This window comes from Microchirus variegatus, assembly GCF_963457635.1.
Source record: "Microchirus variegatus genome assembly, chromosome: 9".
NCBI lineage: Eukaryota > Metazoa > Chordata > Actinopteri > Pleuronectiformes > Soleidae > Microchirus > Microchirus variegatus.
In genome coordinates, this window is record NC_139810.1 from 24,027,414 (window position 1) to 24,171,592 (window position 144,179).

At 40.3% G+C, this 144,179-nt stretch overlaps 4 protein-coding genes across 4 annotated transcripts; 3 read left to right on the top strand and 1 right to left on the bottom strand.

The window, feature by feature from the left end:
- Positions 1-2,613: 2,613 nt before the first annotated feature.
- On the top strand, positions 2,614-75,959 carry xkr7b (XK, Kell blood group complex subunit-related family, member 7b; the record flags this gene model as incomplete). The annotated part of the gene is made up of 4 exons (XM_083894721.1): positions 2,614-3,224; positions 71,339-71,538; positions 74,372-74,591; positions 75,146-75,959. The coding sequence occupies 4 exons, from the start codon at positions 2,614-2,616 to the stop codon at positions 75,957-75,959; spliced, it is 1,845 nt and encodes a 614-aa protein (XP_083750847.1).
- LOC310931711 (tripartite motif-containing protein 16-like) lies at positions 11,194-12,873 on the bottom strand (the record flags this gene model as incomplete). Its single annotated transcript, XM_083894942.1, has 1 exon — positions 11,194-12,873. One exon carries the CDS (start codon positions 12,871-12,873, stop codon positions 11,194-11,196), a length of 1,680 nt encoding a protein of 559 aa, XP_083751068.1.
- Positions 75,960-88,175: 12,216 nt separating the features above from the next.
- On the top strand, positions 88,176-98,310 carry ccm2l (CCM2 like scaffold protein). The gene is made up of 11 exons (XM_083894592.1): positions 88,176-88,282; positions 90,180-90,347; positions 90,433-90,516; positions 91,314-91,497; positions 92,630-93,273; positions 93,803-93,932; positions 94,242-94,305; positions 94,552-94,708; positions 95,871-96,009; positions 97,423-97,570; positions 97,822-98,310. Exons 1-11 carry the CDS (start codon positions 88,253-88,255, stop codon positions 97,952-97,954), a joined length of 1,881 nt encoding a protein of 626 aa, XP_083750718.1. The 5' UTR covers positions 88,176-88,252; the 3' UTR covers positions 97,955-98,310.
- A 2,503-nt stretch (positions 98,311-100,813) lies between these two features.
- On the top strand, positions 100,814-122,428 carry cables2b (Cdk5 and Abl enzyme substrate 2b; the record flags this gene model as incomplete). Its single annotated transcript, XM_083895230.1, has 10 exons — positions 100,814-101,403; positions 112,939-113,034; positions 116,526-116,603; positions 117,309-117,414; positions 117,512-117,680; positions 119,586-119,683; positions 120,683-120,789; positions 120,878-120,997; positions 121,757-121,841; positions 122,282-122,428. Exons 1-10 carry the CDS (start codon positions 100,829-100,831, stop codon positions 122,426-122,428), a joined length of 1,581 nt encoding a protein of 526 aa, XP_083751356.1. The 5' UTR covers positions 100,814-100,828.
- Positions 122,429-144,179: the final 21,751 nt, after the last annotated feature.

A 144,179-nucleotide genomic window follows, 5' to 3' on the forward strand; every position in this document is an offset into this window, starting at 1 on the left:
TTTTCACTTCCAGAGACCTGTGACTAAATGTTTGTGGCTTTAAAAATCCAGTGTGACGTGTATACGGTCAATTTAAGCATAATATTGCACTTATTTTTCTGAAGAAATTTCATGTTTTGTAAAATGATTCTTCATTAAAGGTACAATATGTAGTATTTATGGGTTTATATAACCCAAAATCTACTTTTTTATACATATTTTGTGCTCCTGCATTGTCTAGTCGCTGTATAATAGTTTTTGTTTCATTTTCGTAGTGTTTCAAAAAGTCATGTAAAATAACATGGTCGCGGACCGCGGTTGCATAGCCACTGTTAGCAGCGAGACGCCATGTTTCTACCGGAGCCTGTAAGGACAAACGCGAGAGAACAAAACAAGCGTCTCTTTACTTGTAGCGGAAGTCCCGCCTCCTCTCTCTCCGCTTCGTCTGCTACGGCCGCGGTAGCTCGCCCTCTCCCTCACCTCACGAACCTCATCTGCTGACACGGAGAAAGACGACGACGACGACATTTGACCAGCTGAGGATACCGTAGCGCTCAGGGAAGGGAGGGGGTGAGCAGAGCAGCAGGTCTTTGTTGTAAATTTCAGCCTCTCCTCTAGATGGCACTATAAACTACTTATTTCCCCTTTAAGTGTAAAACAAAGGGGAAAAAAATCAGAGTTCTTGTTGTCCATAGGTTATTAGGGTCTGGCCCACTTAAGATCAAATGTGGCCTGATTTAGAGTGTCCAATTTACCTATTCCCCATATGCATGTTTGTGGACTGTGGGAGGAAACCGGAGAAGCCAGAGAAAAGCCACACACACACGGGGAGAACATGCTAACATCCATACAGAAAGGCCCTTGTTCCAACCGGGTCGCAAACCCTGGTTTTCCTGCTCCAAAGGCAACCGCGTGGCCCAGTAACAAAATTCACATTAATTAAATTGATGTAGTTTGAGCTTTATCTTCCACATGAGTGTTGCAGTGGGTGCTGGTGCCAATCCCAGCTGACACAATTGCCTCCTCTAAGAACAGCGCCCCCTTTCTGTTTGACTTTCAGCATTCATATTTGAGGAACAGCTCAATTTGGAGAGTCAGGGCTGAAACGGTTTAGGGACAGTGATTATATTGAACAAAAGATGGAGCTGCCTCTGCAGGAGGAAAAGAGGAAGACTATAGAGAATGTTGTGAAGGAGGGACATGAGGACACTTGGTGTAACAGAAGAGGACACGAGGGATAGGGCAAGATGGAGGCATATGATCTGCTTTGGCGTCCCCTGAAGGGAGAAGTGGAAAGAAGAAGAGAGTTCTAATAATAATAATAATATGAAGAGGTGAAATGTTGTGCAGATCTGCAGAATGATCCAGATTTCAGTGATGGTGGAGATACTTTGTTATGTTTTGATTCTATCTTTGTGTCCTCAGAACACCAAAGGTGTAAGACGCGTCGGTCTGTTTTCCAGTGAAAATGCAGCATCTGCTTTGCAGAATATTCCCACGACGACGTTTAATATTTGCACGAAGTAAAGGTTGGACTGCCAACAAAGACAAACAGTACATGGGCTTTTGATCTCACATTTCTCTGTTCAAATCCTCCACAGCACTGAACAGTGCAGAGAGAGAGTAATTTTTATTGTTGGAATTATAAATGGGTCACCAAAAAGCAGCGGGAATTCTATTTGCACGATGATGTGGCTTTTGGGAGGGAATAATCCCACTATCTCGACCTGTGGTCTTCATCAGAGCAAACGGCTTCTGCCTCTGATGAAAGAAAATGATATTTATGCTGAAAGTCAACGCAAACGGTGCTTTTCTGTACTATTCCAGCGTGTAACCTTGCGCCGATGTGTCCAGTGAGACAACAGATTGTTTTATTGAAGAGCTGCATATGAATGCATGCACCTGTCTGAATGTGAAGCAGGACAGAACTATGCAAACATTGTTTACTGATAAAAATAAAGGGAGAGGGGGGTGAGGGGGCCACAGTGAGCTCATCATTTAAAGGCGACTGGATGCAGAATCTCTTGTGACTTTGGGTTTAATGCACAGCACATTTGAACACGCCGCCTTATTGAGTTGCTGGAGGCAGCAGCGGCTTTCATTGTGCAGGAGCCGCACAGAAAACATTATCCTCATATCCTCTGATGACAGTGGCAGGTCAGGGACTGATAATCAGCTCCACCAGCGAATAACAAAGCACCTCAATGTAAGTTTAACACCAGTGTGTTCATTCATGTGCAGCGCGAGCTCAGCTGCTGCAGAGGAAGACAGGGCACATCACGTACACACAATAGATTTTAATGATGGATTTAACAATAAGATCATATAAAAGCCCCGCGGGTCACAGATGTGTCAGTCTGTCTGGCTGAATGTCTCGAGAAACGTCGCGCTGGTGTCAAGGTGTTAAAAGCGCCGTTAGTAATGACGCCTCACAATTAATTGCCTGATGATGAGGCTAGTTATGATGTAATCTTTCTCCTTTTCTCTCCTGCACAGAGGCAGCAGCCCCCTCCCATCTCTCTCTCTCTCTCTCTCTCTCTCTCTCTCTCTCTCTCTCTCTCTCTCTCTCTCTCCCTCTCTCTCTCTCCCGTTTCCCCACCTCTTTCTCTGTCTTTCTCTCCCATCCTAACCAACATGGCCGCTAAGTCGGATGGAGCAGCGGTGTCTGTGGAAGATGACAACACGCCCAGGAGCCTCTCGGAGCCGGGGATCCCCGCCGCCCGGTCCCGCTGCACCTCCGCCGGCGGCAAACCCTACACGGTGCTGGACTGCTGCTGGGTGCTGTGCGCCCTGCTCGTCTTCTTCTCCGACGGCGCGACCGACCTGTGGCTGGCCGCCGACTACTACCTGAGGGGCGACTACTGGTGGTTCGGCTTGACGCTCGTCTTCGTCGTGGTGCCCTCCGCTGTCGTGCAGGTGTTGAGTTTCAGGTGGTTCGTGTACGACTACTCGGAGCTGAGCGGCGGGGACGGAGCAGCGGCGGCGGGCGGCGAGAGCGCGGGAGCGGCAGGCGCGGCAGCCGCGGCAGCCGCGGCGGGCGACAACACTTTAAGCACCAAGGACAGCGACCAACCGCGCGGCGAGAACGCGGCGACGGGGAACGCCGCCAATGTGACGCCGGTTTACACCTCCTCTGTCCCCCCTGACACAGCGGGGAGAGTCGGCCACCCTCGGAAATGTTGCACCGTGTGCATGTGGGTCTTTCAAACGGTGCTTCACGCTCTGCAGCTGGGGCAAGTCTGGAGGTAGGACCGCTGAGGTGCATGGTGGAGTGGTGGTGGTGGTGGGGGGGAGGCTGCGTGTGTGTGTGTGTGTGTAAATGTGCAAATGTGCCCGATGAATGTGCAGGTGCTCCCTGCATGTGTGTGTGTGTTCATGTGCACATGTGTGTGCTGCCCTTGATTCATCCATTCATTGGTGACAGTGAAAAACCAGCAGAGGTGAGATATTATTGTGGGTCTTCACTCTCTCTCTCTCTCTCTCTCTCTCTCGCTGGTTTGTAGCAGTGATAGTAGAAATTATGAATTACTCACTCAGGAGCATTTGTGGTCATCTGCTGCTCTTACACCTGAGCTCTAACGCAGTCTCCTCCTCCCCTGATGTGTCTTCTGTCTGTCATGGCCCTGACAATGTTGACATGAATGATGTGTGTGTGTGAGAGTCGAGCTCTGCTGCTCGTCTCCTCTGTTGTATTTTCTTTCATGCTCAGTTTGGTTTTTGCTTCAGACCAGTTAGGCTGAAACCAGGCGGGTAAAGCTGTAATCCTCCTGCCCCGTGTTTTGTAGATGCTTTTATACACATGCGAGGTTTGCTTTGATTAAGATTCCTCCAGAGCCACATTCACGCCACGTGAGACGACGCCTTGGAAGTTTCACATCCGCCCAAGTCTCTGGAATTTAATTACGTCTCAGACACTCTGAAGCGTGATTAGCATCTATCGCCTCCTCAGGTTTGCACATCATCGTCTCTAGCGGTTTGTGTCCATGTGAACTCACACATCAATCAAATCCATAAGGGTAATTAGACAAGATGGCAGAAATGTGAACAAGGATAGAAACCACAGTCCAATAAAGGTCTGAGCAGTTTGACCAGGACATCCTCTTATGCTGGACTGCTCTCAAGGGAAAATATAGTCATATTTATTCCACAACATTTATGTGACAGTTGTATGTAGAAGTTACTATATATATATATATATATATATATTAGGGATTACTTGTCCTCCAGACACATTGTTCACCAATCAGACGTACAGTCCAAATTTGTCAGGCTTATTCAGCGAAACCAAAATGCTGTTTCTTTATCTCCTTTTCAACACAAATTAATAATCTCAATTATTTCTGGAAAGAGCAGAACCTTAATCTTAATTAAAACTCCGAGCTTCATATATGACGTCATCTTCCTCCTCCTTTGCTTCTGCTCCTTTTTTAGCTTTTCTGCTAAAAAGAAGCAGAATTTATTCAGGGTTTGGGTCTGGCACCAGGATTAAGCATGAGCACTGTCAAGCAGTGGCTGGATATCTTTGAAAGAAAACCCACACCGACCCAGAGCTTTAACCCTTTAACACCTAAGCCTCAAAATGACTTTCTTCCTTAATTAAGCCATTAAAGGGCCAGAAAACGACTTGTAACCAATTTTTCCAGTATAACTGTTATTATATGGCAGTTATTTACAATTTATGTTGAAATAGTGTATTTACAATCTAAAATTAATTCATACAAAAAGCTTCATTGAGATTTTGCATGTTAAATTTGAAATTTGAACAGTATAACATATGTTAAATAGCATATGCTTGAGTTTTTGTCTCCAAAAACAGGCCAAAAAATGGAAACTTATGTTAGCTTAATGCAAAGCGCACTTTTTTTAAACATGTCGTCTGCAATATGCTCTGTGTTCTAAGGGTTAACAGTGTAATCATTTGAATACACTTTCCAGATAATCCTTCCATAATTTACTCAAGTACGACTTTGAATGGAGGGCCCACCCTCTTCGTATTTCTTCCACCATTGGAGGGAATCTATGAAAAGATTATATTTAAAATTTCAGCAGGCAACCATATCTACGGATAAGGACGCACCATAGAATTGCAGCATCACCTGAACTTAAAGTTGCCATATGTAAGAATGTGGCCAAAAACGGTTGCATTCAAATTAAAAAAAACTGAGGTCTTTCAGATTTTCTGACATAACTGGCAACCCGTGGATGCGCGGCAGCTGAGACTGCAACGATTGGTAGACGGCGGTAGGTGGCGCCACATGCCAAAACGTGATTTCAAAACAAAAAAATTATTTGCAGTCTGCAAAATATATTTTTTAATGCAAATATTTTGGCTGTACTGTTGTTGTTGGTGAGTTCAGTTTGTTATATGAACATTATTCCTGAGTCTCTGTGACATATTAGGAGGATTTTATGGCCAGTTGTTTTCAGATTTATTACATTATGCACCTTTAAACACTTGACTGACAGCAGAACAGTCCAGAGCAGCCAGAGGTGCAAAAAAAAAAAAAAAACAGAAAAGAAAAAGGCAAACTGGATTTGGTCAAGACCAAAGACTATCAGCTGAAACAAGTCAGAGTCAAATTTCCCACGAGACCAAGACAAATCTGAGATTATAGAAATGTCAGAGACCAGACTTGTTATGTGTAAAGGAAACACAAACTACAGAGGATATTTTAAATACACACACACACACACAGTCGGGAAAGAGTTCTTGTTCCGTGCTGCACTGCCTGCTGGACAAATCTGTAAAATGTGATTGAAAATGTTGTCGAATGTTTTCCAGCTTCAGTCAAACTGCTACTTCAGCAGGAAGTCCATGTTTCTCTGAGGAAGTTATTTCAACTTTAAGGGGAAAACTCTTGCAAACTCTCTGCAAACTCTTTTTTTAATCCTCTGACAGAAATATACGCGGTGAGCTGCCGTCACCCGTGGAACTTGGCGGTTTGGTTCACGTTGAGGTCAAAGAATCACATCGGTGTTGTTGCCTTTGGATCAAGCCTGCTCAGGCGTCTTTGAGAGTAAAATAAAAATTCACGTTGCGTCATCTGATTCTGAAATGGAGCACGTGGGGATTCGCACATGAGAATAATTACATGCCGACTCAGTAATGAACCGCAATAATGAAAAACAATAAGATGCTGAGCGCGAGAGAATGAGAACGAGCTGCTTTTAATGTGATAGTTACAGACGGGAGACTTGGACAGGATGCGGTGTGACTCAGATTTGAACTCCATTTTTACATTTTATGAGCTGAGATTTATCAGACACATTCAGCGGAGGATTCCCTATTTAGATTTTTTTTATTTCCTCCTGTGCGGATTCAGCTCTGATCATTGTGAGTGAAAAGAAAAAGAAAGAAATGTATGAAGCCCTGTTTTTTTTATAAATTCACACCTCAACCACACTGTGAAGAATCCAGGTCAGAGAGCCCAGTTTGTGGTTTGTGTCAATCATCATGAACGGCCAAACATCATTACAGTTTGGCAGAGAAGACAATAAGACAGAGTGATGGAGCTGAGAGAGAAATAAAAGCTAATTCAATCACACAACCAAATAAATGCATTAGATTGGATAACTTTTTAAGTAACAAGCTGAAGTTCACATTTATGTGCAAACATTACACCGTGGACACGTCTTTCACCACAGTTTTTGTCAGTTGAAATGCTTAAAATCTTAATTTTTCCTCACCAGAACCTGGTAATAATGTACTTTTAAGAGCCAATGCTAATACTGATACTTTTACAACCTAATGAAAAGGTGATAGATGAAGCTCGGCATTAGTTTAAACAAACTTTTTCTTGAATGTGAATAAAAGGGAAACATAATTATAACTCAGTATGGCACTTAAATGGAAAATGGTCTGTATTTATATAGCGCTTTTCTAGTCTTGATGACCACCCAAGGCTGCTTTACACTACAGGTTTTTTTTTTGCCATTCGCTCACACTTTCATACAGTATATCCACAGTATGTGTAGCACATTTTCTGTCGCTCAATCTTTCATACCCATTCACACAGCTGTCAGGAGCAGCGTGGGGTTATGTGTCTTACCCAAGGACACATCAGCATGTTGACTAGTGGTTCCCTGGAATTGAACCCAAGACCTTTGAGTTGAAAGAATTATGTTCATCCATTAACAATATTTCTTGTACATTTTGTGTACAGTTAACACTGGGTGAAAGGCAGGGCTAATGCTGTCTATCACAGGGTCGTTCCGCTAATTACTTGGTGTGCCCTCTGCTGGTTTAAGCTGTAGTTACACCATACGCAAGTTCTAGAATGAATTGAGCAATGCATTATCATATTCAACACACATCATCTACCATGTGTTTTGAGTGTTTTCACCAATTTTGAGTTGGATACGATAATCTCTGTAAAATGTTATTCCCGAAATGGTTGAGAAACATTTTTTTGTTTACTTTCTGTCACCACCAGGAGGTGATGGTTTTTGGTTTTTGCATAGGCGTCTTCAGCAATAGCCCATCATCAATCAACGCAAGTTTGGTTCAGATCGGACCTTTCATTGCAAAGTTATAAGAGTGTCATTGAGTGTTGCAAAAAATCGGAATTTTCGCCAAATTTGGTGCTCCCCTGTCTCGTACGCCATGCGACATTTGAAAAAAAAACATTCGATAACTTTCCATCCTCAACTGGTTCACAGTGACCTCCCCAAGTTTGAAGGTGATCACAGGAAAGCTCTCGGGCAAGTTTGCTCAAATACCATTGGTGTGAAATGGTCGGCTCCGAGTTGACATGCAATCCAAAAATGGCGGCCTTTCCTGAAGGACTCACAGGAAAGTCGTCATCGACTTTTTTGACCGTCCCAACCTAACGAACGTGCGTACCAAGTTTCGTTCATGTGCGTTGAACCCGACATCAGATGACCTAAGAGAAGTTTTCTGCGTCAGTCTTTAGCCCCGCCCACTTTCATTTTTTACGCACATTCCCCGAACCACATTCGGACGTACGTTTTCACCAGTTCTGATGCGGTCGAAAAAAATCTGTGAGTTTTGTGGCATGTTCAGACCTTCAAAAAGGTGATTTATTTGTCCGGCGGAAGACAAATAACTCCTTCAGTTTCAATAGGGTTCCTGCACAGTCGTGCTCCTCGAACCCTAATTAATACATTCTAAATCGGTTAAATAACGAACGGCAATTAATCAACTCACGGTTAATCATTAACATCTCTTACTAACATACAGAGACAAACAACCATTCGCAGGTTTCTAATTAACCAAAATCCTCACAGAAACACACACACACACACACAAGGACAATCATGCAAACCCCACACTGGTTGGTACCACCAGACGACGATCCTTAAAAAGTAATTGTTCTGTCAAGTAAGTGCAGTAGCTAAATGTCAAGTGTTTGATGTTTTGAGGAGGTGGAATGTTTAAACTAAAGTGTCTTACTTTGTGAGACTTTAGAGACCAACATTTGCTTCCATCAGTCAACACTGATTTCTTATCTCCATCACAACCTTAAATAAGCCAAGTCTCCTCTATGAAGTCTGTAAACATAGAGTTTATAAAGTCTTCAGAGTAGACGAGCAACATCTCATGTCGATGTCTGTCTGCTGCTGCTGCTGCTGCTGCTTAATCACCTTTTAATGTGCAGCACTAAACATGGGCTCCTCTAAAAAAAGAAAGAAAAGAATTTGCCACATTAACTCATTACATCTCAATATTTTATGATTGAAAATGCAGCAGCAGCGTGAAAGCACCGATGCTGTTGTTTTTGTCATTCACCTAAAACGTCAGGTTTTGGTCAAATCTCAAACCACGTGGAGAGAAATCCATCTTCAGAGACACACTGAGTATTATTTGCAGCCACAGGAGTTCAACAGAGCCCAGAATGCAACGTAGTCTGAAGACGGGGTTACACGTTGAGTCAAGGTCAACTCACCTTTTCTCCACTGGAGACTCTTGCTCTGTTGTTTATATCATTTTCTCCATCTATATTTAAAAATTCACAGCTCTACAGCAGCAAGGTCGGGTATATTTAACTTGGGATTGTTGAAAGGCATTCTGGGAAATTGTAAGAAAGCAAATGAAAGAGAGGAAGCACTTGGATCAAGATAAGAGGTGTAGCGTTTTTTTATTATCACAAATCAAATGAGATAAAAAAAAACAAAAAAAAATGGCTCAATAATTAAGATTAGGACAATTTCGTTCCTCACTAAAAATCCAACAACATCATGGATCCATCTTGTAGATGTGAGATATTTAAGTTTGTGGTTGGATTTTTGTTTCTCTTTTCTTAAACATTGGTTTCAGACAGTCAGGTATAGAAACTGTCCTGCCTTATAGAGTTAAACGGTCAATCAGCATTGCAGTTTTTGGGGACAATCCAACTGGTTTCACTCTGTGCCAGATCTAAGCAATCAATCCCAGAGAGAAGTAACTGAACTGGTTCCAAATGTTCACTCGGCTCAGGTGGTCTGACTGTTAGCTGAGTGTAGCTCAATACGATCGGTCATTTAGATCTGTGTGTGTGTGTGTGTGTGTGTGTGTGTGTGTGTGTGTGTGTGTGTGTGTGTGTGTGTGTGTGTGTGTGTGTGTGTGTGTGTGTGTGTGTGTGTGTGTGTGTGTGTGTGTTCTTGTACTTGCGGCATACTGAGGACCAGTGATGGTTTTTAACCAACAAGTGAGGTCATTTTTACGGAGTGAGGACATTTTGGCCGGTCCTCACTTTGTTTTCATTGAAATCACTTCCTTAGGTTGCTATAACATGCTATACTCAATTTGTCAAGAAAAAATTTTTTTTTGGACGACATAGTATAGTAAGACTTTTTTGTCAAATTTTGGACCCAAATTTTTTTTTCAAATTTGTTTTCAAATTTTTGACGACATATTATATGTGACGTTTTTATCAAATTTTGGACCAAAAATTTTGGGTCACCTTTTAAAAAAAATTTTGGACCAATTTTTTTCCGCTATTTTGGACCAATTTTTTTTTTCAAATTTTGGACCAATTTTTTTTTTTCAAATTTTGGACCAAATTTTTTTTTTCAAATTTTGGACCAAATTTTTTTTTTCTAATTTGTTTTCAAATTTTGGTTGACATAGGATAGTATGACGTTTTTGTCAAATTTCGGACCAAAAATTTTGGGTAAATTTTTTTTTTTCAAATTCTGGATGACAGTATAGTATGACGTTTTTGTCAAATTTTTGGTCATATTTTTTTTGTCAAATTTTTTTTGTCAAATTTCTTTTAAAAATTTTGGACCAAAAATGAAAAAGAAAAAATGGTACTGCAACCAGTAGTTCTTTGTAGATGTCATTCATGAAGTAGATATTTGTAATTGTGTTGATTTGTAAAGTGGAAAATGCTGGTCCTCACTTTGTCAGCAACCCAGTCCTCAGTATGCAGCAAGTACAAGAATGTGTGTGTGTGTGTGTGTGTGTGTGTGTGTGTATGAAAATCTTATTTTCAGTTGAACTGTATTTTTCTTTGTGTGCCATAAAGTCTTAAAATGGCTCATAGAATTATTATTTTAAACCTCAACTGTAATTATTATTATTTTTTTTTTTTTTGCTGTAATTGTGAAAAGAAAACTTTGCTTTAAACTCTTGAAATGACACTCAAACACAGTCAAATCACTTTTACTTACATTTTATTTTGAAAATATCTTCAGAAGTTGATCCAGAATCGACAAAACATTTATAATATACTAAATACTAAATATATATATATATGTATATATATTGTGCCATAATATTAAATAACCATTGTTTTGAAGTCTTGAAATAGCTCGCAAACACTCTAAATCACTTTTACTTACATTTTATTTAAAAAATAAATTGCCAGAAGTTGATTTACAATAGACATATAATTATTACTGTAATCTAAACAGTACATTTTCCCCATAAGTGTTCCAAAAAAACTTAAGTTTTATTCCAAAAGATGTCGTTGTTGTTAGTGTGTGTGTGTGTGTGTGTGTGTGTGTGTGTGTGTGTGTGTGTGTGTGTGTGTGTGTGTGTGTTCATCACAGACTATTTACAATGAAAAACAAGAAAGACAATATTATAGAAGCTAAAGTTCACTTATGTTTCAGCACTTTAAGACCCAGGAACAAGAGATTTGAAGAATCTAAACATAAAACAGAGGAAAGAGTAGATTTTTTTTTGTTATTGTCGTCATTGCACTGAAAGCAGAGAAGTTAAAGACTTAAGCATAGGGTTTAACTCACTGCTCCTGAAAGAACTCCAGTCTATTCAAGTTCACACAACTCAGCTGTGGCTCCAGGTGAAGAATAAAGCCAGACTCCAGCATAGAGAGGCTGAGTGAACGTGGCATGGACTCTGTGGATCAGAGTCATGGTGTGAGAGACTCTGTAGAAGGACAGAAGACCTGCTCTGTGGTCCAGGTAAACTCCCACTCTGGAGACTTTGATATCTGAGACTTTAGTCTTGATGCGGTTGTGAACAAACTCACAGCAGTTTTTGCGACAAACTAAAGCCCAAGATTTGTCGTTGGATCCAAAAAAGCATTCGCGTGAACTCCCTGATCTTCTGATGTTCTTGTACGCCACTGCTACATAAACTCCTCCTGTCCACTCCAGCTCCCAGTAACAACGTCCAGTCAGACTCTCTTTGCTCAGGACCTGCCACAGATCGGTGAATCTGTCTGCGTGATCAGGATAAGACTGATCTTTATTCATCACTGTCACTTTTCTGTTTCCCTCAGATAATAACAGCTCTGTGTTTGCTGTGTTTGGATCCAGTTTGATTTCCTGTGAATATCTGAGGAACTCGGCTCTGGTCTTCGGCTCTGGTTCTGGCTCTGGTTCTGTCAGTAAAGCATCTACTTCAGTCACAGCCGGTGAGACGTCTGTCCACGTCTCGCTGAGGACGTCCTGCAGTTGTCCTCTGAGCTTTGCCACAGCCGCCGTCACGTCCTCAAAGTGTCTCAGAGGACGCACGTCGGCGGTGGACGCGTGTGTAGATGGACCGAGCGCTGACAGTGAGCGGTAGTTGAAGAGAAACTGGCTGTGGTCGTGTGTGAGCGAGAGCTGCTTCAGTTCAGCTTCTCTCTTCTTCAGCTCAGTCTTCTCCTGCTGCAGCTTCTCCTCAGCGTCTCTGACTCGAGTCACTTCGGTTTCCTGCTTGGATCTGATCTGCAGCTTCACGTCAGCGCTTCTCCTCTGCACGAGATTCATCATCTCAGCGAAGCTCTCACCTGTGTCGTCCACAGCTTTATCAGCATTGAGATTCAGAGCCTCCACCTGCTGTTGAAGCACCTTCACGTCTCTGTCTATGTCCCGGAGTCTCTGCTGGACTTCTTCTTGACTCAGATCCAGCTCTCTCTGCTTCTGCTTTCTCTCCGCTGCAGCGGAGACTGTGTCGTGGCCTTTATGTTCTCCCACAGAGCAGAGATAGCAGATGCACTGCTGATCGGTGCGGCAGAACATCTTCATCACCTCGCCGTGATGGGGGCAGATGTTCTCCTGGAGGTTCTCGGAGGGCTCCACCAGCTTGTGTTTCTTAAATGCAGGCGATTGATGATGAGGCTGGAGATGTTCCTCACAGTAAGACGCCAAACAAACTAAACAGGACTTGAGAGCCTTCAGTTTCCTGCCAGTGCAGGAATCACAGGCCACATCTTCAGCTCCAGCATAGCAGTGATCAGCGGGAGCAGCGTGGAGTCCAGTCTTCTTCAGCTCCTCCACTAAATCTGCTAACATGGTGTTTTTCTTCAGTTCAGGCCTCGGTGTGAAGGCCTCTCTACACTGAGGGCAGCTGTAGATCCTCTTCTCATCCTCTGAGTCCCAGTGGCCTTCAATACAGTTCATACAGAAGCTGTGTCCACAGGTGAGAGCCACCGGGTCCTTCAGAAGATCCAAACAGATGGAACAGGAGAAGCTTTCTCTGTGCAGCTGAACTCCTGCCATTTCACCGCCGTCTGAGTTTCTCTTCCTCGAAACGGGAACCGGTTTGAGCTCTCTCAACATGTGACGCAGCAGTGGGCGGAGCCTGTCAGCCCTGGCTCTTCCTCACCTGTTGGCCCCTCCTCCTCCCATTGTCAAACTGCAGGTGTGAGTTTGGGGGGGGGGGGGGGGGGGGGACCAGGAAGTACATGTGAGCTCAGTGTGGAGCCACTCCCACTCTGACATGGAGTCACACTCCCTGTGTGTGTGTGTGTGTGTGTGTGTGTGTGTGTGTGTGTGTGTGTGTGTGTGCCCTTGTTTTACTAATGCTGTGGAGACCTTCACAGTCACATTGTGGGGACAAAAAGCAAGTCTCCATAATGTAAATGACTATATTTTAAAGGTACAATATGTAGTATTTATGGGTTTATATAACCCAAAATCCACTTTTTTATACATATTATGTGCTCCTGCATTGTCTAGTCGCTGTATAATAGTTTTTGTTTCATTTTCGTAGTGTTTCAAAAAGTCATGTTAAATAAGATGGTCGCGGGCCGCGGTTGCATAGCCACTGTTAGCAGCGAGACGCCATGTTTCTACCGGAGCCTGTAAGGACAAACGCGAGAGAACAAATCAAGCGTCTCTTTACTTGTAGCGGAAGTCCCGCCTCCTCTCTCTCCGCTTCGTCTGCTACGGCCGCAGTAGCTCGCCCTCTCCCTCGCCTCACGAACCTCATCTGCTGACACGGAGAAAGACGACGAGGACGACATTTGACCGGCTGCAGATACTGTAGCGCTCAGGGAAGGGAGGGGGTGAGCAGAGCAGCAGGTCTTTGTTGTAAATTTCAGCCTCTCCTCTAGATGGCACTATAAACTACTTATTTCCCCTTTAAGGTGAAGAAATGTTTTATGGTTAGGTTGGGTGTAGGGTTAGGATAAGGTAGAGTAATTATGGTTAAGTTTAGAGTAAGTCTCCAGGAAATGAATCTAAGTCAATGTAATGTTCCCTGAAGTTATGAAAACTTCACGTGTGTGTGTGCGTGTGCGTGCGTGCGTGCGTGCGTGCGTGGTCAAGCAGGGGTCATTTCACTATTCATGTTCATATGAGGTCTCTCACTGCGATTACTGCTCTGACTTTTCATTATAACTAAGGAGCCCGTCTCTCAGAGACTCTTTAAATGGTGGTGTCACAGAGAGTGTCAATGACAGGTCGACTTGTCTTTATTTATCGATCTTTATACCTTTATAATCTGTGCTCCTCCGTGGACTTCATTAAACTTAATAACTCTTTCTCGGACATGGAACTTTGTTTCTCCCCTTTCTAAGGCTCAAACCAAACATATATTTATATTTTTTTATTCTTACAAAAAAAATAAAGAGAGCCTGTCCACACATTTAAGAGTATATCATGTTATTATGATTAACACCGACAGTTACTCTTATAATAATTCTAATTATAGATTGGATTCAAAACATTTTTGTTGGGTTGATGATTTTATGTCTTCCACAGAAAACTGAATGGTCTATTATTGTCATGCAGCTCAAGTCACACTCACAATAACCATTCCCAAATAAATCCCATAATAATATTTTATAACAGGGTAAGTCCATTAAAGCTCCGGTACATGAAAAACCTTACGTGCAAAATTGTGTCTTCTGTGAGACTTGAGCGTGGGAGTGGTCAGCGATTACATCACACACAGGGGGAGGAGCCTAATGGCTGATTAGTCACTGATATGACACACCTGGGTAGAGCTGAGAGAGTTCTCATTCAGGTTCTGCTCTGGACTTTTGTGGAACTTCTTTTTTCGTTTTGTTCACCTTGCACCACATGAGAAAATCACACTGGAACTCTCTCTCAGGTAAGAACTGTTGAGAATATGTGTAACTGTGCATTTCAACAACGAATGCTGCTTTTATCATTCAGTTGAGACTCTGGTATGGATATTTTTGTTTAAATCCACCCTTCTTTTCCACATCTATTCTCACATCTTTTGTGTTGTTGAAAACGAAGGAATATTTAAAGTTTCAAACAAACACTTTATCTTGACTGTTAAACTGATTTACATTTAGTTTTAAACTGGTATTTGAAAGAAGTGTTATGTGAGACGACGGCTGCTTTATTGTGTCGGTTTTGAAATTTTAGTTCAGGATGATAATGAGCATCACCTCAGACAATGAGGTGGTAAAAAAAAAAAGCAAATGGCAGCTGTTCTGTCTCTGCTGGGTGAGACGGTGTTGATGATGTGATGATGATGATGTGATGCCGATCACGTGACGCTGTCGCGTGATTTGCTGTGCCGTTGTTGAGCCAAATTTGGACACTTGGACTTATGTTTTGGTTTCCTGTGGCAAGAGCATTCAATTTGCTGTTGATATTGCAGCGTATTTGTTTGATTTATTATGACTTGGGTTAAAGTGGCACGTGACCACTGTTTGTTTTTGTCAATATCAGCACAGGTTTAATTTGATGAGTCTTTTTACATCATCAACTGCATCTTCCTTTGATAAAAAAACGGTTACCTTTCCACATAACGGTATAATGGTAGAGTATGATGTGAGGCAGATAGTAGGTAGTCAATTAAACTACAATACCATGGAGAGCATGTCTTGAAACTGAATGAATTGTGATGCTCGTTGTGCTTTATTTTTCTACTTTATGGTGCTGAACTCTGGCCTACACGGTGTCATAGTGGTTAGCGTTCTTGCCTTTTGGCATAAAGACCCGGGTTTGCGACATGGTCTTTCTTCTTCCTTTGGTAATTGTCAAGGGCATGTTCTCCCCCATGTGTGCTTGGGTTTTCTACAGGTTCTCCAGTTTCCTCCCACAGTCCAAAAACATGCAAAGGTTAATAAAGCTCTTTGTCAGGTCGTCCTCCTTCAAGGCTGGAGAGGTTTCTGTAACGTTCCCCTCCATGATCTTTGGCTGTTGAGATTGGATCCAACTCGGTCTTTGGCATGGAATATCTAAGAAGATAAGAGTACGTTTACTATTGTAGCTGAAAATCATTGGCGGAACAGAAAGGGTGACGACGTGAACCTTGGTGATGTGCAGCTTCAAGTTTGAACAGTAAAATAACTTGCACCAGCTGCTTCTTCACAAAAAAGTGCTTTAAGCCATAAATCCCTTTAACTAATCGAAAGGCTCTTACTGTTAAGCAGCAGCAGGATGTGATTTCAATACTGAAAAACACAGTATCTCTGTATCTGTGTCCCTTAACCAAAGTGAACTGTTTAAAACATGGCAGAAATGTTTCACTCTTGCAGACAAGAAAAGTCTGAAAGTTTTTGGAGTGCTGATTAGCACTTTAAGGTCTGGAGGTTTTACTCACAGCTGGAGAAAATAAGGGATTGCTCAAACCCACACTTTGGTTTTGGTCCCCACCCAAGTGCAATTGTTGTGCTCATTTCAGTTAAAATAAATTGCACCCAGGGTGAAATTGAGGCAGAGGCCCATTAAACATGGCAATTGATCAAAGAATACAGGTTTGGAAAAAACCTCAAAACAACAAAGTGGGAATGGTAGTGTGTCATCCCCACAAAGATACTTTAAAGTTCAGTTGGCACCTGAACGCAGTGTGTCGCTTTATTGCTTAGGGGTGGGCAAGTCTGAGGCTGGCGATCAGAGGTCAGAGTCATGGCTGACTATAGAAAGATTTGTTATTGATGAAGTGATGTTTGCTCTATCAGCCATTGTTTTACACTTTGTCTGACAAAAAAACCTGAGAGCTCTGTTTGGTTAGTGAATATTTGAGTTAAATGCATGAATGTGTTTTGATTGACTGACACTTGTGATGTCACACAACACGACCAAAGCACTGAAAGTGAATGAGAAACTGTCGCAATGCCAGTTTTCCGTTGAAAAATAGTTTTTTTTTTCAGTTCTGTAAACATACACATCTTTTTTGATTCGTTGAGTTTGAATTTGTTATTTAATGCGATAAATACTGTGTGGTGACATAGATTGAGAGCTGAGGTGTTTTTTGATGCTGAAGCTCTGCTCAACATTTTCTAATTCTCCGACTCCAACAAAACTATGGGTTGTATGCAGGGATTATGACCCATAGCTAAAAAAAAAAAAACTAAAATAGGCGTTCCCTAGTGATAGTATAAATAACTGCAATCTGGTACGTTGGGTGTAGAGCTGAAATGATTAATCGATGAATCGATTACTAAATTAATCGACAAGTATTTTGATAATCGATAATCGGTTTGAAGCTTTTTTCATTATTAAAACGAGATTTCTGATTGTTTTAGCTTCTTAAATGTGAATATTTTCTTGGTTTCTTTGCTCCACATAACAAAGAAATCATTCAAACTGAATCATTTTGCTTTGTGAACAAAACAAGACTTTCAAGAACATCATCATTTCCAGCTTTGACAAACACTGATCAACGTTTTTTAACATTTTCTGGACGAAACGATTCATTGATTAATCGAGAAAATAGTCGACAGATTAATCGATTACGAAAACAATCGTTAGTTGCAGCTCTAGTTGGGTGTGTTGTCATCAAGTAGCTTCATTGAGGTTTCCACCTGCAGTTTGCTTATTGTGTGTAACTTGCTGCCTAGCCCTGTCTCTTTTACCCCTAACACACAAAAATACCAGTGCACTTAAACCATACCTATAAAACGACCCATAGTTACGCTTAAGGACCAAATTAACTCATCAGAGCAAGATGGCAGCACCCAAAATACACTATTTTGGCTTCGACCGTGTACAGTGAGATGAAGTGGATGAACTTTTCATTGTCATCACCAAACTAATTCATTAAGCTCTCGGGCCATTATTCATTTTCAAAGGCGGTTTATCAACGGCTGTAGACCCGAATGCCTCTTGAGGCATTTCAGTCACGGACAGAGCAACAACTAATCAGAGAAACGAAACATGCAACGGCACATGAAGAACTGCAGGTTGTACCTTTTTCTTATGAAGTCCGATCGGTTTCTGTTGTGACGGCGGATTTGTCAGACCTTTTCCACATCAACAGCAGACAACATTTTGTCTGTTGATGAAAATGCATCGGCAGGGTTTTACGTGTCCAAAGAAAGGCTCCGTCTTAGATGAACTGTTTTGACTTGTCCGACCTATTTCAAAACAAATCAGATGGAACCCACTACATACTGTTTTTTTTTTTCCTTCTTCTTCTTCTTCTCTCTCCGTGTGTGTCAAACTCCCTCCCTCATTGCGGCCGGGCAGCAGGTGAAGGAACATTGTGAATTTCAAAACCTTTTCAAGAATTTAAAGTCCTGGCCTGGCGAATGCACATAGGTTTATGTAAAATTCAGTGGAGTTATTGATTATGAATAAAACTCGGCCTGGAGACGAGTTTTGATGATCCACGGCCTTGTACCTGCCTGCCTGTCTCTTTGTCCGCCTGTCTCACTCTTTCCCCCCTCAGTCCGTGCATCTCACTGATGCTCCGTCTCTCTGCACGCTCTCCTGTCTGTCGCTCCATCAGCCTCTGCTGAATAATTCACCGCAGCCCTTGAGGGAGCTGTCAATCACAATTCCTCTGCGTGCGTTTGTGCGAGATCTAGCTTTTCCTGCTAGCTGCCCCCGTCATCTGATCCGTCTCTGTCACTTGCTCTTTTTTTTTTTTCTTGTTGTTTACAGTCAACGCTGTTACACAAACATCAACAGTATGAATGTGTAGTGAAAGTGTGAGCGGTGTGTTTGCCCCGCAGGTGGTTACACACACACACACACATTGAAGAATGTGACCGTAGACAGATCATGAATTCACTGATGAAAAATAAAAACCAGTGCACTCTGTCCCAAAGCTCATTTATAATTTCAGTTTTTCAAGCAGCATAAATTCCTAAACCAAACCCATTAAATAAATAGACTGTGTCGCTCCGGCGCTAAATTACGAAGTGAACCTCAAACAGCAGTCTACGCCGCTAAACTAATTTATCGTGAAATAATTGGCTGCTAATTCTCGTTTCTGGATCTATCGTCAGGTACTGAAACTGTAACAGAGAAAATTATTCACAGGACAATGAAGCTGCAGTCGGCGCTGGTGAAACAGACCGTCCTTCTCCCACAGTCCAAAAACACGCAGGTTCGTTTAATTGGACACTGTATATGTAAAATGGCCGTAGGTGTCAGAGTGGCAGTGAATGGTTGTTTATGTCCATGTATCCAACCCCCCTTTCACTTTATGTCAGCATGGATTGGCTCCAGTTCTCCCCGCGACCCTCATGTGGAGGATAAAGGTGCAGAAAATGAATGAATGAATGAATGAATGAATGAATGAATGAATGAATGAATGAATGGAAACTGAGCTTTTGCAGAAAAGTTAAATGTCACATAATCAGCAAATTGTTCCTCAGAAAAGTGCTCAATCTGATTTGTTTCCAAAAGTCTGAATGGACAGATGCACACGGATCCGTGCTCAAGTTTTGAAGCCGCATGAATATTTACAGATGTCTTTCATGTCAAGGAAAGAATGAGTGACAGCTGCGATGAATAATTCACACTATGCTAACTCTCCATTAACCTCTTCATCAACATCAACGGCAGCAGATTCCAGAAAACCATCTATATCTGAGCCTCTTCACTGCTGTAATGACCCAGTTTCTCCACATGGATCAAAGTGTTTTTTGTTGTTGTTGTTTTACAGCCCTTTTCTCTAAATTGCAGACTCAGTCAGAGTATCTACTTTTAACTTTCGCATTATAATTTTAATTGAATGGACGATGAGGAAAAACAGACTCTATAGCAACACGTTTGCTTGTGAATAGAAGTTATTATGGTTTAAGTCAATTTAAGTCAGACTGATGGGCAGTGCTCGTCCTGTTCAAGGATCCTGTTCCTTTTTGTGCAGCTGCAAACCAGTGACTCTGCACATATATGAAATCACCTGTCGTATAGAACAATATATGCATTTTTTTTATTTTTTTTGCATTGGGTCACAGTCTCAGGTTAATCTGTTTCATATGAAACAAGAGCATATGTCCATCAATCAATCAATCAATCAATCAGGTTTTATTTGTATAGCACTTTACAATAGCCAGACGGTACCCAAAGTGCTTTACATAAAATCAATAAAATAATACATAAAAACATAAAAACCATATGTAAAAACAATACATAAAAACAGAAAGTGCTACTAGTGCTGCAGGGTGTTAGAGGCCTTCTAAAAGTGCATAAAGTAGAAAACGGGTAAAATAAGTACACCTGAGAGAAGGCAATCTAAAAAAGTGTGTCTTCAGCTTCGATTTAAAAAGGTTGAGGTCAGTAGTGGTGCGAATCTCAGAGGAGGCTCTTCGAATTAGAGGAGCTGTCACAAAAAAAACGTTCAATAATCTTTACTCAAAAGTGAACCTTCCTACTGCATCTCTTTATAGACATGACATACTGTAGGTGGGACTGCAGGGTGAAGTGACCATTGGCTGTCTGAACACAGAACATCTCTGAAGGCTTTTCCCACTTCTCCCAACAAGGTTCAGCAACTGTTGGCCCTTTCACACGGGTAGGCCTCCGTGACAGTTTTGGTTTCTCTAAGGCTCCGTCCCAATACCTCCCCAATACCAAAATGTAGGGTTAGGGAAAAAATTTAGGGTTAGGGGAAAAATGTATGGTTAGGGGAGGTATTGGGACAGGGCCTTAAACTGGTGTGAACGTGGGCTGGTTTTCACCAGAAAGCACCAAGGTTCTGAGGCCCAAGAACGGCACCAGAGCCAGAACTGTGTGTGTGTCCGAAATCTCTATGTGATGAACCGATGATTCATCCAATCACCTGCCAAACATTTCTTTTGAATGTGTCTGCCCTTGTCCAACAAGTTTTCAATCACTTTCCTCGATGACTCTGTTTAAAAAATCTCATTTGCTGAGTTTTATCATTTAAACATATGACATTTTAATGAGAGGGACTTGACCTTCTGGTTGGTTTTCCCCGGTTTACTTGTAATCCCACTACCCCTAAAATAAAGCGCTGAAGTACACTTACAACTCACAAGTTTGAGAAAGCAGCAGTGTGCGGTGTATGGAAAACCATCCTGTGGTATATTAAAGTGACTTAATCACTTCTATTGATCACATTGATCGATCAGTCTGAGCTCCATTAGTAGCATCGCTTAAATGGCAGCTAATTGAATGTTGTGACCTCGCTTTGACGTCCGCTTTCTCTTAATGGTTTCACTCCAGACGAATGAATGATAACTGCTGATGGATGGATGAGGGGGTGTAATGTGAGACGATGCATGGACTCAAGCCTGCACAGAATGTGGTAGTTTATGTGTTCACTTTAGTGTGTTCTCTACACACACACACACACACACACATTCTCAGTGAGTGTATGAACTTTATGTTTAAAGCCCAGGGGAAGAGTCGTATCGTTGTGGATTTTAGTTTTCTCTCTCTCTAAGCTCTCTGAACTCAAACTCTCTGATCTGTCTCTCTGGGTTTTCACGTGTGTGTGTGTGTGTGTGGGAGGAAAATCCTCCCAGTGTGAGGACCTCCTCGTCTTTCCAGTCCAAGACACAGAGACAATTTAAGGGCCTCCGTCATAAATGTGAGGCTCCATTTAGGAACCGTTCACGTGAAACTGTGGAAGATCTTTTTTCACTCTCTCTCTTCCTACTCGCCATCATTTGTTCACTTCGTTCTGTGTCCAGTTCTTAAATCTCTTACATTTGCTGCTACATTTACTGGAGCTGAGTCTTTCTTTGCAGGACTTCGCTGTATTTTGAACCTTGTTTTATTTATTTCATTTTACAGTCCCTTTTGACATGAAGTTCAAAAGACACAGCAATTAAATTAGTAAAAATAAGTCATTTTCACCACACCTGTCAAAATATATAAAAAATGTCCCTGTTATGTTGCAATTTTTTTGTATTAATTAATTTATCTTTTTATTCCAGATTAGGCTACGTCCATTCATGTGTTGATTTTAAAACCAAAATCATGTTCATCCAGATTAATGCAGAAACACCATATCAGAGTCTTTATTGATTCTAATAATCAAACCAACATCTAAGAAGTAATTGCCGCTGCTATTTGATGCTGGACACATGGTTTATCCAAGTTTCTCTGCTTATTTCTGGATGATTAATCACAAATCAAAAGCTAAAAGAGGCTAGAAAAGACAATGCTGACAATATAATTATGTAAAATTCACACCACAGTAATTTCATAAATTCTTATGTTGACAAAAACTGAGACTAGCAGATATTTAGCTGCGTCTCCACCGACTGGAACGTCCGGTACGGTACCCGTTATGTGATTCAATTAGCAATTGTACTAAAATAACCAGCCCCAAAACCCAAACCCCCAAAGTACGGGTGGAGCTAGACTTACGACAGTCAGCTGATTGGTCGACGGAACAGAGTCGCTCCCTTTCGACTGGTGTTTCTTTAACACCTGCAGTCTTTCCTCATGCAAAGCTTGACGTCTTGAGACAAAAAGCCACAAACTGAGCAGAAGAAAACGAGCTGCTCCGTTGTGTTGTCGTCTGTTGTGTCGTGTAGGCCTGATCGAGGGCTTTACCATTCCAATCTGTACCAAACACGGCTTCAGTGACGTTCAAAGGCAACCGGTTTAAGAGAAACATCACTGTAGATGGACTTATCTTACATTACAGTAGATGCCTTGTTGGGATTCGTACTCTCAATTCAGTTGCAACAATTCTGTAGCATTTTGTGTCCGACTGTACTTGTACATCACGGTTGTCCTGCTGTGTCTTCGTGTTCAACATGGATGTAGACGGATAAATAACAGATCTCCGCTGCTCGCTGAGCCAAACTGTGAATCATGTGCTCGCAGCACATGAGCTCATGTCTCCCCCCCCACAAATAAAACATGAGGTACCTGATGTAACACCATCATCTCGACTCTACAGTCCTTTCATGCATGCGGCTCACATTGTGAGTGTTGAAGCTCTCCGAGCGTATTCTTAATGCTTTCGATGTTCTTGCTTTATACTGTCTCTCAGCCAAATGATTCACTTTTCCGTTTGCCGTTATACTTCACTTAAGATGGAATTCGAGAGACTGAGCAGAGGTTTTGATCTGTTTTTCTTAGTGCTGGGCACAAGGTTAACGCACGACGCGTTTCCATGACGACCGACAGCTAAAAGACGCGTGTGACGTCATGTTTACGCGACGTGACACCGGAGTCCAGGCACCGTTTACCAGTTAGCTCGTTTAGCGCCGTTAGCGCGCCTACAGTCGAACTGGAGCGGTCTTTTTATTTAACGAAAAGAGCAGCGCTACAAATAACCAGCGTACATGTGTACTGCGTATGTGTGCCTCTGTTTTTAAAGTTTAGCGTTACTTTAGAGATTGTCACCGCGTCACGCGCGTCTTTTTCCGGACAGTTGTTATGGAAACACGTCATGCGTTAACGTTGTTGCCGTTAACGCGTTAATGCGCCCAGCACTAGTTTTTATTTATTTATTTTATTTATTCCGTCATCAAATTCAGACGTATATTCAAAGTGACATGGTTCAGGCTGATAGTAGTTTCATGATCTCCAGAAGATTTCCATCGCCTTGTTTTTTGTTGTTGCTTTTTAGGAGTTTTAAAGAGACCAACAGGTCACATTTCTTAGTAAAACACTACATTAGAATGAGTTATTTTGTTCATACACACCAATTAGTGATAGTCAATTTGTCCTCTATATTTAACCCACCCACCCACAAGCCAGGCACAGGAGCAGTGGACAGCACTTATCTGCGCATGGGGACCAATGGGGGTTTGGCTGCCTTGCTCAAGAGCATACAAATGAGCAACACTTCACTAATTTGCATGTCATTCTTGCACTATTTCTCCTATAAAGTCAGTATACAAAACCAGCACAATCAGTCAAGAGATGATTCTTAACAAATCCAGGACTGTGAGATTTCAGGCATGATAACACCAGATCTGCTTAAGTATTACACACATTTATAAAAGGTAACTGAGATGCTAAAACCAGCAAACTGAATAAATCTGATAAATCTACGTATCTCACTCTGGATTTGAGTTTAGAAGAAAGTATAAGTTGAGGAATGTCGATAAAGGAGTATACCACATTTTTGTTAATTACACTTTAATTGTGTTTGAATTTAATATTAAATATCCACCAAATTTCACAGTTAAATTTAGTTATTTAATTCACTCTGCCTTTTGTTGCAGAACTATAATGGAAATATAGGAGTTGTATTGTGAACAAAGTCAACTCCTGGTCAAACATGGAAAGAAATGTTTTACTTGAATTTACCCAAACATTATTTAAAATGTCAGTTTTTAAAGTGTAAGTTTGACCTTTTCTGTGTTTCGTTTGTTTGGAATCAGGTTGTTAAAATCCTCGTCTTAGGTCTGAGCTGTTAAGACATGTTTAAGAAATGAACTCCACCACATTTGACTTCATGTTCTTTTGGATAAAGAATGAGTTTTCGAGGCATCACTGTGCGTCTGCTCAGGAACGGAGCTATGATTGCAATTTGGATGCAGATCGACAGAACTTCTGTCATTTCACTCGAGATTGTGGAGGATGAACTCTGCTTTCCAGCTTCCATTGTTTAACTCTTGAGCTGCACGTTGACCACTCCCCTCCTGTCAATCAAATCAGCTGTTTTTCTGGTAATCATGACATGCAGACAATAACGTCAAATTTGACATTTCCATTCTGTCTTGTGTATGCCTCCCCCCCCTCCTCACATCCATCTGTCTCTCTTTCTTTCACCTCGTCCTCCTTCTCGACTTTTCTTTGTTCCCTTTTGTTTGTTTTTGGGTTTTTTTTGTTTGTTTTTTTCGGAGGAGACATCTGCAGCTGACGGACAAAAAATGAAGGGAGACAATTGAAATGATTGTCGATGGGTTTGCTCACGAAGCCTGTTGATGCTTTGTCGATGAACAAAAGGAGAAGTCGACAGGACTGCAGAAGAATAAACACAGTATTCTGTGGGAAACTTGGACTTTGGCCACGTCCCATTTCTCCCACTTAAAATGTCCACTTGGTTTGGAGTCAACCATAAATTCCCCTCGCTGAGGGGAGTGGCTTCCTTGTGGAATTGGGACACCGTTTTATGCAAATTAGCGAGTGAACGTAACAAACGTGCTAACCCTACGTCACGATGACAATTCTACCGGTGGAGCAGGCTAGTTGGCTACTTAGCTAGCTGCTTTCATAAATCGTCAGTTATTTTCTGACATTAGCGTTCGAAGCTCAACCAACATATTCCAACACATTTCGGCATTGTAGCGTGCTTATTTGAAAAAAAATATACTTACAACGAAATTGTTCCTCTGCAGATGTGGCCACCAGCTCGCTGAATTCGCAAAGCATCATGGGTAATTTCATCTTCTACTTAGTTTTAAGCCCGCATCAGAGCTCACTACATTTTGAGGGTTGATTATAAGGGCAAAATTCCCTCCGACACGAGAATGCACAAAATTTAGGGTTAGGGCAAAAATGTAGGGTTAGGGGAGTTTATTGGGACGGGGCCCAAATGTTGTACAATGTCCAACCAAAAACACCAAAACGTAGAATTGCAAACTTTTGACTTCATATTATTGTATAACTCGGTCGTGAGTAAGATATTTTTTCTCTCAAACTGTTTTCAAGCAAAGTTGCCCTCCTGATGCACTGCTCAAGTTTTTCATAGTCATCATGAAAAGCAACATAAAGACATTTTACTAAAAAAATGAGAAGATCAATTATATAAGCTGTTCAAAACATGGTACATTTTTAATAAAGTTCAGCTCCATAGTGACTGTCTTTCCATTTCCATGGGCAGCAAATTAACGCTTAGTTTTAATTTACATTTTTTCCATTTCCATTTGTTACCGAACCATGAACAAATTGGTCCAACTTGGTTTTAGATTGAGGAGGTGGTTTAAGAGGTAATGTGTAATGTTCTGGATAAGTGAATCCTTTCTTTATGAATCAGCCGCTGATAATTCCTGAAAATAACCATAGATAAAAATATGTGTCTCGTAAATACAGTATATTTATTATACAGTGTTTGGATAATATACCTTATTATACTGAAGCATTCAGTATAAACATTCAGTGACCTGCACCACAGAGGTTAATTTTATTATATAAACAGAAAATGCTATTAAGGCAGCATTATGTTTCCTTCAAAACATATTTACTGTTTCACATCAGTGTGTGAGTGTGTGTGTGTGTGTGTGTGTGTGTAAAACCGATTGACGTTAATGTTACAACAAAAGCATCCGACGTGTGATGTAAAGGACAGTTTTATAGCCGCTCTTGTCGTCTTTCTCCCGCACTGTCCTCGTGTTTTAATGCTCTGGTGTCCTGAGGTTTTTGTTTTATTATTCTTTTTTTTTTTTAAACCTTTCCTCTTCAGTCTTCTTCTTTTGCTCATATTTTCCCTTCTCTCTTGTCTCACTCCTCAGGGACAAAATACAAGGGAAAAATGGGTTTGAGCTCGCTTGCTTTTCTCACCTCTTATTGTACCCCCTGTTCTATAAATATTTCAATTCTGCTGTTATTTATTTATTTGTATTTTTGGCTCGGTTTGTTGTGGTGCATTGGTCAGTCCATACAAAAATGGAATGAAGCCAATATATTAAAGTACACAATCCCATAAGCCCCCTAAACCCAGTTATGATTCAAACAGGAGCTCAATGAATGAAAGTTTCACTACTTTATTCAAACAAATAAGAGAGAGGTGAAAAAAAAAAAAAAACCCAATAAGAAAAGCATCTGTTTTTGTCCTACAAACCTGAACACACCTCAGGGCACAATGGCAAGAAATGAAGTGAATACAAAACAGTGAGAGGGCGAATTAACCAAGACAGGTAACACATAACTTTTTGCAACAGATATTTTATTTCAGAGTGTTTTAAACAATGCATCTAAGAGTAATCGACAAAACACGAAGCAACATGTTAATTAACAGCATAAAGCATAAATCCCTGCTTTCTAAGTGCGGAATGAAAATCACTACTGACTGTAAAACACAATACTCCTGCTGCAGAGTCTGTTAATGATCCGCAGACGGAGCAAATGCTAAATATACCAAACAAACAATGGTTTTCAGCAGTGGACAAGACTTACACCTGCGGTTGTGTTGGTGAGCTCAAGGTGACGCGTGTCGGATGGCTTGTTTCAGCCGATTAAGAAGTAAAATGTTGAGACTCTGACAAACAATAGCTGATAAGCAATTTATCCGTAACATATTGTGAGCTGGGGGGCCACACGGTTGGTGTAGTGGTTAGAAAACCTGGGTTTGCAACCCAGTCAGAACAAGTGCGTTTCTGCATGTTCTTCCGATGTGTGTGCGTGGGTTTTATCCGGTTTCCTCCCACAGTCCAAAAACATGCAGATTTGGGAATATACCCTTCCTATCACCCTGTGTCTGCTGAGATTGGCACCAGCACCTCCCTCATGTGGAGGATAAAGCTGTAGTAGATGGATGGATGGATATTTTGAACTGGGCCACCATAGCGTTGTTGTCTCACATTAAAGGCGGATTTCCACTGGACGCGCTACAGCGGCGCGGTTCTACTTCGACCTCTGCCCAGCGTCAATCCCCACCGGGTGCGTTACAGCAGCGGCGCGGTGCCTTGGCAGCCAGCGGTATTCACGGAACATATCGCGATAATCTCGAAGGGACGCGAGTTCGCGAGATCCCGTGATACACTGTGTGTATAAAGGAAACAACAACACAGCTTCTTTCATTCTCCGACGTGGAAGAAGTGTTGATCTGGTGTCATAAATGATTTTATGTTTCTCCATTTCAACAATCGGTCTCTCGTCGTACATTATGACGCTCTGATTAATTGACTGTTGACCTGGTAGCACCGGTAACGACGCAATGTTGATGTGAAGTTGTGATAGTAGGCTATATGACCTGCAGAAGTGTTTTACTTTGAGTCTGTGTCGGACTTCCTGCTCTGTTGAAATTTACGCGGTTCAGCAGCGGCAATGGCAAAGAATGGAAGCTATTTGCAACGGCGACCGCACCGATGACGTGCCGCGGCTGCAACGCGTCCAGTGGAAATCGGGGGTAAGAAGGTCACGTGTACGAATCCCGGTTCGGCCGAGGGCTTTTTGCATCTTATACCTGTGTGCATGTCAATTCTCTCCATGTATTCTGACTTCCTCTCGTTTTCCAACACACTCTAAATCGACAACGGTTGTTCATCTCTCTGTGATGGACTGGCGACCTGTCATATCAGCTTTTATTCCCTCATACCCATTCCATTCCATCCATCCATCCATTATCTACCGCTTTATCCTCCACCAGAGGCTCGCGAGGGGTGCTGTGCCTATCTATCTCAGCTGACATTGGGCGATAGGCGGGGTACACCCTGGACAGTTCGCCAGTCCATCGCAGGGCCACATATAGAGACAACCATTCACTCACACTCTCACACCTACGGTCAATTTAGAGTGACCAATTCACCTAATCCCCATATCGAATGTTTTTGTGGGAGGAAGCCGGAGAACCGGGAGAAAACCCACGCACACACGGGGAGAACATGCAAACTCCTTGCAGAAAGGCCCTTGTTCCGAAGTTGTTCCAAGCGGGGCTCGAACTCAGGAACCTGGATCTTCTTGCTGCAAAGAAGACTCGTGCTAACCACTACACCAACCGTGGGCCCTTCATACCCATTCCAATGATTTTAAATATCATTATACTGATACCAATGCTGAATATTGTATTTGCCTGTCCCCGGTGTGCAGGCTAAAGACAGTAATGTGTGGTTGTTCTGCCGGACCGGACAGACCTGTCTGTGACATCCTGTCGTCATAAAACATCATACTTTGTGCATAATCCACATGTCACCAGATTGTGTCGAGCGCTGCTTTTGTGAGTTGAATGTGTCACATGCTTTAAATGAGATTATCAGAAAAGGCAGGTAATAAGCAGAGGGTCCTTTTTATTTCCTCACTGCAGCAGCTGTTAAAAGAACCGAGCCTCGCTGGGAGGAGGACACACTGAAGGAGAAACAAAGGTCCCCACAGTATGTTGTCTCCCTCCTCCTCCCCCACCACCCTTCCACTCTTCTCTTCTTATATACGCTCCTTACAATAAAAGCAGTGCTGACAACACTTGGTGAGTCCAAGCTCAACCGTGTCCTCCTGTGAGGACAGCAGGTAAGATGGGTAGCGAAGGATGACGATAAGAATGAGGACGTGAGAGAAACAGATGTAGAAAAAAAAAAAAAACGTGGAAAAACTTCTAAGAAGAAGAGAACGGAGAGGAGGTGAAGGACAGGGAGAAAATAGAGAGAAGCTTGAACATGGGAGTAAAAGAGAGGAAGGACGGGAGGTTAAGGAAAGGCAAACAGATAAAGTGTTGAAGAAGACACGGTAAAATGCCCCAACTTCCCATAATCCCTTGCAGTGCAGAGTGCCCACATCGTGATATGAACCAATAAGACTCTTGGTTCACAATGTTCCCATTTCTTTTTCTTCTTCTTCTCCCCTCCTCCTCTGTTCACTCAGAGTGGAGATAACAGAGCTGCAGTCGCCCAAGTCTTCAGCCTGGAACCAAGGGCGACAGCAGCTCAAAGGTCCGGGTCACAGATACAAATCATCAGAGCAGCACTGGAGGGAAGAATGAGTAACACTGAGCTGCTACGCCGGCCCCACCACAACAAAGACATTTATACTTTAGTAATGTTGAAGGATTGTACAGCACATCATAGAAATATGGCACTATGTCTTCATCAGCCACTTCTGTGTTTCATTTTAATGATTAAATCACATACATGTTGCTTTTAATGGCAGCTACATGCCCTTTTCTAACATAATAATATCAGGAGAGCTGTTTTTTCAATATTACTTTTGGATTTTAGACGTGGGGCCCATAGTTGGTGTTATGGTTAGCGCTCTCGCTCAAGAAGTTATGTCCGTGTGTGTGTGTGGGGGGGTTTTCTCCGGGTTCTCCGGCTTTTTCCCCACAGTCCAAAAACATGCAGATTTGGGGATCAGGTGAATTGGTCTCTCTAAATTGACCGTAGGTGTGAGAGTGTGAGTGAATGGTTGTTTGTATCCATATATATCTATGTATCTGTAGCCCGCCTATCGCCCTATGACAGCTGAGATGGGCACAGCGACCCTCCAGTGGAGGATAAAGTGGTTGGTAATGATGGATGGATGGATTTTAGCGGTTGCTCCGATCTGCTTTGAGATCGTTGACGACTCGTCTTGTGCTAAGCTGCGACCCAACATAATATTCAAGTGCATTAACAGCCTGCTTTTCTCCGGTCTGACGTCATGTATCACTTCAAACATAATCATGTGACCTCACGCTCATCATCATCATCATCATCATCCTCTTCCCCACAAACATCCCTCTCTGCTTCCTCTCACCACACATACTGTAGGGCCAGCGGTGTTTCAAAGCCGTCAGAATCCCGATTTGAGCGGCACCATGTTGATGTAGAAAACAGAAATTCAGAGGCAACCGCGCTCCTATTGGACGATACCAAATGTCAGTCACACTGGTGACTCCTCATGTGCTGAACTTCGCTTCTGAAGAAGGCAGAAAAGAAGCGCTTGAGACCAGTAAATCATCAGGGAAACATTTACTGATGTTTTAAAAACAAGTGTGAAGTCGGGTAATTTTCTCTTAGACTTTATTTTTTATTTCCACACTTTATTTCCTGGAGAACTTTTCAGACTATGTCCAACTATGTCCAATTAAAAATGGAGACAAGCGCCCCTCCTCCCTCGCAGCTCGTCGTAACCACAAATGTAAGAATAATGTGAAGGCTGCACTCGCACTCTGAGAGCAGAGTCGTAAGGACTTAAGAGTTATTAAAATAGGAAAAATATAGGGACACATAGTGGCTGTAAATGGCTGATGTAGAATGAAAATGGGCCTATTTAAAAAAAAAAAAGGGGAAACGTATTCTCTTAACCGTTACATTTATGTTTTATTTGAATATTCTCTCGCACAGGAATCAAAGATGACCAGCAGCCTGGCAGAGCGGCGCCTCTGTGTAGTTTTTCATATTGGCAGTTCAAACGGCTGCGAAGCTGGAGCCTAAATGTTTAAAGTGCAAGAGATTTAATGCCTTTAATGCTTCTTTTTATATATATATATATATATATATGTACAGCGTTGTCGACTGAGTCGGAGGCGGTATTTTATAGAGACACGCGGCCTTACATCGCTCTTCTCCTCTGGGAGACGCTGTCAGTACTTACACAAAGTCGGATTGAAAACATTTTACTCCTGATGATCAAGTGAGGGAAAAGGAAGGCCTGGTGTAACACACACACCGAGTATAGATGAAGATAAAACACCGCTGCCTTAAATCTTCTGATTCAAGAGGTGTGTGTGTTTTTGTTTTTTGCACAAATTTGTGTAAGTATACAGAAGAAACGCTTTTATCCGTCCCAGTAATGTGCAGCCAGATTGTATAGAGTCACAAGTGGGAGCAGACGTCCAGTCGTGCTAAACAAAGACACCTGGGCTTGCATGTTCATACACACACACACATGCTGGATTTGCATGGATTTCCCTACATTACCTTAATGCCTGTCAAACCTATGGGTGATTTCAGAGAGGACCTCTTTCCTGGGAAATTGAGTTTATTTACATACGCCGTCATAAAAAAATGGAAAAGTAAAGTGAATAACTATTTTCAATCCTTATACAGCGCTGATGGTAGAAATGCGGCAATGCTTTCCCGGCGACAATGGGTTAACCATCACAACTAAATGCCTAAGGTGGAAGGAAGGAGGAGGAGGAAGGAGGGAAGGAGGAAAGAAGGAGGAGGAACCTTTAACCTAAACCTAATTCTAACCCTAACCCTTAATCCTCAAAAAGCCTGTTAAAGTTGTGTGGACCAGCCAAAAATGTCCTCGCAGAGATAGGCTTTGTTTGACAACACACACACACACACACAGAAAGTGAGTGTGCATCTTCTTTATTTTTGCATCTTTTTCCCTTTGTAACACTGTCCTGTTGCGGTTTATTCCTCTGATATTGAGACATCAGAAGTCCTCGCAGTCTGTTTTTCATTATCCGTCGTCTGTGACTTCATTGAAATGTTAAATTCGCTCTTTTTTTTAATCTTTATTTTGTTGTCTCAACATGATAAAATAAAAAAACGACAACAACAACAGCTTGATACAAGATGTGATATAAAAATGAAAGCCTGAATAAAACCATTAGGTGTCAATAAGAAGTTTGTATATTACGTTGTGTAGTGTACTTACAGTAGCCACAGAAATCTCTATTTCTATTCAAAGAAAAGGGAACATTTCATTTTGTTTGCCTCTGCTTTATCAATGTTCCACTATTGTGATATGATAAGGTTTAACAGAACTGAGCAACAACGCGTCGTACAAAGCACTCGACTCTTCTTCATCCTCACAGTACACAGAGCGAGCTGCGTGACTTCCCCGTTTACCTCTGTGTCTGCGATAAAAGCTCACGGCAAACGTTTGTATACTCACATTTATGATAACTGGAGCCACTATGAATCATCTGAGTGAAGAAGGAAATATTTCCTACGAGTAATTAACCAGCGTGTTGTTTTCTTTTTGGCTTTTTATTGTGCTTATTTTTCATTAACGGATCGCGACGACTCATTCCCACGATTGCACGCCGATTGGTGTTAATTTATTTGCTTTGATTGAGAGACCCCCGAGCAGCACGCATCGCATACTGTGCTTTTAAAGTGGAAACAGTCATTTTAAACGTGTTATTATGATGTTAGAACAACCTCTGGGTCGGATTTTTCAAATGAAAAAAAGATTGCTTTTTGACTTACGGCACAGAGGCACTGAGGTATTCTGTATCCGAAACAATGGAGACAGTTGCTTTCACCCTCTTTATCTGCTGTGTTTCTGATGCACAGGTGCTCATTATGAAATAACTCAACACTGTGGAGGATAAAGTGGTAGAAGAAGAAGAGCGGCTCTGATGAAAATGTACCCGAGTCGTTACTGACATTTATTGCTGGGGACATGAACGTTGTCGATTGGCTGTTTTTCCATTTTTCATTTATAAATTGAAAAGTTGCACATGATCTGTTTAAATTGGGAATTTAATAGTTTTTATGTATTTTTTCTGCACTCAGACTCTAAAGTGACACTTTGAGGACGGCTCAGATAAAAATCTGTTATTTCCAAACAGTTTGAAAAAAATGGTGCATAAAAGGTGAAGTAAGTAGTTTATAGTGCCATCTAGAGGAGAGGCTGAAATTTACAACAAAGAACTGCTCCTCTGCTCACCCCCTCCCTTCCCTGAGCGCTACGGTGTCCTCAGCTGGTCAAATGTCGTCCTTGTTGTCTTTCTCCGTGTCAGCACATGAGGTTCGTGAGGCGAGGGAGAGGGAGAGAGAGAGGAGGCGGGACTTCCGTTACAAGTAAAGAGACGCTTGTTTTGTTCTCTCGCGTTTGTCCTTACAGGCTCCGGTAGAAACATGGCGTCTCGCCGCTAACAGTGGCTATGCAACCGCGGCCCGCGACCTCGTTATTTTACATGACTTTTTGAAACACTACAAAAATGAAACAACAACTATTATACAGCGACTAGACAATGCAGGAGCACATAATATGTATAAAAAAGTGGATTTTGGGTTATATAAACCCATAAATACTACATATTGTCCCTTTAAATAAGATGCGAGTTAATCCAACTTGGTGCAGCCCGTGAGTGAGATTGAGAATCAAGGTGAGGCTGTAAATGTTGTCACTTTTATAAGTTGGCTTTTATGGAAATTTTCTTTCTTTTAGTCCATTCAGTCTTTGCTTCCGATTTATGAAGCTCCCGATGAACCTCGTAATATTAAATCTGTCACAGAGTCTCCACCGAATCCTGCGATAATAAAACACAGACAACAGTTTTCAACTCAAAAGCTTTTTTTTGCTGAGACACCAGCACGTTTCTGTGTAAAACGACAGTGACTCAGAAACAGCATCTCGTCCAAACAGAACCATGGACCATTTCATACTCCTCTCACAAACCTCCAAGATGGTTTTCTGACAGCAGAGCTTTGCTGGAGGACATGAAGTCACTGAGTCACTACAGCATTTAACAAACCACAGTTAAAACAAATTACTCTAAAAAAGAAAAGGCAATAAAAATCAAACCTCCCATCAAATATCTCAAACAGCTTCAGCTGAAGATGATGGGGTGGTTTTAAAAAGCGTTTACATGATTAATAGAGGGAGAGCAAAACTATAGCAGTAAACTATATATGACAACTATATATGGAGAACAAATAAACTCTGCAGGTCAACAGAAATAAAGTGACACAATTAAGCGTCTTAACACACAGAAGCATCTCTGCAAAACGTATAAACATCACTGGGTCGTTTCTACAAGATACAAGAATCCAAGAAGTGGAACGTGACTCTGAGTCTATTTATCTGCATTTCCACAAATCTGCAAACTCACAGACTTTCTGGCCGACCAGCCGTGAAGTCTGGGTTACCTCATTCTGTTCAAACCTCAATTCCTTGAAGAGTTTCTCCACAGGCTGCCTTTGTTCTTTTTAACACTATATAGTTCTAACCAGCTCAACTCTACTCTATTCATTTTGCTTTTCCATTAGTGATAGTACCTGATACCTGATACGCGCTGCAATTTCCCGCCCGATCAGTAGGGGTCGCTGCGCAAGGTTGCTTCTGGCTACAGTGAGCAATGGCGTCGAGAGAGAAAGACAGAGAAAGACTGTTGTTGTTGAAACAGTGGCCGTTTCTCACTTTTCTGTGTGACGGAACACAGTTTTAAGACAATTTGAGGCGAGAAATTGGCCATTTAGAGTCTAAACATGTGCCGTGTGTGTTAAGATATGACGTATTTATAGTTTGGCAGCGACGTTCTCGGCGGGGATCAGCTCCGCCTCTGTGGACGCTTGGGTGCGCACAGTGAGCCGGCACAGAGCAGCGCTATCTCGGCCTGTCCTGAGGACCAATCGCAGCTCTTGCCGTCTCCGTTGTCCCTTGACGGAGTGACGGACACTTAAAAAATATTTCGTGCAGTCGGAGACGACGCAGAGGCTCTTCGACAGGCTCTGCGTCGACGCAGAGTCTCTACGTAACCTACGCAGAGCACTTTACGCAGGAGTATAAAAGTGGGCTTAACCACGAGGGCAACTGGGTAACAGAGTGACTAGTCTTTGAGTGGAAGTGTTAAGGGTTGGTCATGTTTGCTCCGAGGTCCATTTCTGCCTCTGGATACACACCTGCCCACCTGTGAGAGGAAGACAGAGGCAGAGGCTAAAATGATGAAGAGTAAAAAAGAACCAGAAAAGGAGAGCAAATGAATATAGAATATAGAAAAAGAGAGAGAGAGATTGCTCACTGAATCAAAAGCAGGAGATCAAAACAGAAGAGGAATAGAAATTTTTAAAAAGAGCGAGGTGATGAAATAAGTGTGTGTTCCAGGGTCAAATTGTGACATTTGTGACACTTTTGACATTATTGTTCCAATATTTTGCTCCACAGAAATTACAACAACCAAAAAAAGAAATGTCATGAAATAAAATATGAACAAGAGAAAGCACCCAGAGAGTACAAACCTCCACCAAGGCCACTCAATTTCCCCAAGTGTCGATACACACACACAAACACACACACAGATCATCCATATTCAAATCATTAAAATCTCAAAGTTTCTCCCTCGGTCCACCAAACGCAACTTCCTGACGGGCAAATGTGGCCGAAAACCTGTGTCAGGTCTCTGCAAAGTCATCTCTGTAGAAATGAGCTGGGATCAGTGTCTGCTGTGGGAAGAGAATCCGTTTTACAACTGATTTGGAAAAACCGACTTGGGGGAAAGTTAGTAAAATAAAAATAGTGTGGAGTAATAATATAGATGGAGTAAAACTGGGCAGTTTTACTCAGTGAAAATGAAACCTAAAATAGCAGACGCAGTTAGAAAATCACTGAGGAAACTGAGCCAGACATTTCCATGGAGCCCAGGAAGTGTCATTGAGAAGAAAAGTAATTTAGATTTTAATCATTCATGTCCTTGATTTCGCACAACTTACCACCTTCATGCCATTACTTTTATTTTGCTCACATTTTTTATTTTTTTACGCTGTCGTGTATATATATTCCTCAGTCACCGTGTTCTCTTTGAGGCTCCTTACATTTATGTTGTACACGATAGGCGGCTGTTCTGTTGTAAAAGCTTTGATGATGGTTCAAAAGCTTTTGGTTGCTCAGCAAAGTCTAAGCAAACCAAGGTCACGTCCTTCCCATTTCAAGACAAAATATATATATGATGTAAAATCAAGAACACACTGACCCCAGCGTTTACTCAGCAGGTGGTGGAGACCAAAACAGGGATAAAAACAAAGTAAACCTGAGATGTTGAGTGTTATTTTTATCTGCTGGATGTGTGAATGGAAAAGTAAAAGAAATCTTAACAAAAATGCTTTTAATTTCAGCCAGTAGAGGGCAGATGATCTGAGTGGTCTAATTATAACTGCACAAAGTATAGTTTCTAAAGTAATTACCAAATAATTGCAATCAGCGAAATGTGTTTTTCACTTTAAATGTTAGTGAAACTCGTATGACATGTAATTGTTTTTTCTAATAGCTTTGCTCCAGTCTTTTTTGTTTCTCTTCATGACATGCGCTATGCTTTATATATATTTATGTGTGTGTATATATGTATGTGAATGTATATATATATACTATATATGTATGTGTGTGTGTGTGTATATATATATCTATATATATATAGATATATATATACGCATATATGAATATATATGCATATATTTATATATATGTATATATATGTATATATATATAGATATACATATCTATATATAATCATATATTTATATATATATATATATATATATGCATATATTTTTATATATATATATATATATGCATATATTTATATATAAGTATATATATATATATATATATATATATATAAATATGCATATATATATATATATATATATATACATATATATAAATATATGCATATTTTTATATATATGTATATCGTGCATGTTATTTACAAAATACAAGAGGCCATAGTGGCTAAAATGTGTTATCAGTTAATTACTTCATCCACTTGTACATTTATTCAGATTCGTCATTTAAACGTCATTTGAACATCTGCAGAAGAGAAGTCTAAACAAACAGGATGCATCGGGTACACACACACACACACACACACACACACACACACACACACACACACACACACACACACACACACACACACACACACACACACACACACACACACACACACACACAGGAGAGGTGGAGTGACTGTCAGAAAGATGGATGGATCAAACAATGAAAATCAATAAAGTGAGTGTTTGTGTGTGTGTGTGAGAGAGAGAGAGAGCCTGAAATGTTGTGGGCGCGTCTCATTCCTAACAAGATTTTCTTTTTAATTACCACCATTTGACCACAGTTTCTTTCCTGGGAACACAGCCAGAAACACAAACACACACACACACACACATGCATAACCGTACACCCTGTGAAGAACTGCACGCTTTGTTATTGACTTAAACCGATGAGCCATTTCTCGTCTTTTACTCCAAAGCTTTTTCCATCCAGTCGTTTCTAACAGAGGGACTCATTTTTGGCCTGAGACCAGTCCTCTCTACAGAAACACTCACTGGCCACTAGTTTGTTCACATGTTCAGTTGCATGTAGATATGGCCAAGAAGACCTGCTGAAGTCCAAAGGTCTAAGTGACTTTAAATGTGGCGTGGTCGTTGGTGCGAGATGTGCTGATGCTGATCTCCTGGGATTTTCGTGCGCAATCATTTCAAGGGTTTACACAGAAAAATATTCAGTGAGCAGCAGTTCTCCTGGAAAAAATGCCAGAGGGCAGAAGAGAATGATTGGAGTGGTTCGAAATGATAGCGGCAACAGTCATTTAATTAAAGGAGTCGTATTATATCCTGTTTCTCCAAGTTAAACTAGTTCCCTGGTGTCCTAATGAACATGTCTGTGACATGCTTTGGTCAAAATACCATGAAGGATGAAGTACCACAGCAGTTCAATCACCCTGACAAAACAGCCCTGTTCAGAACGCTCTGTTTAGTAGTATCTCCACCTTAAAAAAAGTAAAATAAAACTTAAAGGACAGGAAATGACACAGAGGCTACTGGGAGCTAACAGCAGTTAGCATTTGGTCATTTGCAGGCTCTATAACATGTATCCACTGGACAGATAAACCCTCTGAGGCTGGACCTTTGTGTAGGACTCTGTGCTGCACTGTGGAGCCAAGAATAGAACTTTTCGCGGACTTACGGTTTTTGGATACCGTTGCCCTCACCAGCACTCTCGCGTGCTCCGCGAGACAACAATTCAAGAGGAATTTAGCGCATTGTGACGTCCCAGTGAGCGCGGAAGTCAACGTCGCGTGTTTTATCTCCTGTACTTAGACTGAGGAGGACCACGAAAACATGAGTGACTCATCTTTTTTCACACTTTGCCGACTGATAGGACCTCAAGAGTCCCAAAAATACGGATTTAAATGATTTAAAAGATTTTGCATAATATGGGACCTTTAACTACTCAAATTATGAAGATCACAATTATTAGGTGTCCTCTGTACCGATTAAAGTGGCCGGTGAGTGGGCGCGAGTGTGTGTGTGTATATGAACACAATTTTTTTTCACAGCCTTGTCAACTTGTGTATGTATTTTAACATCATGTACAGTGTTTATCCCACTGCAGATCAATGTGTTCCATTAAAAGTAATGGGCCACCGCTAACGGCAATCTTTATAGAGGCAACACTGGAACCAATTTGTCTGTCAATCCATACAATCTGAGGCGCTGAAATATGTGTTAATCACCCAACCGACAGCTGATCAGACACACAGATCATAATGGTGCATATTTATAATAAAGCATCTTTTTTTTTTTTTTTTTTTCCTTCCTCTGTGCATGTAATTTCTTCACAGCTCAAGTGTCCTGATGCTCTTTAGCATGAATAGATCCTCCCTGTTCTCTGCGGAGGTGACAGCTGGTCTCATGTCAGCTGCTGTGCTTCTGTCTCTTCTCCACCAGCAGCAACAGCAGCAGCAGCAGCAGCAGCAGCAGCAGCAGCAGCAGCAGCAGCAGCGGTAAAACTGCTCTGCTGTGTCTTCAGCTCTGGGACAGTAAACAAATGAACAATTTCACACATTATTGACGATGCGGTGTGTTGTCTTTAATTTAACGCGGTGCTTATTCGTGTCGTAAGCTTGCGTCTGCACATTGTGTGAGACTGTAAGAGTGTGTGTGTGTGCGCACCTGTGCTGCTTCCCCCATCTTCACATGTTCATTCAGAAGTTGGAACATTTCGTGTGTGTGTGTGTGTGTGTTTGTGTGTGTGTGTGTCGTCTTCAAACGTATTAACTACCACATTTTCTATTTATATTCCCCATCTTGCCTTTGTCTTTTGTCTCACTCATCCTCCCACATCCCTCTCTGGCCACAGTTGCCCACCAGGCTTGTCTCTCAGTGTGTGTGTGTGTGAGAGAGAGAGAGCAGGTGAACTTCTATTGTCTATTTTTTTTTTTTACATTTACATCATCTCTGCAGCATCTATTTTTTTCCATGCACAGTTGTTGCTCGACTTCTCCATTTAGTTGCACTGCTGTGTTTGTCCCAGTAAATCAGCACCAGTAAAAAAGAAAAAAGAAAATGGATTTATTGGATTATCTGCCTCTGCTCTGCTGCCCCCGTTCAGCTTGTTAACATGAGCAGGACGTGGCTAGTTTTTACCACAGTCTTCCTACCACCCAGTAACTTAAAAATATGCATATTCTTAAAGCTGATGCAGCACAAAATCAGGCTCCTCGTCAAAATTGTACTTGCTGAATTTGCCATATTTTTGTCACAGGTGTCTCAAAGAAGACGTTTTTCCCCTACCCTATTTCACCCTGTGTTGTGTTTTATTGTTGTATTTTCTTTTTAAATCTTATTTTCCTTTTATTGTGAAGCACTTTGAGCTGAAATCCTTGTAGGAAAGGTGCTGTACGAATAAAGTTTATTATTATTGTTGTTGTTGTTATCATTAGTAGTACTAATAATCCATTTTCAATTATTTCAGGGTTTTAGTTCAACTTTTAGAGATAAGTTTTAGCACAATTTTAGCACAATTTTCCCTGCTAGGGTGGTTTTAATTCGTTATTTGATTGTATAAACAGCCTGACCTCCTCAAGCTTTTATTTTGGTACATCAGGTTACCGGCAGTGTGAATTTGCATATTAGCTAAACATTTAGTTTGAAACGAAACACTTAGTTTTAACATTTATATTTATATTTATATTTAACATTTATATTTAAAGGTGCATTATGTAATAAATCTAAAGCAACTGGTCATAAAATCCTCCTAATATGTCACAGAGACTCAGGAATAATGTTCATATAACAAACTGAACTCACCAACAACGACAGTACAGCCAAAATATTTGCATTAATGATGCATGATTTATGTTTTGAAATCATGTTTTGGCATGTGGCGCCACCTACCGCCGTCTACCAATCATTGCGGTCAGTAGAGTCTCAGCTGCCGAGCAACCACGGGGTTGCCAGTTACGTCAGAAAACGAGACCTAAAAGACCTCGGTATTTTGAATTTCAATGTAGTAACCGTTTTTGGCCACATTCTTACATATGGCACCTTTAACATTAACATTTATATTTAATATAACATTTATATTATATATTATATATTTTTATTTAGATTAAACATTGAAATTATATTTTCACAAGAGAAGTAAATATCACAAAATTCACAAATATGGCTGTAAATCTGGTCAAACTAAGTTATGTTAACTCTACTTTGTCGTTTTTTTGTTTGTTTTGTTTTTCCATGTATAACAGTGTGTTTGTGATGCTTCATTGAAGGTTTCAGACTCATCATGTTTCTCCAGATGCAGGAGAAAGAATCTGGTTAATGAATCCTTCTCCTGATTGTGTCGATAAGATGCAGAAATCAGAAGCCACTTGTTTTTAATACTTTTTCTATTTCATCTTGGGTTTTTTTTTATCAGTCGTCTCATAGGTAAATAAATCATTCTCGGTCTTTAAATCAAGAACTTCATTTGGTTTTTGTTGTTTCTTTTTTTTTATTTCCTCACATATTGGTTTCCCGTTAATCTTAGCATTTTTTTTTTTTTTTTTTCATCTCTCCTTTTCGTCCTTTTTAATTATCCTCTGTCTCTTTTCCTCTGATTACATATTTCGGAAAAATTAGCAGAAACCGCGCAGCGAGACACTTGCGTGTACAAAACCTGATTTGCAGCGTTTCATTCTGGCCTATTTATAACATGCGTCTCACCTTTTTGTGCGACACCATTTTGTCATTAACATCATTCAGACGTATTCTAAAGACATGAATAGCCCGACAGCTGCTGCACTAATAGACCTCCTTTCAACTCATTCACTCGCTCGTGCGTGTGTGTGTGTGTGTGTGTGGGGGGGGGGGGAGTGTGTGTTCTTGTACTTGCGGCATACTGAGGACCAATGAGGGTTTTTAACCAACAAAGTGAGGTCATTTTTCCGAAGTGAGGACATTTTGGCCGGTCCTCACTTTGTTTTCATTGAAATCACTTCCTTAGGTTGCTATAACATGCTTTACTCAATTTGTAAAAAAACAAAAAATTCTAATTTTGGACGACATAGTATAGTATGACGTTTTTGTCAAATTTTGGGTCAATTTTTTTTCTCAAATTTTGGACGATATAGTATAGTATGAGTTTTTTGTCAAATTTTGGAACCAAATTTTTATTTTCAAATTTTGGACGCAAAAAAAATAAAAAATGTTTTTCTAATTTTGGACCCACATTTTTTTTTTCAAATTTTGGACCCAAATTTTTTTTTTCAAATTTTGGACCCAAATTTTTTTTTTTTAATTTTGGACCCAAATTTTTTTTTTTCAAATTTTGGACCCAAATTTTTTTTTTCAAATTTTAAACGACATAGTATAGTATGATGGTTTTGTCAAATTTTGTACCAAAAAAAAATAAAAAAAATGTTCAGCCCTTTCTGCTCTGGGGCTCCACCTGCAGACATTTTATGGTACTCAAACCAGTAGTTCTTTGAAGATGTCTTTCATGAAGTAGATATTTGTAATTGTGTTGATTTATAAAGTGGAAATGCTGGTCCTCAGTATGCAGCAAGTACAAGAATGTGTGTGTGTGTGTGTGTGTGTGTGTGCGTGCGTGCGTGTGCGTGCATGTGTGTGTGATCATAGGAATCTGGAATAGTGTGGGTATTTTCTTGGCACATGAGGGTGTACGTATGAAGAGGAGCAGAAGATGGAGAAGGGAATATGTGTGACATTATCAAAGAAAACATAGTATGAAAAACAATGCACATGGATTCTTGTCGTTTATCCACATCTGTCGCCACAAAGTTCTTCTCCGATTTTATTATTAGATTTTGTTTCCCCTCATCTGTTTCTCTACACCATCCTTTCCCGTTAACGTCACCTCTCTAATTAGAAATCCACCTTCGCACTCATCGCCCTGCAGATGTGATCCCAGTGTCCCATCTTCTCTCTCTCTCTCTCTCTTCCATCCTGCCCTCATCAATCCTTTTATCTCTCCTTGGGAAAATCTGACTCATTTTTTTTTTTTTTCCTTCTTCTTTCCCGGAGAGTGAGCGTTCTACTTCCAGCTGTGATCTGGCCAGATTTCAGAGTAGTGGACTGTGACGTGTGGAGACTTAAATCAGAAAATGAAAGGCTGAACATGAAGAAGACGGGACCATAAAAATGCAACATTATGTCCTTGTCCTGTAGGATTCTTTGTCTTGTCTTTAAAGGCACGGGCTGTAACATTTGGCAACATTTACCGGTGAACTCGCGCAGCCTTCTGTCAGCATCACAACCCTAAACGTGGTTAATTTGTCCGCTGAAGCAGGGACGTGAAGAATAAAAAAAGTAATAATAATAAACGAAGCCTCTCATGCGTACAATACATTTGTTTTCTGTATGATTCCAATCATTTTGAGCATTTTTACAGTGAAAAATCCCTGAATTTGTCAATATAATGTTTGCAGACATGTTTATTACACACCCGGACATTCCGCAGTTTATTATCTATTATCTTAAATGAACGTGTGTGACGTATTATTTAATCTCACTGAAAACAGACCAAACCATTTTATTATAATTTTCCAGCGTAAAAAAAACAAGTGATCTGAGTGGGAACGAGACTTCAATTTTCAGCATTGGGGAAATATGAGCGGTGTCTATTGGCTGATCTACTCAGCAGCTGCGTGCCGACATCCCCTTTGTGGAAAGATTACCAAGGGCCCCTTTGAGCAGCAGCCATTTTGTGACGTTTTAGCAAGAAAAGCCCAGGTGTCAATAAGCCGCAGTGAAGAGGCAGACGGTAACTTGCGGCGCACTGAGGGGGGCGCATGTGAGCCCAGCAGGTGCATGTGTAAAGAATACTGATGAGACATGAAACGTAACCATTCGTCAGTTTAATAGTAAATACTTCACTTTTTCGGGTTCATATTATTTGTAAATTGCACTCTGATGAGTCAGTGACTGATCAACCCATTACTGCCATCAACCCATAGAACCCTTATGCTAGTTTTTCCATTACTATATTTAAACATACAGTATATACAGAGGTTATAAGAATGTGCAATACTATAAAGTATCTTAAATCCTTTTTTTCAGCACAACCTAAAAAAAAAATCAATCATTTTTCATCAACTATATAAACACACCTGAGCAAAAAGTACTCCAAATGTTTAAAATTGGATCGAATTTGTGAAATGTGGAAATAAGTCACAGTTCAAAGTTCACTTGGCTCGTTTTTAGGAACAAAAAGAAAAGAAAAATAGTCTTTTTATATTTTGTAAAGCCTGAATATGTCACCTATAAACACACACCCCCAGGATGTCCATATAAGGAGTTGTGTGTTATTCCCTCGGCAAATTACCATGGGTGCGCCTGTGGCACCGATCCGTGCCGTGTGAGCACTGAGGGTTAACGACGACACAACATGGAGGTGTGTGCCATGCTCACCATCTTATGTGTTCGACACAGTGCAGATGATGTCATTAGCCAAAAGTTCAAGGTTAACTGTTCATATATTGATGATGATGCAAAATAACAGCAAGGTCATCTGCATTTAATTATGGCAAACTAGTTTAACTCAGAGCCGCACACCTTTTCATGTTGGTGTTCGAGACATTCTTAATGTTTTTTTATATATGTGTTTAACAAGCTTCATCATGCAATAGTTGAGATATTTTGGTGTGAACTGAAACAACCAGACAGACAGACGGACATTGGTTTCCCTGGAGCCTCTCTGCTCATATAGCTCAAGTGGTTAGTAAACTGTGAAATACTGCAGTGACACTATTTCCTAATAATCCACTTTACCAGGTTCAGCTGAAGTTTACATCACTCTTATGTTGTGTCTCTCTCCCTCTCACACACACACACACACACACACACACACACACACACACATTCTTGTATTGCTGCATACCGAGGACTGGGTTGCTGACAAAGTGAGGACCAGCATTTCCACTTTATAAATCAACACAATTACAAATATCTACTTCATGAATGACATCTACAAAGAACTACTGGTTGCAGTACCATAAAATGTCTGCAGGTGGAGCCTCAGAGCAAAAAGGGCTTGAAAACTTTTTCGATTTTTTTTTATTATTATTTTTGGTCCAAAATTTGACAAAAACGTCATACTTTTGGTCCAAAATTTGAAAAAAAAATGGACTCAAAATGTTTGGTCCACAATTTGACAAAAACGGCATACTATACTATGTTGTCCAAAATTAGAAAAAAAAAATTGTCTCAAAATTTTTGACCCAAAATTTGACAAAAACGTCATACTATACTATGTCGTCCAAAATTAGAAAAAAAAAATTTGTCTCAAAATTTTTGGTCCACAATTTGACAAAAACGGCATACTATACTATGTTGTCCAAAATTAGAAAAAAAAAATTGTCTCAAAATGTTTGGTCCAAAATTTGACAAAAACGTCATACTATACTATGTTGTCCAAAATTAGAAAAAACAAATTTGTCTCAAAATTTTTGGTCCAAAATTTGACAAAAACAGGATACTGTACTATGTTGTCCAAAATTAGAAAAAAAAAATTGACACCAAATTTTTTTTTTTTGACAAATTGAGTGATTTCAATGAAAACAAAGTGAGGACCGGCCAAAATGTCCTCACTCCGTAAAAATGACCTCACTTTGTTGGTTAAAAACCCTCACTGGTCCTCAGTATGCCGCAAGTACAAGAACACACACACACACACACACACGCACACACTATATCTCTCCTGCACTTTTAAATGTGTTGTTGTCATCATGCCATCATATACCCGCAAATTATTTGCCTGTTCAAATGGAAACTAGAAAAGCACTCGGAGAGTGCAGACCTCCACCAAGGCAGCTCAGTGCCGGAAAAATAGCGATAAAAAATAGTGATAGCTTCTGCAGATCACGCCCAAAATGTAAGCACTTGTTCCTGGTCCCAATGTGGATATTTCCTGAAAATTTCATCCATATTCATCCGTGACTTTCTGAGTTATGTTGCCAACACACACAGACAAACTAACTCCGGCGAAAACATATACCTCCTTGGTGGATGTCAATAATCAATAATCAAAGTAAACAGTTTTCTCATGAAGGTCTTTTGTATTTTGGTGAGAAGTATAAGGGTCTGTGTATCCTCAGACGAAGCTGGAGGAAATCTTTTGTGAATGCTCTCCACAGTGTGAGGCTTTTGTGGATGTCTGTTAGCACGTAACCTAATGACAACTTATTTCATTTGATTCTCTGTTGTTATGGATGCTGGAGGGTGTGGGAGGTGCATTTGACTTGCTCTGTTACTGGTTTCCCGTCGAGTAAGAATACACAGATTGTTCAACACTCGCTTCGCTGGCGAGACACAGTTGACACATCGTTTTCACACAGTGGCACAAAAACACGGACGAACTGAAGCAGAACCACAAGTAGGAGTTGAGCGCAGATAATCAGCAGCTCGGCTCTTCATGTTTGAGGACATCTAACAACAAAGAGCCGGATCATGCCGAGATAAAAGAAACGTGTTCGCTCCGAAGATACTTCAGTGTACTTTATGAACTCGGGTTGCAAAATAGGTCAAATGATCTCTTTTTAAACAACGCTCACTCTGTGAAGCCTCCAGACTGTTAACAAAAATGAATTTACCACAGTTTCAAAGATGAAACATCTGCTGGAAAAACAAAGGCTGCGGCTCTTTTTAAAAGCTCATTATGACGCCGCATTCTGTCACATGCAAAGTTTGAAATTTCATGTGCAAATTAAAGCTGCAGTGCGTAACTTTTGGTGTTTTTTTTTCTGGGTTTTTTTCTGTTGTTGTTATTATTCTGCCACTGGTTGGTCTTCATGAAAAGAAATGATGTTGGATGCTGTGTCCTGCATCAGAAAACAGGCTCTGTCATGTAAAGCTATCAGACCTGACTGAGGGAGCGTTTGTGAGTATACACCAGCAGAGCAGGGTCAGGTGGGGGATAGTAGTATTTATCCATTTATCCATAGTTTTCAGTTCTACATCAACCTGTTTGCTATGACGTTATATTATTTGTGCCATGCACAGGCATGTTTTCTACGCATATTTGTTGTTTCATCAGAGAAAAGTCCGTGTTTTTTACGTGTATTCTTTGTTTTGTATGGCAAGTTTATTTATTTAGTACATTTCAACAACAAGGCATTTCAAAGTGGTTTTGTCCGTGGAAACTCACACATTTTTTATTTTATTTTTTTAAAATTACAATAAAAACTGTGAACAATATTTTTATGAGAATAATAACAATAATACTACATTTGGTTATATTTATCTGAAATTCACCATTTAATTATATATACATATAAGCTAGTCTAATGTTTTAATTATTTTATTAATTATCTACACATTTTGATTTAAAGGTCCCATATTATGCTAAATCAACTTTTTAATCATTTAAATCCTTATATCCTCCTCAGTCTAAGTACAGGAGATAAAACATGCAATGTTGACTTCTGCGCTCATTGGGACGTCACAATGCGCTAAATTCCTGGAATTGTTGTCTCGCAGAGCTCCGCTTTGTCCGTAAAACATGCGAGAGTGCTAGCGAGGGCAACAGTTTCCGAAAAGCAGAAGTCCGAGAAAAGTTCTATTCTTGGCTCCACAGTGCAGCACAGAGTTCTACACAAACTTCCAGCCTCAGAGGATTTATCTGTCCAGTGGATACATATACATATAAGACGGCAATGTGCCTGCTAGAGCATGCAAATGATCACTTTTCCAAATGCCAACTGCTGTTAGCTCCCAGTAGCCTCTGTGGCTGATGTCATTTCCTGTCCCTTAAGTTTCGTTTTACTTACTTCTTTTTACTTTTGACCAAAGCATGTCACAGACATGTTCATTAGGACACCAGGGAACTAGGTTAACCTTGGAGAATTAGGGTATAATATGGGACCTTTAATGTTTTGATTCCGTTTTATTCAGATTCATTTTGCATCATAAATATGTTTTTGTGTGAATTATATATCAAAACAAACGTTTTTACTTTGAAGTTGTGGTGCAATATCATCCTTAAATTTTTTTTTTTTTAAATGCAACGTCATGATGGATTATGAAGGTGTTATTTTAATTTCTAATCAGTAAACGGTTATTTTTTCCTAAAGTGTAGGACATTTTTCACTGAACGGTCCCCTGGCCCCCGGAACCCTCCTGACCAGACTAGAAGTGCACTGGCCCTCAGGTTATTTTGTTATTAGAGGCCCCTGCTCTACAGTGACCACGTGTGTATTGCTTGTGACTGAATGAATCGGATGGACACGTGTCTTTGTGGAAACCCTGACCCTTCAAAGAAACAAATATAAACATTGACAGAACGACACGCACACATATTTTAGAAATTACAGGCACGTACACACACACACACACAGATATAAATATCCATGTGCCACTCAAAGTGAATAAGTTGTCTATCCCCAAGCTGCTGTCCCACATAGCCACTCAACTGAGCTGTGTGTGTGTGTGTGTGTGTGTGTGTGTGTGTGTGTGTGTGTGTGTGTGTGTGTGTGTGTGTGTGTGTGTGTGTGTGTGTGTGTGTGTGTGTGTGTGTGTGTGTGTGTGTGTGTGTGTGTGTGTGTGTGTGTGTGTGTGAGAGAGAGTAGGGAAAGTGTTATTTTAAGCAGAGTGTTTGAACGACAGAATGAGGAGTAGGAATCCAAGGAGAAAGTAGAAATCTTACTGAGTGTCTGTGCCGCGTCAGAGCAGCCGGGTGTATGTTTTATGGTTGCAATCCATATTTTCTTGTGTTATAGTAAACATTTCCTCCCTTGAGAGTAATGAAAGCTCCCCTCGGGCCAATCGGTGACGAGTAAACAAATGCAGCACTGGCTGCTGCCCTGAGGTCAATCACAGCAGCTTCAGGAAAGAAACACAAGAGAGTGAGAGTGAGACTGCAGATCCTCTGAAGCTTCTGATACAACTGCTCGACATAAGTTAAACTGATGATTGTGGCGCCCCCTTCCAAAATGACTGAATAGCAAAAATATTTTATTTTAACAGCCTTCAACAGGAGGGAATACTGTGTTTGTCAGAGGATATTTTTCATTTGTGGATGAATTCATATGTGGTGCATGTAGGATTGAGTCTACTTCTTGCCTTTGCAAAAAGAAAACCTGGGTTCACGACCCACTCTGAACAAGAGCTTATCTGCATGGAGTTTGCATCTTCTCCCCCGTGTGTGTGCGTTTCTCCACGTTCTCCGGCTTCCTCCCACAGTCCAAAGCATGCAATATGGTATTTAGGTAAATTGGACACTCTAAATTGACCGTAGGTGTGAGTGTGAGAGTGAATGGTTGTTTGTGTCCCTGTGATGGACTAGCGATTTTGTCCCCATGTTGGCTGAGATTGGCACCAGCGCACCCCCGCGACCCTCATGTGGAGGATAAAGCGGTAGAAGATGGAATAAATGGATGCATTGAGTCGGACTGTACATGTGTGTTCATCATAACGAAGAAACATTGGTGTCTCAGTAATGTGAGTGTAACAGGGTCTTGTAAATACTCACCAAACCTGATAGTAAATTAATTTATTGTTGGTTTTGGCCTTTCATGAAATGTGTATGCAGTGACAATAACACAATATATATTATCAATAACTTTATACTTTAAAGGGGTCATATTATATCCTATTTTTCCAAGTTAACCTAGTTCCCTGGTGTCCTAATGAACATATCTGTGACATGCTTTGGTCAAAATAGCATAAGGATGAAGCACCACAGCAGTTCAATCACTCTGCCAAAACAGCCCTGTTCAGAACGCTCTGTTTAGTAGTATCTCTTTAAAAAATAAAAAAAATAAATAGAAAATAAAAAAGTAAAACGAAACTTAAGGGATAGGAAATGGCTTCGGCCACAGAGGCTACTGGGAGCTAACGGCAGTTAGCATTTGGAAAAGTGATCATTTGCAGGCTCTAGCAGGCACATTGCCGTCATATATAACATGTATCCACTGGACAGATAAATCCTCTGAGGCTGGAAGTTTGTGTAGAACTCTGTGCTGCACTGTGGAGCCAAGAATGGAACTTTTTGCGGACTTCTGGTTTTCGGATACCGTTGCCCTCTCCAGCACTCTCGCGTGTTTTTACGTACAAAGCGCATTGTGACGTCCCAGTGAGCGCGGAAGTCAGCATCGCTTGTTTCATCTCCTGTACTTAGACTGAGGAGGACCACAAAAACATGAGTGAGTCATCATTTTTCACACTTTGTCAACTGATAGGACCTCTAGAGTCCCCAAATATAAGGATTTAAATTATTAAAAAGTTGATTTTGCATAATATGGGACCTTTAACGAGGTATAAATAGGACTGGGTAACCATTTAAAGAAGTTGATAGTGTATCTCTGTCAGTATGTGGATTCCTGAACGATATCTTTTTGGTATTTTTCAGCTCTATGACATTTTTTTTTTACAAGGATTGTTAGATCTAAGTGGAACAGCGTTGGTACACCGACCCTGATGAGGTGACCTTCTTCTTAGGTATAATACTTTTTGGATATTGTTTGGGCTTGATGCCAGTTCAGTCCCCAGACTTGCTCAAGGGCACTACAGTGACGGTAAAGGACGGTTCATTTTTTGACGGTGTACGAGCAGGCGGGTGTCAGTTTCACATCTGGTGTCGGCACTTGGATGCTGCCATTTTAGTCATAAATCTGTGGAGTTGCCGTGCCATACAACATGGTGATCAAATTCAGTATTTGTTTTCAGTCCAAAACAATAAATCACTGGCGTATACCTTTTAGTTTTTGAAACATCACAGTACAACAGGTCTGTGCTACAATCCTGTAACCATATCTGAAGCAGATATTTTTACATTATAGAGTTAAAAAGTGAAGTTCTGGGAAAAAAAAGAACAGACGTGAAGAAGAGGAGAGAGTGAACTCAACCCTCTAAAGATCGCCGCAGTACCAGAGGGAGGATGCTTGAAAGCAGGTGTTGTAAGTGTTAAATATGGAGGTACATATAGACCCAAGGGTACTGAAGTATTCAATCCCCTTCAAACAGTCGCCATGGATACTGACCCACATTTTTAGCAAACGTGGATCTCTGCTTCCCATTTACATTCACCTTTAAATAAATTTTAACACATTGCAACCTGAATAGAGCATCTGTGCCGGAAGGAAAAAGTAGAAGCGTTGAGTGGACGTCTTCATTCTTTTAACAATGAAAATAATTTTCTGTATGAAATCAGCTGTTTGAGCGTGTGCGTGCGACAGAGAGAGAGAGAGAGAGAGAGAGAGTGACAGTCGGTGATCAGCAGTGAGCAAGACTGTGTTTGTCTCCGAGGTTTTCCCTGTGTAACCATGGCAGCGTGGTAAGGGGAAAACTATATTAGATAGCAAGACATGGACACACACACACACACACACACACACACACACACACACACACACACAGTGGATTTTGTGAGCAGGATGTGGATGTGAGCAGTCCACTATTTCTTTATTTTCTTTATTCCTCTCATGCATCCGCCTCACCAGGTGAATTGCTTTCGCCCTGCAGCCATAACTTTTAATATATAAATAAAACATCATAACAAACTAAATAAATTGTGTTTCCACTCTTTTGCATTGACCTCCATGGATGAGCGCGAGTGGCTTTGTGAATTCTAATGTCTGAAGTGTGCAAAGCTGCATATATCTCGAATAAACCTGGTATTTCACAGCCGATATTTCTCCACGTGAAACAGTAGAGCAGACACTGGTTATTAAGAAAGAGTCGAGGCCACACTAAATACTTGATGCTTTAAAGGTCCCACATTATTGAAAAAATTTTTTTTAAACTTTTTAATCATTGAAATCCTTACATTTGGGTCTCTGGAGGTCCTATCAGGTGGCAAAGTGTGAAAAAAGATGACTCACTCAGGTTTTTGTGGTCCTCCTCAGTCTAAGTACAGGAGATGAAATACGCACATAAAATGGGAAGTCCGCGAAAAGTTCCATTCTTGGCTCCACAGTGCAGCACAGAGTTCTACACAAACTTCCAGCCTCAGAGGGTTTTTCTGTCCAGTGGATACATGTTATAATATGACGGCAATGTGCCTGCTAGAGCCTGCAAATGATCACTTTTCCAAATGCTAACTGCTGTTAGCTCCCAGTAGCCTCTGTGGCTGATGTCATTTCCTGTCCCTCAAGAAATAGGATATAATATGGGACATTTAACCTTTTCGAAGCTGTTCTTTTGAAATTGCGTACACATTCTCCCTTTATGGTTAACATAAGCAAAAAAAACACAATCCAGATGGACATTTTGAGGCTTCGTTGTTAAGGGGTTAAGAGTGGTTTGTCCCACAACTCCCACAGATCAATATCCACCTGGGATCAATAACCACCTTTTGTCACGTCAGTTCTGTGCAGCCGTGCTATGACGACCCCGTCCACGTTGAAGAGGAACTATAGTCACGGACACCAATCCGTTTAGAGTCGAGCTGTGCCGTCCCGAGTTGTGCTAGAACTGTTAAGTGGAAAAGTGTCACTAGACGTTGTTGTAAAGGGAAGCTGCGCTGGTCTCCAGAAGAGCGAGAAAAAACTAAATGAAAGTAAAATCTTGACAAATTCCATAAGAGTTGATTGAGTTCCACATTTTCTGCATCGCACAAATCTGAGAGCCCTACTTTTCAAAACATCCACCTTAAATATGAAGTCATGTTTCTTACATTTATTAAACAGTTTCTTCTGATTTATTATTTGATCCTTTTAAATCATTTTTAAACGTTTTGAGATTAATTAAACTTTTCTCCCAGTCCGACTCGTTTACTGTGCGGCAGTTTGCTCAGTGTTTAGATCGATGTCATTACAGAGAAAATGTGACGGCTACCAGAAGCAGTTAAAGGGGAATTCCCTGAATTTAGTTCATGTTTACTTGCATACTTACATTTGTGAATGAAAGGCGGTGTGATGAAATCAGTAAGTGCAATAAAGAAATGCTGTTGATGGACTGAGTCTCACGCGTGCTTAAGACAAAATCCAGATTTTGATACACGGGCTTCACATAATATAGCATCGGTTTAATAGATTTCTGCTGGTGTTATCACCATGGCAACAGTGCATAGACAAGGTGCACGATCTGGTCGCACTATAGATTGATCATATTCCCCACAGTAACAATTATTTTCTTGTTCTCTGCAGGGCAGCATCACAGTGAGCAGGAACAGTTGCAGTGGGCTTGGTTTTACTCGCTGTGTGTTACTGAGCAGTCCTGTTAGTAACATGATGTCATCGGTGGTGGGTTTTGTGTGTTTGGTTCAGGCTGAAATTTGCTTTCAGACACACACTGAACTCTGTAGATCAGTGGTGTCAAACTCAATAACAGAGGAGGGGCTGAAATTAAAAAAGTGTGTCCAAGCCGAGGGCCAGATGAGGTCAAGGAACAAAAACCCCTGAACAAATACTTTTCCTTTGTCCATTCCTGTCCATCTGTCCTACTTTATTTCCTCCACTGTATTTCAGTCACATCATTTTTACTATATGTATAAAGATAAAAGAGAGGAAGCTAAATACAAACGAGGGGCTGAGCCCCAATTTATTGTACTGGTGAGGTAACATGATAAGTCTGGTCCTAATCAGTGAGTCACTGGGGGGGGAAAAAAATGCTGGAAAGACATAACATCTCACGGGATGAATACAATAGCATGGTGGGCCGGGTGTGGCCCGCGGGCCTTGAGTTTGGCACCTGTGCTGTAGATGCTCTGGATGTTGTGAGGAGGGGCTGTATGTCCACAGAAGTCCTTCTGGATGGTCTTTGGAGATTATCCTCTGGGCTCATGTGAGTGAGCACATGCAGGAGGTGAACCCGGCTGTCTTTTAAGAAATTCCTGCTGTTGTGAACGTATTTTATTAAAGGTCTCATATGACGCAAAATCTACTTTTTAATCATTTAAAGGAACAATGTGTAGTATTTATGGGTTTATATAACCCAAAATCCACTTTTTTATACATATTATGTGCTCCTGCATTGTCTAGTCGCTGTATAATAGTTTTTGTTTCATTTTCGTAGTGTTTCAAAAAGTCATGTAAAATAACATGGTCACGGGCCGCGGTTGCATAGCCACTGTTAGCAGCGAGACGCCATGTTTCTACTGGAGCCTGTAAGGACAAACGCGAGAGAACAAATCAAGCGTCTCTTTACTTATAGCGGAAGTCCCGCCTCCTCTCTCTCCGCTTCGTCTGCTGCTCGTCTGGTAGCTCGCCCTCTCCCTCGCCTCACGAACTTCATCTGCTGACACGGAGAAAGACGACGAGGACGACATTTGACCAGCTGCGGATACCGTATCGCTCAGGGAAGGGAGGGGGTGAGCAGAGGAGCAGTTCTTTGTTGTAAATTTCAGCCTCTCCTCTAGATGGCACTATAAACTACTTACTTTACGTTTAAATCCTTATATTTGGGACTCTGGAAAGTGTGAAAAAAGATGACTTCTTTATGGTCCTCCTTAGTCTAAGTACAGGAGATAAAACATGCAAAGTTTGACTTCCCCTCTCATTGGGACGCTAAATTCCTGGAATTGTAAAACACGTGAGAGTGCTGGTGAGGGCAACGGTATCCAAAAACTGGAAGTCCGTGAAAAGTTCAATACTTGGCTCCACAGTGCAGCACAGAGTTCTACACAAACTTCCAGCTTCAGAGGATTTATCTGTCCAGTGGATACAGTGTATATGACGGCAATGTGCCTGCTAGAGCCTGCAAATGATCACTTTTCCAAATGCTAACTGCTGTTAGCTCCCAGTAGCCTCTGTGGCTGATGTAATTTCCTTCAAAGAGATACTACCAAACAGAGCGTTCTGAACAGGGCTGTTTTGTCAGGGTGATTGAACTGCTGTGGTGCTTCATTCTTATGGTATTTTGACCAAAGCATGTCACAGACATGTTCATTAGGACACCAAGGAACTAGTTTAACTTGGAGAAATAGACATTATCCACGTCTCACGGCTAAAACAATGGCTGCCAATAGTGACCAGAATCTCTTTTGTGCTTCAAGTCTCAGATACATGTTTCTCAAGAACGATATTCCAGTGCCGAACAGCGCGTTAAGAGACTGTCGTTTCCGGAGTCACGTAGTGCTGGTGTCAGCACCTGCACCTCTCTTTGAAGATGATTCACTTTTGCCTTTGCGCTGCTGTGTCTGCACCAGCATCACAAACCCGTGTGTGAAAATACAAGTGGTCATGAACATGCTGATCCATGGTTCATGGATCATGGTTCCTGCTCCCTCCTCTGCCTTCTCCAAAGCTGCTGTAGCCTCCGCTGCAATGATCGAGAGGCCGCTCGTGTTGCCTTAAAAGTGATGATCGATGGACGTGCGATACAGAATTATGGGGTAACTTTAATTCCGTTGTACCAACTGTTGATGTGAGCTGCCCTTTTTCTTTGTCAGTGGACCTACAAACACTGAAGAGCTGCACTGATCACGTCCGTCCACACTTGTCAGAAAAAAAAGAACAAAAGCAAAATAAGAATTTGACTCTCAGCCTCATTATCATGTGTAATAAATATCCTCCTCCTCTCTCAGTTCACCCATCTGTCGCCCTCTCTTTGTCTTTATCTCTGATCATTCCATAAACCATGATTGATCAGCACAGGAAGCAGCTCATTGATCATCTCCATTCTCCTCCCTCTCAATTTCCATGTGTTTTTCTCCCATAATTACCTTTTCTTCAAGCCATGAATCTCCTCAACTCTCTTCTTCTCACCTGCTCGCGTCTTTCTTTGCTCGGCTTTTCTGACCACAGCTTTTCTTCTTCGCGGGCAGTTGTGCCTTTTTCTTACCTCTATTCTTACTATTTCATTTTAGTTTCTCTTACTGTGTTTCTTTTCTTTTGTCTTATCCTCCCTTTTTGTCCATGTTATCAGTTCCCCTTCTTTTTTTTGCATGCTTTCAATGTTCTATGTTCTTAATCCCATCCTTATTTCTCCTCCTTTCATTGTTTTACCCTCCTTTTAGTTCTTCTTACTTCCTTTCCTCACTCTCTTGACCATTTATATCTTCTCTTGTTCTTTTCTCCCCCCATTAACCTCTTCTCAATTACCTTTTCCCATAACCTGTGTCTCTCTCACTCTTTCTCTGCTCCTATTTCTTCCTCCTCCTCCTCCTCCTCCTCCCCTTTTTCTCCTTGAAGTCGAGAAGGATGTGTCTGCGTTTTGGAATTTCTGAATGACGGATGCATCAGGGAGAGAGGGACAGAGGGAGATAATAGTGAGAGATTGAAGATCAAACTTGAGCCTTTGAGTTAAGTGATAACATCTAACACACACACACACACACACACACACACACACACACACACACACACACACACACACACACACACACACACACACACACACACAATTCCCAATTAAACACTTCAGCGCTTGGCGTGATCCTATCTGATCATGAGCTTGGCAGCTTTGGCAGCAGTGATCAATGCTGGTTCACCTCTGTTACACACACACACACACACACACACACACACACACACACACACACACACACACACACACACACACACATTGTGTCATTTTTGCTGTGTCACTTCCTCTCCATTGCTTACTCTTTCATGTTTTCTGTGCATGTCCCATTCCGTCACTTTTCCTCTCTTTCCATTATACTCGCACACACACACTTTCCCTCTTTTTACTCTTGATTCCTCTTTTTTCTCTGCATCATCATCATCATCATCATCCGGTTTTCTTTCTTTCTTTCTTTCTTTCTTTCTTTCTTTCTTTCTTTCTTTCTTTCTTTCTTTCTTTCTTTCTTTCTTTCTTTCTTTCTTTCTTTCTTTCTTTCCTTCCTTCGCACTCTCCCACAATCTGACGTCCTCCCCGTCTCTGTGCCGGCTTCCTCAGTGTGGCGCTCTTAAGTAGGTCGGTGTTGACAGCTGAGCTCTGCGCAGACAGAGAGGAGACATTATTTCTGCTGTGTGTGGGCTTCCACACTAATGCTCGCTCACCGTTTGCGGTTCTAACCTCACTGCAGACTCGGTACGTAGATCTGCGGTGGGCATAGAAACCGGAATAATTATGCTCAGAGCAGAGTGTATTGAGTCCACACATCCGAAAAATCGGAACAAAATGTTCCCGTCAGGTCTTGGATCGCGGATTTGAATTGATAAGCTGGTGTCTTACTGGGTGCTGTGGGTTCACTGTTTGTTTCCAAACTGCTCACGTTCCGCGATTCTCTCAGTGAACCAAATATAGACAAATTAGACACAGGCAGGTTCACATAGAAACACTGACGTGGTGATTTCTCCTTCATATGGGTTCTTCATATTAATCCTGGTTCTTCTGTATAGGGCTGATCAGATGACTAAATCATTTTAACCCTTAGAACACAGAGCATTTCAACTGCTTTTTTTCCATACTATGTTAAAATGTACAGTATACACAGAGGCTATAGTGTCTTATATAAAAAAAAAAAATTCAGTTCAATCTATAGGCAATCTGATGAAAAAAAAAAATATTTACTATATAAACACACCTGAGCAATAAGTACTCAAAATGTTTAAATTTGGATTGAATTTGTGAAATTTGGAAATATGTCGCAAAAATAAAAGAAAAAACACTCTATGTTGTGAGTACTGCACAAATATTTCTACTTTATATCACTACTATGTGATATAAAATGAATCATAACAACCCCAGGAAGTCCATGTAAAGAGTTGTTTATTATTCAGACGGCAAATTACCAAACGTTCACCTGCGGCACAGATCCGTGCCACGTGAGCACTGAGGGTTAGAATCAAAATTGCATTTTGAAGCAAAGCAATGGGGTAATTGTTCTATTTTGAATTGTTCTGTGTTGGAAAGAACACACAATGAATATATTTACCCCCAAAAACCTAGCCGCAAATCAAATCACAATCACAATATTTGTCAGAAAATTGCACCTGAACCTGTTTCCTCCCTCAGTCCCAACACATGCAGGCCGGGGTTACAATAAAAACGCAAACTCCAAATTGACTGTAAATGTTAAAGTGGGTATGAATGTTGTTGTGTGTGTGTGTATGTTGGCCCAGTGATTGGCTGTCAGCCTGTCCATGATCCTGCCTCCAACCTCAAGCTCTGCTGGGATTGGCTCCAGCTCCAGCTCACCCGGGGGATGGATGAACGGTAGGTGATGAGGAACTGTATCTACAACCCTGTGTTAGACCAATATTTATTTATTTATTTATTTATTTATGTGTGTGTGTGTGTGTGTGTGTGTGTGTGCAGTGAGCCAAAGGCTGTCTCCAGTGTGTATTCAATGTGTTTAATTTTGAGCTTTTTGACAGCTGCATTATTCACAGTCTAGCATGGAGGCTGACTGTTCTAACCTCCATCCACCCACTTCGGGGGGCTTTTCATCTCTGCTGTGGGTAGGGGGAAGATGGTGTGTGTGTAGGGGGGGGGGGGGGGGGGGGGTTGGGGGGTTGGAGTCTGACATGATGCTGGCACTGCAACATATGCCTCTGTGGCTCCAAAATCACTGCTGCATTTTTTTTTTTAAATATTAACAATTGCCTATTTCGTTTATCTGTAAAAAAGGAAACGTGAACAAATTAAGTGTGTGCATGGCGCGTCTCGGTTCCCAGTAACTACACCGACCGCTGTGCATTTGCCTTATTTGTTTTGCTTTGTCACGGATACCGCACTCGCTCCCGGCAATGTGCGTTAAAGTGGAAAGTGAAGCTTAAATCGCTTAAAAGCGCCATTGTTCTTTAAACACGTGTGTCCACGAAGCAATACGCTGTGCACTTTATGAAGCACACACATTAAAATTAGTAGGATTTTTGAACCCAAGTGGACCCACTTAATAATAGGCACTTGGCATCATTAACACCATTGGTTGGTCTTTTTTTCATCTCTCAGTTGATTAAACTGACGAAATAAAAAACACTGAGTGATGTTCCACGTCGTAAAAATGAAGGTCGACCGCAAACATTCATGGTTAACGGCGCAAACCGCCAGAAAATGAATGTGTGACGTACGTAGAGTTGCACCAGGAATTTGCATTGCTGTCAGAAATGAAGCAGATGTATAAATTAGCATGCTCACGCGGGTCTGCCGTTTCCCACTAATGCTGATCGGAGGTGAAGCTGGTTAAAAACCCACATGCATTACGGCGTTATCTGACCAGGAAGTGAATGTTGACTTATCACATTATTGAGAAGTGTTTAAACCCAGGTTTAAATGACTTTATCATTTATTTATAGACTCTCATTGCGATCTGGATGTGCATCTGTTGATCAGCGTCAACGAGGCTTTAAGGATGCAAACGTTTTGATTATCGTTATGTGTGTCTGTTAGTTTTCTCCGGGTTCCCCGGTTTCCTCCCACAGTCCAAAAACATGGACACGGTATCCGAAAACGGGAAGTCCGTGAAATACGTGAAAAGTTCTATTCTTGTCTACACAGTGCAGCACAGAGTTCTACACAATCTTCCAGCCTCAGAGGATTTATCTGTCCAGTGGATTCATGTTATATATGACGGCAATGTGCCTGCTAGAGCCTGCAAATTATCACTTTTCCAAATGCTAACTGCTGTTAGCTCCCAGTAGCCTCTGTGGCTGATGTCTTTTCATGTCCCTTAAGTTGTTTTTTTTTTTGTTTTTTTTTTAAAGAGATACTACTAAACAGAGCGTTCTGAACAGGGCTGTTTTGACAGGGTGATTGAACTGCTGTGGTGCTTCATCCTTTATGGTATTTTGACCAAAGCATGTCACAGACATGTTCATGAGGACACCAGGGAACTAGGTTAACTTGGAGAAACAGGATATAATATGAGTCCTTTAAGAACATTGTTGCAGGGATTAGGTCCCATTCAGCTACAAGAGCAGTAGTGAGCACCACTCCTGCTGATGACGATGGGCAACAAGTTGAATACGGATGTGGATGAGTTATTCTGCACCAAACTGAGTATCAAAATTGACTTATTTGATACTATTTGTGTAGAACCAAATCACATCATACATTATCTCAAGACACTTTACAGAGTAGGGCGGCAGCATTTGTTCATACTGTATATTATCAAACTGTTGCGAAAACAGCTTCTAACAACACGTACACACATTCTATTACAGCATTCTCAGTGAGGTCACTCATAGACATAATGCATTAACTAGCCATTTACCCACACCTAAACCCCATTCTAAATTCAAGCCTTAACCTTCAAAAACACTTGTCCTCACAGCCTACTATGGACATATACACACACACACACACACACACACACACATTCTTGTACTTGCTGCATACTGAGGACCAGCATTTCCACTTTATAAATCAACACAATTACAAATATCTACTTCATGAATGACATATACATAGAACTACTGGTTGCAGTACCATAAAATGTCTGCAGGTGGAGCCCCAGAGCAAAAAGGGCTGGAAAACTGTTTAGATTTTTTTTTTTTTTTTTGATCAAAATTTTTACATAAACATCATATTTATACTATGTCGACCAAAATGTAAAAAAAAAATTGGACCAAATATTTTTGGTCCAATTTTGTTGTCAAAAATGTTGTCAAAAATTTGACAAAAAAATGTTGTCAAAAATTTGACAAAAAAATGTTGTCAAAAATTTGACAAAAAAATGTTGTCAAAAATTTGACAAAAAAATGTTGTCAAAAATTTGACAAAAAAATGTTGTCAAAAATTTGACAAAAAAATGTTGTCAAGAATTTGACAAAAAAAATGTTGTGAAAAAATTTGACAAAAAAAATTTGGTCAAAAAATTTGACAAAAAAAATTTGGTCAAAAAATTTGACAAAAAAAATTTGGTCAAAAAATTTGACAAAAAAAATTTGGTCAAAAATTAGATTATTTTTTTTTGACAAATTGAGTATAGCATGTTTTAGCAACCTAAGGAAGTGATTTCAATGAAAAAAAAGTGAGCACCGTCCAAAATGTCCTCACTCTGTAAAAATGACCTCACTTTGTTGGTTAAAAACCCTCACTGGTCCTCAGTATGCCGCAAGTATAAAAGCACACACACACACACACGCACGCATGCAGGCGTGCGCCGCAATTTTTCTTAGGACACTTCAATGACTTTAATTCTGTCTAACCCTAACCTTAACCTGACCACAATTTAGAACTTAGCCCTAAACTTCCTCAGAAATGTGGTTCTGCCTCATTCAAACCAGGCCACGGTCCGCATGAGGGCGACCGGTCCTGATAAGGTCAGAAAATGTCCTAAAGGAATCACAAACACATACGCGCGGACAATGAATGCTGCTGATTACTGTTGAGAGTCTCTTAAGGCAAGTGATGAATGATAAAGAGCCACTCCCCTGGTCACTGCTAACATTTGGACAATATATATATAAACATTTTCTTTGTGTATTTCTGTCAAGATAACAGATTAGTAACTCATTAAAAGCCTGTTACTCGTATCACTGACGGGGGGGGGACAAGTTATTGATAAATACTCTTTCTGTCCTTTGTGTCCTTTGTCTCAGTGATGGAGGATTTATATTATTGTCCTGGCAATTTATAGCAAGGACATCAGAAATGATTCTCAGATGCAATTAGCCTCATAAAAAAAATTAGATAAAATTAGCAATTAGGAAATGATTCATCCTCCCGATGATATACCTGTCCACTTCTATTACCAGGATGGATTGGTAGTTTTTTTTTTCCTGCAGGTAAACAAATCATTATTTATGATTGGCTTCAATATCTGTTCCCCACAACCTTTGTTTGTTTCCTCTCCCCGCGACATGGACGCTCATCTGCTGATCGGCCTCAAATCACTGAGCCGTAATGATGAGAAATGTGTGGCCCATGTGAGCGGGTGTCACAACAGTGACGGCCGTTACAATAATGATCATCGTTATTAAAGAAAAAAAAAAAAAAAAAGTTCCGCAGGCATCATTCAAATGCAATCAAAACGTTTGCGGTGACTTCAAATTAACATTTGATGGTTAGAGATGTCGTCGATCGTAACCGTCTCAGACTTGTTTCCGTTCACTTCTGCGCTGTAGGTGCACTTTGACATCCAAAGCTCTGCAGCTATTTTAACGAGCATGTTTTACACTTTGAAGGCGCAAAATACGCTACCGTTCAAAAGTTTGGGGTCACTCAGAAATGTCCTTATTTTTGAAGGAAAAGCTCTTTTTTTTTTCAATGAATATAACATTAAATGAATCAGAAATACACTCTATACATTGTTAATGTGGTAAACGACTATTCTAGCTGCAAACGTCTGGTTTTTAATGGAATATGATCATAGGTGTATTGAGGCCCATTTCCAGTGTTCTAATGGTACATTGTGTTTGCTAATTGTGTTAGAAGGCTATCGGATGATTAGAAAACCCTTGAAAACCCTTGTGCAATGATGTTAGCACAGCTGAAAACAGTTTTGCTGGTTCTTTGACCAAAGCATAATTCATATTTTGAATAAAAATCATTATTGTCAACGTCTTGACTATATTTTCTATTCATTTTGCAAATCTTTTGATGAATAAAAGTGTGACTTTTAATGGAAAACACAAAGTTTGAAGGGCAAAATTATTATTTGGAATAAAAGTGATTATTTCTAATCTTGTCAATGTCTTGATTTTCTATTCAAATCACAGCTCGTTAGATGAATCAAAGTGTGAGGTTTAATGGAAAACACCAAAAAAGTGTATAGGTGACTCCAAACCCTTGAACAATAGTGTACATATTGTCCAAATGTGAGTAATTGCGAACACTAACCCTAACCCTGTGGCATATATAGAATTAGATTTGTGTAAATATGTTATTATAAACAACACTTTTCACCAAGTTAATCAAATATCAACTCAATCATTCAAAAATATATTATTATATTTTATTGTTTCAATATACACTTCTTAATTGCGCTCCCTGATTTGTTCTTTGCGACGTGGTTTTTGTTTTTGCGATTCTGGCCCTGGGCGGGCCTTAGGAAGCTGCCTGCTGATTGGCTACTGAGTTTTGGAGTGACAGCTCAGTCACTGGACCAGAAGTAGTCAAGCGCTTGGAGTCGCTGTACGAAACAATTGTAAGTATCTAACGTTTGTCAGATTATAAACGTGAGATACTTGCAATTATTTTTGTTCCAGACGGACAGCGACTCCAATCAGTAGCCAATCAGCAGGCAGCTTCCTAAGGCCCGCCCAGGGTCAGAATCCCAAACAAAAAAAGTGTATTTTCAAATAATAAAATACAGTATTTTTCAACGTTTAAATCCATATTTTGTTTGCTTTTTTAAAAAGTGTTTTGTGAAAAGTGCATATATTGACACAAATCTAATTCCATATGCGACTCGACCAACAAACTAAACACTGACTTTACCCAAATCATTAAAAATTAAGTATATTTTACTTGGTTCACTATCTTGTTTCTCTATAGGGAGTACACACACACACACGAACACACAGAAGCTTCTTTCACATTAATGTGCAGGGCCTCAGTGGTCCAACTGTGGCCTTGTAGATAGTAGAGTTTTTGTCGAGAGTGAGAGAGAGAAGAGGAGGATAAATAAGTGTAATACAGCATAGAGGGGAGGAGAAAAGAGGAGAAGATTCATATAGATTTGATAGATTGGAAGCTTGAGGCACATGAGAACGCCTGAGGGAAGAACAAAATAAATTGGATGGAGAAAGAAAGAGAAATGAGAGAGAGCAAGAGAGGAGGAGGAGGAGGAGGAGGGGGGGGGATTGCTGCATGAAATTGGATTGAGAGAAAAACAACATGAGAGATAACACGCAAGTAAAAAAAAAAAGAAATGGCGAAAGAGAGAACGAGGGGAAAGAGGATGAAGATAAAGTGAGTGACGGAGAAAAGAGATGATGCTCAAAAAAAGGGCGGAGAATTCAAGAGATTGTGAACACCTCGGAAGGAGGAAACAAATACAGTGTGGAATGTGAGGTTAAAAAAACAAACATTTGTGTACGACCTTTCAAAACAACAAAAAAAACAATAACCGAACATTAAAGGCGCCATATGTAAGAATGTGGCCAAAAAAACGGTTACTACGCTCAAATTCAAAATACCGACGTCTTTTAGGTTGAATTTTCTCCGCCGTTGTAGCTCAGACGTAACTGGCAACCCCGTGGTTGCTCGGCAGCCGAGACTCTACTGACTGCAATGACTGGTAGACGGCGGTAGGTGGCGCCACATGCCAAAACATGATTTCAAAAACATAAACACACGATTTGCGGTCCATAAAAAAATATTTTAATGTGAATATTTTGGCTGTGCTGTTGTTTTAGGTGAGTTCAGTTTGTTATATGAACATTATTCCTGAGTCTCTGTGACATATTAGGAGGATTTTATGGCCAGTTGATTTAGATTTATTACATAATGCACCTTTAAATAAAGATCCAGACTGCTCAGAATTTTAAGAGGAGGGGGGAATAAAAGGTTAGAAAAGTTAGAGTAACAAGACCAACTCTTTGGACGGTGCGTCTAGTAGCTGCTGACCAACTGGAAAAAAAAAAAGAGATAGAGGAAGAAATTAAACCTGGAAGAAATAAAAGAGGCAAAAAACAGAGACAGACTCATATAGAGAGAGAGCGAGAGAGAGAGAGAGACATTGCAACAGAATGGAGGAGTGCAGGCAGTGCTTGGCCAGCAAATTATTTGCAGAGCTACAGATTTTCAAGGCTGCCTCATCGGCCTTGCTGCCTATCTGTCACTTTATGTGTGTGTATGGGTGTGTGTGTGTGTGTGTACACACACACACCCACACCTCCCCGCTCATCTGTGTTTTCCAGGAGTGGAATCATACACACTTTACATACGCTGTACATGTACATGTGTGCATACACTCGCTGCTGCTGCTGCTGCTGCTGCTGCTGCTGCTGCTGCTGCTGCTGCTGCTGCTGCTGCTGCTGCTGCTGCTGCTGGTTATTTTTACCTCTCTATTTAAAATCCGCTTCAGGATGCAGAGGCGCAGGAAGTAAGCGTTGTCTCACTTTTCTGCCACCCAAGTTTCATTTCTCCTCCACCGCCCTTCCGTCCTGCTGTGCTTTCACTATACTGCCGACCATAGTATAGTCTTCTTTATACACCCCTCCATCCCCATGCAGTTTGGGCGTTTCACATTTTTGTTGTCGTCCAATTGTCGCCAACTGTTTTTGTTTGCAGCAGCCTGAGATTTGCAAATGATAATAACGTAATTCATTCCTTTGTTCTATTCGTGTCTTTATTAAGATTTTACACGTTTTAGGAACCAAGGAGTTCCAAATTTAGCATTTTCTTCTGAGATACAGCATTAACTTTGGCTGATGTTCCCCATTTGAATTCCCCTGTCCAGGGTCTGTTGTTCCTCGTCTATTTGAGTTAGAGGTGTTGAGGAGTAGAGAGTTTGGATTTTAGGTTTGGTAAAGTTCAGACACAGAAGCAAGCGTTGTTAAAGTGTTGAAGAGCCATATGACTTAAGTCTAAGTCTTATCTGAGCATAATTGAGCAGGGCCTGAAGTTAACTTTTTTTTTGTCCACCAGCCACTTTGGCAGGTGGATTTAAGCCCTAAAGGCGGCAAAGGGTGAACGACACAGAAAATGCATGTGCATGGTTCTTAAACTTTGTCTGAATATAAATGAAAGTGATGGCGAGTTATTTTACCAATTTAATCTAATTAATGAGTAGGCAGAGTTAATAGAAAAAAGCAGAAATAATCATGAACCTTGCCAATCCGCGCCAATTGACCACTTTGTGTTGAAACATCTTTTACTTTTCCACGTCATCCTTTTGCTGGTCCGGTTGTAATGTTGCCGGCCTCTACACCCCAGCAATATGCTGCCACATTTTGGGCTTGAAACATGTCAGACTGAGCAGCAACACAACAGTTGCTTGTGGCGCAACAGACAAAAAACACCATTAACATTTACAGACTTTGTGGCAAGTAAACGACTATTCATTCATTTTGTGAATTTGTGGGCTGTGCCATTGTTAGCCGTGAAACCGGTATTTCATTTTAAAATCAGTTTCCTGAATGTCTGACGACACATCAGTGTCATTTTACGTCCCTCCATCCATCAACCCTCTAAGCACTTAATCCTCCACATGAGGGTCGTGGGGGCGCTGTGCTGACATAGGGCGGAAGGTGGAGTTCACATTATGTCTTCATAACCCATTTCTTACTTATATCACTGGTTTTTAAATAATTGGGTCTCTATTAGTTGTCACTATGGTCGCAGCTGCTCTTCTTAGGGTACAAATGACAATGTATAAAAAACATAAAAAACCAGCAGCATGTATCCATCTTTCCTTTTTTTTAAAAAAGAAAGAATAAAAAAGCTTAAAATAAATCATACAAAACTCAAAATCCACCTATGAGGTCAATGCTCCTTCAGGGTCCTCAACATGGTTGGGAACCACCACTGTAAGATAATGAAGGTTATTAAAGGCTCGCAGCTCGCTTGCCTTTTGCAGCAAGAAGACCCGGGTTTGCGACCTGGTCAGAACAAGGGCCTTTTCTGCATGGACTTTGCATGTTCTCCTCGTGTGTGCATGGGTTTTCTCTGGCTTCTCTGGTGTCCTTTCACAGTAAAAACATGCAGATTTGAGGATTAGATAAATTGGACGCTCCAGATCGACCCTAGATGTGAGAGTGAGAGTGAGAGTGGTTGGTTGTGTAGCCCCGCCAGCTAGACCAGTTGAGATTGGCACCAGCGCCCCTCATGTGGAGGATAGAAGATGGATAAATGGATTCACTATAGGCTCCCATCAACTTAAAGTCATTATTATGATTAGTAGAATATTACATTTCACCTGTGTATGTTCATTAGTATGAATGTATCTGCCAATATTCATTATCATTTATTATTATTAACTTTTATAACACACAAAAAAACACCTCCACAATCGAGTGATTTCTCACTGATGCCATCACCTCCATCCCCTGAAAATCTAATCCAAATCCGACTGTTATATTTTGAGCTATGCCGCTGACAGTCAGATGGTGAAGACAGCACACGTTAAGTGTTTCTAAATGTAAAGGATATGATTTGTTTGTTTTCTCCATGTTCGGTGTAAAACAGCTGCTCCCTTTAAAGACTTGTCTCTGCTGTCATAACACAGGAGCTTTTCCTGAGTGTTTTCTTCTTGTCTTATCAAAGCCAACCCTCTGGTTACTGGAGTCACCTTAGTGCAGACCTCATGCTGAAAGTAATACCTTCAGTAAACACAAAGTGTCACACATCTTTGAATCGCCCCCCGTCCTTCCATTCACTTGCATCAGTCTTGTGTGATTTTAAGGCTTTAAAAAAAAAAAAAAAGAAAAACATGAAAACTGGCTAACTCTCTCCTCTGCCAAATGACCCGCTGCAATCTTTGCGACCAATACCACTCCAGATATCAACAAAACAAAACAACAGAAAGGCAATCGACGGTGAACAGTGACAGCTGAGGGTTGAGATCCACACCACCACTCTGTGGTGTGTTTTCCTCTCTGGGATTCATGCTTCCTCTTCAAAGTTGTCCTTTTGGTTCTTGATCCTGTTGTATTCTTGTTTTTGTTTGTGTTTACCTCAGGTGAGAATGTTTAATTAAGGATTCATGCACCAAGATTAAAGGGCCTTCTTCTCTGTGTGTGAGAGAGACTTGGGAGTGTATTTCCACATGATTAACTATGGGGTCATAGGAAGACCGACATACTGCATGTGTCATAGTCAAATCGTGCATACACATTCTATATGCCTTTACAACAACCCATAGGTGACCGTAAGTGCTTTACAAAATAAAAGCATTACAGACACACAGCATTATATACACATGGTTTAAAAACACATTCATGAAACATAAACCAAAGCATGAAAATCGCAATTAAAATCACAAAGGAATAAAAAGTAAAATATTGAATAAAACTGTCTGTATAGCTGTATAAAAACAGTATTAAAAAGCCATAATGTAGACACAATGTACAGCGTTTTGTCCTTAACTCTATTAAGAAAAGAATTGAACATAGCACATGAAACATACATGTTCACACAGATTCAACAGTGCAAAAAAAAAGGCATTGAAATAATATTCACAGTATATAAAGAATACATGTATTGTTGTGGTCAATTCTGTTGTAAGATGTCTGATGCAGAAATAAAGTTGGAGCAAAAGCAACTTGCTGAAGCATCAGTTTATTCTTTGCAAAGAGAGAGTCAACAGAAGACATTGTGCATTATGTGCATTAAGGTCAAAGGTGAATGGAAGGAGTGAAAAGTAAGATGTGGTACGTGTGGGAATTGTACCTGTAGGAATGTATGGTGTGCGTGTGTTAAGACAATTGTGTATGTGTGTGTATAGGAAAATGTTAAAAATCATCAATGCGTTATCCAACGCAGGCTCAAACTTCATAAACGCCAATACCCTTAAACCATTGGTTCTCAAAGTGCGGCCCGGGGGCCAATGGCGGCCCGCAGAAACATTTCTGGGTGTGCGCACAGGAGAATTTGTCCTGCATCCAGTAGAGATTTAAAGGTGCCATATGTAAGAATGTGGCCAAAAACGGTTACTACATTCAAATTCAAAATATCGAGGTCGTTTTCTGACGTAACTGGCAACCCCGCGGTTGCTCGGCAGCTGAGACACTACTGACTGCAATGGTTGGTAGACGGCGGTAGGTGGCGCCACATGCCAAAACATGATTTCAAAACATAAACATGATTTGCAGTCTGCAAAATATTTTTTTTAATGCAAATATTTTGGCTGTACTGTTGTTGTTGGTGAGTTCAGTTTGTTACATGAACATTATTCCTGAGTCTCTGTGACATATTAGGAGGATTTTACGGCCAGTTGCTTTAGATTTATTACATAATGCACCTTTAAACACTGGTTTTATCCCCTCAATAGCCTCTTGTTTTAGTGGATATTGCTGTTGGCATGGTCTGTAGTGTGATGTTGGAATGATAGTGACAGGGTCACAATTTTTGATTAAGCCAACATCATGTGTTTGTGGAACTTTTCCCAATTCAGGAATTGCACTAGCTTCCTCTCGTGAGAGAAATGAATGAGTGATTAATTAATTTCACTTGGAACCAGGTTCAGTGTGCGCTGTGCATCAGTCATAACTGTGTACGCAGCTTTAAAAAAGTTACATGACGCAGAATACCGCACACCATGTTCATCAGTAGGCTGCCAGTCACACGCATGTTTGCATTTAAAAGCCTTGAGGTCCAAATCCTTCCATTCACTGTTCTCATGTTCGAGAAAGTGAGATGCGTGGTGTTAAATCAGTGTCACAAGACAATGCCATTTGTGATGAGATAGTATCAACAAGCAGGAAGCTGTCATGAGAGTCCCAGCACAGCAGTGTGTGTGTTCCAGTTACATCAGCAGTGTGTTCATTTTCACTCACTCCCAGGTTTTTGTCATTAGTCTCTGTGGCACAAACAATGCAATGCAAACATGCAGATTCATGAACACAGTTTGTGTGGGTGGAACGCATGCACGTGCATCATCAGTCATGGTTTTACGTGCAATTTCATTTGTGAGTGTCCATTCATGCTCCTACCATGGTTCACACACTTGTCGACAAAACACGCATAGACTTAAGTCTGAGGTAGGATGAACTTCGATGTCTGCCGGTTGTTGGAATGAGGGAAATACCCAGATGGCACATCAAATCTCTGTCCAACAGATTTACAGGGACAATGAGGTGACAATAGAAATGGATGAGTACACGAGTTGTCATCACCGTTAATGCATTCGAGGGAAATTTTCCCTCACACTCGTTCCATTTGCTGCCTGAATAAAAGCGTGTTTGCCGCTTAATCAAGGGGCTGTCATTTCCAAATTCAGTCATTTTCAAACATGAGTGTGTTGCACCAGAGTCAACCAGAAAATCAATATCTTTGCCGTTAAAGCTCACATAGAGTGGTCCTGTTGCACATATATGTTAGTTATGGAGGTCTACTTACATACATTAACTTGTTTTTATGGTCGAAAACCTCCCAGTTGCTGTAAACGAGCCGATAGAAATCCTCTTTTTTGACGCTGTTCCCCAGCCGCGACATTTCAGACTCAACTCTCACACCCAGAAGACAGACTGTGACGTGATTGGCCAGCCAGCGTAGAGGCTTCCCAGCTGTCTTGTGATTGGCCAGTACCCGGAACTGACATAATCAGCACACCCACTCTCAGAAGCGCAGCTCCCCCCTCTGGAACGGTGGATGCACTGCTACTCATTATCAAAACATTGTTTTAACAATGTTTAAAAATAGCCTCGTCACGACTCCCCGCCGCAGTCCCTTTTATGACTTTAAACCGGAGTCAGACCCAGAGTCAGAAGACACTGTCGCTCGTGAAACACCTCCACAACGGACGTTATTCTTCTTCTGCGGTTCAATGTACGCAACCGGATGTGCCCGGACTAGTGCCCGGAGCAGGAGGATCTGCTGTTCCGGAGAACCGATGTTTACGTAACCGGACCGGGTTTTTTCAGAGATCTCGCTGAGCCCCGAGATTACAATACAACACAGCGTTCTCAGCAGTGGGGCTGAACTGTTTGTTTTGAACCTTCAGGGCTTCTTTAACAAGGTAATGACGCAGATACACACTAAAAAACAGCGTTAATTGGAACTTCCAGTCTAGGTCCGCTTTAACATTCAAAGTTTGCAAAGGAACATTTTTGGCCCCAACTTCATACCGAGCATAGATGCCTGTAACAGAGGTAGTAGTTTTAGCAGCTAAGTGTGTTATCAGTGTATGTGGGTCAACATCAGTATCTGTAGCAAGCATTTCTTCACTGCGTTTTGAGCGTGCAAGTGAGTGTGTGGGTGCATGACCTGTCTCTGATGTGTCTGCAGCCTCGTCATCCACTGGTCCTCCCTCTTCGCTGTCCACCCCCCGCCAGTCATTGAGAAGATTGCGGCAATACAGGAAACGTGCCCCGGCTGTGGCGATGGTCACCTCCTCTGTGTCCCCCTCTCGCACCACTTTTGCGCCTCCGATTAGCACAGTCTTTGGCCCAATGCCCCTTTTCCTCCGCAGGCAAAGCAGGTTTCATAGTCAGTGGCAGGTGGCTGTGATCGGCGCTGGTCTTCTCTGCCTTGATTATAATTATTATAAGTTTTCAGAAACATGTCTGCCATTCTTTTCTCTTTCTTTTCTTCCTTCTTCTCCATGTCCTTTTCCTTTTTCTCCACAGCGAGCTCCTCGGCGTGTGTCGCATGAATCAACAGCTCAGCTAAGGCGTGCGCGTCTGAATCGCACACATGACGTTTTCACTGCCATCGCTTATGTCTGGGCGAAGTCCATGCAGAAATGTACCGCTGACGTACGCTTCCCGTGTTCCCAAAATCTCCTCTCTCATAATTGTCAGGGCAGTCCAGGCCGCCGTGGAGGCCGAACTCTTTTATGAGACGCGTCAGATAATGTTTCAGCATTCTCGTTTTTGCCTTGCACACACAGTTCAACAGCATCTGCACGTCGGTCGCTTTAGGACAGGCCGCCATTATCACTTTGCCGATTCGTTCTAATTTTCTACGGCATGGTTCATTTTCTTCATTATCCCAGATACTGTGTTTGCATCTTTCATTGTCCATTAGAAGTGGCAGCCGTGCTTGTAACACACGTTTGATTTCTTGCATTACGGGTCTGAATTCGCTGCAGAAAGACACGAATTGCATATCAAAATTAGCGTCCTCCTCCCTCAACTGGGTCGGGTAGGTACGCAAACGCTGCGGCAATGTCATTTTGTCTCCGTGGTCGATAAACCAGCATAGGTAATGTCGGCGTCGTGCCCTGCTACTTCCAGCATTGGGAAATGAGCGGCTGCTCCGGCCTCATATGACACAGGTGGCTTAGGTTGGCTTGGTAGAGGTGGTCTGAAAGCCTGGCCCCTCCTTGTGACCGATGGAGCGTCTTCTTGAGCGTGGAGATCGCCCCCTCCTTGTGCATTTGATTGGACATTGTTTCATGACATTGTTCCATACTACTGGAAGAACAGGGTTTTGACTGACGGTCACATGATTTTGCTTTTCTGTTGTCTCCTTTAAAGTTTTATGAGGACACACAGTGGGATGTTTAGTTCACTCACATGTTGTCATTATTTTGAGCTACAGTATGTGAATGTAAATCTGATGTGCAGGCTTTATTAAAAAAAAAGACGTCTCTCTCTCTCTCTCTCTCTGATCCTCAGGTATATCCACACTCTCTACCTTGGCGCCCAGAGCCGTTGGCACGGCAACGGGCCTCGCCGCCATTTCTACTGGCGGCTGATGTTCGAGAGCGCCGACATCACCATGCTCCGCCTCCTGGAGGCCTTCCTCAAGTCGGCACCGCAGCTCGTCCTCCAGCTGAGCATCATGATCCACGGAAACGGTGTCCTCCCTCTGCAAGGTGAGCGGGAGTTTTGAAGCTGTGAGACAACGGGGGAAACTAATGAAATATTTATAACCGACTGGTTCATTCTGTGGTAGAAATGTTTGCTTTTATTTTTATAGTTCTGGGCATAATTTCCGATTATAATACCACTGTTTGCTCTGTTACTGTTATCTAAAATGTACTGTTACTGGCTGACCACAATCAGATGATAGGTGAGTATGCTTGAATGTATTTTCAGTACTTATAAAGTACATAAAAGTATATAAAACCCTGTAATTATCACTCTAGACCTAATTTTAGTTGAGACAAATTGTAGGAATGGAGAAAAGTTTCCATCTTTTGGGAAATCTAACAAAATCTAAATCTCAGGCCAACGTTTGTGCTCCACTGCCACTGATTTTCTCCACAAACTTTTAAAGGTCACATAGAGTGGTCCTGTTGCACATAAATGTTAGTTATGGAGGTCTACTTACATATATTAACTTGTTTTTATGGTCAAAAACCTCCTAGTTTCTGTAAACGAGCCGATAGAAATCCTCTTTTCTGACAGTGTTTTTCTGCTGCGAGATTTCAGAGTGAACTTTCACCCCCAGAAGACAGAGTCTTGTGATTGGCCAGTACTATCCAGCACATCCGTTCTCAGAAGCGCAGCGCCCCCCTTATTACGGTGGATGCACTGCTCCTCATTATCAAAACATTGTTTTAACAGTGTTTAAAAATAGCTTCGTCACGACTCCCCACCGCAGTCCCTTTTATGACTTTAAACCGGAGTCAGACCCAGAGTCAGAAGACACTGTTGCTCGTGAAACACCTCCACAACGGACGTTATTCTTCTTCTGCGGTTCAATGTACGCAACCGGATGTGCCCGGACTAGTGCCCGGAGCAGGACGATCGGTTGTTCAGGAGAACCGCTGCTTACGTAACTATTACGGGATTTTCAGTGATCTCGTTGAGCCCCGAGATTACAATAAAACACAACGTTCTCAGCAATGGCTGAACTGTTTGTTTCGAACCGTCAGGGCTTCTTAAACAAGGTAATGACGCAGATACACAAAAACAGCGATAATAGGAACTTCCGGTCTAGTTCCGCTTTAAAGAAGTTACCACCAATAAACCATTGTCGAGTCAAACTAAATTTGACTTTTGGAATTTTTATTATGTCTAATTAACGTAATTACAAATCATGCAAAGCAACAAACACAATTTAGGAAGTGTGGTGCTTTTATTTATTTTGTTTTTTTAAGGTCTAATGCATAGAATCATCAAATAAACAGATTTCCAAACATTCCATGTGAAGTTTGAATCAATGAGTCAGTCTTAACAAGGAGAAAAGTGCTTTTATTTAATTTATTGTGTATTATGTTTATCAATATGCTACAGAATGTTTCAAAAAAATGGGGTTAGGGTTAGTGACAGGTTAAAGTGATAAAAAAAAAATGCACCTAAATCTTCTTCTATCATGGAGTACCCTAAAAATAAGAACTAATAAAATTCCTTCAGAACGCAAAGTCAGAGCAGCTCTCTTTCTGCTCAATTTTTAATGCCTTCTCTGAGATTCATGGCTAATTTGAGACAAGACTACATAATTAACACACATGAATGTTTAATGTCTTAAACTGAGCTGTGGGTGGCTCGCGGGGGGGGTCTCCGCAGTATGAGAGTAGGCGCACGGGCTAACCGATCGTTTGACCTCGAATTTGAAACCAGTTCAAGTCGTTCAAGTTCTACCTTAACTTGTGAGTTGTGCTTAAAGCGGAACTAGACCGGAAGTTCCTATTATCGCTGGTTTTTTTGGTGTGTATCTGCGTCATTACCTTGTTTATGAAACCTGACGGTTCGAAACAAACAGTTCAGCCATTGCTGAGAACGTTGTGTTTTATTGTAATCTCGGGGCTCAACGAGATCACTGAAAATCCCGTAATAGTTACGTAAGCAGCGGTTCTCCTGAACAACCGATCGTCCTGCTCCGGGCGGTAGTCCGGGCACATCCGGTTACGTACATTGAACCGCAGAAGAAGAATAACGTCCGTTGTGGAGGTGTTTCACGAGCGACGGTGTCTTCTGACTCTGGGTCTGACTCCGGTTTAAAGTCATAAAAGGGACTGCGGCGGGGAGTCGTGATGAAGCTATTTTTAAACACTGTTAAAACAATGTTTTGATAATGAGGAGCAGTGCATCCGCCGTTCCAGAGGGGGGCGCTGCGCTTCTGAGAACGGATGTGCTGGATAGTACTGGCCAATCACAAGATTCTGTCTTCTCGGGGTGAAAGTTCACTCTGAAATCTCGCAGCAGAAAAACACTGTCAGAAAAGAGGATTTCTATCAGCTAGTTCACAGCAACTAGGTTAGTTAAGTTAATATATGTAAGTAGACCTCCATAACTAACATTTATGTGCAATAGGACCACTCTATGTCACCTTTAATGTTGCATTTATCTTATTTTGAACTCAAACACGTAACATGAACATGAAGTGATCAATACAGAATGTATTGTGTTGCAATCGGCAGCTCTCGCTCTCGTCAGACTCCAAGGCCAAGATGATATTTAACCATCTTTATCATTTACTCGCTGAAATGTATTGGTTAACTGTCAGCACACTGTGTGCACTGTGTCACCGCCTCGACAGGGTACATTATAATTCTGTCCTTCACTTTCACTGGTGTGAGTTGAGCGCTGACCCATCAGCTGCACTGAAACGTCAGCGTCGACTACTGTATTGATTTTTGAAATGTCAGCGTGAAAGCGTATGTTTTTTTCGTTTGCAATTAAAGTTTTGTTTATTATCTATACATCTTTGTATTTGTGTCATTCCCTTCATTTCCTCCATCTTTTTGTCCGCCTCTCCAGGTCTCTCGGCCTCTGCCTCCTTGGTCTCTCTAGCCTGGATGATTGCCTCCTACCAGAAGGTCCTCCGTGACTCTCGTGACGACAAACTGCCCATGTCCTACAAGGCTGTGATCGCACAGATGCTCTGGCACTTCTTCACCATCGGAGCGAGGACTGTGGCCTTTGCCCTCTTCGCTTCTGTCTTCCAGCTCTACTTCGGCATATTCATCGTCAGCCACTGGTGCGCCGCTTATGTGATATAGGATCTCGGTTTTCCTCGAGGAGAGGCTTAGAATTGTGTTGTGATAGTTGTAGTATATATATATCTTATATACAGTTCTATAACAATAAATTTCCCTGATACCGTTTAACCAATCAGTGAAGGCTAGGTTCAGGAGAGGGAGCTCGTCGCTGTCAATCAATATTTGAACAGGCCTCTGGTCTGTTCGTCTGAATGAACTGAGGATCTATCTATTTAGTCTAGCATTAGCTGCTGGAAGAAGTTCCAATGCCTGAGTCACAGGCTGCCAAGCACCTGATTCCTGCATTAGTAGAGACAGCGTGTGGATGTGGGCGAAGTGTAATGGTGTCAGGAGAGGGAGGGGTAGGAAGAGTGAAGTGGTATCTTTAAATAACTAATGATATCCTGCCATGAAAATACCTCTCTGTGTGTTTTTTTGGAGAGTAGGCACCTTTAAAGTTGAGATAAATGTATATTATACGTCTTGTATTGTTACACGTTTTGCTCACTACCCCATGTGTGATATCGTGTGGTATTGTTTCATCGTTCCTCAGGTGTGTCATGACCTTCTGGATCATCCAAGGCGAGACCGACTTTTGCATGTCTAAGTGGGAGGAGATCATCTACAACATGGTGGTGGGCATCATCTACATCTTCTGCTGGTTCAACGTCAAGGAGGGTCCCAGTCGTTTCCGCATGATTGTCTACTATTCCGTGACGCTGGCCGAGAACGTCGCGCTGACCACTGCCTGGTACACGTATCGCGGCGCGCACACCTCTGACTCCTACGCCCTCATCGTGGTGTGCCTGATGGCGTGCAGCTTTGCCCTGGGAACCTTCTTCATGCTGCTGTACTACTGCTGGCTGCACCCCGATGGGCCCGTTCTGGGCTCACAGTGGAGAGGGTGTGTGGACGAGGGTGTGGTGGGCGCCGGAGGGGTCGCGGGAGTAATCGATGCCTGCCTCACCCCGTCGCAAGGGTCCCAAACAGATATGGTCATTACAAGCCCTCCGAGGACTCTCCCCAGGACTAAAGACACGGGAGAGTTGATTCCTGGGGAGAGAGACAGGGACAAGGAGAGAGACAGGGACAGTTGCTTGCCTGTCTTCCAGGTACGTCCCTCCCCTTCCTCCTCTCCCGCACTCCTTCACAGGACCTCCTCCTCGTCCCGAGCGCAGGAGGGCCCCGTGATCCGGATTGACCTCCCAAGAAAGCGGTACCCAGCCTGGGATGCACACTTTATCGATCGGCGCCTCCGCAAGACCATTCTGCTTCTGGAGACGACATCGGCCGTCAGCCCCCGGATACAGTACAGAAGTAGCATGATGGGAAGCAAAGAGGTATTAGAATATGAAACAACAGTCTAAGCCAAAGGGGCTCTTAACTTAAAATGCAGTCTGGGACCAAGGCTCAGCCGGAGATTAGTTCTCATCCCAAGACAATGTATGTCAGGAGAGACGTGAAGAGGAGACACAGTGTCAGGTGACTGCTTTTAAGAAAAAGAGGTTGTCAGAACTTGATTGTAAAATGTGAAGCGCAATCTGTGACTGAGGCTCTCCCTTTAGGACACAGTCCAGGAGTAAGTAGCATGAATGAGCCATGGGAAGTTACTGGAGTAATTGCTGAACTGGGTTAATCTTCATCTTCTCTTCTAAAAAAAAACTCGAAGGTCAGAAATGTAATCTCTCATCTTGGGACCAAGGAGCGCTAGATTTAGTTTCATCACAAATGGTCAGCACAAGACGTAAAAAAGACTTAGGAAGAATGAAGTCACAGAGATTGAGATCACTGAGAAATAGTCTGCTGCATGAACCTAAGCCTTGGATTGTGGACTTGCCAGGTAATGCTGCTAGAGTTTGCATTGGACATGCAATTGTTTTTTGGCTTGGCAGCAGAATCAGAGTGGTTATCCAATAAATACATCCTTGTGTGATTTGCAGGTCAAAAGATCCCTAAAGATCTACCTTAAACCATGCTGAATGTGGATTGTTTTAGAAATCCAGGACATATGCAGTATGATTGAATAGCACTTAAATCAGGATAAACAAAACATAACTTACATCCGTTTCAGTTTTAATAAGCTAGATACCTTTGACCTTCAAATCACTCAATCATTACTGACTGACAAGAGTGATGATTTAAAAAAAGAAAAAAAGAAGATATACCAACAATGAGAATGAACTCTTTAAGCAAAGCTAAACGATAGTTGTATTATTTTATCCCCATCATGCCTCAAACATATTGCATGTCCCTCTGGACCTTTGGTCACAATCCCCCTGAGCTTCATCAGTGGCGTCTGAAGACAGATGTAGTCGTCTACTTGTGTCTCCAGACTCACAGAAACACAAGAATTTATCTCCCGTTGGCTCAAAAGCTAAGTCTACGTCCAGATGGCTTATCAAACGTTGGCCACACATCCACATGAGTTACAACAGCAGCCACAGTTTCCACCCCCAGCTACCTGAGAAGAAGAGGACGTGTTTGGGGAAAAAAAAAAAAACGAATCAGGACTGGATGTCAGGATGTAAGCTGGACAAGTTCTGCAGTGGCTACTACCATATGGCATGCTGCAACTCGCCACACACAGGCCTGTGATGTACAGTTGAATAAATACAGATGTCAGATATAAGCTATAATAGTAAGTAGTTACGTGATGAATGGCGTTTTGGTTTTACTACTACTAAATTTAATTCTGAGTTTTCCCTCCTTCTTCAAACACATACCGTAAGGAGTGGGAAAGGTATCATGAGCAAACTCATTATCCTGTGAAAACATTTTTCAGTGTTTGTTTTCTGTTTTTTTTTTGTTTTTTTGGAGGGAGGGTGAACAGTAGCTAAAAAGAATCACGACGACAGACTTTAAGAAAAAATGAAAACCCACGTTAGGCTAAGGGCCAGGTCATACTTACTGTGTTCTCCACTTCGCAATTTCCAAAAAGCCCACAGTTTTGTTCATATTCAAACAAGGCTCTGCATCAGTTTAGCATTCTACACATGCTTACTCGAACTCATATTCCATCACGGTAGCAGTGATTACTCACCAGGAAATCATTGGTGTTTCCTTGTATTCTCAAACAAGGTCTCATGGTTGGCCTCTTCTTTGTTGAGACAACAAAAGAGACTTTTGACCAAAAACAAGAGCATGCCACCTACTGGAGTGGAGAGCTGGGCGCAGATCCGCAGACCACGAAAAGAATGACCCGGCCCTAAGAGGTTTATACAATATACAAAATGTGTCCAAAGAAAATTGATAACAAAATTAATTCCTTTTTTTTGCAGTAAACAAGAAGTTACTCAGCAATAGCCGATCTTTCTTGTCTCAATTGTTGACGTTGGATTGACCTTCGTAAATGCGATGCAACTTACAAAATTGAAGTCTGCACGAGCCTTTGAGTTTGAACTGAGTTTACTGGACAGAGTAAAAGCAACACGGTCAATTGTGTTGCTCTATATTTAAATTTGCTATTGCTAATCAGCTACATAGTCGAGAAATGTAAATGTTTCCACCTGGGTATCAATTAAAAAACTGCTGGGGATCTGGAGAGTCGACTCTGGTCAGCAACAATTACTGAAGGAAGAACGGTTAATAGAAAGATTGACATCAAAGCTAACTTCACAACAGATTTCCGTTCAATCGCCTCTCTTTGAAGTTCTTCTAAAGAAAATGTAATAAAAAAAGCCATTGGGGGAGACAGTCAGTGCATCTAAGAGGAGCTCCTTTGTTTTTAGTCTTAAACTTCATCCCAGAAACAAGGCACAAGCATGTTCGTAGAAGCATGTTGCAGCAATGACGAAGCAAGTGTCGTAGTGTCAACAATCAACAATCAATCAAGGTCAGGGAGGTCATCGGTTCATGGCTGACTGTCCCAAGCACAACAAGTAGTTTTATGCACAGAAAGTGAAACTGCTACAAACTTGTGTTGTCGATTTTCAACATGCTATCGAACACACGTGAATTTGAACTTGGCCGTTCACATGCAGTGTATAAAAATTGCATTGTTTTTGAACGGAGACACTCGTTAGACACCGATGCATTGATTCTTGCCATATCTACATCGCACCAAGAGAAAAAATATCTCAACCACATATTTTGGGCGTGCACTTTCAGTGCGTCTTTTGATACTTGTGTCAAAGAAATAAGTGAAACTAGCCTTTGTCCACTCTCACACTCGCACTGGTCTTTTTTAAAAATCAGTTTTTATTTATTTTTCCTTGGTTTAATGCTTTAATAAATTCCATGTGGCTGCTGCAACTTCTGTCGTCGCAGCAGCTTCCAGGTTCAGTTGCTAAGTAACAATACAGTAAAGTTAAAAAAAAAGTTGTAACAATACAGACATAAGCTCAAACCTCACAAGAGCCTTGGTTATAAAACACCTCTGGCTTCTTCCATTCATTCAGTTTTTAGACGCTGATAGATATATGAGTGGCCCTCTATTGACACATTTGGTGCAACAAAAATTGTGCCAGTATTCCCATTCATTTTAATAATCACCTTTATGCTGATGATGATGATGCTTGTGTATATTCGGAGGTGTTGAAGGAACTCCCAGTGGTGGTACTTTACTTTATTGTGTAGAGCAATCATGAAGACAAAGTGTCCATACTTACTTTTCAACAATGCGTTTTCATAGATGAGTAGCTGTCGTTGGCAGTTCTTGAAATCTTGTTTGAAACTTTTGGCATGACTCTGGTGCTAGAGGAAAGTGTAACGGTGGGTTATTAGGAATCATTCTCTTTCAGGGTCATCGGTAGCCCTGTTGGTTTCGTCACAACCAGCACCCACATGCAGAAATGTTCAGTTTGGTTTTTCTTGGAAACTTTCTGCTGCTGTCAACGACCAAGATGAGTCTGCTGCTGACCTTTCTTCACTGCCTGTACTTGTCATATGACCGTTTGATGTGCTGTTTCATTTTTTTTTTTTTTTTTTTTTTTTTTGAAGAATGTGAATAATCAGCACTCTGAGGGGTTGCAGGATAGACCCAGTGGCCACCACATGCTTTGTTAAATACAGTATAAGTGATCTCACCAAACAAAAACAAGGTTTGTAGGTGTACGTGTGTCTCCTCTGCTGGGAAAATCAGGAAGACAATTTTAAAGACTAAATGAATTGATAAAAAAAAAAAAATATTGGAAATAAGACATTTGTATTACCTGGCCAGTGTTTTGTCCTACCTGAGCTTGTGGATGTTGGTGTCACTGGTGGCAGTCACAGCAATGTTAATGGTGCTGAAAACAATGACTCTTTGTCAAACTTGATGTTAAACGTGACAAACGCCTGAAGGCTGATGTACAGACGACGTGTACCTCCCACTCATGGGTTGAGGGCGAAGCTTCACTGACTCTCACGAGCCAGTCTGTTGTTGTCGAGGTAAAATAACAGTAAATAGTGGTGCACTGGTTATATATTAACTTGAACAAAAACATGTTTAAAAAGTAAACGGTGAGTTTCTAAAAAAAAAAAAAACGAAAAAAAAAAAAAAACTCAAATCATCTTTTATTAATTGATGCAAGTATTTATGTTTATTTATTTTTATATTTGTTTTATATCTATTTAACTATTGTTTACTCACTCAGTGGCCATGTCTTTGGTATGACTCTTGTCATAAGATGTAAAAACGAAGATGTAAAAACTAAAAACAGATTCTTTTTTTTACTCATTCTATATATCTGTATATACCAGAGTGGCGCTATACTAGGATATGCGCGTATGAGTATGTGTGCTTTGGTTTGTATGTGTTGTTGGTATGTGCAGTATGTAAGGATGTGCTTTTAAGTTTTTTTGATAATGCTGCTTAAAAATCCTCCGAGTGAATGAGCAGAAAAAAAAAAAAAAAAAAAACCAGTGGTGAAAATATCTATGATGATGTTACAAAAAAAAAAAGAAGAACAAGCTGTGCTGATAACTGTAGATGGGAACAATACTGTAGTAAACATGGTTGAAAAGCCATCAAAATAAACCCTGAGTGTGTCTGCGTGTTTATTGATGACACCATAGAGTAACTAAGTCTCCTAAACATACATGTGCATAAAACTTCACTTAAAGGTGCCATATGTAAGAATGTGGCCAAAAACGGTTATTACATTCAAATTCAAAATACAGAGGTCTTTAGGTTTCGTTTTCGCTGACTGCAATGATTGGTAGACGGCGGTAGGTGGCGCCACATGCCAAAACATGATTTCAAAACATAAGCACAATTTGCAGTCTGCAAAATATTTTTTTTAATGCTAATATTTTGTCTGTACTGTTGTTGTAGGTGAGTTCAGTTTGTTATATGAACATTATTCCTGAGTCTCTGTGACATATTAGGAGGATTTTATGGCCAGTTGATTTGTATTTATTACATAATGCACCTTTAAATAAAATGCCGTGTTTCCACTACATGGTCCCAGCAGGCCTCGCCTCGGCACGGGCTCTACACAGTTTGGTTGGTTTTCCATTACGATATAGTACCTACTCAAAGTGGGCGGAGTCACTACAGCGCGCCTGCATGAAACTGACCTGACATCGTTTTATACACGACACACACAAACTAGTGACTTGTAAGGCAGTTTTTTTTTTGCATGTACTGAATCAGATTAGTTAAAGGTGAAGTAAGTAGTTTATAGTGCCATCTAGAGGAGAGGCTGAAATTTACAACAAAGAACTGCTCCTCTGCTCACCCCCTCCCTTCCCTGAGCGCTACGGTATCCTCAGCTGGTCAAATGTCGTCCTCGTCGTCTTTCTCCGTGTCAGCAGAGCTACCGCGGCCGTAGCAGACGAAGCGGAGAGAGAGGAGGCGGGACTTCCGCTACAAGTAAAGAGAGACGATTGATTTGTTCTCTCGCGTTTGTCCTTACAGGCTCCGGTAGAAACATGGCGTCTCGCTGCTAACAGTGGCTATGCAACCGCGGCCCGCGACCATGTTATTTTACATGACTTTTTGAAACACTACGAAAATGAAACAAAAACTATTATACAGCGACTAGACAATGCAGGAGCACATAATATGTATAAAAAAGTGGTTTTGGGTTATATAAACCCATAAATACTACACAGTGTCCCTTTAATTACTTCCACCATGACCACAGCACAAACTACACACACTCACTGAAATACAAAAAAATACAGCGGCAGGGTCTGTGATGCAGCTCGCCGCTCGCAGGCTTTCAGCAGTGCTGTCGCTAAATACATTTCCTTGCTTATTGTTGGAGATTAGCAAGGAAACCCCACACTTAAGGATTGTTAAGTCATTTTAACTGATCTACAGTTCGGCATTGTTGGCTTTTTGCATACCTCTTCCTGTGACGGCACTCTGAGCAATTACTGGCCGGCAGTATTGCCTCAGCTCGCTTGGAACCTCGCCAGAGCAGGTACTAAAATATGACTATGAATTTGTCTTTGTTACTGTATATGTCATTAACCTTGTTCTCGCTCTCCCTAGTTTGTGTCTTTCCTTCCTTTCCACTCTCTGTGTCCTCATCTTGCAGGTTGCAGGATCCAGATCTCCCTCTTGTCCCCCACCATTTTTCCTTTCACCCCAACCGGTCGAGGCAGATTGCTGCACATCTTTGAGTCTGGTTCTGTCACAGATTTCTTCCTGTTAAAAGGGAGTTTGTTCTCTCCACTGATGCCTATAGTGCTTGCTCATTGTGTGAATTGCTGGTTTTCTCTGCTCTCCATGATGTTGTCTGTGTACAGTGCCCGGAGATAATGTATGTTATGATTTGGCGCTATACAAATAAAAATTGAATTGGATTGAATTGAATTAAATAAAGTGCCAGGTACTATCGCTAAAAGGCAATATAACGGTGCCATGCGAGTCGAGTAGCGCTAGTGGAAAAGGGGCTTTATATATATAATACATACACTAACCAGCCACTTTATTAGGTATACAGTACACAATCATTTGGTATGATCCTCTGCTGCTGTAGCCTACTTGCTTTGAGGTTTGACTCAAATCAGTGATGTTCTTCTGCAGACGTTGGTTGTAAAAAGAGTATTTATTTGAGTTACTGTTGCTGTTCTATATCATTTTTGAAGCAGTGTGGCCGTTCTCCTCTGAGCAACGCTGCTGACTGAATAGTTTTTCTCATACCTGTAAAGGTGATAGTAGATCAGCAGTTTTTTGAAAGCAGGTCATCTGCTTTGAGGTCATTCCATTCTGTGCTCAGTTTGAACCTCAGCAGGTCACGTTGACCTTGTCCACGTTCATAAATAACCTTAAATACACTGAGCTGCTGCCACATTATTAGCTGATGAGATATTTGAGAAAGCAAGCAATTGAACCAAGTGGCTGGCGAGTGTATTTTCCTTCACGTTTCAGCCATTTTGGTTTCTCAGGCAATAATCGCCGAGTGCAAAAATCTGACATTTTAAGGAAAACAAACCAATCGCAGCTGACATAGGGCGAAAGGCAGGGTACATCCTGGAGAGGTTACCTGTCCATCACAAGATGAACATGTAGACACAAACAGCAATTCTCACACCTATGGTCAATTTAGAGAGTCCAGTTAACCTAATCTGCACGTATTTGAACTGTGGGAGGAAGCCAGAGCACCGCGGTGAGAAGAGAACCCACAATCACATGCTTTATTCTTGCTGTGAGGCACTGCAGCGCCGTCATTTTAAATTAATTTAATTGTAAATGTACTACCTCAAAGTGCAGAAGGTGACACTGGGTCCAGGTCTTCAGTTCCCCAAGGCAGAGAGGACGGGGTTGACATTTAGACAGTGTGTTGCTGTCCCAGCAGGATTTTTTTTCTTGCAGCAGTGCAAACATTACAGAACAATGACAGTATTAACATACACAACACAACAATATTGAATCAGACAAACAAGGGAATTGTAAAGACCCACATGACATATGTAGCTCTGATCTGCTGGTATACTTGTGCAGTGCCAGAAGCATCTTCCTGGGAGTGAGAGTTTCCCAGGAAGGACCTGATAACTGACTTCTAGATTCTCAAACGGAGCCACAATCAAGTTTATTCTGTGTTGTTTTGCATGTTAGGACTTCACAGGGGGGGGGGATCCTCCAGGTGTGACACCGGAATGACAATAAGCTAAAAACTGAACCTAAAGCTCCACCAAACCTCCCTCTCCCTTCTTTTTCCCGCTCTTTTCCTCTCAGCTCAACCCAATCTTTTACGATGTTTTTTCTCAGTCAAAGCAGCATCCTTTGATCTCAGCTTGTCTCACATCAATATTCCTCCATCCTGAGGAGTTGTTGTAGATTTGTTGTTGTTCTTTGGTTGACATCTCCAGGGAATCCGGTGACCAAACATTTATCCTCCGCCTCCTCTCCATCTCTTCAGGTCTCAATTGCTCTTGTTTGTTTCATTTGAGTTTTTTCTTTGTACTATTGTTTTTTTTGTTTTGTCTTTTTTTTGTCCAAACTCGCTCTTTTTTCACAAGAGCCTCTTCAAAGAGAGATCATCTCCCTCCTGTTCTTCCTTGTGTTCCGTGAGTCATGCCTTCCTTGTCACTTTCCTCGTCATGCTCCTCTGCCTTTTAACTTTTCCATTACCTTTATCGTCAGTTCTTTCTTCATTTTTCATTTCCGTGCCGCGATACTTTAATACTTTAATAATTTTCTACTTCCTTTTCTTCCCTGCATGCTTTCCCTCTTCCGTACCTGTCCCTCCATCTCAGGTGTTTCATGTCTTTACCTCACCTTGTTCTCAGTGTTGCTCTCTCTTCATCCCTACATGTTCCATTTCTTTCCCTTTTTCTCTATATCCTTCCTCCTTCCACCCTTCTTCCCTGAAGTCTTACCATCGTCCTTTTCCTCCATCGCCCCATCATTCGATCATTCTATCATCCTCTCTCCGTCCTCCTCTGTTCTTCATGCTTGTTTTCCTCTTCTTTTTCGTATCCACTTGCGTCAGACCTGTGTTTTTGAAGCTTGGGTTTTTTTTGAAGATGCTGCTTCTTCTTTGATATTGGAAACAACTCCATGTGCACACACACGCACGCACACACACACACGCACGCACGCACGCACGCACGCACGCACACACACACACACACACACACACACACACACACACACACACACACACACACACACACACACACACACACACACACACACACACGCACGCGCACACACACACATCAATCATACTGGTTTGAACTTCAAAGCACATCAGACCTTGATATGATTTTTGGTGGTGCCTGAACTCTGTATATCTGAAAATGTGCATGTGTGTTTCAAAGATATTAAGTACAGGCATGTGTGTGTGTGTGTGTATGTGTGTGTGTGTTCTTGTGTGGCTATCTTTGTCAGGACCAACTTCTAAACCATAAGGAGTGAGGACATTTTGGCTGGTCCTCACGTACTGCCGCACAAGACTTGGTTTAAGGTTTCGGGTTGGGTTTAGATTAAGGTTAGGGTAAGGGGTCTAGGGAATGCATTATGTCTACAAGTGTCCTCACTACAGATGTTAAAATTAACATTAATAAATTAAATTAAAGGTGCCATATGTAAGAATGTTGCCAAAAACGGTTACTACATTCAAATTCAAAATACTGAGGTCTTTTAGGTTTTGTTTTCTGACTTAACTGGCAACCTGTGGTTGCTCTGCAGCTGAGACTCTACTTACTGCAATGATTGGTAGACGGCGGTAGGTGGCGCCACATGCCAAAACATGATTTCAAAACATAAACATGATTTACAGTCTGCAAAATATTTATTTTAATGCAAATATTTTTTGTCTTTAAGTTTTGCGGCATAAAAAGTTACAGAAACAGCAAATATCTCTGCACGGATTGCACTACAGCTCTGAAAAGAAGGTGTGTAAAGACTGTGAAAAGAAAGTAGATTAATGCAGGATTAAATGTAGATGATTAGACATGGGCTGACACTGATGGACTACACAGGCAGGTGAAATCGCAGGCAAACACGCACAACTCTCAGCAAGCATCCATCAGTCCATCTCAAACCTGAGCAGAGGTCTGATCACAAAGCTTTGTGTTTGCATTCGGTCCAAATCAATAAATCATGTCAGTCACATTGAAAATAATTGTTTTTAGCTATTTTAAATGTTTCTGTGAGCAAACCATAGATCTCATCTGCTGATTGACACACAACAACATGAATAAAATGTAATGTATGGTGGGATCAGTGTGTATCTTGGCATCTAAGGTTACTTAACTTCCATTTTACAAGCAACACACAAATTTGACTTGCTATAAAATTACAGAAAACAGGCATTCTGTCAATGGAGGTTAGTCTCGATACGTCAGAAAGTTGATCACCATCTTTTAAAAAGTGTTGCACAGTTTGAATCGTTTTCATTCATGGGATCCAGGTAATTTAGGTGAATTGGTCAATTTAGAGTGACCCTCCGGTGGAGGATAAAGCGGTATAATAGATAGATGGATCCAGGTAATTGTTTATTTGAAACTAGCATCCATCCATCCTCTACCGCTTTATACTCCACATGAGGATCATGGGGTACGCCCGGGACGGTGCCAATCTCAGATGACATAGGGAAAAAGGTGAGGTACATCCAGGTTGCTAGTCCATCACAGGGCCACTCATACACTTTGCCAATTAACGACTATTTGTTTCACCAAACCTGCCGCAACTTTGATGCCATGTTTCCCAGTCAGTCTGGAGAAGCTGCCAGTCAACACCATGATGGCGTCAGTTAGTCGCATCAAGAAGTGCCACGAGGCTAAGTACACACAAACACACACTCACACACAGTGATCTGTAACTGGCAAACCACTCAATTCAACTACATCACAAACAAAATGAGAGAGAAAAAGACGGAAAACATTCACTGAGGAAAATCAGTCCTCGACACGATCACACACCGCACTTACTTCAGGCATGCACTTAGAGTGAGAGAAGTGGATAAAATAAAACACTCGCAGGATAAATGCCCCATCTTTGTCTTTCACCCGTTGCCTAGGTAACTAGACGATCGTTAAGCCGTTATCCCTTAGGTCACCGAGGAGTTGTTACCCAACAATAGGAGTGTGTGTGTGCGCATGTGTGCCTGTATAGTATACCTGTGTGTGTGTGTGTGTGTGTGTGTGTGTGTGTGTGTGTGTGTGTGTGTGTGTGTGTGTGTGTGTGTGTGTGTGTGTGTGTGTGTGTGTGTGTGTGTGTGTGTGTGTGTGTCTGGGTGTGTGCACTTGGATTTATTACCTCTTCAGGACATTTTCTTGCATTAACACTGACCTTTCAAACTTCATTTATTTTGCACTTTTCAAACAAGGCAAAGTTCTTCACAGGATAAAAACACAGGGTGTGTGTGTGTGTGTGTGTGTGTGTGTGTGTGTGTGTGTGTGTGTGTGTGTGTGTGTGTGTGTGTGTGTGTGTGTGTGTGTGTTCAAGAGGTCAACGTTTTTTTTTTTGTCATCTAGTTTACCTTCATCAGTATCCTGCTTAGAGGAATTGCTGTATGTTATTTCCTAACTTTCCTCTCCTTCCTCCTTGCTCCACTAAGTTTTTGTCACCAGGCTGCCTCACTGTGGTCAAATCTGCTCACTGCAACTGCAGACTTGAACTGCATGGCGTCAGTGTGAACAGTAAACATGTGAATCACATGTCATGATTCTCTGCTGCTGCTGACATGTGAAAATGAACCAGAGAATTAAACAGAGTTTAAGACTGATGTGTTTGTGCATGTGTATGTGCATAAACACAGAGTAACCCTGGGTATAAGTCGAGCTATTTGTTTTTCCTTCCTGGCATCCCATGAAAGCTTCAAGTCTGGGGAGGAGGGGAAGGTTTCCAATAGTTTAGAATTTGGATTGCAGTACCTGTATTAAATGCTAATGGCTGCAATTTTACATATTTTATATATAGCATTTTTAAGACTAACCTTCTAACGTCAGCAATCCTGCTTTCTTACGGACTTGGCTGACATTGCGAACCACATTTGCCAAAAAAAAAAAAAAACAACAATCATCACATTTTAAACCGTTTAAAACTCAAAATGAAAATATTACAGACTACACAAAGTTCCACAAAAAACATTTTCAATGCAATAAAGTGAGATACTGCATAGTCAGCGTTTTGTCGAATCATTTTAAACTAGAGCTTTTCAGCAGAAATCATTACATCAGGTCAAGGAAACAATACCTGGTTTGAGTTACAGTAATATCTAAAGATGTCGATGCTTACTGTGTGTGTCTTTTTTTAAGAGGTTGTAGAAAATGTGTAATTGGTGTAATTTTAGGTGTGTTATTCACATACATAGTGTTCAGGGGAGAATGGACCATATCAATCTCTGGTGGAGTTTCCTTTTGGACAGGAAGTGTGCTTCCTTTGTTTCCTGTGCTTTCCTGTGTGTGTGTGTGTGTGTGTGTGTGTGTGTGTGTGTGTGTGTGTGTGTGTGTGTGTGTGTGTGTGTGTGTGTGTGTGTGTGTGTGTGTGTGTGTGTGTGTGTGTGTGTGTGTGTGTGTGTGTGTGTGTGGCCCCAGGAGAGGTCTAAAAAGAACAATCAGTGTAGCGAAAGAACAAAAATGAAGAAGCCGAGACAGAGGCTAGAATAACTTGAGAGAGAGAGAGAGAGAGAGGGACACAGAAGGAGCCATGGAAAACAACAAGTGAGGGACAAAGACAATAAAAGATAAAAAAAAAAATCAGGAAGTGTGTGACCAGGATCAGGACTCAGCTGACCCTCTACCGACCAGTACAGAGGAGAATCAACCCTGAGCCAGGATGGACTATGAACCAAAGAAATCCAAGAAGGTACATTTGTATTTGTTCTGTTTCTTTCTTTCTTTCTTTCCTGGTTTCATTTTGTTCCTGTCAACTTGGGAACAGTTGGATCTGATTTAAAAAAAATTGCAGATTTTGTTTCCATGCATTGACAAAAATTCATCAGAATGTGTTTTAATATAAAATACCAAATACCCAACTAATAAATGTATCCCTGAATCTGACGGAGCAAAGAGGCAGAATTCATATAAAGGGTGCCGTGTGCACATATAGTCCACTGTAAATGTTGTGTCAATACAGTCAATAGCACAACCTCATTTGGGGACATTTCTAGCTAAAGATTAGCTTAATATGAGCCAGAGCTACTGCACGTGGTGGAGTATGGGGTTGTCAACCTCCTGTGTTGCTGTTGCAGCACAGTAGTGAATGACACTGAGGTACAAAACTCCATATGCATGAAAGGAAATGACACTATGTGGTGTCATGGCAGTAATAACTTTCAAACGTGATTCTTTGGTCGTGCACAGCTGACAAGATTCAAACTTACGTGAACTTATACTGAGTGAGAGTTAGCAGCTTAAATAGTTGCTGTTTAAATAAAAAATAGTTAAATAAACTAGATTCTACAACGATAGACCACTCACGTTACACTGAACAGGAAGTTGCAGACAAATACATAAATAACAACATATGTAAAAATCTGCTCATGGGTACCACTGCTCCGACAAAACAATCAAATATAACCAACTTCAACCTAAGGATTTTAATTTTAAATAAACATTCCCCAACATCTAATAGCTTGTTTTCTAAAGTTAGATATACGATAGTATAGGGAAATAGAAATCGTTTTTTTTAAATGCAGGGATAGTAAAAACTGCAGTCGTAGCACCTTGAGCTGAGAAGCACAGGCTGGTACGCTGCACATTTATAACAAAATCCAATTATTTCCCCCAATCTGTCTCCTCAAAGAAAGAATAGACCAAGAAGATTAAAAACCTCATATCAATCTTTGTCTTTACAATTAAATTCTGCTGACAACAGAGATGTTCATGAAAGACAGAATTGTAACGTGCTCTCCATTCAGTGTGTGTGCATGGAGTGTTTATAATGTCCATTCTCTCTCTACGCCCTGCAGCCTTGTATGTTAATGTGTGTGTGTGTGTGTGTGTGTGTGTGTGCGTGTGCGTGTGCGTGTGCGTGTGCCTGTCAATGGGTGTTTAACAGCATGTGCTATGTTGTCAGTGAGTAGGGAGCTGTCAGAGATCACTGTTCCACTGTCAATCACTGTCGGAAATGCCAAAAGGATGGACTGCATTAACACACAGGCAACCACATATTCATAGCCATGTATGAGCATACAAATCAACCTTCTGCTATGAATTCTACTTAAAGGCGCCATATGTAAGAATGTGGCCAAAAACGGTTACTACATTCAAATTCAAAATACAGAGGTCTTTTTTACGTTTCGTTTTCTGACGTAACTGGCAACCCCGTGGTTGCTCGGCAGCTGAGACTCTACTGACGGCAATGGTTGGTAGATGGTGGTAGGTGGCGCCACATGCCAAAACATAAACATGATTTGCAGTCTGCAAAAAAAAATGTTTTAATGCAAATATTTTGGCTGTACCGTTGTTGTTGGTGAGTTCAATATGTTATATGAATATTATTCCTGAGTCTCTGTGACATATTAGGAGGATTTTATGGCCAGTTGCTTTAGATTTATTACATAATGCACCTTTAACATTAAAACCCTGTGGTAATTGCACATGCCTGCATGCTGATATTCTCCTTCTTAGAGAATTACAACCAGTGGATTATTAATCCAGATGAAGGAGAAATAATTGATTAATTCAATGCTAACACAATAATCCATACAAAAGTTGTTTCACTATTTTTAAAGTGTTTTCCTCTTTTTCTCTTCCCCCAGGGTTTTGTCTCCCCCATTAAACGTTTGGTCTGGTCAAAATCTAGCCGAAGGCCAGTAGATCGAAGCAGCGTTTACCGCCGCGCATTGCACACCGTTCCCCTTTATCCTCCCGACTACATCATCCACCCTGAGAGGCTCATCTTCGACTACATAGAGAAGGAAGTCAAGGTAGAATTTGGAAGTGAATTCGGTGTAGTGCAGTGCAAAGTAACGCAACACAAACCTAACTTTCCTTTGTCTGATTTGATCTTAGTTCCTTGGCCACCTGACGTGGGTGTCGGTTACACTGAATCCCTCCAGCCGAGACGAGCTGCTACAACTACTGGACACGGCCAGGGTTGGTAACTCTAACTGACTACTTATCACTAATAACTTAATCAATGCTAAGTTTAATTATTAACAATATAATTATTCTGTAATGAAGCACAGTCATGCTTATTGATGTACAACCAATCTATAGCTAAATAAGAATTATATATAAGAAACCGCTGTTTTAATTTGAAATGATCTAACCAATCACTGTAGAGTGAATAACAAATCACTGAGTTATAACCGATCACTTCTGAGATTTATTCTGAATAAGTTGTCTGGACAGAATCAAAGCTAGGAATTAAAAAGTATTTTAAAGGTGCATTATGTAATATATCTAAAGCAACTGATCATAAAATCCTCCTAATATGTCACAGAGACTCAGGAATAATGTTCATATAACAAACTGAACTCACAAACAACAACAGTACAGCCAAAATATTTGCATTAAAAAGAATCTTTTGCGGACTGCAAATCATGTTTATGTTTTGAAATCATGTGGTGCCACCTACCGTCGTCCACCAATCATTGCTGCCGAGCAACCACGGGTTACCAGTTACGTCTGACCTACAATGGCGAGAGAAAGCGAAACCTAAAAGACCTCTGTATTTTGAATTTGAGTGTAGTAACCCTTTATGACCACATTCTTACATATAGCGCCTTTAAACTAAACTAATAATCTGTAAAGCGTATATTGAAATTATATGGTAATAATGAATATGCAGTTCAATAAAGTCCAAGGAAACACTCAGTAATCACCTATTCTCTAACGAGTGTCTGCCAATCAATAATGTATAATCAGTCCTGCTGTGTATTTGTCAGTAGCAGCTGAAGGTGCTGCCTTTAAAGACCAGTGTGGATCAGGACTGCATCCTCAGTCTGTCTGCTCGCTGTCTTCTGCTGACGTGGCGAGACAACGAGAAACTGCTGATGAGGGTTCCCACGCACGAGATCGCTGCCGCCTCCTACCTGAGAGACGACGCGCTGCACCTGCTCGTCCTCAAGACGGGTGAGGTCTAGCTGTAGGCGTAATCCAGGATAACGCGCGAGGACTCCGCCGAAGGAGTGAAGACTGGAGTATCATATGTATTGATGAGGCATCGATGTGATGAAGAGGGAGAGAAGAAGAGAAGCACGGGTGTTACTAATAAATAAAATGGTTCAGTTCAATTCACGTTAGCCAGGACCGTGTGACAGTGAACCAGCATGTGCCGTCAAACTGAGAAAGCTAAATGGAACTCAGCCATCGTTCATTTAAGTGATTGCACCTGTGGTTTTCTCACCGTGCCCTGTCAAAATGTCTGCCGCGAAAATGGCCCATAGTTACATGCTAAGAGCTGGACCAGGAAGACCAGAGCTTTTTCAAATGTACTCCCTCTCAGACTGAAAGGGTTATCTGACAGCAGGTAGAAGGCTGGAAGAAGGAGTGACAAAAACATTTGACTCACGTCTATGCTGATAGAGCTAGAGAGAGAAGGCTAGCCAGCTAGCATAAAAACTGGAGATGGTGAAACAGCTTGACACTGTAGGCCTACCTACAATTTTAAAAGTAAACAGACCTACTGCTGCTAATTAACATGCTAAGCTAACATTGGCAGATATAAGAATGGTGTTATGGCTGATAGGGTTATCTAACTGGCAAATACTTAGTCTGAATACATAGTCTGGTGGTTTGAAAAGTAAAGACCAAGAAGTAGGATGGACTAGCACTAGGTTTATTTCCACAAATTGAAGGCTACATGTACAAGGTATTTGTTTAGGTGTATAATCATACGTTAGTCATTTCATCGTTTCTGTGGCCTTATACTAAGAATTGTATGCATACTTTAGGCAAGGGTCTATCTTTGAAGGAGCCACCATTTTGTGCTGACATGTTTTTACAGCAGCCAGAAAGAACAGGTGTTTCACATTTTGAAGCATAAGCGTACAACACAAATGAATAACAACAGCTCCACCGACATGAACCGAATGTATAATTCAAAAAAGGAGAGGGATGAAGTGGCAGAGATAGAGGAACAAATGTCTACATCCTTCCTGTTAGGCCAAGATACTTTGTCCTTTGAGTCCTCCATGTGTTGCTATCTGCAGTCATACCATTATATGTCACTAATTCTTACGTCTTTTTTACCCTCATCATGCAGGTCTGAATGTGGACACCGTAGTTGCTGGAGATGACAGTTTGGACAGGAAAAAAACGATTAGCATCGATGGACGGCGTCAAACAATGAGCTGCAATACTGACCCGCGACCTGCAGGGGGCACAATGGAAAGACGACACACCATCTGTGGAGTCGATTGGAGGCCATCACTGTCCAGGAGTAACCACGACAAAAACCAGAATATGGAGAGAGGAGGTGGAGGAGGGGGAGGAGGTGGCGGAGGGGGAGATAGAGGAGGAGGAGGGAGCTTAGAGAGGAAGAGGGTCGGGGGGAGCTGGGAGAGGAGGCAGCAAACACGAAAGACTGGAGGCAGCTGGGAGAATCGCAGAGCGAGACCCATGAGTGGGAGCTGGGGGGTGGGAGTGGGAGTGGGCGGAGGTGGTGGAGGGAGCTGGGAAAAGAGGCATGGCGGAGGGGGAGGTGGTGGTGGAGGGGGGAGCTGGGACAGGAGAGGAGGAGGCAGTGGAGGAGGTGGCGGGAGCTGGGAGCGGCGGCAAGCCTGCACAGGGAGCTGGGAACGGGGTAAGAGCTACGGCAGCTGGGAGAGGAGAAACCACAACCCACTGGAGCCCACACCGTGTCCTGACGCCTACTGCAACCTGGTCATCCTGGCTGTAGAGAACAGGGTGTGTCACCTGATCTGCTCAAAGTTCATTCACAAAATGAGGATTAAAGTTTTTAAGCTGACTTAAAAATAACTTTATTTTTTTTTAAATAAACTCTTATCTCATTTATTTAGACGAGAAAGTAATATTTGTTGTAAACATGAGTTAGCTTAGCATAGCTAAAAACTGAAAACAGTGGCGCTAATTGGCATTTCATATTCACTTTTGTGCACAGCTTTTTACAATCAGTAGCATTTTGTCGTTACGCTAACCTAGGCTCCACAGTAATGTTAGCTGACAGTGTCTATGCTAAGTTAGCTAACTCACTGATGAGGAAAGAACAACAACAACAATATAAGCTGAATATAAGCTCACGTTGACTCACTCACTGGGCCACATAAAATGACGTGGCGGGCCACATCTGGCCCCTGGGCCTTGAGTTTGACACATGTGACATAGATCTACTTTCTGGAAGGTCACACATATGATTGACATGTTTTGACATGTTTACTAATTCAGTGTGTGTGTGTGTGTGTGTGTGTGTGTGTAGGATGCTGCAGAGGAGTATTGTTCTCTCATTTGTCAGATGTTCCAGATCATTTACGGCCATCAGACCATTGAATGTGTTGACCGGGCAGGTTTTCACCACACCATGCCTGACCGCTATTGGCTGCAGAGAAGTAAGTGTCTTTTTTGTTTGACACAACTCAGTTTTCTTATGTGAAGATCTATTTGAATGTGCTTCTGTTTTCCAGTGCACTTTAATATAAATGTATTGGAAGACCTTGTTACACATACAGTCACATTCCATGTCAATGGTTTGAATATTAATTAAACGTGCAATAATGTCCAGTTCTCCGTTTTCACTACAATTAGACAACACATATTAGTTTAAATTGTGCAACTGCATTTGAAGTTCCCTCCTGTTAAGAGTTGGTTTCATGTAGTAAACTGTGTGTCTCATGCTGTGTCTGTCTATTTGTGTGTAGGTGACAGTTGTTTGACTGACATGTCCTACAGCTATGACCCAGAGTTCAGTTGCTGCAGCTCATAGTGAGTAACGATCGCTGAGAGTATCTATCTATCTCTGTTTCTGATGTTTAAGTTTGTAAATAGAATTGAATCCATTTTAGTTAATGGTGTAGATGTACGCGTACAATTAAAACCCATAGGACCAGTTTATTCTTGTGTGATTAACTGTCGATTAATGACCAGACTGACAGACTGTGATTTTCTGTCTATAATGTGACAGCAGAGGTCGTCGCTAACTATCCCGCTCCCTCTCTCTCTCCCCCGCAGTGATGGCTCCCAGGATGCCTTTGAGCTCTATTACAGTGAGACATACAGCGAGAGCTCATCTGTCTCACTGCAGGACTCCCATCGCAGTCTGGCTTCAGCGAGTGACGCAGGAGACGGTAACCCTGCCCTGCTACTGATGCAGGAGTACATGATCACAGTGAGTGTGTGTGTGTGAGTGTGTGTGTTCTTGTAATCAAATGTTACTCCTATTCTTAATGTTAACGCTCTTATCTTCATGGTCTTGCTTTAAATTAATTTCTGCAGTCGTATCTACTAACTGTATCAGCTCTTTTCTTTCGTGTTTCCAGGATCAGAGATAACTTTTTGTTCAGAAAATCTTATGATTTATTTGCTTCTTTTTCTTGCGATCAGCAATTTAATAAAAAGGCTCCGCATATTGCATACAGTATGTAGCATATACCTATAGTTTAAGAAATACATTTTAACACATTTTGCATCTTTTTGATAGTTGGCTGTGATGTAACTCTGATTATACCACTACTTTCTGACCTATAATAATTGACTTGACCTTGACTAGTATACTAGCAGAGAAATGTCTCTCTCACTCCGTGTGTGTGTGTGTGTGTGTGTGTGTGTGTTCTTGTACTTGCGGCATACTGAGGACCAGTGAGGGTTTTTAACCAACAAAGTGAGGTCATTTTTACGGAGTGAGGACATTTTCGCCGGTCCTCACTTTGTTTTGATTGAAATCACTTCCTTAGGTTGCTATAACATGCTATACTCAATTTGTCCCAAAAAAAAAAAACGAATTTTGGACGACATAGTATAGTATGACCTTTTTGTCAAATTTTGCACCAAACAGTTTTTTTCAAAAAAAAAATGTAATGTTTTTTTCAACTTTTGGATGACATCGTATAGTATGACTTTTTGTCAAGAAAAATTTCAATTTTTTTTTCAAAAAAATGTTTTCAATTTTTTTTTTACTTTTGGATGACATTATATAGTATGGCGTTTTTGTAAAATTTTGGACCAAAAATTTTTGGTCAATTTTTTTTTTTTTTTTTGCTCGACATAGTATAAGTATTATGTTTTTTTGTAAAATTATGGACCAAAAAAAAAAAAAAAATCGAAAAAATCGAAAAAGTTTTCCAGCCCTTTTTGCTCTGGGGCTCCACCTGCAGACATTTTATGGTACTGCAACCAGTAGTTCTTTGTAGATGTCATTCATGAAGTAGATATTGGTAATTGTGTTGATTTATAAAGTGGAAATGCTGGTACTCACGCAACCCAGTCCTCAGTATGCAGCAAGTACAAAAATGTGTGTGTGTGTGTGTGTGTGTGTGTGTGTGTGTGTGTAGCTGCGTAATAAGCTGAGTCCTGTGGAGCTGCAGCAGTTCGCTGTGCTGCTGAGGGAATACAGACTTGGATCAAACATCGACCACTTCTGCTCCGAGCTGCTGCAATTGTATGGAGACAATCGCAAGTTCCTGCTGCTAGGTGAGAGACATATCGACAAACAGAGAGAGAGAGAGAGAGACTGAGACTCTATGGCAAACCACTACCTTCTACATATGCTTTTCATATGGTAATATTGCAGGAGAAAGAAACCATTGTGTACCTGTATTTTGGCACCTGTGTGTGTGTGTGTGTGTGTGTGTGTTACCTCTTCAGGAACTTTTCTGGCATGACATTGTCAAAACCAAAAGTCCTCATAGGAACCAAAACCTGGTCCTAATGAGGCAAAAGTTACTGCTTAAGTTTAGGGCCAACAATTTGAATTGTTATGGTTAGGTTTAGGCATTGACTGGTAATAGTTAATGTTCGGGAGAACAGTTTTTTTGGGGGCTGTTGTGTCCTAAGAAGAATTGTTTCTGTGTGTGTGTGTTATATGAGAATGCCTTTAGTCCATGTGTGTTTACCTCAACAAATTCAGCCCACTCTTTGGCCCACTTCCACTGAGGAAACCAAAACTTCCTGTTTATGACTGAGTGAGTGAGTGAGTGAGTGAGAGAGACACGGAGATGGAGGCTGGCATCATTATGTTTTTCTCACACACGCCCTGTTAATGCTCAGTGAGCTAGTGTATAATCAGCGTTATTAAAGGTTTGGTGGTGAAGGAGGAAACAACCAGGCAAACATCCAACTGAGGCACACCGCCAGAATCTGAACCCAAGTCTCTCACACTTTTACTCACAGTTCTTTCACTGATTTCGCTCAAATGAAACAAAGAGATTTTTAGGTTTTACGTTGTATCATATCCAAATTATTATAACATAATCTCACGTTCAGTCATCTATACAGTAATATTACCTGCCTGCCAATGCCTTCAACCCTTTGTATAGTTTGCTTGGAGGTAAACACAATTTGTTTGTTAACTAATTTTGTTTTCGAGAGAGCTCTTTCTCACTAGCTGTCAGTGTTTTTTATAAAGACCAGCAGTTACAAGGATAATTCAGTTGAGTTGCCGTCAACCACAATGATACGAGGCCATAATGTTTTTGTCTTTTCACATTAAAGTAAGGAGTGAATTGTTTTTGACACACATTTATTATTAAAGACAGACTATAAATAAAGTCATATACTCGAGTCTGTTCCTATCCTCCATCAGACTGATAAGTCACATAATAAGGGCCGGAGATGTTGATATTCAAACCGCTTTCCTTACTAAAGGGATTACATGTGGTAATATCTAAAAGTATTAAATAACTACATATATTCAGGTTGAGCAAGGGTTAACTTAGTATTTGTTGTTCAAATGTACTACTATAATACAAAACAATTGCAGACACGTCATACTCATGTTTTGTACCCTTAATTCAATAAATGAAAAGTATACATCATAATTCTGTACAAGAAAATAATTTTTGAATAATCGGAAATGTGTGTTTTGTGTTGTCTTTTTTCCCTCAGGCATGCGTCCATTTATCCCAGACAAAGACGTTGGAGTATTTGAGATTTTTCTGGAAAGCATCGGGATCCGAGAGGGCGGGATTTTAACCGACAGCTTTGGACGCATCAAACGCAGCATGAGCAACACATCAGCTTCGGCCATGAGAGGGTATGTACGGTCAGGAGGAGAAATATAGCTATTATTTCTTACTGTCAGCATCTTTTGTTTCGCTTTACTTGGCCGTATGCTTTCTACATCAGGACTGTGAATGTTTCTATCATCTCGTTCATGTTTATTCTTGTTCATGATTTCATTCAAAGCCGGCCTGACCCAACTCCATAGAGAGTCCACTTTTAGTATTAGGTTAAAGAAATAAAACTAGTTTGCATTTAGATAAACAGCTTGTTTTTTTTCAGCAGGTACGACAACTGCTCGCTGGCCTCAGGATCTCAGGAATTCAATAGACGCATCACTGATATCACCCATGACATCCAGGCACTTGGCTTCCAGGACACACATGGTGACATTGAGGAAGAGGACTACTACCTCTGATGGAGGGATGAAGAGAAGGACAGACGTCTGAACTCTGAACAAACACAGGTGCCTCTAAGCAAAAGCAGCCCATGTCTTTTTAGAGAAAATCTACTGAGCACTCTAATGGGTGGACTTAAAAAATTATATATATATATTTTTAATAAAACATAAATACATGTTCTTGTGTGTATCATATACATAAAGAATAATTAATCAATGTGCATTCATTGATTTTACGGTTTAAGTTACATGAAACATCTATAACAAACAGTCCTTTTCTTAAAGTGGTTCTTATTTAAAACAAGAATCAATGACACTTCAATTTAAAAGTTTTTTCGAAAATCCCAGGTCACATCTCTGAAGTTGTTTAAAAAAATACTGTATTTTACGGAGCAGTACTGTGACTCTATCTGCTGAGGGGACTGTAATACTCACAAGTGACCACATGGAGGCAGCCGAGATAACGATGTTTAAGGTTCCATGAGTAGACACACACAGACAGACAGACAGACAGACAGACGGACGGGCATTATGTGTGTTTGTATGTGTCCCAATGTTGCATTGACCCTTTATCCTGGAAGGATATCATGTCTCTCCCATGATGCACTGCTTCACTGTCCCCAAACTATCTCCTGCCAGCCTCACTGAATATCAGAGAGAGAGAGAGAGAGAGAGTCACCCTGACCTTCAGTTCCCTCACTCTCATTATGTAATAGGTTAAGATCAAACACATCACTGAAAATGAAGTAGATAAGTAAGCAAATGTATCCCATTTTTATCTCTTTTTTTTTTATCTAGATGTAAAACTAAACTAAAATAACCAAAAATAACTAAATCTATATTTAAACTGGACTGGTGCCTCTTGTCCAATACCAGCTGGGATTGACTCCAGGATGGATGGAAATGACTTGTAACACAAAATGGCAAGTTTGTCAGATTTGGACTCACTGAAAAAAGCAGCGACTACTTGGTTTATGCTTCTAATGTTCAAAGACCGTGATTCACCTTAGTCACAGTGACACCATTGTGTTTATCGTAGCAGCAGTCTCATTAAAGCGCGATCATCCCCATCATTGGATTACAGCTCTGTAATCTCTAAAGTCGTCCACCTGTCATCATTTAGCATTACATCATCTCCCTACTACTGATGCACAAGTGCATAATATACACACACACAAACTGCCTTCCACTGCGGTAACAATATGTTTTACTGTTATCATTTCTAACTGGCAGTCATCTATAAAGCACATAATTGCACTAAAGTATAAAAACTGATGATTTTTTTGTGGAAAGTTTTGTTGTGGATAAAACAGACACGGCCAAAAACATTCAGTTTTCATGGTTGTTTTTTAAAAATGTATTGATGTGTATCTTATTGTAAATAAAAAAAAAATGGCACTGCAATTTAAAGTGTATCCATTTGGTGTTTTTTTTTTTTTTAAACACTGTGCAGTGCAGCAAAATCATCATTCAGCAGATGCCTGGTGTGGATGTTTTTGGAACATTGTTATTATGTATTATGTAATACACATTATTACGGATAAGGTCATAGACAACAGCTTATAATAGATATTTAGTCATGACATAACGCAAACAAAAATGAATTTCCAGTAAGGCTAAACTGCATTATGTCAGGTTTGCATTTTCTCCCTGCTGCTGCTGTTGTTCCACCTAATCTGAATTTGTGGTCCATTTGTTGCTCTGAAGATCAGGGCTGAGCGTTTGATAACAAACTGCCAGCCTGAAGGGATTAAATTGCGTGGCGTCCTCCAGATTATATTTATCAGGTTGCCAGTCATACTACACGTCGTGGTCATTCGGCTGAGCCGACCAGGGTCACTCAGCTCAGTATTGGTGTCAGTGCAGAGATCAGTACAGAGAAAATCCTCTAAGGTTTCATAACAAAGTACCAACAGCCAGTCAAAGCCACTGTCTGGCAAAGCGGCAAAGATACTGGAGCTCAGCCTTCCTACAAATGAACGGGACGCACAGTAATCCCTCGAATAACTGATGAATTGACTGTATTTATTTGATGATTAAAACATGAATAATGCTGCTGTCATCATGAACAGATAATGAGTTAGTGTTACATGGGTCTAGGACTTTTTTGTACTTTTGTACTGGCAAAAAGAATGTAGCCAAAGTCTGGGTTTAGACCCACAGAAGGGTTTCATTCCCTAAACACATTTTCAGATTTTCCCCCAACCTTTTAGTTAATATTTATGTGTGTATGTTTTAGGAAATGATTAATTTACCAGTTCAAAATAATATCAGGTGTAACAGATATGGCTGTTAATTGTGGCATTATGCACACATTTGCACTTGTCAAGATTTATATTTTGGGTCACAATAGTTTCCCATCTATAAAAAGTGGGTCCCCATAAAGAAAATCTTGGTAACACTGGGCCAATGTGTAACATTTAGGATTATTTACTGGCAGAATCAAACACACTGTATACAAGAATGCAATAATGTAATAATAATAATCTTCAGCAGACTTTGAAGACATATAACAGTAATAGCTATTCCATGTGTTTCAACTAATTTCAGGGTAAGGTTATTACTTCTTGGACTTAAAATTTAATTTGAGGGGAAAATGTTCATAGTCTGAATAAAACGAAAAATACATGTATCATAAAACAAAAATATGTAATTGTGCCGATTTAAATGTTTTTGAGAGAACATTCCTTCAGTTGTGGTCACTGTATTTACATTACAGCATGGCCAAACTCCTCCCCGGTGGCGTTTTTTTATTACGTCATTACGCATTCCTGTCCTGACCAATGAGAAGGCAGGAAGGGTGTAAAGTGGTCTCGCGCCGGGTAAAAGAGATTTGACAGTTGTAGGTCTCGCGCCGACCGTACGGTGGACTTCCTCAGTGGGGCAGGGACCATGGCGGCGGCGGCTGCCTGCGGGCAACACTGCGCCGCGATAACGCCCGCTGTTACCGGCAAAAAGCCTCACACGAACAGGGAACATAGTCGGAGGAACCGGGAGAACTCTCGCAGAAGGCAAGCGGCTCTTTTGTTCCTAAGTAACATCTCCCTGGACGGACGGCCAGTTCACAGCAATGCAGCGGAGAATTCGGGAATCCACCACCACATAGAAACGGACTTGGAGGGAACGGACACCGGCTCTGCAGTGGCGGCTGCGGCCGGTTTGTGTCCGGAGCTGTGTGGTAATAACAGCCACGGTCCAATTTGTTTGTCTGCGTCCACGAAAACAGGAGTCCTTAACGTACCTCCTATCCTCGTCTTGCCGTCCGAGCCCGTGTTTAACGACGAGGGCAGCGCGGAGGTGGTGCCGGGATGCCGCAGAGGCTCCTTCCCTTCACCGGGCAACAGCCACCTGCTCTCCCCGTCCCCGTCCAACATCAGCCTGCTTCCGTCGCCGATGGGACCGCGGAAGTCTTCCACTCTACTCTCAGTTCACAGCTGCAACTCGGTGTCGTCGGAGCCCCGACATAGGTAAGATCACGCAGACGAATTCGCCTGTTTGTGTGCGATGTGTTTACCGTGTAACTAATGACTACAGTCTGAACTTAATTGTCAGGAGAAGATTGTTGTTGTCATTAGTTCATACGCAGAACTTCATACCGGGGAAACTGTGGCTGGACTGTGGTCACACAACAGTGTTTACAACAGGTTTTAGTTGCTCTGTGGTGATAGTATTGACATTGTATTGCTATTAGTGTTGAAATTAAGGAGAAGTGTATGTCACTGGTCGTGAAGTAACGTTACTCACCAACACGTCACTGGTTTTCCTCCCTGTCAGCAGTGAAGTCAGCTGTTGGCTTTTCAAAGTTAGTGAGTCAGATCAGGTCCGGGTGCTCCAGCTTCCTCCAGCTTCCTCCCACGGTCCAGAAGCTGCAGATCTGTGATTAGGTTAACTGAACACTTAAAATTGGTCATAGGTGTGAGTATGAGAGTGAATGACTGTTCCGTGTCTACATCACAGGCGACCTGTACAAGGTCCCCCCCCCCCTGCCGTTTGCCCTATGTCAGCTGGGATTGTGCAGGATAAAGCGGTGGAAAATTGATGGATGGACTTTGAGTCAAGGGATCACCAGTCTTCATAAGAAGGATTTGTAAAAGTTGACTTGTCCTTGTTTCCCTTGAGACTTCAGATTAGATAGCGATAGTTGAGCCACTAGGTTTGAAAGTACAAAAGTGTGTGATGCTTTGTTATTCTGTCAAGATGCTGCCACGTTGTGCCTTTTATGAAGACAATTTTAGTTGATAAAATGCCACTAAGTAATACAGTTTCACAGCACTAAGTGACATCCTCTGACAAATTGTGCAATGTAAACACAGAAAAAAAGTTTTTCAGAAATGTGTTCAAATTTGGAATTAAGTTGGGCTGGGAGTCTCAAGATTGTGACAAAATTGAGGTCGATAACAATGTCAAGCTTGGTTGCGTTTGATTTCTGACAGGAAATGTGACTTTCAAAACAGATCCATGCTTTGTAGAGGGGAAGTGAATCCAGAGACAGTTGAAAACCACCAACAGTCATCATGAAGTCAAACTCTCAGTTGACACAGTAACCTAGAATCATCGTAATCCTGGTGTTTTACTGTCATTCCTTTGCTAAAGAAGGAGACATTGGATGGATGGGTGGGATGATGAATGAGACGAGAAAGATGCAGCCATAAAAACAACAGGGGATTGATTTAATGTGAACAGCGTTGTTTTGTGAGATGTATGTGTATCGTGCTCATCTGGCAGTGGTTCAGGAACTGCTGATGGATGGATCAGCTTTGTCACCGTGTTGGCAGGGCATCAGGCCCTGAGAGTGTCAGGGTGTCAGACGCTGAGAGTGTCAGCGCTGCAGCGATAAACACTGCTTAACCTCTTTTACACTTAACAACAGGCTTTGAAATTATAGGAGATGCTGTAACAGCTCATCAGTCAGACTGCTGCATCAGCCGCCAACCATCATCTGCAACTGTTGCCGTATAACGTCATGATACTTATTTACCGTCGCGTTGCACAGCCAGTACAGTATTTCGTGCCAAGTCGTTTCTCTAAAGGAGAAGGCAAGAGAGTCATACTTGTTAATCATTGATATAAATCATTAATGTGAATCCTGTACAGGGCTCTTAGGGTCAGTAAATTAAAAGGCAGGAAAAATAAAAGACAGATAAATAATTCACAGTGATAACAATAACACAGACATAGAAGTAGAAATATATACAGAACTGTAAGCATAAGTCTAAATATACAGTTTTCAGTTTACTGTAGTTGAGGCAGAATTGAGGTAGTCAAATTTATTGCACATTTTACTGCATATGAGCTTGTGCAGTGCTTTATTTTGTTTTTGCCATCCATCTCACTGTGGTTGGAAAAAAGCTGTTATAAAAGTGGGTTGTATTTGTGGTGATACGGTACACTCTGCTGTGTCTCAGAGTGTAAGTGGAGAGTTTTTTGGTGTCTGAGAAAGAAAGAGAGAGAGGATGGATGGAGTGCGTCTCTGATGATGCTCGCTGCTCTTTTTCGGCAGTGTTGTGTGTGTGTGTGTGTATATGGTGACCACAGAAGAAGGTTCAGTACCAAGTTGAGTTCTTCTCTCCTCTGTGTGGTGTTTCCCTACCAGATAGTGATGTCTGTAGGGAGGATGAGCTCCATTAGTCAATACAATCGGACAGGGTGAGAGGGCAACGGCTCGGCCTGGCTTTCCCGAGCAACCTGATCTAGTATAGCCACTTCTGGGCCTTTTTTTCCCTGTGGCAGCGGTGTCCACATCAGGTCAGATGAGACATGAAGACCCAAGGACTGGTGACCTTCAGCCCCCTCCTCTGGGTTAGGGTTAGGGTTCAGTTATTTTCCATCATCATCAAAAAACTGCTGTGGTAGAAGAACAACACATGTAGTCTAATGATGATTGTAGTACTCACTTGTGTTTACAAATTAGCAAAACCTAAAAGAACCCAGTTCTCCATTGAAGATGTTGACCCATCTCAAGAACCCTTCTCTAGAACCATGCGGCTGGTTCGAGAGAAGGGATTTCTAGGGATTTCAGGTTGTTGTGGCTGTTGAGTCTGTCAGCTCTCTCGGACTTCAGTGGCTGAATTTAAAGTCAGCCTCCTCCTCCTCCTCCTCCTTTTCCTCACCTTCACACTTGCCAGTGTGATGAAGTTGGGTCAGTCATGCTCTGTGTAGCCTCTCTTTGTCTGTTTACAAGACTCAGTAAGTGAAGTCCTGCCAGCCAGCTAACCAGCCAGCCAGCTTCATTAGTCTACACACACACACACACACACACCCTCTCATGCCTGCAAGCACACACATATACTGTACAGAGACACATGTCTGTAGTTTAGCTGGCTAACTGATTCTGTTGATGCAGTGATGCAAGACATTTGGCTGGTCCTAAAACCCTTTGGCAGCTAAAGTGACTGATCTTTGTGAAGTTTGTCAGTTTTGATTCTTCAACTTCTGGAACAGTTCCATTTTTTTTGTATTTGTGATGACGCCCTGAATCCATGACTGTCTTTTTCTCAAAAGATACGAAGTAACCTCAATTTGTTCATGATTTTATAGATAGATAGATAGATAGATAGATAGATAGATAGATAGATAGATAGATAGATAGATAGATAGTATTTTCTCAGTATATCAGTATTATTTATAGCACATCCAAATATCTCTTTTACCATTTGTGAATCCCAATATACTGTATGCATATTTACTCAAAAACCCGTAGTAGAGAACCACCCAAGTAGAACATTTCACAACAAAAACAGGGTGAACACTTGGTTTGTCAACCTGAATTTTGGAGCTCACTCCATCAGTGACTGTCAGTCAGTGGAAAACATTTTTCCTCCTGGTCATAAACAGTGCAATTACTGTACAGACACAGTTGACATGTGTATCTTTATGTAAAATGAAGTGGTTACAGTTGAAAGCCACAGCAATTTTTGTGAATACCGGTGCCTTTGTTGACTGCCGTGCATTAATGTCCATTAATGTTTTTTCACAGAACCCTTTCATATTTTAAACTGTGTATTAGACCATACATAAACTAATGACAAATTAATTGAGTAAACGACCATGGCTGTTTTTCAAGTCAAAGAGTGGGTCTGGCATTAATCAGCCATTAAAGCTGGTGATTTGAGCGGTTGTTGGCTTATTCCCATACTTCTCCTGGCTACATACAGCAAGAACAGATGCTAAACACATGTGAGTATGTGAGGAAACAATTTTGGTGGCCTTTGGCTGTTTAATGTTTGAAATGAAACCTTACTTTCAATTCAGTGAGGGATTAAAATTCTGGTCTTAACGTTTGCCAGTGTCAGGGTACAGGTGGTGTGAAACTTGCCTTCAAGTAAATACATGACTTTTTCTGTGTTTTTAATAAGGTTTGTGACTGACTGAGACCGTTCGGGTTGATAAATCCTACATACACAAATCAGTCCCCAAGCAGTGTTAGCTATATTCAGTGTTGTTCAGCTGCAGTCAATGTGAATGTTGTCCAGTGACTAAACTGACCCTGACCCCCAGGATTTCCCACAATGCTTTTGACTCCATTTATTTCCGCTGCTCAATGCTATTCTTAGTAATTGAACAGGATCTCAGCTGTCCTCTCATACACAGATAAACCCTTGCTCAAATAACACAACTTCTAGTAAATTGCTCACACGGTTGGAGTGAAAATGATCATTTATATTTAAGTCCAATCTGCCTGTAATCGGAGCTTTCCTCCCTGTTGTCTCCCTGCTCTGGCACATATACTCCATCCAAATCATGATCGGCTTTCTCATCTTGGAAGACCAGATCAAGGGCATCTTACTGCCATAATCTCAGTCACTGAAGTGACGGCGCAAGTATTTTGTCCACTCTCCATTGTTTTCTCCCAACGGAGTAAACAGAGTTTTAGGGTGCGGTCATTCAAACTTGACCTGATTGTCGATGAGCTTTCAAAGTGCGTCTGTTCCGCTCCCTCGCATCAGTTTCTGTCTCTCTCTTTCATGTTTTTGTTAGTCATGTTGAAGTTATTTTAAAGACTGAAGCTGCTCATATTTAACACAAGTCTTTTTTTTTTCACCGGTGACAGCTGACACTGCCACAGAAATAGAAACATCATTGTTATTACTGATCACTTTGTACACACACAGATATACATGTCTTGATGTTGCCTTTGAGTTCTCTCTCTGTCTCACACACACACACACACACACACACACACACACACACACGCACAGACACATGCACATGCACAGAGAGAAAATTAAGCTGTCTCCACATAATTTGGAGCGCTGAACTGCTTTGTTGCTGAAATTGTTGCCTGAAGCCGAAAAAGCTATCAGATTCAACAGGAACGCTCTTTTGTGCAGAGTTAGACACACTGACTGGACTAACACACAATACACACACATACAAGCACAATACACACACACTCTCCCTGAACTATGAGAACAAACAAAAGAGATAGGAGATGGAATCTGACTGACATCATGTGTATGTCTTGGTGTGTGTATGAGTATGTGCATGCTTGTCTAAACATGCATGCCTCTCTATTGAAAACAGCTGAGTCACACTGCCCTCCACACCCTGAATACACACACAACACACTCTCACACATGATTTGTATTTTTCTCTCCAGTCCCGATAAAATTTTTGCTTTTAGAACGGGGTCCTCACTAATGTGGTTGGATTTCAAAACAAATGTCACTGTTAAGTTCTCTTTGTTGAAAACAAGTAAAGAGTGTGTGATTCTCTACAGCTGTAGATCTGGCTCAGCAGTCGATCCGCCTTGACCGTTTTTGTAAAATATAGGCAATCGCGCCATACATGTGATGTAATGTCCATGCACAAATCATTGACTTGACGGATGCTAAATGACCTTCCTTTTAACTGAAAATTCATTCCCTTTACACATGTTGACCATGACTGTGTAACCCCTGACACACACGTGCATGCACACGCGCACACACCCTATATCTTATCAGTCACTTCCACATCCCAGCAGCTTGAGCTCTCTGTTAACAGCTCAGACTCCTGTACAGGCTGATATCTCTTCCGTTCTAAAACTTGCATCATGTTTATAACATCTTTGGGAACTGTGTTTATATCAATAAAATGACAATAACTTAATAGTAATTAATAAATTATGAAATAGTTTGTTGTCAATCAACAACCCAAATGTGAGTCAAAGCATCTCAAATGTAAGAATGATAATTTTTAACTGACTTTGTTTTTTAGACTTCTGGTTAAATTAACCAAAAAAATAAAGCCATCACCTTAGGCTGTGACAAAAAAGCTATACTTAATTAATTAGCTGAACAAATTCATCAGCAATGACAGTAATCATTAGTTGTCACCCTGCAGGTCGATGACAGTAAACAAGGCACATGTCATCTGATATGTTATTTAAATGGTCTAAAGAGCCATAAACCAAATAAAATAGCAAAACAAGCACTTAATAATCATAATCCAGTCACACACCTTGGGCGAAAATGTGTTTTTATTTTCACCAAGATGTATTTTCAGTAACATGAATCAGTCTTGATGCATTCCATGTTTTAAATACCTGATTTTTACACACCAACTGTATTGCACATGTGTAGTTTGTTTCATCATGGCCTTGTATTTAAGCCATCATGGCCTCTTGTTGTCTTTTTGCGTTGCAACTGTGACACACAAACCGAGTGCAATGCCAAGAACGAGAAAGAAGGGGATGGTGGGGAGAAGGAGTGAGGGGATTATTTTTTTTCGCTAAATCAAGCTGAAGGAGCAGAGGGAAGAGTCTGTTAATCTGGTGATGTAAGACCCACCACAGGCCTGCTGGGTAATGCTGAGTCTGTGTGTCCGTCTGCTGCTCAGTCAGATCCATGTGGCGTAATCTGTGCGACGGTCAGTGTCCGGCCATTGGTGTCAGATGTGTGCGGATGGACTGTGTTCTTACTCACTACTGCCTGCTGGGGATTTAGGAAGCAGGGCATCTGATCTATGACTGGTGGTTTTTGTGTGTATGCATTTGTGCATTTGTGCATTTGTGCATTTGTGTTATCATCGATCCTCCTGGATAAATCAGCACACATCAACAGGATGTATTTTATGGCTTATATTTATATATAAAACAATTATTTAGATTTATACATTTTGAGGCAATGGGTGTGGGGCGGGGTGGCAATACATGGAAGATGGGAAAATGAGGACTTGAAAGTGACAGTGGTGTTAGATGAGGAGATTGTAGCTGTTGTTTCTGCTGCACTCACCTTCTTTTTTTGTGGTGCTAAAACAGATTAATGTTCAGTCACAGCATGGAGCTGAAGCTATGGTGACATCCATGCTGCATTTCTGCTTTTGTCATATTGTCTCTTCTTGCCCAGGTGATTAACATGTCATTTCATCCAAGAATAACTAACCAAATTACTACAATATTATTAGCATGGCATGACAACTTGATGACACAAATGCAGAAGCTCCCTTTTATGTTGACACCTAGTGCGACAGCGGCCCCTCTGTTCCAGTGATAATGGCAAGTGACACAAAAATTATACTGAAATCATTTTAGAAAGTGGCTCTGTCCATTACACCACATTATTTTCCATAAAAAGCATGCATGAATATCACTGTTTTTAGTTAAAACCCTAAATCCCATTTGATTTGTGCCAGTGAGGCCTTTCATAGCATTATTTAAAATGGAGTGTCTCACCTGTCTGTGTGATGGGATTAGCATTAGCTTTGCAGATTTGGTAAATGCAAATAACCAGCATAATAACAAGGAAAGCAATTATACAGCTGAAAATAAAAACAGAATAATCAGTGTGAATTCAGTTAATTTTTACTAGTAACAGAACCAGTGGAGTGGAGAGATAGTGAGACGCAGAAGCAGAAAATATAAAAAGTCAATAGAATATATATAAAAAAACCAGTAAGTCATAGCAAAAGATAGATGAATGAGAGCTGAGGCCAGAACATATCCAGAATGAAAACACCCAATGTTATTTTTATTTATTCTATTTTAAGCATGCAATGTTCCGTTTGAGTGTGTTTTGACTAGTTTATTTTAGGATAAAATGACACGAGTTATTAATAGAATGACTACAGTATCGTTAGTGAGTCAAACCAAGTGAAATGACTCTTTGTCTCAGACAAATCCACCAACACAGTCTCCAGAAACAGGCCCACAGCTGGTCCCGGTGCTCTGACCTGCACAGTCGCTGTTTCCCGCATGAATTCATGAAAATGTGGCAGAGTCAATTTTAACACCATGTTGCATCTACATTTGTCATCATCTAAATGTACTCTATCCTTAGATTCAACTTCGTGTTGACTTTTATTATTGTGTCATATAGTAAACAAAACAGCATAGCGGGCTTCAAAGTCTACAAACACGGTCAGATTGATCTATTGCTTATTTAATTGTATTGAAAAACCTGATACCCAATACCTCCCTACGTATTGTGTTATTGTCGTAGTCAAATAGAGAGCACTTGTTTTCTTGCATCTGTTCTTTCCTTTCATAATTAATATTTTCTAAAAAAGAGAGTCCCCCTCAGCCTTAAGCTGAGGCTTGCTTTGGAATAGGGTATCAGCCTTTTGTTCTGCTGGCTGACCTTTCAGTTTTATTGGCAAAAAATAGAGAATAATACCACCAATTATACAATTCTGTCCAGACAATCTTCAAACAAAAGCAGCTATACATATCTGAAAATAATTGATCTCTAATCCAGTGTGAATTTGTTTTTGCTAAAACATTTTTTAATATTAAAAAGTAAATAATCATTGAGAAGGCTGCAGTAAAGCTTTAAGCTTATTGGATTCATCCCCAGTGTAAATAATAATGAATCACTCTTCCGATTCCCAGACTCAGTGAACATGCAACCAGCATGATTCTTTATCAACACGGCGATCATCATCTTTATGCTCTGCTGCAAAGGAAATGGTACATTGGATTTTTCCATTCCCACACAGAATGGAAACTTTCCACAACATCCCAGAGAGATAAAGCTGACTGGTTCTCATGGAAATATGCCACTGGTCAGACTGTTGTTATAGTGAGACTGCAAATCCACAGCTCAGACACCAGGACCCATTTAGAGCGACTGAGAGAGCGATGACATCGGCTGTCAAACTTGTATCCAAATCGTGTTTATGTTTGTTTGTGATGGTTTTCCTCACAGAAGCCTCTAAGCTGAGTACATAGTTTAAAGGTGTGTTTGGTGACACAAGTGTAGGGATGAGTTTTTGGTCCATCCAGACCAGGTAACTGCTGGCTGTCATTAATGCAGCACTGCAAACACTGCTCATTATTCAGCATATAATAATGCTTTTGCAGAGTGAAGTTGTTGTATGGCTGCTTTTTACACAATAGATACCATTTGAGAATGTGTATATAGATAGAATGTGTCTCTATATCAGCCATTGTGAGCATGTTTGACTTTTCAATAAATACCAGACACTGTCATCTTTACAATCCTTTCCACCCTTTTTTCCATCCATCACTATCATCACCATTATCAGAGGCACTGGGCGATCGGCTCCATTCCCACACACAAACATTCCACAGCATTCCAGAATACTTGTTAATGGCTGTTTCCCATGGACATTTAATGCTGAATAGATTCCATCATGTGGCCATGATTACAGTAAGTATATGACAATTAGACATAGACTCATTGGGAAAGTGACTGTTCTGGGTATGTTTGCTTTCAGCCGTATTTATATCCAGAGGAGGGTGACTGTCTGCTGACATCTTAACTGGCAGAGTTAAAACTGGACATTTCATTGTTGTGACTGCATTTTTTTGGTGGCGTTATTTATGGATCTAAAAGATGTCAACATTTTAAAAGACGCTTTTCTCGGTTTGTGCTTCTCATTCATTCAGTCTTTTACATTTTTCTCAGAATACAGACGACGGTCCACAGAAAACCAGGATAGTTGTGACCACAACACACAACTCCTTCAAACATCTGTGTAATGAGGGTATTATGAGCACTGAGGATAGTGAACAGCAGAGATAAACAGTGATTTAAAGTTCATGTGGTGTAGAATCATCCGGTCAGCCATTAAAAAAACAGTAACAGATGCTCCCTCTCACACACACACACACACACACACACACACACACACACACACACACACACACACACACACACACACGCACACACACACTGAACACGCTGTTTGTGTGTGTTGACAGTTGTGTAACTGTTTCCCAGAGGGTCTGTTACCTCTATATAGCTCAATATAGTCTTTGCATTATGTAATAAATATTTGTTCTATTCGATACTACATGTCATTTTGTCAGTGTACTGTTATGGAACAAGACATCTTGAATTTGGTTTGATATTAAAAAAACCCAAATTGCTCTCTGCACACTGCTGGGTGATTAAATTAGGTTGCCAATAGCCACCAATGTCCTATTACTGATGTCGTTTGTCGCCTTTTTTGTTTTGTTTATTTGTTTTTGCTCATTTTCTTTTTTCCTAATTATAACTGTTTAATGATAGAAAGAATAATGCGAAACATTGCTTAATTAAGTAACCAGTCACCGAATTTAGTGATTGGATTTATTCATATATTGAATTTGGCCAATTTACATTTTACGTCTGCACTGACTGCAGACAACTACCTCTAGATTAAATCCACATTATCATTTTTCAATTCAAATCGTGTAAACGTTACCATGCATTTTGGTGACGCATAATGTGCTGTTCTATCTCGTTCTATCACAAATGCAGTCATTCATTGAAATGAAAATGCCACAACAGAGGTAGCAGCATCAGCTGCACTTTGTTTTCATCATAAACAGTGTGCAGGATAGACGGCATCACTAAAATATTGAGGCATCACTAATCCAGTGACCTTTCAATGGGTTCATGTTTGTTTTGAGCTAAAGTTGAAGAATGAAGAAGTCAATTATTTATTATTGTGTATTCCCTTTGTTAGTTTGTCTACCTTCCAGAGTTTCCACACAGTTATTCATGTTTTTTATCGGTTTGGGGTCTAAATTACCCTCCTGTCCAACTTCTTGAGTCTAACCTTCACTTTTCATTTATTATTCAGATACAAACATTTCCCCATATTTTTAATGTCATCTTTCCTACACAACCTGGCCTCGTGCAGTCCCATATCAGCACAAATAGCTATTGTAAACAAATAATGTTAGATTTGATTAGATATTACATATTGATATGATATGTGATGTGTGTGATAATGTGCCAGGAGATTATGCCTGTGTCCCACACACACACACACAAATGTGAGTGTGGATCTATAAATGCACACTCTGCTTAACATGCAAAATTAGAGTCTGTGTGTGTTCCTGTGCATGTGCGTGTGAGACCATGCTGCTGATGTCAGTAACATTATGTAACTCCTGTGTTGTTTGTGAGCTCGAGCTCCTTGGCCTGTTGTCATGCCGAGGTCTGTTGTTTTAATCCATGAGGTCGACATTATCTGACTCTTATCCTGACCTCTACAGATTGACAGTCACAAATCAGCAGTTTTGTTTTTTTCAAACCATAATGTTTCACATCTATGGACATAGACTGGATTCAATGTATTAACCCATTGACCAGCTTTTTCCTTAAAAGCTGGATGCGATGCATGTGTGTTTTGACACGAGAAAGATGAAATGAATGATTAATTGCCAACAGTCTTCCCCAAAGAATGATTTAGTGCAAATCCTCAGGTGTAAGGGGGATCTTTTCAACAGTGTTTAGAATGGGAGTGCCTTTGGTTTGCATAGGATTTACTAAAAGCTGTGCTCTCGTTACTATTTTGAACACCATTACCTATTATTTCAAGCAGTCAACTCGTCAAGTGTTGTGAAAGTTAATGTTATCCCGTCTCCTTTACTGAGAAACTCTGAGCCTTTCTGAAAGACAAATTGTTCTACGCTGTTGTTTTCCATGATTAAAACAGTAATCCAGTTTGCTGTGTTTGATTAAAAGCTTAGTTTTGTTCATCTGTGGGTATTTGGTTTAATTAAATGTGTGCATCTTTGTGTGGGCATCTTTTTAATCTTTGTGTTGGTCTCTCTTTCTCTCTGGTAGGACACGTAACCTCTCCGGTGGTTCTCCCAGACCTCGACACACCAAGAAGATTCACTTCATTAAAAACATGAAACAGTATGACACGAGAGGCAGCAGGTGAGATGCATGCATGTTTACCGTAAATTCAAAGTTCCCTGCTGGATGTCTTCTATTTTAGTTTGTGAGGTCACTTTGGAAACTGATCTCAGACGTTTGTTTTACATTTTGTTTCATTGTATCCTCTGTGTTTCAACTGACAGAACGAAGTTAAGATCAAGGTGAAATGTGAATGTGACTAACATCATTTGGTTCCGCTGCTCCAGCCAAATCTTTGTCCAGATCGAAGCAATGTTATGTTAGCATGTTGTCCCTCTGCTGATCACAGAGTGTAGAGTTACAGAACACCACTGAAGCACAGACTAATCTCTAGGTTTGTAAATCGTCTAAGACACTACAATTATGAAAATCAATAACCCTGAAACCTGCACTGCTGGGGTTAATAACTTCTGCTGTGTGAGGGTAATGTACATTTGCTTCAAGCTACTGTTGTAGCTACACTCTTAGAAATAAGGGTTCAAAAAGTGTTCTTCTACAAGGGCTGAGGTTCTACTTGGAACCATTTGCTTCTGAAAAACCCTTCCCCGAAGAAAGAGTTTTTCAAGGGTTCTTCTAACACTAATGGTTCCAGTAAGAACCATGTTGATCCAGAGAACCCTTTAAAACCCCTTCTGGATTTAGCCATGTTTTTGTAAAAGTCGTCTAACGGTTCTGGGTACTGGCTTCTAATATTTTTGGGTTTAAGCTGTGGGGTGGGAAATGTGAGGAAGAGAATCCCCTGGGCCAGCATTAAGTCCAACTCTGGTCCAACAAAACTTATACGTCCGACTCTCTGACATCCGATTTAGTACTATTTCAAATGGAGATCCGGTTTTAGTTGAACTAACACAATAATGCAGTTTTTATACTTCTATGGGAACTAAATTCTCCCCCATTGTACAATGACAGTGGACTATAAGATTGTTGTGGTTGAGCCTATAAGCAGAACCCTCCCCAGACACTTCCTTTGATAAGTGATTCTGAACCCAGCCAATTAAAATGTCCTCAAAGAGGCTTTACATTCTACCCAAAAGGATTATATGCTCACGTCACTTTAGGTATTTAAGTTGATGCTTGTTTGTATGAGTTTGTTGAAGGACACGAATCATAAATCAAGGTTGTGCTACTACAGCTGTTTTTCTTGAACCACTGACCTACATACATTCAGCTAACATGCAGAAATGTGTCCACCTTTACTCTCCAGCTGGTCATGGACTAAGACATTCATTTATTTCATGGACCCTGGACAATGTCATTCTATGATGTTGTATTCTATTTCCACCCACCCTTGGAGGGTTTATAAATCAGACCTCTAGGGTCAACGTGATGCTGGACGACTCACCAGATAATCATTCAGTCAGTGCTGATTGTTTTAAAATAGATCCAGCTAAGAGCAGCAGAGCTGTCTTTTGTAGTTCAGCCAAGAGTTCAAGTTGTCACAGAGACAGTCTGTATGTTCCCATGCACAGTCAAGTACGGCTGTATACACCATTCACTCGGTCTACTGTCCTTGTCCCAGTATACACTGTGGGACGGTGGCCTGCTTGAGTCCAACTCAATGTACATGCAGTAGAAGATTGACTCCCAGTTTGCAGAGTGTCAGTCAGACCAATGCTGAGTATCAGAGCTGCATATTTTTAGCTGTCTGCACTGTCTGTAATGTCCTTTACATAAGGCACTATCACTGTGTGCTATATGATGGTATTTCTAAGAAGGCTAACCCATCAACGACAATATCCTGAGAACAGACATGTTCTAATAATAACAAAAATAAAGAATAATGTCTGAATGTTTTTCTTCTATTAGGTTCTAGCTCAGTAATTAACTTCTGGGTTGTAGGCTCAGATCCCAGAGGGAAGATTGTGTGTTGTTGTTGAAGGTGATTATGGAATAATGTGCTCCCAGTGTTATGAAACGTCTCTGTAAAAATGGTCAAGCAAAGGGGACAGAATCCCCAGGAGATTTGTGTTTCCAGCAGATCTGTTGTGATGTCTCTGCTGTTTCCACTGAGCTCTCTGGTGACTTCCTGCTCTTGACTTTTCCATGCATCATAGGGAGCAAGCATTTTGTGTGTGTGTGTGTGTGCAAGCGTGTGTTTTCCGGGTATTAGTCATGTTGTGGGGACCTAAATCTCTTTACACACTCTATGGGGGCAAAAAGCAGGCCTCATAACAAAAATGATTACATTTTAAGGTAAAGGCATGTTGTATGGTCAGGATGAGGTGAGGGTTAGGGTAGAGTAGGTGACCAGAAAATGAATTTAACTCAATGTAATGTCCTCTGAAGTCATGGAAACCAGACTCCAACCAGTGTGTGAAATAATGTGTAATAATGTATTGTAAGTGCCCAACAGTGTACAACTGATACTGAGCATAGTATAAGGTTCATGGTTACCTTATCATGTAAAGTGCCTTGAGATCATGTGTGCTATGAATCAACGTTTTACAAATGAAATTGAACAGAAGCTCTTGAACATAATTGCTTGTGTTTTTTCTCATTACAATATTTCATAATTTCTGAAATATTCCACATTTTTTCACATGAGTTTATCCTGTTAAAATCAATTGAAAACTTCTTAAAAAACACAAATATCCAGCCCCTTATTAGCTCCACATACTTAAACATAGAAACCTCTTTTGACTGGATATGCCCCTGAGCAAGGCAAAGGAGTAAAAACTTTGTCAGTAGCACAAATATCAGGATTTACTCCTTTCTTAAAAACTTAGATTTAATTCACTCACACTTCGGGTGATGAAACTTCTTTGGCGGATTTACTGGTGTCTTTGCAATTATTCTGCTTGGTTTGGCTCAATTATACGTCTGCGCTCACTGTTCTCTCTGACATTATCAGTATCAAGTGGATGTTCATTTTGTTGTCAGCCTGGGTTTGCATCTCTGCTGAGCTCAAACTGTGTTCAAACGGCCTTCTGTGTTTCCAATCTTTTCATGCTGCTATAATTAGCGGCTGCTGAGGGTCAAGTATATATAAAAGAAATGCGATAAATGACAAACGTTTATATGTGTGCTTATGTTTTCACACACGCAAAGATAATGACTGCAAACATTTTCCTCTGAGACACCTACCAGGCTAGCGATGCTGTTCTGTAGAGGCTTTTACTCCCGAGGATCTCCAATGTAAATAAACACTCGCACTCGGTTCCACTGAAACACCGTTATAACTTATTAGGTTAAAATGAAGACATTGATGTAAATGTGAGTGTAATGGTTGTTAATGTCTGTATGTTGTCCATGTAATATTCTGGCAACCTGTCCATTTGTCCCGTGTTCAGCTCCCCCACCACCTTCAAAATATTGACTGTGACTCTGGCTGTTGACGTACTCTCGATTCTTGCATGGAACCCAGCTCACTGCTAGTGTTGTTTTTTTTTAACTTAGTTTCTGCTAACCACCTTGATAATGTTGCTTTGTGTGTCTGTGGTCTTTAACTGACTGAGGTGGACAGACCAAGCCACAACAACATCACCACTAATGCGTTTTTGTTTGTGTTTCAGGATCGTGCTGATCTGTGCTAAGAGGTCTCTATGTGCTGCCTTTTCTGTCCTTCCCTATGGAGAGAGCTTCTACCTCAGGTAATTAACGCACACACACACACACACACTTTGTTTTATTGTGGAGAAGTATTAAAGATGAGAGTTAATGCTGGCTACAGAAAGCGTCAGACGCAGCGACAAAAGCGTCATAAAACCATATCTAACTACAGCGCTCACATTGAAAAGCGGCACCGGAACGTCAGCGTGATTATGTAAACAAAAGGTTGAGAAGAAGACGTGAGATGTTTCCTCACTGTGAAATGTGGGAAGAGGGCAGGAGGGTCGCGAGAAGTAGCAGAGAGGGGACAAAGAGATGAAGATGTAAGGGATGTAAGGGTTTTACCATGTTCCTCAAAGTTCCCCCTGACATTTTGGACTTGACTCACAGTTCTGTAATCGAGTCTTTCTTTCAGTCAAAAGACGAAACTCTGAACCACGTCCTGTCACCTGGAACTGCTGCAGGCAGGGAGGATAGTTTGTGAAAAAAAGAAATCCACAGCAGCCTTCCTCAGATTAATTCTCAGATCCTCAGAAAGCAGAGCTGACTCATGACGTGATTGCTCATGCCATGATTCATTGAACCGAGTCACCGATGTGTTTGAAACAACGAGAGCCAGAAAAATAGAGATGATGAACAAAAGGAGAAAATATTCAGTCCTAAGATGTGCATCTTTTTTAGGGGCATTTTAAACATGACAGTTCTGCATCTGCAATCATGTTAACCACCAATGTCTCTCATTCTAGTGACCCTACATTAAACCACCCAAGGAGAAGACACTCATCTGGAAACATCTCAACCCTAGAGATGCTGCCGGGGCTGGAGGGTTTCCACCTCGACACCTATGGCAGGGTAGATAAACAACCGCTCGCACAAAGTCAGATACACACAAACTGCAAGTATTCATGTACTCCTTTACTCACCTTCTATGTCTTTTTCTTTTTCTTAGTCGGTCTCGTATGCCCAGTACCTCTATCCCACTAACGCTCTGGTGAGGCAGAAGCCGTCATCAGCCAGTGACCTGACACTGCAGATCCCCGTGTCCAGGAGCGCACACAGCATGCCGGGCAGGGGTTTTCCCCCGAGCAGGCTGAACAGCACTGTGGGCTTAGACCTAGGTAAAACGCACGCACACACACACACACACACACACACACACACACACACACACACACACACACACACACACACACACACACACTCTTGTACTTGCTGCATACTGAGGACTGGGTTGCTGACAAAGTGAGTACCAACATTTCCACTTTATAAATCAACACAATTACCAATATCTACTTCATGAATGACATCTACAAAGAACTACTGGTTGCAGTACCATAAAATGTCTGCAGGTGGAGCCCCAGAGCAAAAAGGGCTGGAAAACTTTTTCGATTTTTTCGATTTTCTTTTTAAATTTTTGGTCCATAATTTTACAAAAAAACATAATACTTATACTATGTCGAGCAAAAAAAAAAAAAAATTGACCAAAAATTTTTGGTCCCAAATTTTACAAAAACGCCATACTATATAATGTCATCCAAAAGTTAAAAAAAAATTGAAAACATTTTTTTGAAAAAAAAATTGTGAAATTTTTTTTGACAAAAAGTCATACTATACGATATCATCCAAAAGTTGAAAAGAAAAATAAATTTTTTTTTTGAAAAAAACTGGTGCAAAATTTGACAAAAAGGTCATACTATACTATATCGTCCAAAATTCGATTTCTTTTTTTGGGACAAATTGAGTATAGCATGTTATAGCAACCTAAGGAAGTGATTTCAATCAAAACAAAGTGAGGACCGGCCAAAATGTCCTCACTCCGTAAAAATGGGTGCTTAGACAAGGTGAGGTGCTCACTCTGCTCCTCATGATGGCCCCTACTGGACGTTGCCTTTGCTTACATACTCCATACCATTTACTGACCAACAGCTGCGCACTTTATTGCAGGCACCATTTTTGAGATCGTGACCTCATGGCTAGGTTAAAGACACCTCACTGTTTTGTAACCCTGAGTTACAAACTAAGAAAATTATTGTTGAACTAAAAATATAAACCCATCATTAATGCGGACGCTAACGCACACAAACATGCGCAATCTCACAAATAGACACGTGCACTCGCACAGCTGTGTTGTGTTAATGAAAGGTTCTGCATTAGAGGTTTAGAGGCTAATACAGGGCTGTGACACTGTGTGTGTTTATAGACACAGGACGTGACACAAAGGGTGTTTATACGTATATGCACATGTTTAAAATATAAAGAGGATGACGTTCTAGCACAGCTGCAACAACTCTGTTTCTTGATACCCCTTCATCCCTCCTCTCATACCTCGTCCCTTCCTCTTTGTCATCTGGTATGTCCTTCTCTGTTGGCCTGAAGTCACATTCATCCCCTCTGCCTTTACGTCCTGGATAAAGGCCAAAAGTTATAAATCACAGATTCATTGTTAACATACAAATGTAAAGCACACAATATGCCAAACAAGAAATATAACTTAAATATATTTAACTTATAATGTCAGAAACTGCTTGTGCCTGAACAATATGATGGGTGTGTTGGTTCATAGGTAGAAATAAAATGTGAAATCCTACTTTAATGTTGTCTTGCCTGTCCATTCAGGCGCAAGATGGCGGGCTCCATAATGGAAGGTCCTTGTACATAAAGGAAGTACATATAAAATGCTTATTCTAAGGCCATGATGATAAATTTTGAATTTTACTTGAACGTGATATAACTTTCAATTGTTGATTTTTTTAATTCAATTCTATTCAATTTTATTTGTATAGTGCTGATTCACAATTTACATTATCTCAAGGCACTGTACATAGTAATGCAGAAACCTTTTCAATATTATAGAGAGAAGAGAAACCCAATAGTTTCACACAATGAGCAAGCAGAAGAAGTATCTGACAGAACCAGATTTTTAATTTTCAAAGACAAACTGAGATATTGATCTTCTTAAGCTTGTTTGTTTTTTTATCTCTGTATCCTCCGTCCCTCCTTTAAAATCAAAATGTGTTGTGCAGGATTGGATGAAGTGACCGACTACGACCCTAACCTCCTCAGTGACCACCAGTGGCCTTGTGGAAAACACAAGCGGGTGCTGATCTTTGCCTCCTACATGGTGAGAAGATACTGAAACCTGTTGTATTAAAAAAAAAAAAAAATTCAACCTGTCTGTATGTGACACCTTCATCACAGACAGGGAAGACCGATTATAGAGGATTATAGACTCAGAAAATAATCACTTCACTCGCACACAAAAGATTACTAAGTTCTTCTACATTAACTTAATTACGATGTCGATGGCAGCTTAGTTTCATCCCTTCACTGAGATTAATTAAAACTGTGGACACACACACACACGCTGTATCATTACTGTTTTAATCCATCAGAGAAGATTACATCTGCGGTCAGCTGCCTTGTCACTGACATTGGTGTGTGTTTGTGTATGCATGTGTGTTTTTTCTGGTATATGTGACCTGATATATGTGAATGGAAGCCATTGCAGTGTCCTAAGAAGTATACCTGCGCAAAACTGTGAGTGTGTGCCTGGCTACAGATGGTTCTTTGGGATTAGAAAGAGTTACTGTTGCCAAGACAACTGTAAACAAACTGAGTGTCATACACAATCCTGGCAGACACGGTGCAATCCTGGCAGTGTTCGGGTGACAAAAGACTTTAGCCTTCAAAATTTAAGTGGCTCTCAAAGGCTACCCTTGTATTGTTAGTTATGTTCTGTTTGTTGTCTTAGCAAATGTCTAATGTAAGAGGAGGGCTCTCTGTTCCAGTGTCTTTCTGTGTGCAGTTTACTTGTCATCCCATTGTTTGCAGGGTTTTTTTTTTAGGTACTCATCAGCCAGTACTGTCATGCTATGAAGTAAAATACACACGTTAAATAGACAGTATTGTGTGCTCACAGTGAAGAAGACAAGACCATACCGTATATACTGTATGTCCTCATGAGGTTCATTTACATTCACTGACAGTTGTTTGACTTTTAAATGTGTCCCTACTCGGACTTTGACATAACTGCAAATCTCGTCCTTCCTCTGTTTGTCTTCTGCTCTTCTTTAGTCTACTTCAGTTTTCATTCATCTTTGCACCCTGTGTTTTCCACCAGACCACAGTTATAGAATATGTCAAACCATCCGACCTGAAGAAAGACATGAACGAGACCTTTAAGGAGAAGTTCCCTCACATTAAGCTCACGCTCAGCAAAATACGCAGGTAAAGTATTTGGACTGAAGCGACGAAAATAAATTTGGAGACGTAAGTCATTGTATTTAAATAGAGAGTGTCTTTCTGTCTGTGTCAGTCTGAAGAGAGAGATGAGAGTCATCGGGGAAGACTGTGACCTGCAGCCCGTCACCATCGCGATGGCATTTGTCTACTTTGAGAAGCTGGTGCTGCAGGGACGACTGAACAAACAGAACAGGTACGTGTGTCACCTCGTGCTCATGAAATGCACCAGCTTCATTTTTTTTTTATTGCTGCATCACATGTTCATAACACACATAACGCACAGCAGGCACACAGTACTAGATCTAGTATTGGAGGTTCATGTGGTTTATGATGTCCCATAAACCACATAAGCATCATCTCTGACACTAATCAGTGTCCTGGAAAATGATTATTTGAAGAGTAGAAATGTTCTTAAATTGTCTCATTGAACGTTACTGTAGTCATTCAAAAGCATGTGTGACTGACTGAATTACAATTGGTAGTGGTCGTAACAAGAGAATTCTCTTTCAGTCATAAACTCAGTGTGGTAAAAATCCGCTACTGGACTTTGAAGAGACTGTGGCCAACTAAATCTGTTCATCATAACATAACAAATAAGATTGGAAATAATCCGAGACAGATGTTACCACTGGTTACACTCAAAGAATGTAACTGTATCTGACAGCTCACATACTTTCAGTTACTCCAACTAGATTTGATGAGGAAGCAGAGGTGACTTTATTTTTCGACATACTTAATTTACAAAATGATTCTCAAAAATAAATGTGTAACCGTGTAGTTTGGTTTTATTGAGGACAGAGATGCTGTGATATCCGTTTGATTTTACCTGTTAACACTTGTTGTTCTGTATGTACATGAATGAAACCTGTTCCTGGTCCAAATTTGATTATCGGAGCTTCTCTCCGAGCAACATCCTGCCTTTTAAACTACTGTTGTTGTTGTTGTTTTACAGGAAGCTGGTGTCAGCTGCCTGTATCCTATTGGCTGCTAAGATCAGCAGTGACCTCAAGAAACAGGAGGTCAAACACCTCATTGACGTAAGTCGCACACACACACACATAGACCCTAACCTTAACCCAACCATAATTCAAATCTTAGCCCTGAAACTTAACCAGTTCCTCAGAAATGAGGTTCTGTCTCACAAGGACCAGCTTTTGATCTCCATAAAGACAACTGGTCCTGACGAGATCAGTGCCAGTAAAGGTTCTAACAAATACAAGTACACGGACACACACAGTCAATGTGTGGTGATGACCTCTGGCTGTTGGTCAGATCATGTTGCTCTTACTCGGGTAATTATGAAGCGTATTTACCTAAACAGGTTGAAAAATGACCTACAGCTTCTGTCCTTCACAGCAGTGAACATGGAAACTCAGTGTTGTTGTTCTTCAAAATGGAAAAGACAAGTAAAGACAATGTCAGGGTGTAGTTGTGTGTGTGTGTCTCACTCTTCGGTGTCTTTGGTGTCTCTGTGTAGAAGCTGGAGGAGCGTTTCAGGATCAGCAGGAGGGAGTTGATCACATTTGAGTTCACCATCCTGGTTGCCCTGGAGATGGCGCTGTACCTCCCAGAAAGCAAAGTCATGCCACATTACAGGAGACTGGTGCAGCAGCGGCAGTTATAGCAGCATACTGATCCCTGCCTCTAGGGACTCCAAGCACCTTTCAGCTCCACCACGTGACGCACCGATTCTCATGATGCCTGGCTCAGAGGCTCAAAGGTACTAAGGGAATCACCTTCCCCTCTGCTCACAATGCAGACACCAAAGTTCAGCCACACTGTGATGGTAGCAGGCCTGGTAAAGCCTGGCTCAGTAGATTACAGAGCAACAACATCTTTCTTTCCTTCCTCCTCCTAACACCAAAGTGACGACACTGTGATCACGGTATCAGCAACACCTTGATAATCAGCAGATGTTAAAATCATCACAGCTCTCAAAATCATGTCTCACTTAAAGAAAAGTAAAAAATGTTTTATTTATTTATTCTTTGCCAGATTTTGACTGCCATCATTTTTATTAAAAGAGCATTAAGATGAGGTCACAGTTTGGAAATGATGAAAACAAGCAAAACTACTTGACTATAAGACGGCCTTGAAGAATTGAAGCCTGTCTGAGATGCTCTAACCGAACCAGCTCTGCTGCATCAGCCTGTTTGAACAAACGCTCGACATGCTCTGCAGTCACATGGTTATAAAATTAAACCTTACTGCCAAGGACAAAACCAGTCGAGATCGAAATTGTAACGCAACATTTTCAGTGTTGCAATAGCATTTAATTGTTAACGAAAGCAAACCGAGGGCTGATTCTGTAAAGAAACAAACTCGTGCTGTTCAGAAGAAACACGGAGCCAATGGGAACTCTGCGGTGACGACGGTCTAAGTCTCATCAGAAGTGGCCATATCGTGACATTTCCAGAATCACAATCAACTGCTGTGCTGAGTCACTGAACACGAACATGACTTGTGTGCACTCGACAATCATTGTACTGCATCTCAAATCAACAGCGTGGTGAGCGTTTTTAGCATGTGTAGCAGTTCTGTAGCACACATTCCTAAAGTGAGGAACAGCAGATTTTGTCTTGTTCTTACTGAGTTTCAGAAATTATTGTTCCAGCACTGTAGGTTCTTCGTTCCTGATGTCATTATATTTTCCTTCTCACTACGCTTTCCAGTTTTCACAGTTTTTGTTCTTGCTTTCGAACTCATTCTCATTTGCATCATGCTTAGTTGTGTGTCTTCGTATTGTAATTTATGAAATTTAATTTAAGACGTTTCTTTGTGTTTCTGTGACATTTTTCCTCATCATTGTCCAGTTTTTACACTCGCATGATGAACTGCTGTCTGCATCTGTCAGAAGCTTCACCAGAGAGGTGTGGAAGTGCCTTGCCGTGAGACACCTAACCGACCTTTAGTTGGTCAGGAAGTGGAGAGTTGTTTTTACTCTGCCCACAAAATGTTGTCCCCCTTTACTGCGATGTGGTCCCTGAAAGATCAGAAGGCTACAGCTCACTCTGGTGGTCTTTTAGCAGCACTGCAACCTTTGTGCAGTGCTTCTGAAGTGTTTGAGAGACATTGTGATCATGGGAAAAAAAGTAATAGAATCACTCAAAATAGAGAAGAAAACACTCTGTCATCTCTGTTGCACACGACTTCTTATCGTAGTAATAATAATAATAATAATAGTAATAATAATGTAGTCTTAGCGCTCTTGGAAAACAGCTTCCTTCTCCATCCTGTTTGCTACAGGAGGTCACAAACACTGTATCCTATTCACACAACCTGTGTCAGCTGTAGCGACGTATGGGAAAAGCATTGAATCAGGTCAACGCTGCCGGTTACTGTCGAGTAAAAGTCAACATCAACATGTACTAAATTATATTCAAATGAATTAGGGTTTAATGGGCAATTGTTTTCTGTCATTTTAAAATGTGTGAATGTAACACATTCATCCAAAATACCAAGTACTTTGTTGGGGCGTCCACATGACCAACACTGTTGCCACAATGCAAAAAAAGGTTGCTGGTTTGAATCCCGGTTCGACTGAGGGCCTTTCTGCGTGGAGTTTGCATGTTCTCCCCGTGTGTGTGTGTGTGTGTGTGGGGGGGTTACTCTAGGTTCTCCGGTTTCCTTCCACAGTCCAAAAACATGCAGAGGTTAACTGGACACTCGTAGGTGTCGTGATGAACTGCTGACCTGTTCAGGGTGTTTGACCCCACAATTGGCTCCTATGTCAGCTAGGATTAGCTCCAGCTCCCCTCTGACCCTCATGTGGAGGATAAAGTGTGTATGAATGAATGAATTCAAACTATTCCAACACAGACTATGTCATACTGGTGCATTCTCCTTTCTTTTCTTTAAAAAACATTGCGTTGATTTCAGTCCCGCAGCCCCTGAAATTAAGATGTCAATGACTATAATGGATTTGAAGCTGATTTCACGAGAGAAGGTTAAAATATGAATGGAAAATCTGTCATTAAATAGGACAATAGTTGGTTAATTTAAGATAAGGGGAAATATTCATTCATTATCTCACACCATTACTGTCGAAACAACACCTCTGTTCTTTTAACTACCTGAGAACAAGAACCACGACTACTTTTCAAACTAATATTATTGCCTTTTGACTCATTTTACAAGCAGTAACTCGAAGGTTACGACTAACAGGTTGTCGTTGTACACAGTAGAACAGTCATTTTTACCTGCTCTATCAATTAAAAATAATGGGTATTTTCTTTTTGAACGACTGGTCACAGGAAGCCATGATGGAGGTGACACTTAATCTCGGTGGAGCATCTGTTGTTTTTGCACTTTGCCATTATTATTATTTTGTATTTTTTTTTTTGCTTCACAATCCTGAATCTTTATTTATCACTAATTAACCAGGATAATAATATTTTTTTCTACACGTGAACTGTCTTGTATTGTAATGTATTGTTTATGTATATTGAGAACTGACCGAGTCACTGAGACGTATTTATTACTTGCATCATCTGCCAGATGAAGGATCGTGTTTGAAACTGTCCGCGTCGTGAAGCAGAGCGTCGTCACGCAAGATAATGTCGCCGAAAAACAAATCGCAGTTTTATGAATACGTTATGAATTTAAAACGTGAATCTTCACCTCGAGGTTTCTCATCAATGTTCTTCCACAAACTTGCTCCTGTGTTAAAGGGACTGCCTAGTACTCTGGAGTTATAAATAGTTATAAATATAGTAGTTATATTGCACACTGGAGCAGGAGAGCCAGAGTTTTGACTTCTGCTACATGACCTAAACGCTTCAGGATGATGTTGTGGAATTATTAGTGCATTTTAAGAAGTTTTAAGACGCAATATTAAGAAGAGTTTTAGTTTTGGGTTCATGCAGAAACTGAGAAGCCTCAGGTCCTCTCTCATGTCGATTTGTTCTCAAGAGTAGAAACGGCACATGATCTTCTTCCAAAGTGGTCTTCTCTCTACATTAGAGATTTGTGATATTGATTCTATGCAGCTTTTATTTAGTCAGCTGACCTTTGACCTTCACCCTTCCCTCCTGTGTGTTTGCCTTGATTGTGCCACAGAATTTTATTTAATTTTTTTTATCCGACACTCCTTTATTTAAACATCATATGCAAATATTATTTAACTTCATCGTTTTGCATCAGATCTTATGTTATTGCACTGTAAGGCTGTAAAGGGAACTTTTAAGTTAAACAGATTTTTCTGTCCTTTTTGTGCGTTTTAAATGGACAACATGACGAGCAGAACTGCAGTCGAGGCATCAAATGATATAAACCTGTAATAATAATAATAACAATAATATGAGGGTTGTTGTTGCCACGTTTATTTCAAATTCACGTCTTGACCCTGATTATATAAAAACAGACGTGAATAGTGCGATGAATCAGGTTGCATTTCTATTTCAGCGTGAGGTTCATCAATATCAAAGTGCTCACAGTGTAAAGTAGACGCTTCCACTGCACTGTGAATATTTATACAAGTGTTTTGTAAAAAAATGTTAAGACCATATACTGTTTGAAACGTTCAACACATGTCCAATGTATTTTCATTAAAAAAAAAATCTAATTTACTTGACTTGTTTTATGTGTTTTTTTTCTTACTGAAAATTATTAGAGCTTAAAACCAGTGTTTGCAGCCACTAATCAAACTTATAGCAGGTCGTATAAATGCTAGTTAGGTAAACCATGAAAAGGGAAGAAACGGTCTTATACAGCATGTTACTGTAGATTAAACAAGTTTAACAATACAGCATGTCATAAATAATCCCCCCCCCCCACAAAAAAAAAAGTCCTAGTATTATAACACCAAATATTAAGACTTAATAATGAAGGCGTAGTTAATAAATACAAGAATTTCATTGCGTGTGAAGAAAATGTCACACTGGTGAGGAAATTTCGTCAAAGTTGAAAATACCACAGTTTGGGAGGAAAACATTTTTTTTATTACAAGACAAAAATGTCACAGTAAGGCATACAAATGTTGGTTTAATGGTCATTTATTTCCAGTAATGTCAAAATATAGTAATGATTGAAGATTTAGCAACTGTCATATTCACATTTTAATAATAATAATAATAATAATAATAATAATAATAATAATAATAAAAAAAGCCATACAATAAAATGTCAATATAATTACTTTGTGGTGTCGTACAATGAGTGCTTTGAAAAATATCACTAATAATAATTATAATAATAAAGAAGAGGGACAGAAGTCTCTACATTCAGATGGACAATAACATTCTCATCTTTATATACTGTACATATGCAAAACATAACACTATTTTAACTACTTTAACACAGTTTGATCGTTTCTTCCTGTTACTTTGTGTCGCTAAAATAACCATAACAGCTTATTTAATATTCAAAACTAAATGAGTTTTTGTAAGCTTAACTGATGAGTTAGTTCACACCAGCCTCGTTTAGTCCAGTCAAACTGAACCCGGGGCATTTTTGTCTTGGATATTGTCCAAGACGCCTGATTCAAAACCACAGAATTGGACTCTGGTCCTCTTAAAGTGAGTGTGTTGTCTCAGGTGAACTCTGGAGTCACTTGACTGAACTTTATTTACATTAATCACAGGACTAAATTTTATGAGTCATTTCTGGAGCCGGGCTCATACAAACATGTGCATTTCCTCATCAGTTCCCTTTTGTATTTCAGAGAACGCTTAGACGTCTTGTATGTTTTTGTTGTGTGTTTTATTCACACATCGGTTTGTGCAGGTTTTCAGGCAACACCATAAATGTTTGATGCTCCATGTTGTAGAAATTGTGTGACATATTTTGGCTTCTTGTGTGACCGATAACGGAAGGACATTTCAGTGCACATTCATTTTGTCTATTATTTCCTATTCACTTGAAGTTTGTGGTTGAAAACAGGAACTGAACCAGCCCACAAATAAAACAACATGTGTTCCGCTTGCAATGGGTGTGAACCAAGTGGACTATAAGGTGTGAACGTACCCTAACATTCAACAGAAACAACCTGTATTAAGCATAGTTACACATGAAATGACGGTGGCAGCGTTAAAGCTTCTGCTAATGTGAGGCGACAGTGGAGTACAGAGGAAATGAAGCATGGTCACTGTGACTCACAGAGCTGAGCTCAAGTTTGCCTGAACCACAGAGTAGATGACGGTGTTTTCTTCCTTACGCTCAGCTGCTCCAGATTCAGCCTGGAAGAAAATAAACATAAACTTAATGTCTGATGCAAACGCAGTAACGGTCTGCGTATGCTTTACTTTTGAGTGATGATGGTTAGGAATCAACACATTATTTTTTAGGTTAACTGTGCTCCCTCTCTGTATTTAAAGGTACAGTGTGTAAAATTCACAAACGATCATTGGTGAAGTTGCGTGTTGCAGCTGAATGTCCCTCACCTCACCGTTCCCTTCCAAGTGCTGTTGTTGAACACACGGAGCCGTCGCTTTGCACCAAAACTCAAAATATGTTTAGTTTGTCCTTTATGGGCTACTGTAAAAATATAGTGGTCCAAAATGGCCACCTCTGAAAACGCTGAGCCAGCTCCTGATATAAACATGAAAGGTTGAGGCTAAGTCCAAATTTTCTTGAGGAATTTTCCAGGAATTTTTGACAGGAGATAAAGTGGTCAAAATTCCGTAAAAAGCTAACGTTTTTATTTTGTTGTGTCTAAGTCGCACATAGTTGTTCCAATTTGGACCAAAGTTGGTACAGTTGTTGCTCTAATGATTCCAAACAAATTTCTAATTTACTTCCGTGAGCTCCGCCCACTCAGAAGTCGGCCATTTTGGAAAAACACTTTTTTTTTTCGTTTTTCAAGTTTGTTCAAATGCATTCAAATGCATAGACTAGTCATTAAATGACTAGTCTATGCATTTGAACAAACTCCTCCTAGCACGTTTGAGTTAGCACCGATCAAAGGTTCAAGACTTTTATATAACTTAAAAGGCTTGGCCTCAGTGCTCCAACAAAGTTGACCTTAAAATTGCACCTTTAAATTTTTTATTTTTGTGGTCTAAGTCACACATAGTTGTTCCAATTTGAACCAAACAGTACAGTTGGTACAGTTGTTGCTCTCATGATTCCAAACACATTTCTAATGTACTTCCATCTGCTCCGCCCACCCAGAAGCCAGGGCAAGGGCTCTTTCATGACTGCGAGTCCTACGAGCGGTCCTAGTTATTATTATTATTATAATTATTATTATTATTATTATTACAATAATAATAATCATCAACCATTGTCTCTTTTCAAAGCTGAAATCCTGTCACAGTTTTTTACTCACCGTGGCAGTGATCACACGGTAGCAGCCTGTGGTTTGGTCTCTGTCTGCTTTGGTGTATTGTACGACAGTATAAGTCCACTCGTCCACAGGAGGAGATCTGCTGTCTCTGACCTCCTCTCTGACCTCCTCGTACACTCGGCTGACCTGCAGGAGGAGGAGTTTTGGTTGATCTCAGTGAAATCAGCTGATTCAACAAACAACAAAGTGACCCTCATTTACTGAAACTCACCTCGTTTCCCTCCGTTTTCTCTGGGGATTCTGGAAAACATACCGTTTAAAAGATCAATACTGTCACTTTGAGCATTTTATCATTTCTTAAACAGACCAATGTTGAGGCTCATTCCTCTGTAGAACATTCTTTTTTAATTATCATTTGTTTGATCCACAGTCGTACAAAAATGTGACCGCATGCAAACACACGACTTATAGTGTATACACTCAACAGCCACTATATTAAGTACAGATATTTTATTTCTTTATTGCTTCAGAGCCTGATCTTAGAGTTAGGGATGCTTTATGTTAAAGACAAGTGGGTGTCCTTACCTTTAGATTTACTGGTCCCTTCCCTGCAGAAAACCAGCACAGCCACTGATGATACGATGGTTGTGAAAAGCAGAACAAGGTCCACATAAATCAGTACATTCTTGTTCACTATAAAAAAGAAAAAAGAAAAAGATGAAGCAGTGTCTTGAGTAACCTGTAGACTGTGTATGTTTCTGACCCCGAGCTGTCAAATTCAGTGCCTTAACACAAAAACATGACAAACAAATGAATATAAGTGCATTATATATACATTTATTTACATACATATAATACCAAATATAACATATAACTGTAATGGATATATGTTATATTTGGTCCATTCATTTTCCACCTTTTTTTATCTTTGATTATTTATTTGTCCTCCAATTTTTTGCAAAAATATGCCTCTTTTGTGTCTGACTCAAACTGAGGACAAGAGTGAATGTCCTGTGTTTGACATCTTGACTGACATCAAGCTCTGCGGTGACAGCCCGCCTCCTTTTTTTTTACACACCTGTTGGATCAGATGAGACAAAAATAATGAGTATAGAGTCAAATAATAATATTATTAAATATATTATGTGGGACACGGGGCACAAATGCTGTGCAGTCCCACACATCGAACAGGGTTCAGGGTTTGTTCATTCTAGGCCTCTGTAGTAAAATGATGACGCAACATGGCAGATGTGATCGTACACAAATGGATAGATAAATAATCATCATATTAATAACTTTTTAGAGAGCTGTAACTTACGTGAACCTGAAAATAACGTCTCGCTCTCAGAGTGACTCGTGGTTTGACTGGAGGTGGCTGTGAATTGTGCAGAAGTGAAACTCTGTGATGTGGCTGAAGCTGTGGTCGTCGCTGCTGCTGTTGATGATGATGGTGGTGGAGCTGCAGTGGTTGAAGCTATAAAACAATCAAATCATCAGAAATAGACCGTGCAGGAAATTTAAAAAGAAATCAAGATTTTTCATAGAAACTCACCATCTTTGACAATGATCTGAATCTTCTCATCTGCATTGATTGTGTAAGTTCTTTTCAAACGACACATGTACCATCCTGAGTCAGACTTTTCCAGATGTCTGATTGTCACAGAAAAGTGTTCATATCTAAAAGTAGATCCTTTATATTCAAGGCTGTATCTGCCATTCAAAGCTTTGTTGCTCTTTGTCTGAATGAGAATTGTTCCTTCATCACAGCTCTCCTTACAGAAGAGCATCTTCCCTCCACCAAGGTAAAACGAGCAGTTAACTGTGATGGATCCTCCTTCAGTTCCGGTCCAGACGGCCACACCAGCACTAACGAGACCCGCGTTATCATTCTCACTCAGCAGCACTGTTGGAAAGACGAACACCGTTAATATTTACCTGTGAGAAACAGCTTGATGATCATTTCTGCTCAGTGTTGTCTCTCTCAGCCAGTGGAGAAGAATACTAAGACGACTCTTCAGACTCCCACTGATAACACTGGCAAACACATTTCAACTGTATTTGTGTTAATATAAAAATAGATTAAGATGAAACTGTGAAGAACTAGTGATAAAAACTTGAGTCCCAAAATGCAGGCTGGTGGTTCCCAGACCTGTGTTGGGTCCGAGGCTTAAGAGCAGAAAGGGAGGCAGAGCCTTCAGTTACCAGTGACAGATCAAGTATTTAAAGTTAGACTTAAATCCTTCCTTTTTGATAAAGTTTATAGTTACAGCTCAGGGAAACCTGAACCATATTATGCTGCTATTGACCTAGAGACTGCTGGGGGAATTCCTGTGGTGCACTCACACTCAGGGTATGAATATGACTTTATTATATGTCATTAATCTTGTTCTTTCTCTACCTAGTTTGTGTCTTTCCTCCCTGTCCTCTCTCTCTCTCTCTCTCTCTCTCTCTCTCTCTCTCTCTCTCTCTCTCTCTCTCTCTCTCTCTCTCTCTCTCTCTCAGGTTGAAGGATCCAGATCCAGTTTTGAGGCTTGTATTATTCTTATCATTCGTATCATATTGTCACCATTATTATTATTATTATGCAATAATTAAAAGTTGATATCAGTTTTTTTTTTTGAGCAACAGTCTCTGCTGCTGCTTGCATAATGACATTGTAGTTCTATATAAACGTCATCACTGATTCAGAACTGTCTTATCTAAACTAATAACTTGACACAATCCGCTCCTGGTCTCTCTCTCTCTTCTGTCTCTTATGTACAGTTTGAGAGAATGAGCACTATTTAAAAAAGTAAGGATCACTACAAACATCTCGGCCACAGTCAAGTTGAAGCAACATAAATACAATAGTCTAAATCCATTCAAATGCAATACAGTTTACTTTAAATGAAGTGAATGTGACGTGAAATCAATCAATGAACAGAAACTGTGTGAAATGGACTGATCTGATGCAACTGAAATCAATCCATCCATTATCTACAGCTTTATCTCAGCTGACGTAGGGCGATAGGCGGGGTAAACCTGGAACAGTTGGTCTGTCCATCACAGGGCCACACATAGAGATTCACATTCACTCACACTCTCTCACCTACGGTCAATTTAGAGTGACCAATTCACCTCATCCCCAAATCTGCATGTTTTCGGACTGTGGGAGGAAGCCGGAGAACCCGGAGAAAACCCACGCACACACAGGGAGAACATGCAACAAACTCCTTACAGGCAACTGAAATGTGATTTATATTAAATCAACTGTAAAGAACAAAAGAGGACGAAAGGCATGAGTTGAAAGAAACATAAAAAAAAAACGTTTACTCACTGACGAAGAAGCAGAAGTGATGGACTCTCATTGTTGAGGCTCTGATGTTTCACCGCTGCCTCACTTCCGTCTGCACTGGTAAACCAGGAACTTCTCACTTCTCTAAGTAAACTTTATCGAAATGACCGCGAATCCAAACATGAAACACACTCTCCTCCCCCTGTGCATTAAAGCTCTAATATGTAACATTCAGCCTCGCAGGATGTCAGGAAATATATATCACTTTTTTCTAACTTATTTTATTTTCATCTGTAACTTAAGACAGAGTATTACTGTAGGGCCAAACTGAAGATAATTTATATATATATATATAAGTCGTAATATTAAAAAATACATTATGAGAAAAAAGTTGTAATATCACTAGAATAAAATCATAATATTAGGAGAAAAAAGTCGTAATATTAAAAAAGTCATAATGTTATAAGAAAAGTCATATAATGCACACACTGACAGACACAATGTTACGAGAATAAATTTGAATAACTTTGAATATTAAAAAAAACAAAAAAAAAACATAATATTACATGAAAAAAGTAGAAAAAGTCATAATATTAAGAGAAAAAGGAAAAAAAATCTTACAATTATGAGAATAAAGTTGTAATATTACAAAACTACAAAGCCACTAAAGGGACACGGAAAAATTCTCGCAAAAAACTTTGCATTATCTCAGTTGGGTCTTCTCTCTTTGTTTCATAATTTATGAAATTTAATTTAAGACGTTTCTTTGTGTTTCTGTGACATTTTTCCTCATCATTGTCCAGTTTTACACTCGCATGATGAACTGCTGTCTGCATCTGTCAGAAGCTTCACCAGAGAGGTGTGGAAGTGCCTTGCCATGAGACACCTATCAGACCTTTAGTTGGTCAGGAAGTGGAGTGTTGTTTTTATTCTGCCCACAAAATGTTGTCCCCCTTTACTGCGATGTCTCCTTCTGAAAAGATCAGCAGGCTACAGCTCACTCTGGTGGTCTTTTAGCAGCACTGCACAAAGGATGCAGTGCTGCTAAAAGACCACCAGAGTTCATTCATTCATACACACTTAATCCTGGATAAAGTGTGTTTGAATGAATTTATGATTTCAAACACAAACTGTGTCATACTGGTGCATTCTCCATTCTCTTCTTTAAAAATATTATGTTTTTTGTATATTAAGATGTCATTGATTATAATGGATTTGAAGCTGATTTCACGAGAGAAGATTAAAATATGGATGGACAATCTGTCATTAAATAGGACAATAGTTGATTAATTTAAGATAAGGGGAAATATTCATTCATTATCTACCACTTATCCTGTTGAGGGTTGTGACTGGAATTGAAGACAAGAAAAATAGTGGTCTATGGGATTTACACTCAAAGTAATCATTTACAGTGTTGTGAAAAAGTATTTGTCCCCTTGATTTCCCTTTTTTTTTTTTTTTTTACATCTTTGTCACACTTAAATGTTTCAGATTATAGAACAAATGTAAATATTAGACAAAATGCAGTTTTTAAGTGGTCCAAAGTGGTCTTCTCTCTACATTAGAGATTTGTGATATTGATTCTATGCAGCTTTTATGAGAATAAACTTGGAATAATTCAAAAAAAAAAAAAAATCATAATATTACATGAAAAAAGTAGATGTCAGGAGAAAAAGTCATAATATTAAGAGAAAAAGGAAAAAAATCGTAATCTTATGAGAATAAAGTTGTAATATAACTTTACATATTTTAATATAATATAAAACTATAACATGCAACAAAATGTTTTTTTTTTTTTTTTTTAATAAAAAATGTTTTATTACAAGACAAAAATGTCACAATAATGTACTTTAATGCCATTTTATTATAATAATAACAATAATAATAATAATAAAAAGTGATATTTGAAAAATATGTGAACAATGTGAACAATGAAGCATAAATACAATATCAAATTACAATAACATTCTCATATACATACAAATACATACATACGTCAAACTGTTTTAACTTAACACTGTTCAATCGTTGCTTTGTGTCAACTGTTGGCAAAGCTGTTGATAATCATGTGCAGGTTTTGTAAAATAACACTAAACAGCTTATTTAATATTCTTAACTGAATGAATTGTTGTAAGTTTAACTGAGGAGTGCGTTCACACCAGCTTTGTCCACAGAACTGGACTCATGTCCTTTTTAAAGTGGTTTGTCTCGGGTGAACTCTGGAGCGTGAACTTTATTTGCATTGATCACAGGAAGTATAACATTTATGAGTCCTTTCTGGAGCCATGCTCATATAAACATTTGCTTTCCTCATTAGTTCCCCTTTGTATTTCAGAGAATAATAGACAAAATTTCATTTTGTCTATTATTTATTATTCACTTGAGGTTTGTGGTTGAAAACAGGAACTGAACCAGCCCACAAATAAAACAACATGTGTTCCGCTTGCAATGTGTGTGAACCAAGTGGACTATTGGGTGTGAACGTACCCTAACATTCAACAGAAACAACCTGTATTAAGCATAGTTACACATTTAATAACTTAATGGAAAGCCACCTGTTGGACACAGGAAATGACGGTGGCAGCGTTAAAGCTTCTGCTAATGTGAGGCGACAGTGGAGTACAGAGGAAATGAAGCATGGTCACTGTGACTCACAGAGCTCACGTTTGCCTGAACCACAGAGTAGATGACGGTGTTTTCTTCACTACGCTCAGCTGCTCCAGATTCAGCCTGGAAGAAAATAAACATAAACTTAATGTCTGATGAAAACGCAGTAACGGTCATCGCATGTGCTTTACTTTTTAGTGATGATGGTTAGGAATCAACACATTATTCTTTAGGTTAACTGTGCTCCCTCTCTGTATTTAAAGGTACAGTGTGTAAAATTCACAAACGATCATTGGTGAAGTGGCGTGTTGCAGCTGAATGTCCCTCACCTCACCGTTCCCTTCCAAGTGCTGTTGTTGAACACACGGAGCCTTCGCTTTGCACCAAAACTCAAAATATGTTTAGTTTGTCCTTTATGGGCTACTGTTAAAACATGGCGTTCCAAAATGGCTGCCTCCGAAAAAGTTTTTTAAAAATTGCATATTAGATGAATATTTAGTTTCACCCAAAAGATTAAGATTTAACATTTAGATTTTAGATTTTACTTGTAGATTTAGAATTTAGATTTAAGATTCAAATTTAGATTTAGATTTAACATTTAGATGTAAGATTTAAGATTTAGATTTTAGAATTAGATTTTACATTTAGATTCAGATTTAGATTTTACTTTTAAATTTAGAATTTTTATTTAACATTTAGATTTAGATTTTACATTTTACAGTTAGATTTAGCATTTAGATTTAACATTTACATTCATATTTAACTTTTAGGTGTAACATTTAGTATTTAGATTTAACTATTTAAAGGTGAAGTAAGTAGTTTATAGTGCCATCTAGAGGAGAGGCTGAAATTTACAACAACGAACTGCTCCCTCTGCTCACCCCCTCCCTTCCCTGAGCGCTACGGTATCCTCCGCCGGTCAAATGTCGTCCTCGTCGTCTTTCTCCGTGTCAGCAGATGAGGTTCTAGTATTTTATTCAGATGTATAAGTGTAGTCTTTTGTATATCGTATCAGCTCCTTCAGTGGAGGCGGGACTTCCGCTACAAGTAAAGAGACGCTTGATTTGTTCTCTCGCGCTTGTCCTTACAGGCTCCGGTAGAAACATGGCGTCTCGCTGCTAACAGTGGCTATGCAACCGCGGCCCGCGACCATGTTATTTTACATGACTTTTTGAAACACTACGAAAATGAAACAAAAACTATTAGACTAGACAATGCAGGAGCACATAATATGTATGAAAAAGTGGATTTTGGGTCATATAAACAGATAAATACTACACAGTGTCCCTTAAATAAGTTTCTAAAGTTAAATAAAGTTACATTTAAAAAAAAGTTAATAGTTGACAAATGTGCGAAAAAGTGACTTTCAGAAATTCACGCTACTTTTTCAAACATTCTTTGAAGCTAAATGTGACAAAAACGTTGCAGTTATTTTCAGCTTGAGCCGCTTTACAAACGTCAGACCATATTATTTTCAAAGCTGAAATCCTGTCACACTTTTCTTACTCACCGTGTTCTGAGCTGTGGCAGTGATCAAACTGTAGACGTCTGTGGTTTCGTTGTCTCTGTCTGGTTTGGTGAAATGTACGAGAGAATACGTCAACTCGTCCACAGGAGGAGATCTGCCGTGTCTGACCTCCTCTCTGACCTCCTCGTACACTTGGCTGACCTGCAGGAGGAGGAGTTTTGGTTGATCGCAGTGAAATCAGCTGATTTAACAAACAACAAAGTGACCCTCGTTTACTGAAACTCACCTCGTTTCCCTCTGGTTTTTCTGCAGATGCTGGAAAACACCGTTTAAAGGATCAATACTGTCACTTTGAGCATTTTGTCTTTTTTTAAACAGAGCACTGCAGCAAAGGCTCATTCCTCTATTGTGCATTCAGTTGAATTTGTTTGATCCACAGTCGTACAAAAATGTGACTAGTGTATACACTCAACAGCCACTTTGATAAGTACAGATATTCTATTCTAATATTGGTTCAAAGCCTGATTTTAGAGTTAGTGATGATTTACTGTATGTTAAAAACAATTGGATGTCCTTACCTTTAAGTCTACTGGTCCTGTTCCTGCAGAAAACCAGCACAGCCACTGATAAAACGATGGTTGTGAAAAGCAGAACCAGGCCCACATACTTCAGTACATTCTTGTTCACTATAAAATAAAATTTAAAAAAAGCAGCGTTTTGTGGAACCTGTAGACTGTGGCTGTTTCTGACTCAAATTCACTGTAAAAAAAGAAAACTCACAATTTCAAGGCAACTTGCTGTAATCAATTTTTGAGTTTACAGCCCAACAAAAGATTGTGAGTTTTTAAAAAAAGTTCCATCAGCTGATATTATTTTTTTAGACAAACTTGTAAGTTAGAGTTGTGCCAACTCAAAATTCAAAATTACATGTTTTAATTTAATTCTTTAATTATCTGAACAAGCTTAGTTAGCCAAACTGTTTGGAATGTTGAGTTGGCACAACTCTAGCTTACAAGTTTGTTCAACAAAATAATATTAGTTGATGGAACTTTTTTAAAAACTCGCAATTTTTTGTTGGGCTGTAAATTCAAAAAAAAAAATGGATTACAGCAAGTTGCTTCTTTTTTTTTTACAGTGTGCCGTAAGACAAAACATCTATGGAAGTAAATCTGTGCCATCTGAGTTTGAATTCGAATTTCTAACACTGACACCCTTTTGCATCGTAATTAGACTTTGAATTTTAAAAACCATCAAATTTCAAGCACTGGTTTTTTTTTGCCGTTCATTTTTTTTTTCAACGTTGAAATAAATTCAATGTAAAAAAATGTGATGTCTCAAAAAATTCAGTTGCAAAAAATTCGATGTCTCAAAAAATTCAGTCAATATTTTTAGACTGAATTTTTTGAGACATCGAAATTTTTGCAACTGAATTTTTTGAGACATCGAATTTTTTGCAACTGAATTTTCTGAGACATCACATTTTTTTTTACACTGAATTTATTTCAAAGTTGAAAAAAAATCAATGGCAAAAAAAAACAGTGCCTGAAATTTGATGGTTTTTTAAATTCAAAGTCTAATTTCGATGCAAAAAAATTCAGTGTTAGAAATTCGAAACTCATATGGCACAGATTTACTTCCATAAACATCACTCTAACCAACAATGAATATAAGTGCATTATATTGATTTATTAACATACATATAATACCAAATATACCATATATTCATTACAGAGGCTATCTGTCCCTCCATTCATTTTCTACTGCTTTATCCTCAGCTGACTGAGGGCAAGAAGATGATAGAAACCATTTTGAATCACATCCTCATTTTATTTTTATTGCTACCGACGCCCATTTCCTCTTTTCTTCCATATCATTTTATTATAGCTCATCTGTTATTGGCTTGTATTTTAAAGTGCATTAACCCTTACTGTTCACGAGTCACAGATCTGTGCCGCAGGTGCACCCTGGGTAAATTGCAACAGGAATAATTACACAACTCCTTATATGGACATCCTGGAGGAGTGTGTTAATAGGTCACATCTTCAGGGTTTACAAAATCTGTAACCCTTATATGAACATATTTAACTTGTAAATGCTGTGAAGTCCCACACATCGAACTGGGTTCAGGGTTTGTTCATTCTAGGCCTCTGAAGTAAAATGATGATGCAACATGGCAGATGTGATCGTACACAAATGAAAACATGGATAGATAAATAATAATCATAATAACAACTTATTTAGGAGAGCCGTAACTTACGTGAACCTGAAAATAACGTCTCGCTCTCGGAGTGACTCGTGTTTTGACTGGAGGTGGCTGTGAATTGTGCAGAAGTGAAACTCTGTGATGTGGCTGAAGCTGTGGTTGTCGCTGCTGCTGCTGTTAATGATGGTGATGGTGATGGTGGTGGAGCTGCAGTGGTTGAAGCTATAAAACAATCAAATCATCAGAAATAGACCGTGCAGGAAATTTAAAAAGAAATCAAGATTTTTCATAGAAACTCACCTTCTTTGACAATGATCTGAATCTTCTCATCTGAATCGGGTGTGTAAGTTCTTTCCAAACGACACATGTACCATCCTGAGTCAGACTTTTCCAGATGTCTGATTGTCACAGAAAAGTGTTCATATCCAAAAGTAGATCTTTTATATTCAAGGCTGTATCTGCCATTCAAAGCTTTGTTGTTCTTTGTCTGAATGAGAATTGTTCCTTCACCACAGCTCTCCTTACAGAAGAGCTTCTTCTGTCCACTAATGTAAAACGAGCAGTTAACTGTGATGGATCCTCCTTCAGTTCCGGTCCAGACGGCCACACCAGCACTAACGAGACCCGCGTTATCATTCTCACTCAGCAGCACTGTTGGAAAGACGAACACCGTTAATATTTACCTGTGAGAAACAGCTTGATGATCATTTCTGCTCAGTGTTGTCTCTCTCAGCCAGTGGAGAAGAATACTAAGACGACTCTTCAGACTCCCACTGATAACACTGGCAAACTCATTTCAACTGTATTCGTGTTAATAATCCCGCTATAGATTGAGATGAAGCTGTGAAGAACTAGTGATAAAAACTTGAGTCCCAAAATGCAGGCTGGTGGTTCCCAGACCTGTGTTGGGTCCGAGCGTTGTGCGTGGAAGTAAACCGAGGCTTAAGAGCAGAAAGGGAGGCAGAGCCTTCAGTTACCAGTGACAGATCAAGTATTTAAAGTTAGACTTAAAACCTTCCTTTTTGATAAAGTTTATAGTTACAGCTCAGGGAAACCTGAACCACATTATGCTGCTATTGACCTAGAGACTGCTGGGGGAATTCCTGTGGTGTACTCACACTCAGGGTATGAATATGACTTTATTATATGTCATTAATCTTGTTCTTTCTCTACCTAGTTTGTGTCTTTCCTCCCTGTCCCCTCTCTCTCTCTCTGCATGCTCTCATCTTGCAGGCTGCAGGATCCAGATCCAGTTCATATCATATCATCACCATTATTATCATGCTATAATTAAAAAGTTGATATCAGTATTTTTTCACGCTGCTGCTGCTGCTTGTATAGTGACATTGTAGTATGATAAACACGTCATAACTGACTCAGAACTGTCTTATCTAAACGTATAACTCGACACAATCTGGGTTTCTCTTCTCTCTATAATGTTTTTACGCTGCATGCGTACAGAGCCTTGAGAGAGCGTATGTTGTGATGAGACTGCAGGCTGCACGTCACAGAACTACAGTGGCCTTCAAATACCAGAAAGTATGTCATTCTTCCTCATTTGTGTTTTAAGCTTCCCCTTTAACCTTTCAACCTTTTTCTTTTTTTTTTTTCTTTTTTTTTAAAGGTTGAAAGAAAACCAAAACTGCATCTCGCCTTGAACGTAGAGCAAGAGCAGTTGTGAGCAGCAGGAAGTGACATAAAGCTGCAACCAAGACAGAATGGCCCTTTCTCAATATCCTAGCACGCAAGGAAGTACGACTGGAGTATGCATATTGAGAAATGTTCCGTCTGTTAAAATGCTATGTCTCACGTACTTTACGTGAAAATTTTAACTTGTGCATAAGATTTAATAAAGTGCACATCCCTCCGAGTAAACACACTGAAGACTAGAACTGCATACAGTATATCAACATGCAGCCTGAATGTGTTCAGCCCCTCTTTATCCTGTTTAACACGATAAGCTTTCAGTTTCGATCAGAGCAGGAGCAGGTGCTTCCTGGGCTTTTACAGAACAGAGAGTCAAGTCAGACGACGTGAATCGGCAGCTACTCGGCTACAGCGGTCAACTTTGTGCAGGACCAGCTCATCTGAAAATGTCCTACATGTCAACTGTTTGTTCCCCTCCAAACGACCCAGTCAATGTCATGTTACATTTATAACTTGCACATGTGAATATCTGACTCATTCAAGGGCGTTGACCTGCTCTGTCTTTTTCTTTCACTTTTCAGGAAAATGTCTGTTTTGACACGATCAGCTCATGACTGTCTGTGTGTGTGTGTGTGTGTGTGTGTGTGTGTGTGTGTGTGTGTGTGTGTGTGATGTCTTTCCGCATACTTCCCAATCCTCACATATACTACCACACCACACACTGGTATAGCGAATTTAGATTAAGATGGAGCAAAAGATAAGGTGACTCTAATTATTATTATTATTATCATTTTGTTATTTGTTTCATTTTCTACACACTCCCACTTTTGATTTTCCTCCAAGTACCACCAGAGGAAGCTGATGAACAGTTAGAAACCATGCACTCTGTTTAAAAATATGAAGGATCACTACAAACATCTCAGCCACAGTCAAGTTGAAGCAACATAAATAAAATAGTCTAAATACATTAAAAGGCAATACAATTTATTTAAAATGAAGTCAGATTCAAATTATGAAACAGAAACGGTGTGAAAAGGACACATCTGATTCAACTGAAATGTGTTTTATTTTAAATCAACTGTAAAGAACAAAAGAGGACAAAAGGCATGAGTTGAAAGAAACATAAAAACCATTTACTCACTGACAAAGAAGCAGAAGTGATGGACTCTCATTGTTGAGGCTCTGATGTTTCACCGCTGCCTCACTTCCGTCTGCACTGGTAAACCAGGAACTTCTCTAAGTAAACTTTATCGAAATGACCGAGACTCCAAACATGAAACACACTCTCCTCCCCCTGTGCATTAAAGCTCTAATATGTAACATTCAGCCTCGCAGGATATCAGGAAATATAAATTACTTTTTTTTATAACTTTATTTTATTTTCATCTACAACTTAAGAAAGCATTAGTGTATATATATTTATATTTATAGATATTTATAGATTTATATATACAATATATAGATATATAAATATACTAAACTATACTACTATGTAGTACGTCATACTATACTATGTCATCCAAAATGTGTTAATTTTTTGAAAAAAGAAATTTGGGCCAAAATTTGACAAAAACGACATACTATACTATGTCGTCCAAAATCTGACCATTTTTTTGAAAAACATTTTTTTGGTCCATAACTTGAAAAATACGTCATACTATACTATGTAGTAAGTTATACTATGCTATGTTGTCCAAAATGTGACCATTTTCTGAAAAATAAATTTGGTCCAAAATTTGACAAAAACGACATACTATACTATGTCGTCCAAAATCTGACAATTTTTTTGAAAAAACTATTTTGGTCCAAAACATGACAAAAACGTCACACTATACTATGTAGTAAGTCATACTATACTATTTCGTCCAATATGTGACCATTTTTTGAAAAAAAAAGTTTGGTCCAAAATTTGACAAAAACGACATACTATACTATGTCGTCCAAAATCTGACAATTTTTTTGAAAAAACTATTTTGGTCCAAAACATGACAAAAACGTCACACTATACTATGTAGTAAGTCATACTATACTATTTCGTCCAATATGTGACCATTTTTTGAAAAAAAAAGTTTGGTCCAAAATTTGACAAAAACGACATACTATACTATGTCGTCCAAAATCTGACCATTTTTTTGAAAAAAAAATTTTGGTCCATAACTTGACAAATACGTCATACTATACTATGTAGTATGTTATACTATTCTATGTCGTCCAAAATTTGACCATTTTTTTGAAAAATAAATTTGGTCCAAAATTTGACAAAAACGACATACTATACTATGTCGTCCAAATTCTGAACATTTTTGAGAAAAACTTTTTTTGGTCCAAAACTTGACAAAAACGACATACTATACTATGTAGTACGTTATACTAGGCTATTTCGTCCAATATGTGACAATTTTTTGAAGAAAAAAATTTGGTCCAAAATTTGACAAAAACGACATACTATACTATGTCGTCCAAAATCTGACAATTTTTTTGAAAAACATTTTTTTGGTCCATAACTTGACAAATACGTCATTCTATACTATGTAGTATGTCATACTATACTATGTCGTCCAAAATGTGACCATTTTTTGAAAAATAAATTTGGTCCAAAATTTGACAAAAACGACATACTATACTGTCGTCCAAAATCTGACAATTTTTTTGAAAAATATTTTTTGGGTCCAAAACTTGACAAAAACGTCATACTATACTATGTAGTAGGTCATACTATACTATTTCGTCCGAAATGTGACCATTTTTTGAAAAATAAATTTGGTCCAAAACTTGACAAAAACGTCATACTATACTATGTAGTACGTCACATTATACTATATCGTCCAAAATGTGACCATTTTTTGAAAAGTAAATTTGGTCCAAAATTTGACAAAAACGACATACTAAACTATGTTGTCCAAAATCTGACCATTTTTTTGAAAACCTTTTTTTGGTCCATAACTTGACAAATACGTCATACTATACGATGTAGTACGTCATACTATACTATTTCGTCCGAAATGTGACCATTTTTTGAAAAATAAATTTGGTCCAAAACTTGACAAAAACGTCATACTATACTATGTAGTACGTCACATTATACTATATCGTCCGAAATGTGACCATTTTTTGAAAAATAAATGTGGCCCAAAATTTGACAAAAACGACATACTATACTATGTTGTCCAAAATCTGACCATTTTTTTGAAAAACATTTTTTGGACCAAAACTTAACAAAAACGCTATGCTATACTATGTAGCACGTTTTACTATACTATTTCGTCCAAAACGTGACCATTTAAAAAAAAAATAAATTGGTCCAAAATTTGACAAAAACGACATACTATACTATGTCGTCCAAAATCTGACAATTTTTTTGAAAACCTTTTTTTGGTCCATAACTTGACAAAAACGTCATACTATACTATGTAGTATGTCACACTATACTATGTCGTCCAAAATGTGACCATTTTTTGAAAAATAAATTTGGTCCAAAATTTGACAAAAACGACATACTATACTATGTAGTACGTCATACTATACTATTTCGTCCAAAATGTGACCATTTTTTGAAAAATAAATTTGGTCCAAAACTTGACAAAAACGTCATACTATACTATGTAGTACGTCACATTATACTATATCGTCCGAAATGTGACCATTTTTTGAAAAAGAAATGTGGCCCAAAATTTGACAAAAACGACATACTATACTATGTTGTCCAAAATCTGACAATTTTTTTGAAAAACTTTTTTTGGTCCAAAACTTGGCAAAAACGTCATACTATACTATGTAGTACGTCATACTATACTATTTCGTCCAAAATGTGACAATTTTTTGAAAAATAAATTTGGTCCAAAATTTGACAAAAACAACATACTAAACTATGTCGTCCAAAATCTGACCATTTAAAAAAAAAAAAAATTGGTCCAAAATTTGACAGAAACGCCATACTATACTATGTAGTACG

Bases quoted from the DNA above. Each gene is read 5' to 3' on its own strand.
- ccm2l (XM_083894592.1), top strand. From the start codon at position 88,253: ATGGACTATGAACCAAAGAAATCCAAGAAG. The intron at 90,517-91,313 runs GTTGGTAACTCT...ATTTGTCAGTAG, and splicing joins AACTACTGGACACGGCCAGG to CAGCTGAAGGTGCTGCCTTT. The intron at 91,498-92,629 runs GTGAGGTCTAGC...CTCATCATGCAG, and splicing joins CCTGCTCGTCCTCAAGACGG to GTCTGAATGTGGACACCGTA.